The sequence below is a fragment of the Telmatherina bonti genome, assembly GCF_933228915.1.
Source record: "Telmatherina bonti genome assembly, chromosome: 7".
Taxonomy (NCBI): domain Eukaryota; kingdom Metazoa; phylum Chordata; class Actinopteri; order Atheriniformes; family Telmatherinidae; genus Telmatherina; species Telmatherina bonti.
In genome coordinates this window covers 9,558,503-9,702,681 of record NC_136625.1, presented here as the reverse complement: position 1 = coordinate 9,702,681, position 144,179 = coordinate 9,558,503, and the positions used below count along the sequence as shown (strand labels likewise).

Sequence of the window (144,179 nt, the reverse complement as noted above, 5' to 3'; positions counted from 1 at the left end):
ATGAGACTTGTACAGGACTCTTTCTCTTGAACTGGAAAGTTACATTTTTCTCTTGTTTTAAACTTCAGTGAAAAAACTTTGAGTCCTTATGAAGTAAAAATATTTAATGGTTTTCCTTATTAAAAAACAAAAAATGTTTTCATTTATTTCTTCCCTGCATAACAAGTCAACTACTTCCACAACTGAATAGTTGATTCATAACGCTCTATCTATCTGCATCAACCACTGGAAGAGGCTGCCAATGACCAGTTCAACAAGCCAGCCCCGATGTTAAAGCTGTATTGGTGGGCTTTATAAGCTACCACTACTTCACACTGACTGGTTTTTGTCAGCAGTGTCAGACCTCTTGGACCCCCAGATACGAGACATTTGTTTACAGGTCATTAATTACATAGGTTCTTACTCTGCCATTGTCTTAAAGACTTTAGACATTGTCTTAACTGGTAACACTGGTCAGCTTGGAGCCCTATGGTGTACATCACCACTGGTGCCACATAGATGAAATGTATGTGATAGTGTACAAGTTAATTGTTAGATATAACATAGATGGATTTAATAATGGATTTTTAAAATAAATGAGTTGCAAAGTCTGATGTTTACAATAACTATATTAATATTCTTTACAAAAAACATTTGATTAAAAGAAAAAAAAAAACATTGTACCCAAACTTTAATCTATTGACATACAGATGGTCCGCTCGTTTTAACTGCAAACAAGATGTGTTTAGGTGGCACATTTAGCTTTATATACAAAACAGTAAATCAACATTAAACTGCTGTCTTACGGTGAAGTTTTGAAGTAAAGAGATGATGTGACTCCCTGGATATAATCTAATTTAGTTCAGCTTTATTTATATGGTACTCATGTATAACCGTCATCTTTAGGTACTTTTCAAGACAATTCAATCCCTTTTACTACAGTCCAATTATAATCAAATGAAAACAAAACTATACAATGATCCACATTATTATTAACACAACTGTCTACTGTTCATAAAAGCCGATTCATAAGAAAATAATTACTTAGCCAAAGAAAGAAAAATGGCTTGCATTAAATCTTGTGTTTAATTCAGTCCCCCATCCTCAGCATTTGAGTGGTGGTGGACACAAGTGAAAAGGAAAAAACTCCAGTTTAAGAAGGAAAAACCTCCAATGCAATTCGGCTGAAGAAGGGGAATCTATCTGTCTCAATCAGCTGGGGGTGGAGAGGGCAGGAAAGAGAGGTCAACAAGCAGGGATACCTGCTGAGAAAGAAGAGAAGCACAAACTGATGACAACAATAATGTCAGATATTTATACATGGAGAGCAAAGAGCAAAGCCAGAGAAGTGCAAGGCAGTGCTCAGTGGACCTGGGATGTCCCCCGGCAGCCGAAGACTACTGTAGCATAACTAAAGAGACAGCTACGGGTCACCCAAGCCAGACTTAACTAAAAATAAAGATAAATCGTTGTGTTTCATAGTAAAATATCATGAAAATGATAAAATGACAAATGGAAAAGGAGTAAAATGGACTTCAGTGCTTTCTGTCTTCAGCATTTCCTGTTTTTGCAGAACAAATTATTCCAGATGAAATAGATTAATATCATAGCAAAGAATAAAATAAAATGAGCTTAGTGAATAAGACATGGATTTATATTACTATGGGGAAAATGAATTAACCCGACTGTGCAATTAATAAAAACAACTTTTCTTTTTCTTCATCACTTTGATCTTGTATAAAATGCAACAAAGAAAGCAGCAAAGACTTTAAAAGCAAACTGGAGATAATTCTCTACATGAAACAACTTATTTAGCTCACGTTTCTTCTGACACTGACGGTGTTTAGGATGTCAGAGAGGACACAATGTAAAAGAACAGATTACAATCTTTGTATTCACCTCTTTTCTTTCTGTTAGTTGGTTTTGATTCTCCACACCTAAAGGGTTTTATCCCTTCATCTGTAAACCCGTCACAATAGATTTGACTCCTATCTGTAGCTGACACCCATGGGCCACAGCCTATATTGCCTATAGGACGGACCTGCACTCCTATATGCTTCAGACATGGACATATATAAGTATTGCACACTTTTACGTGACCATTCTGAAAACTTTTCTGATTGTGCAGCTGTACTATGCAAAGGTACCGCTGCACATTCAGTATTTATGAGAATCTAATAATATTCACAAGCATGCAAAGCTTAACTATGATAGAAACATCTCATATGATCCTCATCCGGCTCACCGGGACACTGCAGAGGTGCAAGAAGTGATATTAGACTTCATAAAAGGAGCAATTTATTGCAGTGTTGCTTAATTAGACTGCATCAGTCCAAAGTAGAAACAATAAAACCTGCAACTCGAGAGAAAATTAGACGGCTGGAATTTATGGTTTTAATCTGATATGTTTATATGTGTCACAGGATAACAGTTCAGAAATATAAAAGCTATTTTTTCCAAACTGTGGCCAGATATATTTGAACTTTCTCATATGAAGATGAATGAAATCTGTAGTATGTTTTAATGTTGTTGCAACAGTTTTATTATTTGAATATGAATAATTGTAGACACGCACAACAATATATAGGAGTTCATCTTTTCTTATATGTTTCTGCCACTGATGTGGAGGATTTAGTTTACAGGGCTGTGGTTGGTGATAAAACTGGTGGAAAATATGGAAAAAAAACTTTTCCCTGGATGGTTCATGTCATTGACAAATTCTCTCACACAGCATCATCTGAATATACACTCATTAGTCACTTAATTAAGGTCCCTTGTTCAATTAATTGTGCGCACATAAAACAAGTTACACTCATTGGTCACTTTGTGAAGTCACCAGATCAGTTGCTTGTTAACACAAACACATAATTAGCCAATTTTTGTGGCAGCAACTCAGTTTACTTAGTCATGTAAACATGGTCAAGATGACCTGCTTAAGCTCAAACCGGGGATCAGAATGAAGAGGAAAGAAGATTTAAGTGACTTTGAACAGGCATGTAGTTGGTCTGAGTGATTTAGAAACTGCTGATCTACTGGGATTTAAGATTTAAAGGGAATGGTCTGAAAAGGAGAAAATAACCAGTGAGAAAGCAGTTTTCTGAACCAAGTATTGTGGTAAGAGGTCAGATAATGGGCAGACTGGGTGGTTGCTGCTGGTGAAGTGATGGTGTGGGGGATATTTTCTAGGCACAGATTGGACCCCTTAGGATCAGCTGAGCATTATTACACAACAACCTACCCGGGTATCGTTGCTGATCTTGTCAATCCATTTGTGAGCAGAGTGGAGCATCTTCTGATAGATGCTTCCAGCAGAAAATTACATCATATCACAAAACTCACATCATCTCCAACTGCTACTCTACCTGACAGTGGTTGCCTTTCCATTACACCTAGAATTGTTCAAAAAGTAAATCTCACAATAAAAAAACACTAATGTAAATACCCACATTTCTAAAAAATAAATTAATTAATTAATATTTTTAAAAAAACTCAAACATCGCTTAAAAGTTTTTACGCTTTCTCTGTGAGTACTTGAGCTTCCTCCCACCATCCAAAGTCATGCATGTTAGGTTAATTGGTTACTCTAAATGGCCCATAGGAGTGAGTGTGAGACGTTTGTCTCTGTGTGGCCCTGAGATGGACTGGCGAGCTGTCCAGGGTTTACCCTGCCTTTGGCCCAAAGACTGCTGGGATAGGCTCCAGCTTCCTCGCGACCCTTCATTGGACTAAGCAATTAGGATAATGGATGAATGAGTTTTTACGCTCTTATTTTATCTTTTTTCAGAAGTTACAATATAGTAACATTTCACAAAAGTTTAATGGAAACCCCTCTTTCGTATTTACGTGTTCCCATACGTCATATTGGGGATTGTGACCAGTTCATTTCCAGTAAAGTGTCATGATATGTTTTGTGTTGTGTCTTTAGTTCTCGTTTCCTGTTTTATTTTGTAGTTTTCTTTGTTTAGTTCCCTTGTGTCTTGTTTTCTGCTTTGCTTTCCTTTTCATTAGAGTCACCTGGACTCATTGGTTGATTCATTACACCTGTCTTGTTCTGTTTCAGTCTGTATTTACTGCCCTTGGTTTCAGTTCTAGTTGCTTTCATTGCTTTTGTTCGCTTCATGAGTTTGCTTCTGTGTGTTAGTTGATCCTCCGTCTGCTGTGTTTGAGAGAGTCGTCCGCCTTTATTTTTTTTGAGTAAAACATCTTGATTCTGCATTCCTGCCTCCCCTCCTGCATTTGGGTCCACACATCCACCATATTGTGACATAAAAGTGTGGAACAAAGTATGGAACAAGGACCAGAAAAATAAAATGAGAGAAAAGCTTTGAAAAGGTGTCACAAAGTCTCAGCAGCAAGTAGAAAACCCCAAAATAAATATTTTCAGCTACCTTGCATATGTTGCAATTCTTGTGAAATCTCATGAGTTGGATGAGATTTTTACTTTTTTTTTTTACTTAAGCGGTAAACAATTTTCATTGGAAAAACCCACAAATTGCAATTATGGAATGTCAAAATGTACAAATACCGCTTTTATTTAACACAGCTAGTCAGCTCACTGTACTCCATCGGCCTCCACAGTCACCAGATCTTAAACCAACCGAGCAGCTTTGGGATGTGGTGGAATGAAGGATTCTCATGATGGATGTACGGCTGACAAATCTGCAGCAACTCTATGGTGCTATCATGTCAGCATGAGAAAAATGTCTGAGGAATTCCAGCACTTTGTTGAATCTATGACACCAATACTTCAAATAGGTCTGAGGGTGAAGACAAGGCACATCTGGCCATGATGTGCAGTCAGGTTAGGAAGTCCCTAGGCAGAAAGAAAGACATATAATAAATCCATTTAAATAATTAGTTTACATATTTTCACTTTCTTTGTTAATTTTTATTTTTAATGTAAACTTTCAGATGATAATTTCCAATAACCTGCAGTAACAATTGATTTGAAACCGATGGTATTGTCATAGAAGTAAAAATGACTCAGCAGCACCTCCTCCTGGCCAGGCAGAGAGACTGCACAACTCACCCTTGCGATGTACGGTCGAGGCCATAGGCGTAATCCTGCACTGCCTTGTCCTCTCATATCATCACAATGGTGTGTTCACGCATGCGCAGTCTGTTCCCTCATATAAACTCATATATGTAAAAGGGCAGATCGCTACGCTGCCTTTTTATGTTACTGTACTATGCCAATAGTCAACGTACATTCACAGACAATTAATGAATCAACACTGCGCTCTCAATATTGGTTTACGTTCCCACTGGTGGAATGATCCTACTAGAGAGGCTCAAACAGTTTTTAAGTCCTCCATCCAGTAGGAAAAACGCTACTGGATGTTGTGACATACAAAGAGACTACAACTGAACATTTTAGTTAGCTTTAGTTAGCAAGGTTTAAATGTTGTCTTAAGGTCTTAATTGTGTTAGATTAAGCAGGCACTTGCCTGTCTACATATTTAAATGATCATTTGTGCATCAGGCACAGTTTGCAACTGTCTCCCTATCAAACCCTGGAGCTCACGGCACATGACTGGTATCCGGCACTAGCAAGCTGCATCAAATAAAGTGTCTGGTATACGTATTTTAGGTGTGTGTGTGTGTTTCTAGGAATGCACACAAACTTCCCCTCCCCCCTCATCACTATACACATACAGACTGCATGTTCTCTGTTTCTCTGCAATAATTTGCTTTAATTCTCATTTCTTCTTGGACATTTCATCATTTCCACCATTTATGCAAACTCCTTGAACATGCATCAGAGAAACATCCCAGTTAGGTTAGTGGGAGATGGCCGTTGATGCAACGTAATTAATTCCCAGTTTGCATCTTCCAACCCCTGACCCTTCCATCCATTTCCCCAGAATGCCCCCCAAGGTTGCAGCACAGTGTGGGTCCCAGCTGCATGGAAGCAAGCCTGAGTGCATCTCCTCGGTTGCCATCACAACCTCGTAAGCCACAGGCTTGCCTCGTAGCCAGACATGAGGATATGTGTTGTGTTTACACCCAGCAAGAGCAATATGGTGATTAAAAGACGGGAAGCGTACAGCTAGCACAGAAGATGACAGCGCTTCATTTGGAAATTCAAAAAAGCGAAACTCAGAGCGTAGAGATGTTGCAGCCCTGGTGTCATTTTGTATGAATAATTCCTTTTATTTGATTATGCACTTTCAAAAAAGTTGCCCCTTTTGATCAGCACGGTGTCAGGTTGTTTGCAGGTGAGGCTGCGCCCTTGTAGTGCCGGATTTCATGGGATGCTCTGTTTGAAGAGTTCTGTTCCAAAGTGCTTAAAGTTCACTCAGGGAAAACACATAAAAGAGCACAACTGCCAGGGTCATACAGCTGCATGAAGTCATGTTACTGTATACAGCCCTTCTGCAGAAGTTTGGGTTTTAAATTTTGGATCTGCTTTTTAGATCATTTAAATGCATTGTGTGAAGCAATCCATCAGACAATATCATTGTTCAGCAGAGGATGATTACAGCTGTTAGTTTGTTAGTTAGTTATTTAACAACAATTATGATGAAGATACATTTAACTAGTTAATAAGAAGTTCAACACATTCACTTAAAAAAAACTGATCATGTATCTTGATTTACAGCAGGAATAATGGACTTTTTACTATAAAAAGGGAAGTGCAACAAAAGGTATCATTTATTTTACTTTAACTGTAAAGAAAGGTATAGTTTATTAAATAAAGATGTAATTTGATCAGAACACTTTGAGCTTATTTAAAAGAAAACAAAACATTATTAGAGTACCAAAGTCAGCTGGGAATAATGGATAACTCTTGGTTCTAGTTCATTGATTGTCCAAAGGAGAATGTTGCACAAGCTGATGAAGATGATGGAGGATCCTTCACACCCTCTCCACAACACAGTGATTAAACAAAGTGTGTTCAGTGAGAGGCTTCTTCAGGTCCGATCCAAGACTGAAAGATACAGAAGATCATTCCTGCCAGCAGCCATCAGCCTCGGGAACAAGACCTCCTCAAATTAATTATTATTATATACTACAATATTGAATTTCCCTTTGGGGATGAATAAAGTATTTTTCATTTAATTTTCATTTCACTACAACCTTGTCTTTATAATAATAATATTGAGTTTTGAAATTTGTGCAAATGTGCAAATGCAACTTCACTCCTCCAAGTGTCATAAGCAGAAGAAAAAAGGGCCACAAGACCCAGGTCACCAGCAGCCACAAAAGAGATGCAACTCAGGCAGATCACTGCAGGAATGACCACGCAATGACCCAGAAGCTGACAAAGGAAAGCCCCAGTCAGGGCCCTCACAGCCATGAAGCTCCCTTCTGCTTGGCACAGGCCTCACCCCCACCCAATACTCAGGAGTACAGTAGTGCCTTACAGCCCTAACTGTGCATCATTACATCATTACTAACAGGAACATCTGATAACTTTTCACTACAAAACTGCCAATAAATGGGGGGGGGGGGGGTTGGAGTTGCCAGTCCATATTCCGAGGCTACACATCCCATGAGCCCTAATGCAACATGGCATCTCCCATACTTTATGACCTCTTTCCTGTAAAGCTTCTTCAGAAACAAAGGCCAGTAGATTCCTAAAATAAAAAGTTAATCATTGGATGACTCCCTATCTACAAGAAACGCTGTGGATCCCAGGATCTCCTTCCTCTGTTGCTTTGTTGCCAAATTTCAGCATCTTGTTTAGTAAAACGTATTCCATCTTCAAGAACATGAAAAAAATATCTCAATTTCCATCTTAATTCCAGTTTCACAGCCAGTGCACGGATAATATTGCAGCGAGTTCATGCAGACTCTGATCTTTCTTGTGAATTTAGCAGATGTCATCCAGTATTGCTGACACCGACTTCACTGGGATGTCATGTAGAACAGTTCCTCATTATGACTTCACTCCGCTTCCTCAGAAAGATAGGCAGTGAAGTCTCTTTTTCAGCATTAGTTATACTCAGTTTCTGTATTCAAATGTGCGAGAACATCCAGATACTTTATATCTATGTCTTTATTAGTGCTGCAGAAAGATCATGCTAAAATGATTTAACTTAATTTTTTAGAAAATTCTGATCAACTTTTTTCTTAAATTAAATGTACATGATGGCTGCAGTCAGTTTTCTTTGGATTTGGATGTGTTTTCATCCGCTGTCCCTGCCAAACTCGCTGTATTTTTATCATCTAAAAGTGAAGAAAGAAACAGCAACATGCTGCAATTAGCAAACGACAAGCATGTTGACAAGTTACTAAGCTGTCAGGGCCTCCTAATAAGTATTTATTTGAAGCTAGGCTGCGGGCTCATGAATAAACATCCTTTAGCAGGTAATTGATAATTAATTAGCTTTGCACACTCACCCAATTAGAGAAATATGAGGCCATTAAAGAATAACAGATCGGTCGTTAGTGTCAAATATGCAAATAAATGTTTACTCATTAGGGGGAAATCTATCCAAGAAAAAATGATGGGGTAGTGCTGGGAGTTTTTGGCAGAATTAATAAAAGACTTAATTGCCCTCAAGCCAAAACAAAACTGTAAGTATATAAATTTAACAGAGAAAAATAATCTTCACTAACAAATCTGTTTTCAAAGCTAATAGATAACGTGACGCCCCAGTCACATTAATCATTAATCTGCTTTAATTTCAAGTTGGAGCTTTTCTTGCTTTGACTGTTTTTTTTTGTTTGTTTTTTTGTTTTTTTTTTTGTTTCTTTTTTTTCTATTTGAGAATATCTCAATTTAGGGCAAAGCTCTTTTTCATTTTTCTGTCTCTTTGGAAGGCTGCTGCACAGTGTGAGTCTGAAGTTTTAGGAAAACCTTGTCAGAGTTTTTCCTTCATTGAGCACAAGTTCAGACGAAAACATTCCTGTGCTGTGCTGCTGGAGCAGAAAGAAGACAGAAAATAAGAAAGAGCAAGGCTGCTTCAGGAGAAAGATACAAGAGATGACAGATGGAGAAGTTTTTGTTCCAGGAAACTTATTCTACACACTTCTGGTGTTTTGGAGCTGCACATGTAAAATATTTGACCGCTTTCCTTATCATTAACTCATATTCTCATTAGTAAAATGAGAAAATATTACAACTAGAGTGTCTTTATTTTAGGCAACATGCAAATGGTTCACAAGAAGGTGGGCTTTCGTTGGACAGTATGCATTGGACATGACTTCAGATGTGTTCCTGTTGCACCACAGTCCACCGCATTATGTCTCAAGTGTTCTTGAACATCTGATAATGTTGCATCACGTCTAATGAAGTTTTGAGAAATGCAAATGCTTGTTGTAACAAGCAAAAGGAGAACACAGACTTGCAATGTTTTTGAGCTTTAAAAAAGGGATGCATGGCAGTTTCATGTGCAAAATGAAAGCACATTGTATCTTAAAGCTCTATGTTTAGCCAACAACTGCAGTACACGTTTTAATGTAATCCATGAAAACCTGTAGTGCACAGACAATAGATTTGTTGCAGCGTGTTACTTGGGGTCCATAGTGTCTCTTTAAGTCGAATGGGAGGCAGAGTGTTCAGGTCTGACACCTTCATGAAGCTTATAGTTAGATGCCCCTTAGTCAGATTGTAGTTATGCTGCTATGGGCTTAATCTGCTGGGGGGTCCCATGATGCACTTTGCATCTCTTTTTGGTCTTTTTGTCTCCATGCCTACAGGTACATCTCAAAAAATTATAATATTATGAAAAAGTTAAATATTTTTTGTCGCTTATTTCAGAATGTGAAACCTATAGATTATATAGATTCATTACATATATAGTGAAACATTTCAAACATTTATTTCTTGAGATTTTTGTGATTGTGGCTTAATTACAAAGAAAACCCAAAATGCAGTGTCTCAGAAAATTAGAATATTACATAAGATCAATGAAAAAAAGGACAGAAATGTCAGGCTACTGAAAAGTATGTTCTTTTCAATACTTGGTTGGGCCTCCTTTTCATGAATTACTGCATCAATGCAGCGTGGCAACGGAAGCGATCAGCGTGTGGCGCTGCTCAGGTGTAATGGAAGCCCAGGTTGCTTTGATAGCAGCCTTCAGGTCATCTACATAGCTGAGTCTGGTGTCTCATCTTCCTCTTGACAATACACCACAGATTCTCTGTGGGGTTTAGATCACGTGAGTTTATTGGCCAGTCAAGCACAGTAACACCATGGTCATTGAAGCAGCTTTTGGTACCTTTGGCAGTGTAGACAGGTACCAAGTCCTCCTAGAGAAAAAAAAAATCTGCATCTCCATGAAGCTTGTCAGCAGAAGGAAGCATGAAGTGCTCTAAATATTCCTAGTAGATGGCTGTGTTGACTGTGCACTTCAGAAAACACAGTGGAGCAACACCAGCAGATGACATGGCTCCGCAAATCATCACTGACTGTGGAAACTAGGATCCGTCTGTGTGTAGCGGCTCCTGATGCGCTGAGTCCAGCTTCAGTCCACTCCTTGTGAAGTTCCCCAAATTCTTGAATGGATGTTGCTTCGCAATCCTCTCAAGGCTGCGGTTCTGCCTTTTGCTGGTGCACCTTTTCCTTCCACTCAACTTCCCATTAACATGCTTGGATACAGCACTGTGTGGACAAGCAGCTTCTTTAGAAATGACCTTTTATGGTTTTCCCTCCATGAGGAGGGTCAATGATCGTCTTCTGGACATCTGTCAGGTCAGCAGTCTTCCCCATGATTGTGTAGCCATCTGACCCAGACCATTTAATGGTTAAGGATAGGTATTTGCAGGTATTTTGACTTAATTAGTTGATTAGGGTGTGACACCTTGACTTGAAGTTTTTTACAATATTCTAATTTTCTGAGACACTGCATTTTGGGTTTTCATTATCTATAAGCCACAATTATCCAAATTTCAAGGATTGAATATTTAAAATGTTTCACTCTATGTGTAATGAATCTATAGAATATCGAGGTTTTACATTCTGAAAAAGGAGTGACAAATAATATTGAACTTTTTCACAATATTCTAATTATTTGAAATGTACCTGTAAATATATGATGGTATTATTGTCATTCCTTTATTATTTGCTCTTTTTTTCCTTTCTCGCCAAATATGCCTGACTAAGAGTGATGGTGCTTGTTGGCCCCATTTTTCATGCCTTCTTTACTCCCAGCTGGTCAAAGCAGATAGCCATCATTCCTGGTTCTGGTTCTACTGGAGGTCTTACCTCTACAAGGGAGCTTTCCTCTCCACTATTACCCAACACCCCCTGCATGATCAGGATGTGATATTTACTCTGAGGTTATTTTCAATTTATTCTGTTGGTTTATTAATTTATGGATTTATTTGAATTGGATTGTTACTGAATAACAATGAATTTAACTGTATCTGTAAAGGTACTTTGAGATGATCTCAAAAAAAGCTGAACTGAAACAAATTATGATTCTAGTTTATTAAAAGCCCATTGTTAGTCTCTCCATGTCAGTAGATAAATCAGACTGATGTTTTTTCTGTGTTTAAGGTCTTTTATTTGTCACAATATCTGTAATTCCAAGCTGATTCTGACTGGAGCCATTTGCCGCTGCTGTTTCTTTTGTTGGAATAGCCTAAAACAAACCTCCTTTCTTCTCTTCTGTTTTCCCCTTTTATGTTGGTACTTAAAGCCTCTCCAGTGTGCTGACTTGCATCCTGATCAACAAGCTTTCTTCTATTCATTAGATTTTTGCTGGAATGGCGCGTCTTTTTTCAACATCTCAGATTTACACCAACGGCATAAGAAAAGAAAGTGTTTATCAAGTATGCTTTGACATTCAGAGAAATCCAGAAGTGAAGCTACACGAGAAGCATGGAGTATTTCATGCATAGATACACTAAAAGCATGGAGTATTTCATGGATAGATACACCAGAAGCACTAAAAAGCAGGTAGTAGTGGGCAGGGCCTTGCTCAAAACCTTTACTGGACAGAGGTGAGGTTGCGTATGGTGATGATTCAGTCACCAACCCCAGACTTTTAATCTCATGCCAGGTAGTGAAAAAAAACAGGAATCCTTTACAGACTAACTGCTTTCCCACACTCACTGCTGTCAAAATTAAAAACTGAGTCCTCATGATATGATGACATGGTAATGATATATGTAACACATGACTTCTGGCACTCTCTGTGTCATTTGCACACATTTTCTGCTTTCTTGTGTCACTTATGTCATCAAACTAAAATTGCAAATGCTTTGGTCTTGTGTAAAATTACAGGGCTGGGTGCCATCCTCTCAAATGCTGTGAAAGACAACACTATCCATGTCAGTAGCATGCAATATAATGTGAGATATTCAGAGTTTAACAATGCAGGACTGCTTTCTGTTTTAGATACACTCCAGTTCAGAGTCTGGTTTGGAAAGAAAAACCTGCAAATATCCCAAATGTGCTGACAATCTTGGTCCAGAATCCTATTTAAACTCAGGTGATGTGGTGTTACGACCCACCTGACAGAGCTGCAAAATAAAACAGAGACAGAAAAGCATGGGTCAAACATGGACTTTATTTCTTTTTAACACCATGCAGTTGGTGGTAAAATTCTTAACAAGCTCCTGCAGCATGTATGGTGACCTCCCTGTAAGACACACCAGGCATGCATAATGCACACCTTCACAGGTGTAGCTAATGAAGTCAATTAAACATTAAACAAACGCAGCATTGCACTGCCGCTCCAAGGTCGATGGGGATGCAGAAAAATGGATGAAAACCATTTCTAACCACAATTCTAATTAAAAGAAAACCAGATTGGACAAACATTCTTTCCTGCAAATGTAATCTGTAGGAATCTCTGGAAGGCATCATGAAATCTAGAAGTCTTCTTTCTCTTTTAGGCTTGGCAGGGCTTTGATCATTTTCCCAAAACACTGATGCATATGAAGAAAACTAATCACTGAAAATGAAATTATGACTTGATAGATTTTGAAATGACCAGGTTGTTACAATACAGTTGTACAATGAGTTAAATCATTTACTGAACCAAATGTTCATGTTCAACACAAACTAAGCTGCCGTCAAGGCAAGGTCAGTGAAATGGTGTGTAAAAGAAATAAAAGTTTTTCTCAAGGCAAAAGCTTCTCATACAGACGTTTCATGACGTCAGTTTGTGTTTACTCGGTTGAAAGGCAGGAAGACAAAGACAGTTTTCCTAATGAAAGGCTGAATGCGTCTGTAAGAGGGAGGGTGATGGAGACAGAGATGGTTTTCATTCCCTTGTGAGCATTATTAATTAAAATCATGGCATGACAAAATGTAGATGGGCTAAGTAATAGCAAATGCATTATAATTTGTACAGATTTGAGAACAAAGACTGTCTGTAATAAGATATTTGAAATGTTTATCACTAAGAACAAACATTGATTTGTCTAATTCCTGCAGTTCCATGACAACCATTGTGCACCTGATTCATACAAGCCGTGTGCTCCTTTTAATTCCAGACACAAGCAGGTAAACATTCCTGTATTTTATTTATATTCTGCATTCATCACAATTTTGACTGCAAAGAAGGCCCCTGGAAAGAGATTATCAATTATTGATCAGCTGGCTGAAAAGATGAAGTTTAAACACAAGGTGTAAGTCTGCCATTGGCCTCAGATTTCAAGGGGAAAAGAGTAACCCTTTAGCAGCAGCCGACATGCCAAAAATGTCACACTGTGCTATATGATTCTTAGACAAATTGCATATATTTGCAATATTTTGGTGACAAAAAAAGCTTTGTTTCTTTGCTCACTGGTTTTGTTGGTGCAAGTTCCCCCTCTGACTCCTATTTTTCAGTTGCACCAATGTTGTATTCCATGTGTAAGATTTGTACAGTCTAGCAGCCCAAATGAATATATTCAACAAGTGGTTCCAAGAAATTGTTTTTTCTCATGGTTTCTAAATGTGTCAGAAAGGTGGGGAGGTTGGTTGATATCATTTAATATGCAATGAATTCCTTGACTCTGAGTTAATTTAGGCACAAATAAAAACTTACTGACCTATTGTGCAGGTGATGAACAAAGCAAAACACTTTGTTTATTTGTCCTGGCTGTAATATCCTTATATTACCTGTGTTGCATAACACATCATACCATGGTCTGGGTGATCACTCAATTCTGATTGGCTGCAGGGTGTCCATTAAAAAGGAATATAGTACACCAGTTTAAAAAATGATCCGTCAAATAGTCTAATAGTTCTAAATCATTGCGCTGCCTCAAACTCCAGTTGGTAACTATAGCAACAGAAATGTTAGCGACAAATGGTCAGAACAGAGCAGAAAGAATATCTGGACTGACAACGTCAGACATCACATAAACATGAGTGATTTAATCATTTCTTTCAATGTATTTAATGAATTTAATCATTTTGAAGACTGGGATTAAAATTGGTGCTAAAACAGGGATGAAGAAATTGCAGGAACAATCTTCATGAATTAAAAAGATCCGTGTTGTTCACATTTAGATTTTTCCACGACTGAATATTTCTTATGCTATCATAGAAACCGACCATCACACGTCCTCCCCAATATCCTTCATATTGTGAAGAAATATGCATTTTCAGGCAGAAAATCACAATAATCACAATTTTCATTGGAATCCGTTAAAAGGAAGGGGCGGCACTTCCGTTTAACACTCTTATCTTTCAGACTCGATTGCCTGAGGGCACACTCTGCAAACACACTCACCATCATATTTCACCATCATCAGGGATTTGTTGCAATAGTATCTGCTGCCAAATGAGCTGCAGGTAGTGCCAACGGCAAGTACCTTGGTAGCGCCACAACAAGAGACATTAAATAGTCCACTCAGCCGTTTCTTGTTAAAAACAGTAAAAACAACATTAGTGATAGATCTTATATTATTTCCTTTATGAGAGACCATGATATAAGCGGGATAGTGTTCGATGAGGTGTCCAATATCAGAAATTAATGGACAACGTGGAGGCGTGAACCATCTGTGCCAGACACTTCGTGGGACATTATCCCTTACTAAGCAGGGGTCCAGTAAGGGGTGGCTTGTCACCAGGCCTCTGCAGAGATGGATGACATGCTCATTCAGGAATTCAGCTGTTTTATACATGTAGAAGTGTAACATATAACAAAGAGCTCAGATGTGGAGGTGGTTGAACAGTGTAAAGGACAAGACTGATTATTTCAAATAAGAAAATAAGTAGGGGACTACAAAAGAAGAGGAGTGGTTTGCAGAGTTAATGCACAACCACGAAAACCAAGCTAAAGGGCCTGATCATGTCCAGAATGGTGCAGATATTAGACTGGGGCTCTTGCTGGGGGGTTATTGTGACTATTTGGTTATAGTAATGGTTGTTTTTCTTTTACTTTGACACACATTTTACTTCTATTAAAACATTGCAAAATGTAGAACAACTAACTGCTGTAAAAATCTACCGAACTCAATTCTAAAGTACATTATTTCAAATGTACTGAGAGCAAAAGTTTCTTTGTTCGTTGACGGAATAGTGTTGTTGTTGTTTGGCATTTTATGAAATGATAAAATAAAATCGACCATTAAGATAAGCATGTATAATCAAATGCATTCAGCTGCACATATCATATGTCTTAATGTTCAAAAAACTATTCAGCTAGTTGGAATTTTGTTTGGTTGGTAACTTCAGGGATATTCATCCACACTGGCTGCTGGTTCATTTCGATCCTGCTTAGCAGTGAAAACATTGTCATTTTAATGGGATTGTACGCTAATGATAATAGTCATGTAGTTATATAACTGTAACTCTGTAAACAAATGGCTGTAAAGGATTCACTCAGCCACAAACACAATAATATAATGCATCAAACTTAATGTGCAAATTTTCTGTGTGTAATGATCTTTGCCAGATGACAGATTAAAAAAAGAGAAATGCAGATGAAAAATATAGACTCATTGTGTCATGGTTGTAAATTAGACTGAATACATCCAATATTTAATATTTAAGAATTATGGCTAATTTTTATGTTCCTTACAATTCTTTGTAGAAGAAAACTAAAACTAACAACTGGCTCCGTCTGATCTGGTGTCAATAACAAGAAGACTTTCAGCACTAAATTAATAAAACTGAACTATCCTGATTGCTTCCAGATCCAACAGACCGACCATTTCTGTCATCCAGTTAAAATTGCCGAAATTGTTAGTCATTAAATATTTGCTGTTTAGAAATCAGGAAAAGTCAGACTTTCAAGTGTCAAATGTTTTAGAAGAAGCTTTTGACTTATGTGCCAAAATCAAGTCAATCAAACTTTTGTCTTGAAGAAAATATATATTTTGGAGTTATTGTACAAATGGCAATGACAATAATGAGACATGCTTTTTATTTTTGAGCATGCAATAACAATAAAATGACAAATGTCTACACTAAGCAGCACAGAGGGATAATTTTGTAGTCTGAGAAAGTCATTTGTAAAGCTGAATACACAACAATTATATGATTCACTCAGCTAAGATTTTCCATTAGATACAACCCTGACAAGTCATCATAATAAAGCTGCTGTTGCAGTGACTCTTACTGACCATAGGTCAGTTTCTCATAAACCAGATAACATGTTTTCACATTATTATGAGAGGCCTAAAAGCCTCACCTTTGTGTTTTTTTGTCCAACTCTAAAAATGCATTTTCATGAAAGCTAGCCAAACCGGTTAGAGCAAAAACTTCAAATCTTTTTGCAAATTTCCCTTTTATTTATTGATTTAATCTAATTTTTTTAAAAGGTTCCTGTTAATCATTCATATTGTGGGCAAAGAATTAGGTGCATTAGATAAAAAAGTAAACAGTATTTAATACCCAATATGAAGAAAAACAGGATTTAAACAGGATCAGATTGATTTTAATCACTGCTAAACAACAATCTGAATATCAGTTTTTTAAAAAGAACTCAACAAGGAGGTATGTGAAATTTTTACCTCCTTCTTTTAATAACAATAACTAGAATAAGTGAAAAGAAACAAAGGCTTACTTTTCCCGCCATTTTCAAATAAAAGCAAAATGAATGTATTCTTTCATCAAAGCAGTATGTAAATGGAGGCACTCTCGGGGTCTGGCTCCTCAAGGACTTGCTGTAACATTTGTGGTACTGAGGGTTTGTTGTTTATTTCTCTCTTCATCACTGCAATCTTCATAGATGCTGTGCCAAGACAAAACACGAGAAACACCCTGTAGTTATTCATAGAAAAAAAAATCAGGAAAAAAATGTATGCCTTTAATGTTAAATTTTGTGTGGCCTTTGAGGGAAGTTTCTCTGTTCTCGTTTCTTGTACTCCATGAACAGCATGTGTGGTGAGAGTGTGCATTTGTTATGATTGAGGCTGTTTTCTAAAAAAAAAAAAATTGAATCCATTAAATAAATTAAAATTATGGAGAATGAGTAATGTTACAAACTTTCCTCAATATTTTAAAGCTCCTGTAAGGGGAAATAGTTTTTCTAGTGCTAATACTGGCAAATCAGAGTGGCAGTAAGGCTGTACAGTAAGACAGGTAGGAGGTTTTGTTTGAACTTATAAAGCTGGAGATGTTTTCTTCAGAGAGGTTACTTCTTTTAACCACTGATTGCTTTATTATGAGACTGTGGTGAGTTCATGCTGAGATCAGGTTGTCTTATGTACAGTTCTTTGAGTTTTACAGGCACATTTACAACTTCTCTGTTTAAAGCAGCTGTGAATGATGGTAGCCCGTAAGGAATGAAAGACAAATTCATTAGAAAGATGGTCACAGCAACTCCAAACAAATGCAAAAGCATCAACATAAGTAAAATGCCAGAGTTCATACACATAAAAACATGACTACTGAAGATTACCTTTAGTTTCTTTTTTCATGTTTTCTTCACCTCATGGCTAAATAGAATAATTGAAAAGCCACAAACCAAAGTGCTGAACATACAATTAAAATGATTAAAAATAAAAAAAATACATCAATACTAACGCAAGATTGGGAGCGGGCATTGAGAATTAGCCTTGGCTAAAAGGCTGTAGTATGTGACATGATTCTTAAAACATTCTTTCTTTCTTTGATAGGGGCAAGTAAGAAAAAGAAAGGAAGGAAAAGAGAAACAAGGCAAGAAAAAAAAAAAAATTAAATATGCAAATTAGTACATGCTTTTTATTATTTGTTTTACATTTAATTTTTTATTCATTATCCTCCCCACACCCCCCATTCATTTATGAATTTCTACATTTATTAGGACCGGTCCCAGAACTGGACCAACGCTTTAGAACTATATGAGAAGTGCCAACAGAGCTAATTACAGACAGAATTAAGAATCTGTGGAAATAAGTCATTGAATGAATAACAAAAGATGTGTTGATATAAATGAATGAATCAAAAGTATGAACAACAGAATGAACTAATAAATAAAGTAGAAATGTAGAAACTGTTAATAAATAAAGTTTTTAATAGATTGAAAATTAAGAGGAAAAAACTATATTTAATTGTATCTTAATTTACATATCTATCTACAATCATGGCACTTCTGATCATCTGCAGAAATTATAGACATATTACATTTACATTCTTTAAACAGGTTGCAATATAGAGAGGTGGAAAGTATATTATAATAATAAAATGTTTCCATTGTTGCAAATGGTTGCAAATCACAGCACTAACAGAGGACCGCAGCATTTATTCAATTAATATTCCACATCACTATAGCAGGAATGGATGTGCAGTAGGAACCAGATACACAGAGGACAGACTGTATGTGTACATGTTTTGGCTGCTTAATCATTTAGTTTGTATGCACTTTGGAGTACTGGTTTATCAACTAAACTGTGGTGCAACAAGCACAGTCCCACAGATGGTCGTGCAGGAATGGTGGTGGTACCAAAGCCAGGTGGGACATTCAGATTGTGCTCTGATTTGACCCATGTAAAAGATCATTCTGCTAACAGCAGAAAGATTCTGCTAAGAGCAGCAGAAACTTTGACAAAACCAACAGGTGCAATTATCTTTACAAAGCTGGATCCTACAGCTTGATTCAGGCTGATTCACCTATACACAGATTCAGTCCCACGGGTAATGTTTAGCACCCTTTTTGTGAGACATTGTTACAAAAAGCTTCCATTGAGGGTTTCCTTCATGCTAGAACACTTTCAAAGGTGGTTATTGCAGATGCTGACAGGACTGGAAGGAACTGTGTCATGCAGATGACACATTTGTCTTCTGGGAGACCAGATGCTAGCATGACCACAGGCTACACAAAGTGTCAGATTGGCTCCAGGAAAATGGCCAAACACTCCATGATGACAAATGTCAGTTTGCTCTTGACAAAGTCAAGTTCCTGTGCCATGTTGTTAGTGCCTATGGCATTGAAGGAGACCCAGAGAAAATAAAAGCAATCAGAGAGATACCTGTGCCCAAGGATACAGCAGATGTCGGAAGGTTTGTGGGCACAGTGAACTACATGGTAAAGTTCTGAGGATTTGCAGGGCTTGTACAACCATTTCGAGACCTGCTGAAGACACACAACGGCTGGGTATGAGGGACCGTAAAGCAGAGAGCTTTTGACGAGCTGCGTAACAAACAGATCTCATACACAATCCTGGTGAAAGTCGCTGCCGATGCTTCCTCCTGTGGGCAAAGAATGGTGCCCAGTTGCATTGATATCATGCAGCTTGTCAGACACAGAACGCAGATACACCCAAAGAGAAAAGGAAGCGCTTGCACTGATATGGTTTTATGAATGTTTTATGTTGTACTTGGTGGGCATGGATTTTCTGATACAAACAGATTGTTAGTCTCTTATTTTCTTACTAAGGGCCTGATGAGCTGCTGCCTCAAACACTAAGATTCAGACTGCATGTGCTCCACTTCAAGTACAGGATTAAACATGTACCTGGGAAGAATCTGCCTCACAGGGGACACACTGTCTAGGACACCCATCTAAATTCCGCACATGCCAAAAGACATGTAGCTGGAGCCGCCTCATAAAGGAGCATTTGTGCCAGGATCTAAACAGAGATTGAGGCAGGTCAGGACTGCACAAGACACCAATGACGTCTACAACAGGCTGAGACACATGCTGATAAGAGGTTGGCCCATAAAAGGAAAGCTCTTCCATCTCAACTCCAGCCCTGCTGGCAGTATAGCCAACAGGTACTGGCTGCACACAGATGAGTGGCTTGTTATGCCTGTCACTGTATAAATGTATAAAATAAATGTATAAAATGTAAAAAACACTAAATGTATAAAACAGAAAGTGGACAATGGCCTACTTTGTGCAAGAGAGGCTTACAGTTCACCAGAGCCATTGTTGATAACACCATGCCAGGGGAGGCATGGTGGCGTTTGGTAGAAGATCTATATCTTTGTGGACCAATTCTGTCTATCTGGTGGCCAACAATTACTTCTCACATCAAATAAAACTGGTTACGTTCACACAGTGCAAGTGATGGCAAAATTCTGCCAAAGAAAACTGGAGACAAAGGGTGTCTGAGACCCCATCTCATACAAAAATGGATAAGGAGCCGTCCAAGGCTCTCGTGGCTTACAAGGCCACTTCCTTGTCACATGGATCATCCCACACAGCTGTTGATGGACCTCAAAATCAGAACACCACTGCCCGTCAGTCAGGACAAGCTTAATCCAAAGTAGGCCTGACCTCTAGGCCTTGCAAAGAAATTATCAAGAGGCAAGAATAAAAAAGCTTCCTGGTTCAATAAACGTCACAACACAGGCCTGAGAGTTTAAGTAAGGAACATGTAAGATCCTGGAACAGTCAATGGACCTGTTCAGATGCAGAGTTTGTAAAACAGAGACCTACCATCAGGAACCCTGAGAAGAAATCCATCACATCAGGGTCATTCCAGAGATACCAGAGTAACCATCCTGGGTCACTCAAACACCACAGACTGTTTGTTTTACAGGGCAGAATAAACCCTGCACAGCTTTGGGGAGTCACGATGCCCACCCTGAACCCAAGGCCAGGAGAGTAAAGGCGGGGGAGAATGAAATACTGGTTATGAACTGATGTTCATCTTTTCATGTTTCACTTTTGTAGAAACAGTGAAAAATAGAGTAAGTTCTGTTCATCTTTGATAGAAAAGAACAGTCAGGTAAAGGAAGGAGATGTAGCTGGAGTTAATGTGCAGTAGGAACCAGGGTGTGTTGTTTTAGGCAGCAGATATGAAGAGGACGGACTGTGTAAAGGTGTAGACTACAAGAATAAAAAGACATAAGAGCTCTTCTTGTCTTCTGTCTGGATAATTAAATGCAATACTTCATTGAGCATGTTACTGTTCATCTGCATGCATCGTTTAAGGCTCAAAAATGATTCCTTTTTCTGTTTTGAGATATCAAAACTCTTTTACCTCATACTTTTATTTATTTTTGAGACCTATTTCATGAAAGCTTTGCTGAACCTCATATATTTTAGCAAAATCCAATGCATTGTTGCACCAACGTTTCGTACGAAACAAGTTGTTTTTACACAGAGCAGAGGAATAAAACACATTTCAGAGATTTAAAAAAAAAATCAATAATCCTAAAATCAAAACACTAAGGTAAGCAGCTAAGCCTCCTCTCTGATGTGAGACTACATTTATTAGTGGTGCAGTTAGTGTTTTTATTCATCTTATCTTCATCAAGATAACTTGAGCTACATGGCTCATTAACTTTATTCCCACGGCATTAAATTATTAATCCACAATTACACCAATTAATATGATACAAGTCTGAGTACTGCTTGATGTTTTTTTTTTTTCTTTTGAAATTTGGGGAAAGCAAATGAAGGGATGAAGACAGATAATGGAAAAGACGAAGAAACTCAGGATGCAACATTTGGCATTTGGAGTAAAAAGAAAATGTGTTCAATTTCAGTTTTATTAATCCCTTTTTAATTGACCAGCATTTCGTTCTGTATTAATATCTAATGTGTGTTATGGATTACAATTAATGGAAAATATATGTATGTATGTATGTGTGTAGAAGGTCTGTAGAAAATCTTTTGTCATGTAAAAATGATGAGAAAAGAGACGCACAATGAGAGAGTCACGATGAGCTCATCTGGAATGATCTCATAGCTGTACACCATGGAGACTTTGTGTGGTTGATTCCTGAGGGGAGTCTTGGGAGGTTAGCCACTGAAGGAGGGGGGAGACACCCTCCTTTATATTTCCCACTGCAGGTCTGCCTTATATGAACTCTCACACTGCGCTTTTGTGTTTGACTTTGATCTGGCACTCCTGCCAACATCAAAAAGTCTTCTGTCACCAGCAGCAAGCCATCCTCCAGTACAGTCAAAGGAAAGGTAAATGTAGAACTAACTGCAGGGAAACTAATGGTTGAGTCCTTATTGAAGCATAATTTTATGTTTTGTTACTGCAAAGGAGTGCTTATGACAAAAAATGAAACTGCAATGAAGCTGCCGAGAGACTAAACTGAGGGCAGATTTTGCAGACTGAGAAAGCACGGTTACAGGAAATTTCAGAAACAAAGGCACAGAGACAGTTTTTGCATTTTTTTTACAATGAATTAACTAAATACATGGAAATCAAGCCCACCAAGAGTCATTTGCTACATCTGTGTGTTTTCCTGAGCTCATTCACCCCCTTTATGAGAACAGCGGCTGCTCCTTAATTTATAAATTCCAATGGGGGATGTGAATGTGAATGCAGATTTTGATTGATTCTTTCGCCCCAGAGTCTGAGGGAAATATTGGAACCTCTTTACATGAGCCAGAAAACTCTGCTAAATATTCCAGCATTGGCATTATTCAGACAAGCAAACGAGAAGAAAATTAACTTTGCTCAGGGCCTGTTGATGCATTCTTGCAAGATCTGGCAACACAAATACCACTTTGCAAAGTCAAACTTTAAATATAAAAGCTAAATATATCTTGCTGTAGTTGCATGTGGATTGTCGTTTGCAACAGTCGTTCTCCTTCAACCAACAAAACCATACAACACCCTTTGACATGTACTTTTATCCTTGCATACAATCATTACAGCAATACTACAACCACGCTCGTTTAGGAGACATTATGAAACAAAGAGGTGTTTTATGTTTTTTCATTAAGACCTGCTGTGATTTAGAATCCTGAGTAACAGAGTCACCCATTCGGGAAGAGTAGATCAGTCTTCCTGTACAGCAAGCAGCTCTTAGGTTGCAGCTGCAACGACAATTTCTACATTGGAGGAAAATAAAAGTCAGTATTTAAGGGCTAGTTCAAATTAAACACACTTCATGAATAAAGGTGTGACTAGACGAGTGGAAAAGACTTGAGACTGGAAGGAGAATGTTCTAGATATTCTGCTTGAATGGAAGCGTGAAGCTTTTCTACTAGTGCGTACCTGTAATATTAAGCACCTTTAGCAAATGCTAACCACCTGTTTTAGCCTCATGCTACTGTAACCAGTCCACTTCTACGTTGTGCTGATTAACAGACTGTGGCAACACAGCACAATCTTTGAAGGAAACCTCTGTTTAATTTCCCTCCCGAAGGCTGAAGGAAACAAAATAAAATAGATCACAAATCCCAACCTGAACGTGCCCACTCCAATTCCTCTCCGACAGAAAGATTGTACAAAAAGGGCCGAATATGATAACTATATACAGGCATTTTACTTCCACTTATCTTTATATACCTGAAGGAAACAAAATAAAATAGATCACAACGTGAACGTGCCAATTCCAATAAGAAAGAACAGAAATTCTGCCAAGAATGACAACCCCAAATGATCCCTCCACAACCATCAACATGTCACAATCATTTACATACACATGTTGTTTTTATAGTCACAATAAACATTTGCACAGAGTGTACGAAACAATTGGATGGGTTGGAATAAAAAAAAATTTAAAAAATCAAATAATAATGCCATCCATCTCTCCGACAGGAAGATTGTACAGAAGGGGAGGAGTACTGGGGACTTTAGAGGAATTTAGAGGAATCACAAGAAGAAGAAATCAAGGAGGGTGCTTCTATCTTTAAATGAACTTCAGGGATTTTCAGATATATTAGCATTTATCTAGATTTTGTGAAATTCTAGCTTAAGGTTTAGTCATTCCTGGTTACGCTACCGCTTGGGGATAGTGTTAAACTTTTACCATTCAAACAACCGCTTGGTTGTATATTTCCTGTTGTTGCTTTTACTTCAGTGTAGGAAACTGTTTACCAGCATTTGTGGAGAAAATACACAATATACAGCTTGTTGTCAGAGATTGTTGTTATGGAAAATGCTTTTGTACCCATGAGAGCAACATGTCTAACAATCTGCAGTGTGTATTCTGAAAGTGGTTATTGCCAGCTGGAGTTACACCTTCCTGGCAAACCCAGTTACCCATTCATTGTATTCATCGCTAATTGTATCCATAACTCTCCCTGCATTTGTCTTGTTTTCAGTAGTAACCATTGACCCCTGTCTCTGACTGTATGAAAAGGAGATCACTCAGCAAAGAGGACAGGTTTCAACATCATTTTCATGGTTTTTATTTTTTGCTTTTTTTAAATATACACTAAAAACAGTTTGAGAGCTTGTGTGTGTCCAGGTGCCACTGGACCAAAGGCAAAATGCAACCTGGACAGCTCACCAGTCCACTACAAAAACCTACTAATACACAAAAACCAAAAAGAAAATGGAGACATTGCAAATTTGATTTAAAAACAAATGATGATTTGATTTCATACTCATAAACTAATGATGAACAAAAGAAAGATGTACATGACAATGCTGCAGATGGTGAGGAGGAGGATAAACAATATGGCTCATTTCCAGGCAGAAAACCTGTAATTTCATGATTCTATTTTTTCTGTACAACATTATGAGCCATTATGCGAAATCTGGGATGTTTGTGTAGGAATCACAGCAAAGAAAGCAGCTTCATAACTCAGCTTTACTTCAGCAATGACACTATTCTGATTTTTAGTACTTTTTTTGTAAAGTAACACAACTAAAAATCATTGTGCAGCACATAGAATCTCCCCTTTGTGTCCATTTTAGATGTTGTTGGCTGAAAACACACAGCAGCCTGGTTGATGGGCTCAGTTTTCAGTGATGAGAAACTATTTTGCTCTTGTTCGCAGAGAAGTCCAGAAAGAAAATCAAGGACTTTTTTTTTTTCAGAACCTTTGCTCTGTCATTTGTTAGCAGCTGAAGCTGAGTCACTTCACCACAGACGTGTCTGTTCAAAAATCCTTCCCTTCAAAGTTTGCAGATAAAACCTTTCATCATTTTGCAGTCAGACATTCTCAGATACATGAGTGAATGCAGTTCGACATATGTATGATCTAGTTTTTACTGTCCTCACTCCCAAATGGATTAGCTATCTTAGAGCTGATCCATGGTGATGAGCTCAGAACAGACATGAGATTCCTCGAAAACTGCAAAGCCATGATGCAACCCATGGTAACTGATGGGCATAAATATACAAACGTGTGTTTCGTCTCAGACTCTTAGAGAATCAAAAAGCAACAAAAATGTTAAAGTGTACAAAATGGATCAAGTGTGTAATTACAAGCAAACTACGATAAACATGAGAGTAAATGTTTCAGACTAGTCTGCAGTGTTGGCAGCCTTACTGTTGCAATGCAAGCAGTTCAACAAAGATAAGTGATTTGCTTGTCTTTAAAATGCAGGGCTAGTCCTCGGCGCTGTAGCTCACGTTAATAGCAACCTCTCATTAACATATGCTAAACTGAATCTTAAATTATGGATGTGGTAGTTGTGTTTTAAATTATCTGATTTATGCAAGGCACAAAAACCGATCCCCAATGCTGGACTGGGACTGCAACCCAGTCAGAGAGATGCTGAACATAATGAGAAAATAAAATAATGCAGCACCTCCAGGATGTTTTTTCTTCTTCTTCTGTATGGCTGTGATTTTGTTTAGTGACACTTTTGTTAAAAGTTTTGGTGTTTTACTTTGTTCTGTAAAAAAAAAAAAGGAAAAAAAAGCTGTAATTATTTAGTATATTATTCATTAGATTTACATTGACTAATAAAATGTCTTTTTACTTCAGCCAAGGCGTCCGTTTCTCTGTCTGTTAGAAACATAACCCAAACAATAATGGATGGATTTTGACAACATTTTCAGAAAATGTTTGATTTGGGGTGAACTGGATCACTGCCTGGATCCAGGAATTGTTTGCTGTGGGGAGAATGGGAAGAATTCTAACTCAGAACTACTTAAAACTAGGTCTGCACTCTGACTGGTTTTAGTTGTAATATTCCAACATCATTTATTGAAATAAGTAGGCTTTCACAATCCAGCAAAGCCGTTGAGGAAATAGGGGAAATTAATACTGATGAAGAGCAATTATCATCAGTGTCAACCAGCTATTGCATCTCATTTTGTTGATGAGTCTTACCATCCAGTGTGTGGAGTGAGCGCTGAGAAGGACGTCCAAACACCGCACCAATTTAAAAACCTGATGCTTAATTTCCACACCAATCATGAGAATGGTTGTAGTGAGCTGATAAAACAGGAAGAGCTGACGTTTCTTCGCTGTCATACAGTTGGTAAATGTGGAGCACTTTTCCCATCATCATTTGGAGGCTCTTCAGCTGAATGAACACTGTTCTGTGTCAGTGTGGTGAAGTTTCTGTATCGTCACAACAGGAGGACAAACTGAAAATGACAACATGGGTCTAAGTTTCATCAAGCATACTGTTATTAAAAGTTACTACTTATTTTTTTATTATTAGGATTATAAAGACATTATTGAGATTGACTGGCAACCTGTCTGGGGTGTACCTGCCTCTCAACTGTGAGTTGCTGGAAAAAAACTCCAGCTTTCAGCCAGAATAGGGTGGATTGCCCTCTCCGGGTCGGGAGTGAGGTCCTGCCTCAAGTGGAGGAGTTTAAATATCTCGGGGTCTTGTTCACAAGTGAGGGAAGGATGGAGCGCGAGATCGACAGACGGATCGGTGCGGCGTCTGCAGTAATGCGGACTCTGCGCCGGTCTGTCGTGGTGAAGAAGGAGCTGAGCCAGAAGGCGAAGCTCTTGATTTACCAGTCGATCTACATTCCTACCCTCACCTATGGTCATGAGCTGTGGGTCGTGACCGAAACAACGAGATCTCGTATACAGGCGGTGAAATGAGTTTCCTCCACAGGGTGGCCCCTTAGAGATAGGGTGAGGAGCTCAGTCATCCAGGAGGGGCTCAGAGCAGAGCCCCTGCTCCTCCGCATCGAGAGGAACCAGTTGAGGTGGCTCGGGCATCTGGTCAGGATGCCTCCTGGACACCTCCCTGGTGAGGTGTTCCAGGCACGTCCCTCTGGGAGGAGACCCCGGGGAAGACCCAGGACACGCTGGAGGGATTATATCTCTCGGCTGGCCTGGGAACGCCTCGGGATCCCCCCCGCAGAGTTGGCAAATGTGGCTGGGGAGAGGGAAGTCTGGGCTTCCCTGCTTAGGCTGCTACCCCCGCGACCCGACCCCGGATAAGCAGCATGAAGACTAGACGAGACGAGTCTCCAGCTTTCCTACAACCCCGAATTGGAATAAGAAGTATATAAAATAAATTAATAAAGACATTAAAAAGCTGTTCAGCCAGGCAGTTCCATTGGCTGAGTGGGAATGTCATTGTAGCTGAAGTCCTGGTTTCAAGTCTTGGATTCTGTCCCCTCTGTTGTTGCATGTCTTCCGATTTCTTTTCCACATCCTCCCATCTCTCCACCTTGGAACAAAGAACACCCGTGGCAAATAACAATTTAAAAAATTAGAATGGCTTTTTCCTTTTTTCTAACTCTACTCTCATGCATACCTATAAACAGAAACCCTAAAAATAATACTGGAGACCTGAGTGTTTAATTGAAAAAAGTCAATTATCCAGTGAAATGTATTTCAGGGATGCTGATAAAGCTAAAGAGAAAAAAAATAGAAAACTTACCCTCAGGCTAAATCAGTTGCAGCAGCTTTGTTTCCATGGTGACAGCCATGCAAGCAAAAGATGAGAACAAGCCATGCCTTCATATGCTAACAAAAGCTATTCTTACACATTACAATAAAAACAAAAAAAAAAAAAATTTAGAGCAGTAAACTTTCAGTCAAAATCAATAGTCTTAGCAAAGTCAAGATTCTGCAATTACCAACGCCATATTCTTTGTAATGTTTTCTTCCAAGCTAAAAATAGAAATCAAGTGTTTTATATCATGCACAGTGACTGCTACAGTCCAACTCATCAAATTTAATAAATTACTAGTGTTTGACAGCCCATAAAGTAAGGTGGTAGCGAGCCTAACTAAATATTTCAACATGTATATATATATATATGTCATAAATATCGCATTCTTGGATTTATATGGCTGTTGGCTTTGTGTGCAAATTTGTTCAGACAACACAAGCATGGAGCCCAAAGATGTGAAAAAGTAGAATAAAAAAAAAATAAAAAAGAAACAAAACAGCCAGAAGGCAACAAGGTGCTAAACAAGTTTAATTGTGTAGCACCTTGCAAAAGCGCAGTATTTTATTGCGTACTGGCAGGTTGGAGTACAAGATGACTGAGGCAGAAAGAAAAGGCAAAAAGACAGCGAGTTTAGTTGTATGCAGCAGAGAGATGCATGATGAGATAGCTAAAGAGATCGAGCGTTATTAAGTTGAATTTGCTGAGCCTCGGCGACAGAACGCTCCTCCCAGTGTACACCTCTTGTCACTTTACATCCCTATCCTCGTCTCTTTACTGTTTGGTGGCCTCGGGCTGGACACAGCCATGTACGTGTGATTAGAATAGTGAATGAGGTCAATAACAGTGCACACATGACCTCCCTGCAGCTGGGCCTTGTACAATAATATCATACTATATCCTCTGCTGTGATATAATGTAAAATGACCACAGTTAATATTACAGTGGCTTCACCATGGACATACATAACTAATCTTTTTTTTTATTATTTATTCCCTGCATGCTTCTTGCATAGTTTTGTCTTGATTCATGTCCATGCTTCTGGCAAAAAAGACCAGTTGTGGGAAAAAACAACAATATAATGTGGTAACATGGAGAGTTTAGGAACATAAAAACATCACATCCTTCAAACCATGAAACTTTGACTCAACATTGTACGATGCGTGCTGGATGAGCTGCTGTGTCCTCCCAAATACTCACAACATGTTATATTTTCTTATTCAAAGCTGTCATAAACACACACTTTTTGGGTCATAAAGTTAAATAATGCTACTTTAAACTTCTCAAATGAAACTTTTGAATGTTTTTTGGTGAAGCTTTTGCTATTTTTTATTTCGTTAAAGCGAAGCCAAATTTTATTAAACAAATGTCATTAACATGCTTCTGGTGCAAAAGGTTAAAATCTATATATAAATACAGCTATCATCAGCATAAAACTTGCTTGTCATACATGAAAAATAATATAAAATAAAATATGTACACCTCTTACACACAGCACACATTAACGTCCCTCCACACACCTCAGACGTACATCCAGTTTTTATGCCTATAAATTCTGTAACTTAGTATTCTTAGCTCGACGGGCTGCATATAGCTCTAATTTTATAACTAAAGAAAGAATATTGTTCACGTTAGCTGTTCTTATTTTCAGCCTTTTGACACACAGGTACTGAACAGGAGCAGGACAGATCAAGCTGCTCTGAGCTTCTCTAAATGAGCTTCTGAGTTATCTGCACTACTTACCACTGTCTTGATGGGGGTTTTTTTGTTGTTTGTTTTTTTTGTTTTTTGTTTTTTTTTTGCTCATCCTGTTTTTTCTTCTTTCTTTTGTCACTGCCAGACAGATAACTGTGCTTTATTTAGTTAGACCAGCTTTTACTTATCTACCAAAAAAACTCACCTCCTGCTGCAGGAGTGAGAATGAGGAGTGGAGATGCGGGGACCCTGTAGGGAGTTCTGGATTGGCTGGCCACTGTCATTGTAAACACATTATCACCACTCTGTAGTGATTGAAAGTTAGCCTGGACTCCAAGCATTTGCCAGCCTTGCCTGTAGTCAAACAACAGCTCTGAAGTCTTTGCCATGATTAGCTCACTTTACAAAAACCAGTCTGTGATAAAAATGCACTGACATAAGTTGCACTCTTTAAATAATCTAAAACTGCCTTTTTATTAAAAATGTAAAGGGATGCTGTGTAGCTTTTGATCCAAACATCAACTTTATGTGAGTGATATTTGGATATTTTGGGGTCAGTCTACAGAGCTTGACATGTATCGGCGCTCCGAGGAGGCTGCCCTCTTCAGAAACCAGACGTTGTAACTTTGCAGGAGCAGATCTGTCTCTTATGGGATCATGTGACCCGGAGCGCTTTGCTTTACAACCCCCCTCTATAAACACTGAGCCTCTGCTTTGTGATACTTTTTCCTCCTCCAATGACAGTTAGTCATGGCTGACTGAAGTAGGAAGGTAAAAACGGTGTCTGAGGAGGTCAGAAAGAGAAAGCGGGAAAGGGTTCGCTACAGAGGAACAACACGAGTCGACCTTGGCAAAGAATTTGCTTGTTGGAGTCTGATTAAAGGCCGGTGTGCATGTAAAACCCTCTCACTGCTTGCCTCAGTATTGTTAGACTGGTAATTTAGCTCTTAGCTTGTTGTGCAAACGCACCAACTTTTCCACCAGCGATTATTCAGAACAAGTCTGAGTGTCATCGGTGGAGACTGTTTAATTTTGTGCGGCCAGTGGGAAGTTACAGGATTAGCGCCCCTAGTGGTCGAATGCTACATGATATCCCTTTAAGGAATCTTTAAAAGCTTTTCTCCCTTAAAGAATTTTATCTAGTCTCCACTATATTAACTGCATGAAAATATAGTTGAAAATCTTTTGATTGATCTTTGCTACTGTTGTAATGCTGTGAGGCGACTATAACTGTCAGTGTTTATTACTTTATAGGGCTTTGGGATTAACACTTTAAAGCTATAGTAGGTAATCTTGCTCAGAGACATGTCTTTTTTACTCTGGGTGAAGTGGTTCCTACGGAAGCATAGAGCTGTCATCCTCATTTAAAAAAAGTTTGGGCCTTATTACGTTATAATGTGACAATTTTATTGTAAAAACGTGAAATGTTTCACGTTATAACGTGATAGTTTATTGTACAAACGTGAAACTATCACGTTATAACGTGATACGTTTCACGTTTTTACAATAAACTATCACGTTATAACGTAATAAGGCCCAAACTTTTTTTTTATGAGGATGACAGCTCTACGCTTCCGTAGGTTCCTTGTCCTGATAGTAGTCTATACATTTTGTCATCATGAACAATAAGAAATATAGTTAGACCCCTCAGTTTACTGTAAATCTGTAAAAACTCTGACCAATCCAAACATTCGGACCGAATTGAAGTAGTTCATTTCTTATATTTCGTAAGCTTCTTCTCCCGGCTCCCCTCCTCCCCCTCCAGCAGTGCATACCTGATAGCCACACCCTACATATAAACAGCGTGTTTGGATGAAAATACAAAGTAGTGAAGAAGAAACTCGGAAGGCAAACATGGCTGAGAAAATGCAGGAAGAATTTTCAGACCCAGCTCGGTTTATTTGCCTCCTCCTGCTAAACAGCCGAGACAGAGAAAATTGTTGGAGGAAAAAGCTGCAAATAAAAAGGCCTTGGATCATGCAAGGAGTGAAGCCAGAGGGGGAGGAGTCAAGATAGGGCACCACTTTTATATTTGCTAGCTCCCCAACATTACTTACCCCAGCTTTAAGTATGAATAATGGATATTTTGCATTGTCATCAATGCAGCGGGACTTAAAGGGTTCATTTAATGACATGCCTACAGTGGTGATACTACTGTACTGTGTGTACAGTACCTGTCAAAAATTTGGGAATAAACACTGACAATACTGGTGTAAATATTTAAGTGTCCATCCGTCTAAATAAAACACTTTATATTTTAAGTGTAATCAATTAAATAAAAAAGAAAAAATAGTGGCCAGTCCAGGGTGGGCCCTGCTTCTCACATAGTAGCTGCTGGATGGATGCAAAATTGCAAAACAATTCTAAATTATTGAATAAAGTGAATGAATGAATGAATGAATGAATGAATGAATGAATGAATGACGCGTCGAGGAAGACAGTCTTCTATCTTTTTGCTCTCACTTGGATTCGTACATGCTAAGTTATTTTCTCGGCATCTCTGAAACCACAAAACAGTCCTTTATATATGTTGTAGTTACTGACTGAAGTGAATTTAGGTCTGACACAAGATAAGATGAGGGAAGATATCACATCCCTTTCATCTGAAGCCCAGTAAAAAGGCGATTCTCATGGGCTCTCTCCAGCCCAAAGCCAAATACATGTATATGTTGGGCTAAAAACCCTATTAGAGTGTAAAAAAGTGTAATTTGAAGGGAATAAGCAGGGAGAGACATGCTGTGTGTGTTTTACGGGTGGGGTTGGGGGGGTAGATGGACTTCAAGGCTGTCTTAGCTTCCTCATCCACTCTTGTTGGCAGCTAACTGGAGTAATTGGAATGTGGATAAGACAGTGATCAAACGAAACCTTCACACCTCCATCACACTTAATGAAAGCTCAACAAGCAAATGTAGAACTGCTAGGCGCTTTGTAGTCCCTCACCCGCAAGACTATGAGTCTGAATGAGTGTGTTTGCCTACGCATTGGTGTTTGTGACTCTCCGTGTCTGTAAATGTGGCTACACAGATCTGCTGTGATTGCTTGGGTTATTTTTAAGGCAATTATTTTGGTTTTTGGCAGCGTCAGTCAATCCGGTATTACCCAGGCTGACACAGACCACATTCAGATAAGTCCTCTAATGGCACAGACAGAAGAAGTCAACACTGAGACAGATTTCAGATTTCTCCCTGTGTGTTAGCTCTGTAGTCTTGGTGTTGTTGAAGCAATACACCACCCCAGGGGAAATGAATTCAATTATCTAGAAAATTATAGAGGAAAACAAAATTTGCAATGTGTATATTTCATGGAAAGGTAATTATTCTGGACTCTTGGGAGTTTAGATAAGGAACACTTCTCTGCATCCTTCTCATTGTTAATGCTGGTATGTGTCAATGTGTGTGTGTGTGTGTGTGTGTGTGTGTGTGTGTGTGTGTGTGTGTGTGTGTGTGTGTGTGTGTGTGTGTGTGTGTGTGTGTGTGTGTGTGTGTGTACATGAGTCTGGAGAGACTTGAAGTAGATGCAGGAAATTGGGTTGAAAATATCTCAGCTCCAGTTTGTTTCTGTCATGTAATCATTATTTTTACATTTGAAACATTTGTTTTAGCTTGCATACAGGAGTCAAAGACACAGTATAGGCCTCTGCCTGCATCACATAGAGTAACTGTACAACAATAAGCCATAACATTAAAACCACTGCCAAGTGTGGTGAATAAAATTGCACATGGAGGTATAGTCTCTCTGATAGGCTCTCTGCCCTCAAATGTAAGCCCAGCAAAGGGCAAACTTTGATACATAAGACAATGGAATAGCAAAATATTGTTGCAGGCCGAACACATTACCCACAGAATAGCAATGAGCCACCTTGGAGAGGCCATAGCCTTCAAGGTGACCGCCACATCTTCAAGAAGGGCAATCCCTCCAAACCAAACTGGAAGAATGGCTCGTTAAAAGCTTTAGGACTGTATAAGAGCCCCTTGGGTCTACACTCCAAATTCCCCTGATCCCTTTCCAATCTGAGTATTCATGATTTGTACCAAAACAAACCAGATCAAGAGACGCCCCACAGCCAAACCTAAACCCACCAACGCTTGTGTTTTTAATTTTGTACTGCAATACCTTTTAAGAATGATTTCAAATTAGCTTAAATCTTAATGTCTTCTTTATTCCTAAATCATTTGCTGAGCTAAATTTGCTTCTTGTTGGAATCATCTTCTAAACAGGCAGAACGAGCTGGTTACAAGTTATTTTTATAAACAAATCACAGCCACATTAAGCTGTTAGTGTTGCCCTGCAATACATGTGACAAACTGATTTTTTTGTTTGTCGTTTGGGTTTATTTGATTGATTTTTTTGTTTCTAAAGATGACATATACTATTTATACACTGGAATTTCAAACAGGTGAAGTCAACAAATGATTGTAACCATTGTTTGGCCTAAAAGCTGCATTTGCTAAATGATGCACATCTGAGCAGTAAAAATTAATCTATTTGCAAAAGCAAATGTGATTAAATAATTAAATGCACTTAAATAAAGCTCTTTAAAAAATTAAAAGGATTTATGTCTTATCTTCTTCAGTGTATTATCAAGAGTTAAGCTACGAACATAAATTTATCTTTGAACCCTCACATGGTGCTGAATCATCACTCATCAAAAGCTGATACAATCTCGCAGGTTAAATGTTGTTTTGGTAAACATTTCTTAAGCAGTAAGCACAATAGTACATAATATATGTATTTACTGGCTGCTTGCATGTTAACTTCTCTGGCTCAGGGAATGTGTCCATTCCAGTTGCCTTCAACAATGATGGGGAAGTGGAGAAAAGACAAAATTCTTGTGCAAATTTTTTTTAACTTTTGTACATTTAATGTAGTTTTTATTTTTTTATTTTGATGAAATATTGGATTGTATTAACATCCATTCATCCATTTTCTGCCACTTGGGTTGGGTCGCGGGGCAGCAGCCTAAGCAGGGAAGTCCAGACTTCCCTCTCCCCAGCCACATCTGCCAACTCTGCGGGGGGATCTCAAGGCGTTCCCAGGCCAGCCGAGAGATATAATCCCTCCGACGTGTCCTGGGTCTTCCCTGGGGTTTCCTCCTGCAGGGACATGCCCATAACATCTCACCAGGAAGATGTCCAGGAGGCATCCTAACCAGATGCCCTCAACCTCAACCAGCTCCTCTCAGTGTGGAGGAGCAGTGGCTCCGTGCATTAAGGAGGAGCAAAGGATTGTATAACAATAAACTAAATAATTATTTATCTGACTAAAGCCTGTTTGACCAAGACTTATCTACGAGCATGTTTCTGAAACATTATCACCTAGCTGGACTGTAAGATTAATTTAAAAACGTCGGAAGTTGTTAAACCTTATCATGTTTTTATGTATTCAGATTTTATGTGTTTGGCAGCAACCAATCACAAAGCTAAAAAGTATAGTCACATGCTTTATTTCACTCTGTGGAAATTGCCAGCAACTTAAGTTTAGTTCATATGTTAAATCATAAAGGTAAATGACACAAACTAGGGTCACATGACAACGAGTGCTTTCAGTGTAGCTTGACAACTTCCAGCAGTGCAGCTTCATTAACACTCCCCCAGTGAGACTAAACATGGTAATAACCAGTATGATGTTGCAGATGTCACTCTGCATTTCTTCAAGTGCACGTTTGCATGTTTCTGTATGTATTATTTCATGTGTTTGTCTCTGCATGTTTGATCCTACACTTAAACGACATGGAGAAACGCGTCTGTCACATACAGTTTGGGATTAACTCTTTCCCGCCACACTGCACAGCCATCTGTTTCTCAAAGTCGCTCCCAGTGGCGACATGTGTCATGCTGTTGCTCCTGCAGTCACATAGTCACCCAGCACCCCATCCTGTGAAAGATACGGCAAAAAGCTCCGGATGTGAATTGGCTGACATTAAAATGTCACTTCGATTGAAAAAGAAATGTTTCCTTAAAAAAAAATTCCTTTACATGCACCAATGCTTGACAAATCACTGATTCTCATTGTCCTGAGGCACCCTTGTGAAAGTACATCATTGTGTGGTTACCATGCATGAGTCATGGCACATTGTTTTTCTGTCAATTTTTCCAGTAATGGGTTTTAAAGTTACAGTTTGCAAAGCTAATAAAGGTCTTTGAGAAAAGATTATTCCATTTGCTTTTTGAGGTATATTTGGATACATTTGAATGAAATGTTAACATACGCTTCAACAGAATAAACACCATAAACTTCATCGAAAAGCCTACACCTAGTGGCTCCATTCCCCAGGAATACCGACCAAGAAGAAAAAACAATGCAGCATTTCAGCAAGCAGACTGATGTTCTGGATGCTGTGTTCTGCTGAGCAAATTTATTTTGCCAAGGGGAACTTTTATAGATATAATGATCCCCTTGTATTTCTAGATTCTTATTTTATTTTTCTATTTATTTTGGATAATTGTTTGTATTACAGAGTTTATCCTGCTGGACCTGACCGGAAAGGATAGAAAAGGGACAGAAAGAGAGCAGAAAAGAAGGCAGTGAAAACAAGAGAAAGAGATCAATGCATACAAGTATATGCACATAAATACCTACCTACATACATATGTATAAACACACACAAATATATATATATATATATATATATATATATATATATATATATATATATATATATATATATACATATATATATATATATATATATATATATATATATATATATATACATGTGTGTGTGTGTGTGTGTGTGTACGTTGTTGAAATAGTTCCCTGCAGTGCAGTTATTGTTGCACCTGAGACCACCGCATCATGTCACCGACAAAAACTTGTTTATTTCTGGAAGAATTTTGGTCACTGATGGCCACCGTTCATTCAAAACTATGCTTGGATTTTTGAAATTTTGATGATGTATACCCTTCCAGGGGTCGAGCATAATTCAGTAACCATTTATTTCTTACCAGTCGCCAATGCAGTTTATCTTTGAAGCCATGCTTTACTCGAGTAGCAAACGATACGACGACACAAACCAGTCCTGCTACATCAGCAAGGATCCAGTAAAAAGAGTCCTGTGAAGTAACCTGTCCACGACACATCCTTTTATCCATGAAAACCTGTTCTTTACAAAAAAAAATAAAGGATTTTATAGGTTAAAATCAGTTTCTGAATGTCAAAGCTTCTTAATCATAAATATATTTTTGCTAAATGGTGGACTTCTGCCATCAAACTTCTTGATTCTTCATGATGTGTGTGTGAATAAGTTAAGCTTCATTACCTGTGCTTCTACATGCAGTTTACAAGTAAAAATAGCCCAGCATGTTTAAGATGATATGTCAGGTTCCTGTAAGTAAAATCATGCCTCCAAATGGTTAAAAACTGTTTTTAACGATCACCAAGTAACTTTTTTTTTCCTATTTCATGTCATACTTTCCATTCAGGGATTAGGGTTGGAATATTTAGGAATCTATTCTACTTTCATATTAAGATGTGTAATCTACGTCGGGGGAAAGGTGCTGCTTTTGCATTAACACATTTGTACAAAACTTCTGTACAATCTCTGCACAGCCTGATCTCACAGAAATATGTAAGAAAACTTCTTAACGCTGCATCACCGCAGCAGCAGCAGCAGCAGCAGCGCCATGAAAAGCAACAAGTTTAGCCTCAGCTGTCTGCAGCCTGAGCCACAGGGAGGTTTGCAAGACAGTAAAGAACTTTTTGAGTCATTTTAGTCTCATAAGATCTGCCTACTTACAACAAGTCACTTAGTACTCACTCTGAAAAGGAAAATCCTTCTGCTATTTAAATGGATTATTTCCAGTCATTAGTTCCGAGCTCTCAGAATAAGTTGTTTGAAAATCTGGCTTTTGTTCATGTTCAGCAAAGAAATTCCCGTGGAGAGCCAGTATGGCGTTATGGCCCACTGGTCACAGTTTTCCAAATATGAGCAACATGTCATCTAAAAAGTCATTTCTCTCAACATCTATTAAGTATTTTGAAATGGTTATAAAACTACTGATTTAGACAGAAACCAAATAACAAGTTGTGAATATGATGTAATAGTCAAGAGAAGTTTATATGAAGGGTAAAAGAGGGAACTAGTCCCTGCATGGAGTTTACAACAGGCAAGATGCGTGTGTATGTGTGTGTGTGTGTGTGTGTGTGTGTGCGTGCTGCCTCCTGGGAGTTTTCCCTCCTCACTCAACAGTAATGAGCTGTGCAGGCAGCATTTTGCTTATAGGCCCATAAACAACGCACTTATTAAGATGGAAGTCGCCGCGGGCAACCAAGGCTAATTCGGATGTATGTGTGTAGTGAGTGCTTTGTGTGTGTGTGTGTGTGTGTGTGTGTGTGTGTGTGTGTGTGTGTGTGTGTGTGTGTGTGTGTGTGTGCATGCACTCATGAGGAGGCAGGGTCTAAGTAAATCAGGTTGTACATGGGGACAGAATGATGATAGACAGAGAAGAAGGGAGCGGATTAGCACCCATATTTGGCGTGACTGTGTTCAGACAGAGTGAGAGATACTGACAAGGAAGGCAAAGAGGAAAGTGAGATGTACTGATGACAAAGTCAGGAAAAGAACGCCAAAGAACTGAGACGGATAAAGTCAGATGGAACATTAGAGCTGTCAATCAGTGGAAGAAGGATGCAGACACACACGGATCTGGACATTGCGACAGAAAAAGAAAGTGGGGAAAGTAGTCACAGATGGAGATTAAAATAGAGAGCCGGTGAGTCAGACACGGAAAGAGAGACAGAAGGAAAGAGTGAGTCAGAAGACGGAGAGAAAAAGTAAAACACAGAGAACAAGTCAAACTGAGAGAGAAAGTGACACAAGGACGCAGAGAGCAAGAACAGAAGAGAAGAATAAGAAGCAATCAGCGAGGCAGACTCCGTGAGAGGAAGTGAGAGTCAAATACAAAAAAAGAGGAAGAAAGAAATGGTAAAAGAATAGAAATTCTTTGTATAGCAAGTGTATTAAAGTCCAACGTCCAGATGTTAAAATGATCCAAAGAGTCAAACAGTGTGTAAATGACTTCTTCTAACACACACACACACACACACACACACACACACACACACACGGTTTTGGAACGGTTTTAATGGGAAAGATGTTTCTCTTTCTTATCCATTTTTCATATATATTAACATTTACAAGTGAATCTGATTAAAAAGAGCTGAAACAATTCATCATGTTGGATGCTGGTTGCAGAAGACTGGCTCACGTGCTGCTTTGGGCTTTCAGAGGTTGTTTAAAGATGCAGTCTGTAAGGTTTTCTGACATTTACTGCTAAAGATGTGTATAGAAATAACATGCCTAGTATTGTTGTGGACGGCGCGTCAGTGGCCAAAACTCTTCCAGACTTAAACACATTTTTATCCATGCAGGGATCCAGTGGGTTTAGGAGCAGAGATGACTGCACACATAGCGACTTTTACGCATTCTTAACTCATTACTCATCCCTACTGGCGCTCCAGCACCAATCAAACAAACCCAGAACTGGAGTTTTAAGGCTTCTCACTGCTCTCACATAGTTTGTCCATTCAGGGACACCATAGTGAAAATGATCTTACAAATATGGCAGCTATCAGAAATAAATGGCAAAGAGTATAAAAACATATCAGTAATTTTAGTTAGATTCTACTATAGGCAGGTTTTATTGTTACATTAAATGTTTCTTTTACTGACCTTTGATCTTTAAGTTCCAAAATCTCCCAGAAATCATTTGCATATTTGTCTCCCTCCTGGTTATCTACTCATAAAACTCCTTTATGAGGTTCTGGCTGCTCTGAGCCTGTGATAGATGAGTTGAGGTGTACCTGCTTATGTTTTTGTTTTGTTTTTTTTGTTTTGTAGGCTTTAAAACATTAACTTTTTGATAAATAGAGGTATTAAAAATCTGATATGCAACAATAATTTAAATCTCCACTCTACAGGATATGTATCTGTCACAGATGAAATTGAGGTAGCCAGTCCTCCTGCAGACCTCATTTTGATCTGCATCACAATTTCCTTTGTGTTTGTGTTGCCAGAACCAAAGGCAACCAAACAAACCAGATTTAATTTTTCCCACTTCCCCGCTGACTATCTCAGTTTTACTTGCTTTATGTTTGTACTTCTCCTTTTCTATGTATTTAGTTGTGGTGCAGGCATGTTCACAGTAGATTAATCAGAAAGTGTCCTTGATAAGAATGAAACATTTGTTAAAAGGTGTTTCACAAGTAAAGAAAGGCAAAAATTTCAGATTTCTTTCCACTTCCAAAGTAAACCACATTTTTCAGCTGAGAAGAGGAAGTGGACATAAGACCGATATTCCTTAATTTGTCATGGTGATTCATTGCACAACTTTGTAATTTCACTGTAAAGCCTCAAATAACCTGTTAAGTTTCTCTTTCCCAGTAGATTATATTGTTCTGCAAACATGTACACTCAAATAGACATGCAATGACAACGAGGCTCTCCTATAAGGAATGCTACAACAACAAAAAGGAGAGCAGAAGGGTCTTCAAGCAAGGTATCACGGACTGAAATCCCATCTTGCACAATATTTCATACAGTTTACAGTTACTAAACTGGACTTTTTAACTGGTTTTGTAATAAACAAGGACGTGTATTGTTACTACAGATTATCTGGTGAGATTGTTCCAAATAAAATACACAATACAAAAGTTTCACTTCTGTTCTCATATATTTCTATCATACCTAAAAAAAAAAAAAAAAAAAAGTCCAGTTCTATATTTTACACATATAACTGTGTTTCTGTCACCAAACACAGATGCTATATGACTTTATCATCATTCTGCAACAATGACAAAATGTTATTATTGTTTTCTAACCTATATTCAGAGCAGCAGGTGGAAGAGAAGGCTTTCCTTCTCATCCAGTCCATCTGTTGCTGTGTGCTGGCTCCTTGCTTCCCTCTGCATACCTCTGGTGTCGGCATCGCTGGTGCACAGATGTTTGGTGACGGTGGATGACGAGGACTGGCGAGCATGTTTCTGCCAGTTTGCGTCAGAGCTGTGGTGGATACACAAGCAGCTTATCATCACCAAGTCTGAAAGAATCATGTCATCATTGGAAAAGTACAATATAAATCTAGCCCATCATTTTTCTACTGAGTTGTATTGTTTGTGCCAAACCAAACAAAGAGAAGAGAGAAAAAGATCTTCTACAAGAATCACAAAGTGTAGTCCTCCTGACTAAATGCGTCACGCTGCCACCGCACCTCCAACCTCTCAGTGCAGCCAAAGCCTCATTAATGCACCATACGCACACAGACAGGGCCTTATCTCCTGCTTCTGCATCCTTCATGTGCATGTTTCAGTGAGTTTTCCGACGTGTCTAGACATAGCAAATGGAGCACTGTCACCACAAACTGCAGGGGAATTGTTCTGCAGCACCAGTAAAAGTTAGCAGAAGAAGCTGCAATGTGTTTAATGGTAACACAGACCACTGCCATCCACCATGCTGCCTCTATTTGTGTGGTTTTCTGAGAATTTGCATTATTGGGATCGCCTTCACTGTTCCTTCACAGGTTTGCGTCAGACTTCGAGAGTCAACTCTGAACTTTGCACCTCCAGCGGATGTATTGCCTGGCAACGATGTCTGAGTAAAGGACACACGGAGTATGTTGGCAGAGACTTAGCAACGTTTAATCAGCCTGTGATCTGAGAAACAATGACATGTGAAGTCTTTGTGAATGTAAAATATTTAGCTGGTATTTGTTAGAAGAGAAAGGTTCGATTGTTTTCTCCATTTCTAAAAGGGATTTTATCCAAAAACATGCATTTCACATTAGTGGTTCTAAACTGGCCCTGCTGGTGACCTGTCCAGGGTGTACCCCGCCTCTCACCCAAAGGCTGCTGGGATAGGCTCCAGCTCCTCTGCGACCCTGGAATGGATTAAGCGGTTCAGATAATGAATGAATGAATGGATGAATGGTTCTAAACTGATCATATATCTGCACATGAATTTTGGCATCTCTCGATCATCAGCGCGACGTGGTAAGAAACATCTTCATGGTCACCTCACTGGGCCACAGTATGTCATTTTCTGCCCGTGACATGGCAGCCAGAGTTGCCTTCAGCCACTCCAAGCAAGTTTTGTAATCCCCTTCGGATGAACCCCCTGAAAAACAGCTTTGCTCAGTCTGCATCAAGCTGCAACGAGCGAAGGAAGCAGCTAGGAAGTGACACACTTGAGCAGCACAGGCCATCTGATCAATTTCCAAAGATAAAGCAGCCTCTGCAGACTTGTGGTCACATGACACCTCACCACACTGATATAAACAGCAGCGTCAGGCCACCAATCAATCAGTCAGAAGATTTTCATCATGGATGACAAGACATGACATGGATAAGATGGTATATGACACCATGTCCTCTTTATGGACAACACTAGAAAGGACAGGCTGGAGACATCTACTCAAGCTGTTTTAAAACTAACATTAAAGTGAAATTTTAACTTAAAGGTGGAGTATGTAAGATTTTCAATATAAAAAAAAAATAAGAAGAAGAAAATAACTACAATCATAATTAGATAGTTTTTTTTAAACATGCAGGTTCCAGTCTGTCCATATTTGATGTGTTATTAAATTACAAGTTTAATTAATGACAAAGACCCTTCTTAAATGTTTGCCTACCAGTAAAATAAAAAAAGTGCTTTGTGTCATTTGTCATCAATTAAACTTCTAATTTAATAACACATCAAATATGGACAGACTGGAACCTACATGTTCAAAAAACTATATAGTTATGATTGTAGTTTTTTTATTAGTTTTTTTTTTTTTTTTAAATATTGAAAGCAAATGGGACAAAACATTTCATCTCTGAAATGCAACCAGCATGAAGTAAACTTAATAATGGCTGTTATTTATCTTATACTGCTGTAACAAATAACTTCCATGCAGGTCTTAATACATTTCTAAAACAGAGTAAAGGTGTGAAATCTCATCTCAGATCTTGTCGTGTTATGGGAAATATATCAAAAACACCAGTGCCCTCTGGTCCAATGTACAATTTTTATGAAACGGAAGCAAATTGGAGGCAGAACTGAAGCAGAATACAAAAAACTTTAGTCTGTATCTTATCTTTTTCCCTTCTCGATATTTACTCAGTGCATTCTGATCAAATTCAGCTGATATCCCAGTAAACGTGTCTTTCTGGTTCTTCTGTAGGTTTGTCTCAGAGAATCATGATGCAACACATATCAGTGTGTTGACACCACAGTCAGTCTGACATCAGATGAAGAAGCCAGTGGCACCAAATATAAGTCAGAAAAACCAAAAAAAAAAAAAGGAAAGTTGAAAAGATTTTCAAACTGAAAATACGTATGTGTGTCTCTGTGTGGACATGAATAAATAATAAAAGTCAGATCAAAGCGGGAACAAATGAGCCTGAATGTCCTCTGATTTGCCGCAGGTTTTATTAGCCTCTGGAGTCTTTTTCTCTCCTTCAAGGCAAAGCTCAAGTGCGGCTTACAGTGTCAAGTGTGTCTTTGCTCTTGTCTTTGTGTGAGTATTTGTGTACCAAATTGGTCCAAATGAAATTTCTTCTTCGAAGCATTGAAATGCCACGGGAGAGGAGTGTGTTTCTGCTTCGGCAGAGACAAAAGCTCTCTGCTGACTGCTGATCAGTCAAGTCGATGCAAAAAGTTGTGTGTTTGTGATCTCCAGATGTTCAAATGAAAAGGTATTTCTTTGCATTTTTCTGTACATTATAACGAAACAAATCTCAGTCTGATCACAGTAAAACTGAGTTTAAATATTTAATAGTGTATAGTACTCACATAGTCACACATGAATTTATTTCTACACAAACACACACACACACACACAGAAAACTGCTTGCTCACATTGCCCTCCCTCCTTTCTTGTTTTTCTTCTGAACTTTTCTTCAGAACTGTACCCGCATACGCACAAAAAGACAAACACAAACGCACCGCAGCGGTTTGTACTTTCGCTTAGCAGCATAAACGTGTAATAATTATGCTAATACATGCACACATGCAAATGTACAAGTACCCCCCCTGTATACGGTGGCACAGACAGCCACACACACACATCCAGCACATGCTCATGCATGTGCAGCAATGGAAATGCATGGGCAGCCATATGCAGAGCGCAGACACACTCATGCACACGCTGCTGCTGCTGCCATATGCTATCTATCTCTCACACACACTCTCACAGAAATGAGAAGATAGACCTTCATCTCTTCAACACTTCCACATGTGTGAAGTCACCAAGCTTGTTTCCATGGAAACCAAAAGGGCGAGATGCTAATGAAAGACTTTCATAAACTCAATTGATTAGATTTTTTTTTTTCTCTTTACCTGCGTGTTCACACTAAAAAGATCATCAGCTGATGAAAATTCATAAACTGTTAATTCCTATGTTCATCAATATTTTGACAAATTTCTCAGCTTAGACAACAATATTTAATTGTTGTCCTCCTCCTGATCCTCCTGCTGGACCATGGACCAGCAGGAGGATCCATGCCATTGTTTTGTTTTGCTTTCTTTCATGAAAGATGCACTCCAAGAAGTTCATGTTGGTGCAGCTGTGTCAACCGAGGAGCATCGGTGGTTCGATCCCCAGCTTTCTCTATCTAGATGCATTCATGAGCATGTTTTACTTTATTTAGGCCTTTACCCATCTTGAAGCTATTTAACTCCACTTGGCCTTTGTGATCACACATCTCTAAACTTTCATACTATGAATACTTGACATCCCGAAGGCTTCTTGGAACCTGAGGAAATGAATTTGCTCACAAATTGCAGAAGAACCTCTTTTTACTTGTAATAATGTAATAACTGACACCACCTGCTGTCTGTACCATGACTTCATGTGGGTACTGTGCAGAGAGCTAGATCTTAAATATAACAGAAACCAAACTAAAATAAATAAATAAATAAGTCTAACAAACAATGTACTTGTGTGTGACTGGAGCCACAGAGGGAAAATAACTGAAGAGGGCTGCCATTCAATATTTGACACTTTGAGGATGGAAGAATTTATTGGAATAATGCTACATGAGGGAAAAGAGCAGCATTTTTGCAAAACTGAAAAAAGGGGGAAAAAGAAAATACAGGTTCATGTTTGATTTATAACGTCTCAAACTGAATTGGCTCCTCATGTTTTCTGTCTTTTGGGCTCTTTTTTTTTTTTTTTCTCCAAACACAAAAACATCAATAAACCGATTTTTATGTGTCAGCCAGCAGTTTGAAGAAAGGCGCTGAACTGGTGCATCAGTTGTTAAAGCAGTCTTTTTTTCCCCAACCAGAGATTTCCATTCCTAATCACGGGATTTTGAAAACCAGGATATAAGCAACAAGATATAAGAGCTCCTCTCGTTCTTGTTTGGTGCAGCTCTTTAAGTCTCACACCTCTCACTGTACATCCTGAATTCTCAATGGAACAAATTCTTGAAATGGAAAATTTTTTCATGTGTGGGTTTCAGCTCTGCTAGAAGGCGCTCAGAGAAGCTGCAAAACCCTTCAGCCCCCTTTTTTTTTTTTTTTCCAGGTGAGTGAGCGTCAGGGGAGATAAGCCTGTCACAGTTTCCCTGCAGACTGAAGCACGAGGAGCACATCTCAAACAGCAGGACGACTGGCCAACAGCGATAGCCAGCCAACATCTCTGTGAGACAGTTGAGGTGGTGGAAGTGTGGTGGGAAGAGTGTGTGTGTGTGTGTGTGTGTGTGTGTGTGTGTGTGTGTGATGAGCGGGAGCAGGCAGAGGCGCATCAAAAACTTGGCTTACTTTCAGAGAAACTGAGGCACTCAGCAGCCGAATCTGTGACAGAGCCGGCGTAATTGTTTTCCCTCCAAACAAGATCCACTTTGTTGTCAAAATAGAGAACAAAACAGATGATTGATGGAACTAAGCAATAAGTAATGGTGCATTTTGAGGTTTCACCAGAGACCAGAAGCTTGATATTTGTTTTTAAAGCCATTTGCATTCATGATATAAATGCGCTGCACAAACACTGAACACACTCTGTCAATCTTTATCCTCACTGGAAGGATTCCTGATGGGCCTTGCATCTGGTATGTCACTCACACACCAGATATTCCTAAAGGTTATGTTACATTTTGACATCCATCCATTTTCCATACTCACTTAATCCAGTTTTGGGTCCTGGCGATGGACATGTATAAACAAGACAAGATGGTTAAAGATAAACAAGACAAACAAAAAAGCACAATGACACTCACTCCGATTAGGTCAGTTTAGAATAACCACATAATATCATTCATGTTTTTGGCCTTTGGGAGGAAAGCAGGAGTACATGGAGACAAGCATTTTGTGAGGCAACTCTACGAGGAAGGTGACTGAAGACTTGTGTCCTCTAAGTGTCCCCAAATAAACTGTATCCACCTCTAACATATTGGATGAGGCACGATGGCTTGCAGAATCAGATTTTGTGCCATTACAGCCACAAATAGAACATGTCAGGTCTGCTATGTCAGCAACACACTTCTGCTTCTGCTGTCTTCCACTCCTGGCTTGTGCTTAACTTCTGGAGATCAAACAGTGAGTTGGGAGCTTTGGTTCGGATACCTGAGCTGTGTCATACCAGTAGAAAAATGAATTTTATTTAGCAGGGATGGATACGGAATAAACTTTTCATAAGTCATGTTAAAAATCTTTGTTTTCTGACCCAATTCTGCTGTTTATATTAATATAAATGTTACATCTGATCAGGACAAATGTTGGTTGATAACAAAATGCACTCATTTGTCCAAGTTACTCATCTTCTTTTGGAACTTAGCCAGCATCCCAGTTCAGAGTCTGAGCACTTTGGCGTGTGCAGACCACATAGGCTATCCTAAGTAGTCTGCACACACCAAAACCATTTAGAGTCAGTGGAATGAGATAGCTTCGTGTACAAGAATCACCCATAGCGCTCCAGTCCACTGTTGCCTACCAACTGCAGATGTGAAAACTGTCCAATTAAAGTGCTCCCATGCTAATGAGAACTCCTTGCCATGAATTATACAAAAATATTTTAAAAAATAAATAAATGAATAAAAGAAAAGAAAAAAAATGGATCCAGAAATTTTCTCTTTTTTTTCTTCTTATTTACCTGTGAGTTGGAATCACAAACATGCAGAGGAGGGGGCCCAGACAAGCTCACACCCTGTCCTGGTAACGTTACTGTCAGTCTAAAATAATGCTGGCGAGACCAAGCCAATGCCACTGCCGTCCCTGTCGTCTGCCCATGGTGGCAAAAGGAGCTGAACTTCATTTGGTTGTTACCTCTGCCAAGGAGGTCATGCTTTAAACTGTGTTTATCTGTTTGTTTGTTTGTTTGTTTGTTTGTTTGTTTGTTTGTTTGTGTTCAACAAATCTCAAAAAGTTATGGACGGATTTTCATGAAATTTTCAGGAGTTGTTGGAAATGTGAAAAGGAAGAACTGATTTGACTTTGGTGGTGATCCGGATCACCGTTTGGATCCAGGAACTTTTTAAAAAGGCCTTGGCGGAGGTTTCTACTTAAAACCAATTTTTTTCCTCAAAGAAATGACCCAAAGTCTGATGATAAAAAATAAACCAATGCTGCCATCTTTCTGCATCCAGGCCAACTTGTGCAAAAGAAATTCCGGGAGAAAAGCTGTGAACGATCCACCAGCTGTGGCCTTCGCTACATGCCAAACACAGTGCAGGTTGGTACGGTGGATTTGAAGGAGCCTTTTAAATGAGGCGGTGCTTGTTATGTCACTGTGACGTAGGCAGCTGACGAATCTGCACTTCAGAGTACGTAGACCCTGAAGTGGGACAAAGCAAACATGTCTGCCATAAAAACCCACCAGCAGACACTTCTGGATGATTCTGGGAACCCCAATCATTGTCTAGAGTTGCATCATCAACCTCGACTGTCGCCAGAAAGAAATGCGTCTGCACCTTTTTATTAAAACGATTTATTCTTGGTCACTGGATTCTTTTACCTTTTACTCCTGAAAGTTATTCCTTAGTTTCCATAAATGTCCAAAGTTCCAGGTTTAATGCTCAAATCCACCTTCAACATGAAGGCATGACAAGCTCACATACACATCTCATCTCCACACAGGCTTCTCCTCCTTTCACACACACACACACACACACACACACACAGTGTATTTCCCCATGCAGCTCCACATCATTCTCACAGTGCCATCGGGGCTAATAAACGTTCTCTGGGTTAATTATGCGTGCCGCCTGTTATGTGGCATCCAGGTCAGAGCCGACATGTGTAATTTTTCCGACGTTTATGAATGGAGGCTCACAGCCCATCAGAGACTCGTGGGAAGCAGGTGGCTGCTGGACACCGGCTCTCCAACAGGCAACAGGGGGCTTGTTCAAGCTCCGCTGCATTTTGGAGTGGTTAGATACAAGAAGAAGGAATTGCGTCCCCAAATCGGAAATGCACTCCCTCAGAGTCATGATTTGGAAGGAAAAAAAGAGAAGAGTAGAAAGTAAACGCCTCTGTGTTTTAAAGATTTAAATGTGTGTATTTCTGGACCGTGTAGGAGACATTTAAACTTATCGCATATAACAACTGCAGCTGGTTTAGCATATCCCCTGAGTGAACCACTTTAGCTGGTAACCATTTGTCATTTCACCATTATTTTGTGCAGTCGAGTATGAAAAGGGTAATTTTCTGCCCTGTTATTTAAAAAGGGGGGATTTGATCTGTTCTCTAGTGTGTGTCTGTAAACGAAGGTAAAGTCAGATATGTGCGGGCTGGAAATGTGTGTTCTAACACGAGTCAAACCATGAAACCTTTAACTTTATTTTATTTATTTTATTTTATAAGTGCTGTGAGTGTAGCTTATAGCCTGAGCTTGAAATTCCTAAAGTGGAATGAGTAGCTTTGCAACATGGCGGCTATGTGATGTAGGGGGAAATTTAAGGCTTAAAATTAAAATGATAGCTTTGAACTGTGTATGTCTGAGTTTTGTTACTTGGTTTGAGTTGGAAATGGAAGATATTCATTAAAAAAGCAGCTAGAAATGAATGACTGATTATAACTGGGTTCAGGAAAGCATCATGCTGCTGCATCAGGTGGGATCCAGAGCGTTGATGCACAACAACTTCAAAAAGGAAAAATGACACTGAATTGAATGACAAAGGAACTTTATGTGTCTCCCTAAGCGAAACTATAATAACATGAAAGGAAAATTATTTATCTGTATAATTATAAATCAATAATCAGATTGTTATTCTGTAATGGCGACCAGTCCAGCTTCTCGCCTACAAGCATCATGGTGGTGCTGTTTTGTGGTTTGTCTCAGTTCTGCCTTCCTGCCTTATTTTGTAGTTTTCCTCGTGTTCCCTGTTCAGCCCTGCTCTCTGCTCATTAGTCCACCTTAGCTCCACCATTTCATCTGCATCTTGTTATGTTTTCTGTGTATTTAGTTTCAGTGTGTACTCGCTGGTTCATTGTGTTTGTTAGTTGCTTTTCATGGTCACTTCTGTTCATTAAATAAGATTCTCAGCACCTCCTCTGCTTTTCTGCCTCCCATCTCTGCAATTAGCTCCACATCTCCATGGCTTCATGACAGCCAGTTGCTGCTGGAACAGGCTCCAGTTTGAGCTGGAAAAGGGGAACAGAAAATGGAAAGATGGATGGATTATTCTGTAAGGGGATGGTTTCTGCCTACTGTACCTGTGTTACAGCAAAGCTGAAGAAACTTCTCACTAAACAATCTGTTTCTTACTGTGTTATGTAGTAGGTTTGGGGCGTTAAGTCTATTATGTTCAGCAGCTTGTGCTGCTTTTTTCTGTGGACAATCAGCTCCAGTGGCTCCAGAGTTTTCCCTGAAATAGAACCAGCTTTCTACACTAGTTTGCTGTTTTTCTGCACAGCTCTGGCTCTGGCGCTGCTGATCTGCTCCAACAGATGACTAAACTTTCAGTTACGGATTAATAGAAGATCATCATGCAGCCGATACTGAAGGATCTCAGCTTCGTAATAAAATAGAGTCTGCTCTGTCCCTTCTTGTGGATGGTCTCAGTGTTTTAATTCCCTCACTTCTCCTCCCAACGTGGAATTAGTCCTTTTATTAAAAGACATGAACTGAAAAAAACTCATTAAAATAAAAAACAGGCACCAAACTAAATGTGCCAATCATCACCTGTTCAGTATTGTTTTACATCTGAAGCATCATTCATGTTTCAGAAATGTCTGAGTCATTTGAGTTCTTCACAATTTTTTTCTCTGAACGAAATAAAATAAAAACCTCAAGCATATAAACTTTCAGCACAATAATGGCTGAAACTAAGAACTGAACACAAAACAGTTTTATTATCACCTTTACACCCTCCTCAGTACCACAAATAGACTGGATATGTGAGATGGACGGAGCCTTAAGAGCCTGATATCCCGCTGCAAAAGTCTACGCAACCGCCGTTTTTAGATGGTGAACAGTGTAACTGGCTTAAGACCGTTACCTCTGTTAGCTGGTTAGCCCTGATAGCTCAGTTAGCTCTTTGCTACAGGCAGGTCAGAGTTCACTAGATGTCAACCATCCATCCCCCACACTCACAGCCCCCCCTCTCAGCTCTACCTATTTGCCCATTTTTGTATTTACAGCTGGAGACAACACGCGTGACGCTGCCAAGATGGCGACAATGGGAACCACCCGATGAGCTTCAGCCCTTCAGAAACCTACAGGTGACGTCACGGAGGCTCCGTCCATATTTTACATACAGTCTCTGGCCTGCAGCAGTCTCTGCCACGGACATACCCACTCCTTCAGCTCCTCGTTGTCTCTCACCTGAATTCGAATGATCAGCACCTGCAACCTGTTAGGCACCGGGCCATCTTTAGCAGCAGCTCCACCTTCACTCTTCATCAGACCTCGTTCATGGAGAGATGGACTCACCTTCCTTCCTCCAGATTTCCAGCATAAACTCGTGTTTCATGGGATCATTACACAAAAAAGTCCCGTTAACCCTGTTCTCTTTCTCTGTGAGGTCCTTCATAACATAATGAAGTTTTAACATGGGACTCTCTGGGAGTTTTCTCTGTTTTGGAGCCCCTAGTGGATGAGGGGGGAACTGCAATTGTTGACACCGCCGGATTTTGCTGCTCGGTGCCACAACCAGCTCTCCATATATTTCTATTAAAAAGGTTCTCAATGCTTCGGTGTTGAACCTTTTTTCCAACATTTATCTGATCACTTCTGGAATCTGGGGACAAAAAAAAAAAAAAAAACAAGTTGCAAAACTAAAAAAAGGAAATGGAAGGGGGGGGGGGGGGGTTTCTGGAATTTTTTATTTCATGAATATTTCTCCTCTGAGGCTGAGCGTTATAAAGAGTTTTTTTTTTTGTTTTTGTTTTTTTTTTAAAGTGAAGAGCACAACCTTGTTTGTACTTTGTCACCTCCGATGTGCTGGGGTTGTTGCGAGGTTACAGTGGTGGCAGGGGAGGGGAGGGGAGGATGTCTACCCTGCATTAAAGATCCTGCAGGATGGGATGCCTCACCCACGCATCACCCTTTCACAATTGTCACAGAACAGATATGGCAACTGGGAGGACCGGAGTGCTGTTGAGTACAAAGTAAGTATGCATGTGTGTGTGTGTGTGTTTGAAAGAGGATGTGGGTTTCAACTTTGGAGCCCATTTTGGTTGCTGAAAACCAGCACCACACTGTTTGGTCTTTGCAAGAAGTGCACTGTGGCAGAATTACTGCATATTGCCTATGACAGCGATAACGACTTGGCGCATTTTGGGATTATACTGCCGTGTGAAGTCTTTGCACCCAGCCTATTAAATATGCATGAATGTTTGAAATGAATTTTGGAGGATTTTCACCCCCCTTTCCCCCTGCCCCCCCTCCCTTTCCTTGTCAAACTACATAATCATATTCCTGTCTATTAAAATTCAGATGCATAATTTAAACATATGACAACAACAGACTCTGAAAGGGAATGTTTCTGTTCTGCAGCTGGCAGCAAGGTTGCTTTTGATGAGCGGCATATGATAAATTGTCATTGTTGTGGTGGAAGAAAAAAAAGTGAGGAAAAAACAATAAAAAGAAAAAAAATAATAAAGCAATCTGCCAACAATGTCACCCTACTGAAATTCTATGCCACCACTTCAAAAAGTGTGACACAGAAACATATTGGCAGACATGAAATATTCAGCAAGGTTATGGCGAGGCTGTGGCAGGTGGAAACACACTGCTGTTCAGGCAAACACTTGTCAATCTGTGGGTATTTCACACACTTTCATTTTCAGCCATTGACTTTATCGGCGCGACAGCTGCTCGGAGCCAATTCTGCCGAGAGGAGAATGCGGATTACATTTTAACAAACAGAAAAACAATTTACATGTTCAAACCAAACACTGCAGCGTGCATGTGGAATGCGACAGCTACAGCAGACGAACCTTAAAATGAAATACGTAAGGATGAGTTGAAAGCTGGTCTTTAGCCTGTCAGAAAACTCCATTAGAACAAAGAGGTAGACAGAAGTTGAATAAAGGAAATAATATGGATGTAAACACACAGAACAAATCATGTGAATACAAAAAAATTAAAGTTGGAGACGCTTGAAATATTACAACACAAGCAACAATTTTAATGAAATTGTGTTTATTAGCTGGGAGTGCACCACAACGAGTCCATAATGAATTCCATTAAAGCAGTGTGAACTGGTTTCAGTGGAGGGAAAGTTGGAGAAGAGTCTGACTCCATCATCTGAGGCAGAGTCGAACTTTGACAATGGGAGCGTTACATCGCGTTGCTTGCCCTGTGGTGGTGGATGCGAATAAACGGCATGTTTGAAACCACTTGTGAGGTGCCATGATAGACAAGGTGAGAACCTGCTGTGTAGAGGGTTGCCATGTCTGTGCACAGGGTTGCCAGGTAAAAACCAGCAAAAGACTGGCTTTTTGTTCTTCACCAACATGGAAACTAAATCGAGGGAGTGTCTTGTGACAAAGAAACAGATGGCACGGACGTCCGCTGGGAGACGCTGGGACATCGCATTTTGAACTCTGCTGCTCAAGTTCTCACCAAGACCACGAAGTGGACCACATCAGTCTGATTCTGAGTTCTTTCCACTGACTGTCTGTCTGTCAGAAGATAGACTTTTAAGTTCTGTTGCTGTCTAAATCTCTGAATGGTACATCAGAAACCTTTGGTCCCAGTATGAACTTACCAGACCCTTTAGGTCATCTGGATCTGGTCTTTTATCAGTTTCCAGAGTCAGACGAGACATTGGAGGTGCATTCAGCTTCTATGCTTCACATGTCTGGAAGAAACTCTCAGAAAGGCTCAGATCAGCTGAAACATCCAGACTAAAGACCCTCCTACTCTCAGCTCCACTTCACTAGTTTTTATTAGAAGTTTTTTAAAGTTTAATTTAAGTCCAAATCAAGTTTCTTTTCAGGTGGAACAGTTAATTACTTTAATAGTTTTTATCTAATTGTATTTAATCTTTCTTGTTTTAATTGTTTTAACTCATTATTTTAATTGTGCTCTTTATTTTCTGATGTTTTCATGTGTCTGTAAATCATTTTGAATCACCCTGTTGTTGAATTGACGATCTGATGTCAAAATAAAAAAAATGGCTCCAACTTTAGGTCCAGAACTCCTTTTGTTCTGTCCTGAAAATAAAGGTGAATGTAAGCAGAAGGATATAAGCAACCGCAGTTCACACATAACAATGCTGGAGCTCAGAGTCATGCCAATGTTAGCGGTGCACCTTTTTATCACCTTGTTGCGCTTGTCATGTTTACACCAATCAAATGTAGCTTTACAGTCACATGACCACACCTAAACAAAGCAGAGCAGCAGAAATCAACTCTATGCACATGGTGGAATGAAACTCTCAGAGGCAGAGAGGCTAAAACAGAGAAGGACAAACTCTTCTGATCTCATCCGAAGCATGTTTGGACTAAATTCAGATTTTTATATTAGCAACATAAATTTTGTTTCTGGACATCCAATAAAAGAATTTCTAAATGTGAGCCCTGTAATCCATCAGAATCTTTATATATAAGGAGGATAGATTACTTTTAGGGTTAACTTAGAGTAAATGTGTATGAGGTGAGTGGAAAAGCCACTATGACCATTATGTCACCTTGGGCAGGGATCCAGGACCTCGAGGACCGGTATCCTGCAGGTTTTCCAAGCGTCTCTGCTGCAACACAGCTGATTCATATTAATGTGTATTTAGTAGGGCTGTGACAATATGCTTTTGTCCCGATTCAATTCGATTCAGATTCCGATTTTTTGGGTGCCGATTCGATTTAAATTGTGATTCTCAATATTCTTTAATATTGCTGATTTTTGCAGATTAAAACCAAAATAAATGTATAAAACTTATTTTTTTGCTTGTCATTTATCTTGATTTTAATGAAGAATAAACAACACAGTAGCCAGACCATCATTTTGCCCATCATAATGCCCAAAAAGACAAGTAAAAAGATCAATAAAAAGAATAAAAAATGACAACAATGTTATAATGGAATATTTTTATTTGTTTGAAAAAAAAATCGATGTTTTAAGAAAAAATCAATTTTAAAATTGTGAAGCAAAAAATCCCGATTTTCGATTTTTCTATTTGATTTTCCCACCCCTCGTATTTAGCAGACATATGCAGAGCTTGTCTGAGTCTGAGTCTGGCGTGTTCCAGTAGGGGCACTAGGAAAACCTGCTGGACTCGATCTTGAGGTCCAGGATTGAGGATCCCTGACCCACGGCACCAAAATGGCTCTGGCTCTGATCTGACTGGAAGGCTGGTGGGAGGAGACTGAGGGTGAGAGAGTCAAAGCATTGAGGAGACTATGAGCTTGAAAGTAAATGCAAAAATTGGAGAGAAAAAAATTGGAGATATAGCTGTGGGTGGAGGGCAAACTAACTTTGAACATTCATCGCAGTGAAGTTATTATCCATCCTCTCAAGAGGTTATAGCCAAGGCTGCTGGGAAGACTCCTCAAACAGGAAAACCTCCCACATGCTGAACTCACAGAGCACAATATGAACCTTTTCTTATCCCCAGACCAGAGAAATTGTTCTTTAGATAGATATATAGATGAATAGATATGCTGTGCAGGCCAAAGCTGTTAAATAAAAGCAAAGGAATCCTCCGCTGCTGAAAACTGTTGCATAAATCAAAGGACAGGCCATTATTAGGTATTATAGTTATTAATCTAACATTTTGTACACATTCAAGATAGATGAAAGGACTATAATTTGATTTTATTTCTTTTATTCCACCTGATTACTGAACAATTTGGGGAGGTTGTATTGTGCGAAGGAAGATTTCCACTTTAAAGTGAGAGTCAAAGAAAGCAGCTCAGACTTATTCATTCTACTTTAATTACTACAAGGCAATTTGCATTTATCAAGATTAGATTTAAAATGTTCAAAGTGTATCGAAAATGTTCTTTAACCTTAAAGCTGAACGATTAAAGCAGACCCTGATGACCTAAGAGGAAAAAGGCTGGTCTGCCAGCAGAGCTGTGTGGAACGTTACGCTCGCTGGCTTCAGTGCTGGATTTTGGCCACTCTGGTTATTTTAAAGTTTCAGATTCTGTTTTACTTTATGTAAATATTTTCCTGCTCGGTTTTCTTGACTCCATTTTGTTTAAATCTCCCTTTTTTTGTATTTGTTCATCAGTTTTGAAGAGCTTCATTTTGGGTTTATTTTGATTAATTTTGTATGATTTACTTCCAGTTCCTGCTTCTCTGGTTTCTCTGTCCCTTTATGTCATTTCACATTTCACACACACTTCGTTTTCTCCACTCAACTCCTCTATTTAAGCCTTCATCCGTCTCTCTGGAGAGACGGGGAGAGGAGGAAAAGATAACTATAATGAGGAAGAAGGTAAGGTGCCTAAAAGGCATCATTTCATTAATTATTTAATCCAGATCAGCATTTTATAGGGTTCGAATATGTTATTGTGAAGATGCACTAATGTGTCCTTGCTTCTATAACAAGACAAGACTTTCCTCAAACTGGGCGCTGCAGGACTGTCTGGGTCACAAGCAAGAGGGCAGAAAAGCCACAAGGTGAGAAGGTTTTTGTTCTGACTTGCTTTCTCCACATGAAAATCTTCTTTTCCTCCAAAAAGATTTTAATTTTCTTTCTTGCTTTCATACTATTTTCTGCGTTTGCTTCCTCTTTCAAACACAGTGTCAATGCTTTGCCGCATGCAACCCAGTAAGCCGAAGTGCCCTCCACCAGAACCTCTCCTCCATCGTGTGTGTACTTTGCACAAAGTGGAACCCTTTGTCCATTAGCAATCAAGGACGGGCAAATCTCTCTGCTCCATCAAGAGCTATCCTCCCTGTGTCAATAAAACCTTTGGGGGAAAAAAATGTCATCATTTCAACATTTCAAGTCTTAATCTTGACATTTAGGTTTACTGAATGAAAGTCATGTTTCTGCCCTCTTCACCTCAGCCATGTTTCAGCACTTGACACGTCGTTTCTGGACACTGCGGTTGTTGAACATATTGCCATTGGAAGATAATTGGTTCCTGTTAGTTCCTGTGTCTGTTTGCACTTTTGCAACATGATGATTGCTCGCAGTAAAAGCCAAACTCAAACTTGTGCCTTTGGGCCTCCTGTAGTAACATATGGAGAAAAAATGAGAAGAGGGGCTCATGACCACTCTGGATATAACCAACGGATAAAAATCCAGATATATATTACAAAAAACATCCCTACAAACACTCTTTTTTTTTTTACCGTACTTCTTATCCTGTGTGGAGGTCTGAGGTAATATCTGCAACGCCGCTCTACAGCCAATATGCATGCTGCAGAAAAGAGCAGTAAGGGTCTTTAATGAAGTAGGAGAACACACAAACCTGTGTTTTATGAACTCACACACATTTAAATGTATGTATTCGGTTCAATTTAAAACAGCAGAAATAATGTAAAGAAATAATTTACTGCCTACAAAAAATATTCAGAGAATGTTCCCCAGAAAAAAAAAGATTTCATTTAAGGGGAAAGCTGTATTGTAATGAGCAAAAAGTAAGAACAACAATTGAAAAAAGGATGTGCATTTCAAGCTGTGGAGTGACTTTGTGGAACATAAATATGTCCAAAAACAAGTACAAAACAGTATTTAAAAGAAAAAAAAAGTACATAAAAAGTGAGGGATAGAAAAAAAAGATAAATGAAGGGATATTAAAAGTTGCTGAATGTTTATGTATTCTTATACAAGTAAATATGAGTGCACTATGTGTATAAATATTAACTGAATAAGTATTTAGGTATGTAAAAAGGAGATATGGGATCTCCGGTTCACTGGTGGAGTGACTTAGGTATGGAGTCAGGAAACACACCGGCTCGCCCGTTTAACTGGGTTTATTGTGTGGTTCAGCGAAATATGAACCAAGATGTGTACAAAGGGGGGAGAGGTCCAGAAAAGTGTACACTCCCTCCCACTCCTTTCTCCACACTTCGTTAAGTAATGTTTTGATGATGCATTATAATTAGTAGCACTAGTAGTCGTTGCAGTAGTAGTAATAGTATTTTTATGTATGTTTTGAATATATGTGTATGCACAAATGTATGTATAGGTATGTGCATATAGTTTCTTTCTTTTGAAATACATGAACTGATTAACTAACTGATTTAATATACATGTTTATGACGTAATAATTTTTATACCATATTAATGTTCCATGTCTGTGATGCAACTCTGGAATATACAGCTGATAATTCTATCAAATCAGCTCCTGTGAAATCATTATGCACACAGTGTAAGGCTTAAAACAGTTTGTAGGTGGGATGTAACGTAAGAACTGCTTCCACTCCCACCTCCACAGGCTGTAATAAATGATAGTGTTATTGTAGCTGTATAGAAAGAGTATATATTTTATAACAAGAGCGAGTCACAAGCAAGTCTCCTGCTGCCACACAGCACAAAACTGCAAACTGATTGCACATTATTTTAAGAAAGTTATGGATCCAAGCTGAAAGCGACAGAAAGGCGGGACTGTGGGAATAAAGAAACAATGTAAAGATTATAAATCCATCTGCTACTTCAGCACCACGGACAGCGCCCTGCATTCATCAACGCACTGCAGTCAAGACGCTGATATTTCAGAAACATAGATTCTGACAAGATTAAACATCCGTATCAGAGTCAGGCAGACCGGATCCTTAGTGTTTTCTCTGTACGAGGGGATGGATGAGAGAGAGGGAAGGTCTTTTCCTTGACCTTTAACCTCAAACTTCTTCACACTGCCGGCTGGTTTTGGAGCTCCAACTAAGTCTTATTACAAAACATTAAGTAAAAAATCACTCTGTTCACACCGAAGACAACTTTTCAACCACAAAACCATGGTTGATGTCTTAAAGAATAGATTTTATAGAATATACCCTATGCAGGTGATTTTAATGCTTAAAGTGGAACTATTATGTGCATTTCAGGCTAAATTATTTTTATTTCTGAGACCAGAAGGGCTGGGATTGATGGAGTTATTGTCACAAATGGCTTTATTTACTTCAGACTGACCCTCTCCGTAGGCTGTCAGATCAGCCTGCGGGCAAAACGAGTGGATTGAGACTCTTCCGCATTAAGCCCCGCCTCCCGCCACTGCACTACATCGGGAGCGCGCACCGCACCTGCTTTCGCCGTCATTGTAACATCTCATAAACAGAAGGATTAGGCTAATATGAACTCAATAAAAAAACAAAATACAATGTCAACACATAGCATCCAGCCCTACATGTTGGAACCTGAATCAGAGCCTGAAAACGAAGTGGAAAACAGCAACCCACAGCAACGAATGCAGCAGGATGTCTCTCTTTGGTAAACTCACCAGCCATCGTTGGAAATAACTTTATCCCACGTTTTCCACCCGCCTGATGTATTTGTACATGCCCTTGTTAACCAGTAGAAGGTAACCAATCACCAAACCTTATCCCCCGGGACGTCACAAGGATTTCCAAGTAGAAAAAGCTCTCTAAAAAAACAGTGCCGTTCACAGCAAAAACTGGACTGAAGAAAAATAAGGCTCAAAACTAGAAAGAGAAATATAAAATGTACAAAGTGGGGCATGAAGAGGGCGTGTTGGCATTTCCACATCTGATTCCCTCCACTAAACACAGTGTTGACAAGATTCCTTCTCTCATAAACTGAACTCATAGGGGTAAACATTTCTGTTTGGTTGATTATTTCTCATTTTTAATGATAATATTTGGAGTTGTATTACACATTGTTGGAAAGACTAGTAAGTTGCCTTTAGAGTAAACTTGTAAGGATCATTCTGCTGTGGAATGAGCAACGTAGATAAGCGTGTGGGTACAATCCACAAAAAATGGTCAAAATCCCCTGTAATATTCTCCTGTCTCCCAGGAGATTCACGTGCTGCGATGTGTGTGTAAGTCACACTTGTGCGATTGGTCGGACGTAACCGACAGACAAACATACTGGTATACAATTCTGGCGTCAGTGAGAATCCCAGATCTCCAAAATCTGGGACTGAACTCCATCGTGAAGGATGACAACGTTGTCCCTATCAGGACCTGGATCCTTGCAGAGCAGCTATGAGCAGCATGGCCTGGTGGGAGTTCAGACCCCAAACCAGCTGAGAAATCAGCTTTCAACAACTCCTGCTTGAGGACTGGGAAGCCATTCTACAGCAAAATGTGACCAGGCTGGTGACAAGCACGAGAACTGGTGGCAACTGCTTCAGCTGCATATAGATCTTCATCTACAGAAGTCCACAATGGTGTAAAATGTGTTATTTTCTTACTGCTGCAGGACAGTAACATCATACAATCCAACAGCAGAATATTGCACATTATTAAGAGGATCCTGTTTGCATGTTTAGATGGATTACTCATTCTGCTGAAACACAATCCCCAACATTTATACCTCGTTTAAAGGCGACTAATCAGGCTTTCTATTGATGTACTATACAACATTAACTAGTTTATTGGTTGAAGAATAATCTTATGTCTTATGCAAAGTTTAGTTAAAAGAAATGCCAGATTGTACATCAGGACATGGACTAACCATCAGTAGATTTGAAGAGAATATTGCAAATTTATTTTCACTAAAATTACTCTTTCACTTTCAGTTTTTAGGTCTTTGGTCATATCCTGACAGGAAATATTAATAGAAACTAGGTTTTAATCTTAATTTTATAGTACAAGTTAAAAATACTAAACTAAATACGTAAAAAGATGCATCGAAAAAACGTTATGTTAAAATATCCGATAAAAAATGTAAAAGGAAACAAAGAAAAAAAAGCCTTTAAATCACTTTGAGTTCCAGAGGTTTAAGGAATATTAAATAATTAATATTATGGGGAAAAATATATTTAAATATTTCATTAAAAAGTCACTACTTTGATGTAAATCTTCAAATTGGAACGTCTCATGTTCTTCAGTTTTATTCTCAATCCTGACTTGTGTCACCTCCTAATATTTACATTTGCAGTTAATGTTGCAGTTAAATTGTGTATTTCTCCAATAAGTTTTCCCAGGTTTTGCATAAATCTATTAATTTCTACACACTTTTCTATAAAATCTTATAAATCCAGCTAGAATGAAGCATCATGTTCAGTCTTTGGAAGAATGTGTACAGTTTTTAACCTCATTACAAGCTTTAAAAAGTCTTTTTTTTTTAATATTCTTTAGCAACATTTTCAGTTTGTTATACTGTGCATGTTGTTTCATGGGAATGTGAATCAATCCCTATTCAAAAGCAGCACTGTGGCAGCATGCAGACCCACTGTGGGGCTGTTAGGAACCAGAAAACAGTTCAATACTGAACCCACAACTCCTAAACAAGAGAATTCACAAGCAGTAATGTTTTGAACTCAATGGCCTCACGTGTTATTGATTTCCTATTCTGTGCAGACACAATGTGTTAGTCCACCTATGCTCAGGTGGCTTCTCTGTGTTTGTGTGTGGTGTTTTAACTTTTTTGAATTTTACCACAGCTCAAATAAAAACAACAGAGCCTCAGGCTTTGCCTCAGGGGAGCCATCTGAGGTGCACGAGCGAGAGTCTGTCCACACAGTCTGTTCAGATTAGTGTCAAAATGCTGAAATGATCCAGATTTATCTGGCAGATATGCAGTGCCACGTTTTTAGGTGGTAAAAGTAAAGTGAAGGTGCCTTTAGAAAACAAACTTAACAATACATTTATTTAAAGTTTAACTTCAAAGTGCAGTAAACAGCAAAAATCACAAATCAATATTTGCTTTGGCCACCTTCCCCCTTTAAAACACCCGTTCCCTGGAGTTTATTTTTCAAGGTACTTGGCAGGTAGATTGTTCTTCTGTTAATTTAATGTGTTCTCGTTGTCCTTTGTCTCGTTGTTTGATCCCAGTCTGAGTCCATGATGTTCAGATCAGCAGCGTGGGGACCAGACCTTCTCTTGAGGACCGCTCGCTCTTCTTGCAACTGGAGAAAGGTCTGTGGGACGTTCAGAGATTTTTCATGCTGTTCCTGATTTCTCAACTGTTGCACGGACCTTGTTACATTTTAAGACCACACGTTACTTCCTTTGCTTCGTTTTATGATGTGGCAGATGAGGATTTTTGTCTAAATGTGACGGGATGGTGAAGGAATTAACTGAACGACTTCCGTCCAGCTGCTTTCACTTTGTGTTTTGAAGCTGGAATTTGATCATCAGTCTCAGGTTTCAGTTTCTGCTTTACTGAGTTTAGTTATATTTCGAAACATATCAGGATTGAGATTAGAGTATACTTTTTGTTGGTGTTATGGAAAACCTGCCTTTCTGAAACAAGCTGCTTCTCCATCTTCTGGGTTTCCATAGCGATGTGGTCCAGTCCAAGTATCTGCACTGGATCGTTGTGATAACTTTGAGTAATTATAACTGATCTGTTGCTTTCTCTTATGCACAGTCCTGCAGGTGACTGTGTGTACATGGAGCTGCACAGGGCTCCATACTGGGCCCCCTATGTTCCCACTATCCCATCATCTCAGATAATGGAAACTAATTAAATATCTTTGTTATTATGCTGATGACGCTCTGTTCTATATTTCGGTCTCAAGAGGGAATTATTGTCCCATAAAACCTGAAATGCGTGTATCATTCAAATCAATATTTGGATGTATGAGAAAAAATCACTAAGACAACTTCAGCTGGTGCAGAACGTTCCTGTTCGGTTGTCTTGGGCCATGTTATGTGGTCTTTGTGCTCCTGAGTTAGTCGACCCGTGTTGCAGTCATTTTGCTTTAGCTTTAGATCAGAGTTATGTACTGCTGTATGCTGTAAATAAAGATTTATCATGAGACAGTTCCACTTTGCCTCCTGTCTCTCCCACATCATGCAGCTTCTCCTCTTCTCTACCTGCTGATACATCTGACGGGACTGAAGCAGACATGTCCCTCATCACTGACACAAACAAAAGCCTGATCTCTCTTTTCCACCAGTCACCAGTCTGCCATCAGTCTGGGATTTCTTGTTTCTGGAATCCTACCTTGTACCAGACATCTTGCTGAATAAAATTATCTTTGATCCTTTGAACCTTTCACAGCTTGAGTCCTTCCTTAAAGCATGACAAGATCTGAGTTGAGTTCATCTACCTCCCATTTGTGGGTCTGGACCCTACCTCACCCTCACCTTGGAGTGTGACACTGACAGTGATGTAATGCTTGGTATCACAAGCATGATGATCAATAGCCCAACTCATTTTCATCCAAGGTTGTCAAATGCTGCCATTTGTCAAGTCAGTGGTGACTTTGATGCTTGTTGGTGCCGTGACACACTCGCTGCATCAGTATTAGACAATGTTTGCATCACAAGTCATTGTCAGAAGTTTTCAGAGGTTACTTTTTTATTTTCCATTTAGTTTTTACTCACTGTTTGGTCATGTTTTGGCGCTGAAACTGCATTGATTTGTGACAATGGCCTCTGACAAATGAGAGTAAAAACAGCTTCATGGACACAGATTTTATAAGCTGGAGCAAATATTACTGCAGGACTCTGAGCAAAGTAAGGATGAAAAGTAAGACAGAAACAAGAAAGTTTTCAAGAAAAATGATCCTGCATAAACTTCTTCACCTGTGCAAATCAGATATCAGCAATTTAAACATCCCCAATGGAAACAATTCAGTTCACATGGAATACTTTCATCCCAGCAAGTTTAGAATAAGTGTTTGGTTATGCGGTGCAGATAGTAGATGTTGGCGGCATTTTGTTCAAAGCCAAGAGAAAAGGGTTTTATTTGTGTCTGTATTTTACTGTGTGCACTGCATTTACGCTCTTTGTGTTTGTTTGGGAACTTCACACATTCGGTGCCAACAGTTCCTCGGGAGTCTCCACTCAATAAGTTGGCAGCAAATGCAGAACCCTGCACGATCAAAGGGAATATCACCCCCCTAATTCAACTTCAGATCAGAGCGAGATCTTCAAATTAAGCATGAGGTTTTGAAGTAAATGCTGTTTTGCCACCACGTTTCATTTATTTTCAGCTCCCGAACCCTAATTGGCCCCAGAGGTGAGGAGGAAAGTGGATGGGATTGGAGGACAGACCCTAAGCCAACTATCCATCTAAAATGTACACTAATGAAAAGGTCTGGGGAGAAATTGACATTTCGGAGCAAAAAACCCCATCAGATTGGCTAATGGCCAAGCAAAGTGCTTTGTAAATGGAACACAACTTAACACCTCAAATTATAATGACCTTTTTTTTTTTTTTTTACTTCTTTTATCACAAACTATATGTTGATGTAAAATATGACCTTATTTTGAACACGTAAAATGTCTGTAAAGCTCCTTTCATCCTGCGTCTGCACCTGCAGGAGATACAATGAGGACAAAAAAAATCCCAAGAGGTGCAAGTAGGAATATTCTAATTATTTGTTGCTGGTTGCTGCCTCGGAGTTTTTTACAAAAGCACTGATGTCTGACATCAAATAACATCATGTTTTACAGATATACATGTTAAACAGATGGAAAACGCTTCACTTTTTAATCCAGCTTGTGTCACCTGATATTGTCTTATTTCATTTACAAACAGTCCCTCCAGTTCACTGCTTGTTGCAACTGATGCAAAAAGAGTTATTTTCCAGTCATATACGCTAAATGCCACAAAACACTATGCATGTCACTCCTGATGATCTTTACTTGTCAGAATGTTGATGGATATTTGGTATTTGGTCATACCCGAGTTTTTTCTTTGTGTATTTTAATTTTTTTTACTTTTATTTTAGATTTTTATTTTGTGTCCAGATTTTATTTATTTTTTTAATGTGCAGTGTTTAATTTTGCCGTGTTATTGTTTGTTCCTTTACTGTTCAGCACTTTGGGCAACTACTGCTGTAGAAATGTGCTATATAAATAAACTTGAACTTGAACTTAAACTTGAACTAGAAATAAATGAGTTTTAATGACTTTTGTTAGTTTCATGTGGCCGTTCTCCAGTTACGAGGCATCATACAGGCAGCTGCTGCATTGGGACAGATGTGTGTGACATTAGTTTTAGCATACCAAACCCATACCAGGCTCCTGCTGCAAAGCAAGACCAATTTTAAGTTCATCAATTACTGTAGTCTTTTATCAGGGACTCGTTAAAATACTTGAAAAGTTCAATTTTCAACCACAGAAAAGGGCGTCATTATAACACTGGAGGCTATTCCAAGACATTAAAACTTGGGTAATACTTTTCTAAAATAAAAAAAGTAATACAGCGCTGGGATGTGTGGGGAAACAGAGAGGCAGGAGGCAGGAAGGATGCAGGAACAGGTCTTAATCCAAATGTTAAACTGAACAGAATAGAGAGCAGAAATATCACAGGTGACGACAGACAAGTAAAACACAATGAACCAGCACTGAGAAAAGAAACCAAGTGGTAAAAATACCGACAGAAACAGAAAAAGATATCTGGACTAGCTGAATCCAGGTAAACGTATTGAATGGTAAACAAGGGTGGACAGAAATCACAACTTCAAAATAAAAACGGGAAAAACAAAAAGTCCAACCATGATAATACAGTAGTAACCATAGGTTTCAAGTAGCCGGGATGTGGCCCGATGTTTCACGACTGGCATGAAGAACTTAGTGTGGTTCTATGACTGCATGGACCGGCTTGCAGAGGAGTTATGTCTGTTCAGTGAGGTGAACAAATAGAGGGTTAAAATAAGGTTAATAAGTTTATCTCTTATGAGGAATTTTCACGTTTCCTTCCAAACCACACATACTTCCAGCGTAATAAGATTTATCAAGCACAAACTCAAATCATTCCAGTTTATTGTGTTCAGTCACTCAGGTTAACAAAAGCAAAGTGGAACCGACCTGGCATACATTTTAGAAAAATCTAATTATATTTTATAGTTTTATATCAAATGACCAACTTTTAAACTGCAAAAATTTTTGGTCAAAGAAAATTCATACAGTTTATTTCTTGATCTTTGCTGGCTTTAGTTGCTTGTAAGAGTACATGCTTTTAGTTTGTTTAAAGATCCCCAAAGCTGCTGCGTTAGTTCAGATACAAGCTTTTCTTTTGAGCTGCACATTAAAACCTAAAAATTATACAGACACAGAAGCATTATATGTAAGAACAAACATGTTATGTTAGAAAAAATATTATTAACGTCTTAGCTGCCTCCAGTTTTCTGGTTTAGATGTTGGGGGACATAATCTGGCTGATGGGATTTTCTTGTATTTTGTCACATGAGTATTAGTCAGTTGTTGACAGGGACCGGTGCTTCAGCTCAAAGCAAAGATGCTGATCAGGTCGAGGTCAGAGCTCTGAGGAGGATGTTGGAGATCTTTCAAACCAAACTAGGAGAAAACATTTCCTAAAAGCTTCATATTTTCTAAAATGTCACTGTGGGCTAGATATTAAAAACCTTGGAAACAAATGGACCGAGTCAAAGCCTTGAAACTCTGCTTCAGACCAAAGAGAGGCTGACATCCTTGACTATATTGTGTATTTAACAGTAAACATGTGGAAGGTTGTTGCTGGGGAAGGAAACATGGACTCTGGAAAACCACTGCCGGATGACAAAGCAGTAAAAGACAGAAGAAGGAAGAGCCAGGGGGCTTTTGTTTTCTATTTGACACTGATGGATCACTCGAGCCTGGATGAACCGGTGTCTGGACAGTCCAGACGTTTATAAAATCCTGTGGATTACAGGGAGGAAAGATCACATCAACAAGAACAAGCCACCATTTACTCACATCCCTGCCAGCATCACATATACCGTCTGGGTAGAGCAAAATGATTTTTCCATTATCTAAAGTATGTTTTGGAAAATGGATTTGCATTGCATCTGAAGATTCATGTTCTTGTGTGTCACTTTGTTCTGTGTTCAGGCTCACAAAAACCTCTTTGTTCATGGTTTTACCACCATGTATTTATTGCTTTAATCAAATAGCAGCTTATAGAGAGGTAGGGGTATAGAGTTTATTCACCCCAACAGAGGCCAAAGTAATCCTTCACTTGACCTGAAAGTCACCATGAAATGAAAACTGATGGCATAAAAATGTTAGCTAATTTTACACACTACAGTTTAATCCTTCATAAGAACATACTGCAAAGTAAGCACACTTCTTTTTAGTATAAAAAAAGGAAATGAAGGCTCCCTTTTATAGTTTTGATAAATCCCCGGATTAACCCTTAATCTGCTGCTTGCAACCAAAATGCTTTCACTCCACCTGTATGTTGAAGATTTGCTTTGCAAATTAAATGAAAATTTATACTGTAGCAAAATTAAACCATATCAGTTATTAAAGTGCATGATTAATATGCTATCAAGTTTTTAAAGTGAAACTGTTTCAAGCTACCGTGTTGGAGGAGGCTGCTGCTCTGTCAAAAACCCTTCTGCCTCCTTGCCAAGGCCTCCTATTCATGCTGCTGGAAAGTCTCCCACATGCTGTCAGGAGAAACACAAGGGATGACCGTGGGTGCCTCGAAAGATATTCAGAAAAGAAAAAGAAAAAGCAGTCGCAGTTGTTTCAAACACAGGCAGTGTTCTTTTTTTATGTAGGAGAATGAGAGTCTACGGTTTAATGAGAAATGACTACACTGTTTCTATTCTAATCCCCAAGGATCTCATGGTGAGTCTGCGGTTTATAGCGCCTCCATAATATCCTTTCAGGATATCAAATAAGGCTGTTTTTCGTGCATTTCTTCTACCTTGAATTCATGGCGCTTATTGCAAAAGTGGTGCTTTGGTTTTAATAAACCATGCAAATGAATTACCAGTAGTCAAACTGAACCCCAAGAATAATATTTTGATTGGTTTTATTTACTTTTTTGACTGTGTTGAAGAATGAATCTGCATAATTTCTGCTAATGAAATAATGTGTATTCTGACTATTATTTTTTTACATTCTAATTCATATGTTCCTACCTTAGACTTGACATGGGAAGTGTTACCACTGCCACATCATGGAGGTTATTTAGAACTGAGTGACTTTGTGGATCTCTGTGAGTCAGAAACTGCTCTCTCATGAAGCTTGATTTCAAATTAATTTAAAAAGATGACACATTGGGGTGATTGTGAAAGATTTACAATCCCAAAGACAGCTCAGACTGAGTGTCATTGCCTGGCAAATTGGCTATAAATGACTTAAGATAATTAATAGGCATCATGATCATCACACATCGTCACAAATACATGAATAACACCAATGAGCCAAGGATGATAACTTTAAATTAGTGAAAAAAGCAGTTGCAAAACCTTATTCTTTATTATTATTATTATTATTATTATTATTATTATTGAATTTTCCTTTGGGGATTAATAAAGTATTTTTTATTCATTTATTTTCATTTTAATAGAGAATTCTTGAATTTATATTGCACTATTCTATTGTTTTGTGTTTGTTATTTTCACCAGTGCAGTTTGAAATAAATGTTGGACACACTGCTTTATTTTCGAAGCCAAAAATGTGCTTTTGCGTTTTTGTGATGACACTGTCCCCTACAGGTCAGGAAAAAGTCTATAAGAGACATTTTAGCTGTCTTTTGGCGACATCTGCTGGTACAACTTCATGAATGTTTAAATTTAAAAATAAAAAACTAAAAAAAATACTGTGACAACTATATTCTCTTTTTAATGTAAGTTACATGTAATATGTAATTTAGCAAAACGTTAGAAATAATAGCTTTTGGTTTTTTTTGGGTTTTTTTATATACATAATGGTTTCAGTCCTGCTGCCCTTCAAAACTCCATTCAGCGTTTCGCAACTTCAGTCACATGAAACATCTAAACCAATCACGTGTTGGATTCTTTTCATTGTGACCAATTACAAACCGGGATACTGAGAGGTTAATGTTTCATTTGCGAGTCCCAAAAAATTGCGCTGCGTGAAACGGTAGATCGTCAATATGGTCGGATGGGTTAAAATGTGCTGCTTATGATCTTAAGATCTGCGATGAGACATTTTTTTTGTGCATGATTTAGCCAACATTTCGGCTACTCAAAACACAGCATGAGGACACATAAATTGGAGATACAGAGCGCTAAATGGAGAACATTTAAAAGAGTATACTAAAATGGTTTTGTTTTATAAGTCAACATACAGAAGATAGTTGGAGTTTAATTTAGCAGCGACGAAGATAAGCATGTTTCGGCAAACAAGAACGCTGCTCCACAGACTTCGGTCTGTACGGTAAGTTAGTAGCTAACAGGACACTTGGCTTCATGGCATGTTGTCGGACAAAGAAATGACTGTTCAGGTGTCAGGTGATTTTATAGTGAAACGAAGATATTTTACTGGCTCATGAATGAGATTATGTGATGGGATAGGAACTGGGCTTGACTGTGTCATAATAATTCAGTCAAAAGAAATGATGAAACGAATGATGCAAGTGAAGACCTCGTTGCCTCACCACACAAACTTTTTTTTGTTTACAATTAATTCAATTCAAGCTTCATTAGGGACACAGAATCCAGGTCCATAGAAATAGAAAAATAAAATAAAATGAATAAAATAAAATAAAATGGTAAATTCAACAAAAGAAGAAGTGCAATGCTAGAAGAATTACAAATACAGGCAGGAGTGCCAGTTTTTCCAGATATTAGATGTGAACCTGACAGTTTTTGCATTAATTCTTTATCAAAGAGCGTTCTGTCACTTTAACCATTCTATTAAATAGACATTTCTTCGTTATAATATGATTTTTTGGGGTTATAAATACGATTTTTTGTGTTTAGATAAGGTTTCTTCTCATATTTGCCTTCATAGCTCTTAAATCTGTGAAGTAATCTTTCATTTTGTGACATAAAGTGATGTATTTGGTATCGAGTCTAGTAAATTTAAGTTCCCCAAGCAAAAATGTAGCCATATTTTGTGAGGTTATGTAAAACAACAACCCAGGTGTTTCTTATGTACATTACTTACTACTGATCCTACATCGGTTATGCCTTTAATGATTACAGACTCATTCAAGTAACATAGAAATAGAAACCTTGATTTATTCTTTGATCCCAGACTGATGATGGATTTCACAAAGTTGTGCCTTCTTCTATTGGGTGAATATTACTTTACTTTTAAGTGTACCCAGTGATTGGAACCAAGATACTTGTGTCAACTACCAAGACACAATACTTGCACATTTATGTGAAAATTATGAATCAGTCTCTAAAATGTATTGTTTATATTCAACATATACATGACAGCAGGGGAGATTTTTGTTGGTAGAAACCAAATTTTCAAAGTAATTTTGTTCAAATACAATATCTTTTTGTTTCCCTTCAAGTTTGGATGGGCATCAGCGAACATGGAGGCTGAGGAGCACTTCGGCGAGAGAGAAGGCTCTTCAGTGCCGACCGGAGCAGAAAATCCACGGCTTCACAGTCAGAGAGGTGAGAATGGTTTTTCTTCTGCTAAAAATAACTTTTATTAAATCACACTTTCCTATGACCGCTAGTTTCCATATCCCAACAATAGCTTCCGACAAGACAGGATTTAGTTAAATATTGTCATCTTTTAAACCTTTAAAAAAACAGTTTCTGTATTTTTCAGTATTCTGTATTTTTTTCTTGTATTTTTGCATAACATCCTTCTTGAACAGCACACGTCTTCATAGCTAAAGTGAACTTTGCATTTATTGTTCTTGTACTGGGAGCATTTAGATAGGAACTAATGTTATGTGGTATCCGGTAGGACATTAAGAGATGACACGTTCCCATGTGGAGGCATGTTAATAAAGCTTCAGCTAAAGACCTACATGTGCCTTCTTTATGCATGTCCACACATCATAATACATGGTGTCAGAAGTTAAGAAGCCCGTCTCAGGCAGAGATCGGAGGACGAGGTCGGTGTGAAGCAGCAGTCTTACCGCAAGCCGAAACAAGAGGCTAAGTGCTAAGAGGCTAAGTGCTACAGGCTAAGCTAACGGCGCAACGAGAGGGCCGGAGGACAGCGCAAAGATGATGGATTCCCTGTTTTCAATCAACCCACCTGAGAACTTTGATTTTGGAGACTACTCGTCATGGCCCAACTGGATTCGCCGTTTCGAAAGGTTTCGTGTTGCGGCGGGACTAGACGGCAAAGATGAAAGCTATCAAGTAAACTCTTTAGTGTACACAATGGGTGATAAAGCAGATGATATTTTGAGCACGCTCGGGTTGAAAGATGATGAGCTTAAAAAGTACACGCGTGTGAAGGAAGCCTTTGATAAACACTTTATAGGCAAACACAACGTAATATACGAGAGAGCACGTTTTAACAAAAGGTGTCAAGAACCAGGGGAATCAGCTGAGTCCTTCATTGCTTCAGTCTACAAGTTAGCAGAAAACTGCCAGTATGGACCACTGGAGGACGAAATGATAAGAGATAGGCTAGTGGTGGGCATACAGCACCAGGGCCTGTCAGAAAAACTGCAGATGGATAGTGGTTTAACAATGGAAAAAGCAGTGCTACAGATAAGACAGCATGAAGAGATAAAGAAACAGCAACCAGTCATGAGAGAAACAAATGTTAAGGACATGAAAGAGGCAAATGTGGATGCATTAAAGTTTTAGAAAAAGACTTTTAAAGAGAACCAAGCAAGAAAACCATTTGAAACGAAGAGTCAATTTCAAAACCAAAAAGGGAACAAGTACTGTGGACGCTGTGGCAAATCACCTGCACACTCCAAAAATGACTGTGCTGCTAGAGACGCAGAGTGCAGAAAATGTCGAAAAAAGGGACATTTTGCAGCTCAGTGCAGATCAGGCAGAGTTGGAGCAGTCCTGGAGGATGAGGACAACATGTTGTTCTTAGGAGCAGTTTCGGCAGGAGCACAGCTCACCAACTGGAAAAAGACACTGGAAGTAAATGGCAAAAATGTGACTTTCAAACTGGATACAGGAGCTGACGTGACCGTGATACCAGCTGCTATATACTCAAAAGACATTCATGGCCCACTCACCAGAGCAGAGAAGCCCCTGTGTGGTCCAAGTGGTGAAACCCTGAAAGTGAAAGGTCAGTTTGATGCTGTAATAAAATACAAAGACAAAACAACAACACAGCCCATTTATGTTGTACAAAGACTGTCTACACCTCTGTTAGGCTTTCCAGCTATTTCAGCATTATGCCTGCTACATCCTGTGGACAGTGTCGAGGAGCTAGAGGCTGACATGAAAAAACTGTACCCCAAGGTCTTTACAGGACTGGGCCTCCTAAAAGGGGAGTACAAAATAAAGCTGAAAGAAGATGCCAGGCCCTATGCACTGTCACTTCCGCGACGAGTCCCACTACCTTTATATGACAAGGTGAAGACAGAACTCGAGAGAATGGAGAAAATGGGAGTGATTGAGCCGATTGAGGAACCTACAGAGTGGTGCGCAGGAATGGTGGTGGCTCCTAAGCCCAATGAAAAAGTCAGGATCTGCTCGGACATGACTCACCTAAACGAGTATGTTTGCAGAGAGCGCCACATCCTGCCTGCTGTCGATGAAACATTGGCAAAGTTAGCAGGAGCAACAGTCTTCACAAAACTGGATGCTACAGCTGGTTTTTGGCAGGTGCCTCTGCATCCAGAATCAGTTCCGCTGACAACTTTTATAACACCGTTTGGAAGATACTGCTATAAAAGGTTGCCATTCGGAATATCATCAGCACCGGAACATTTTCAAAAGAGACTCACTCAGATGATGACAGGACTGGAGGGAACTATGTGTCACGCAGATGACATACTGGTTTTCGGGTCCACCAGAGAACAGCACGACCAAAGACTGCACAGAGTGCTAGAGCGGCTCCAGCAGGAAGGGCTGACTCTCAACAACGATAAGTGTCAGTTTGCAGTAGAAAAAGTCATGTTTCTGGGTCACATTGTAACGGCACAGGGCATTGAAGCGGACCCTGGCAAAATCAAAGCGATTATGGAGATGCCTACACCTAAAGATACCGCAGATGTGAAGAGGTTTGTGGGCATGGTGAACTATGTCGGAAAGTTTTCCCCACGTGTTGCTGAGCTCACACAGCCACTAAGAGAGCTCCTCAAAGCAGACACCCCTTGGGAATGGGGGGCAGCACAGCAGCGTGCCTTTGCTGAACTCCGACAATAACTGAGCTCACCCACTGTCCTGGCTCAGTACTGTTTAAACAGAGAGACAAAAGTTGCTGTGGACGCATCCTCTTTTGGGCTAGGAGGAGTTTTGTCACAGAAACAACCAACTGGTGACTGGCGTCCTGTGGCTTTCATTTCACGCAGCATGACAAACGCAGAGCGCAGGTATGCCCAAATAGAGAAAGAGGCACTTGCGCTGACTTGGGCGTGTGAACGATTTCAGTCTTACCTGGTAGGGATGGACTTTTTGATCCAGACAGATCATAAGCCTCCCATTTCTCTACTAGGCAGCAGGGCTCTTGATGACTTGCCACCTCGTATTCTTAGGTTTAGATTACGACCACTTCGCTTCACATATAAAATCGAACACGTTCCTGGAAAAAACTTAATCACAGCTGATGCATTGTCCAGAGCACCTATCCAAGCTCCACCCACAATGCAGGACAAGCAGTTGGAAGAAGATGTGTGCGTTTCTGTCAACCAGATTTTGCAACAGCTGCCAGCAACAGAAAGTAAGCTTGCACAAATCAGACAGGCACAAGAAAAGGACAATACATGCAGAAAACTTAAACAGTTGATCCAAACAGGGTGGCCTGCCAGCAGGAAAGCTCTCCCACCTGAACTTCAAGAGTATTGGCAGTACCACCAAGACCTGCTTGTTGCAGATGGACTATTGATGAAAAGTGAAAGGCTTGTTATTCCAGCTAGCATGCAGGAAGAAATGCTCAACATTATACATGAAGGTCACCAGGGCATGACAAAATGCATCGCGAGAGCACAGCAGTACATATGGTGGCCTGGTTTAATCAAAAGGATCAAGCTTAAAGTTGAAAACTGTGAAGTGTGTGCGCGGGAGGTTCGCAACGCACCAGAGCCTCTCCTCACGACAGAACCACCTAACAGACCATGGCAGCGTGTGGCAGCAGATCTTTTCCAGTGGAATCGTGCCATGTACCTGTTAGTGATAGACTATTTTTCCCGATACATTGAAGTGGCCAATCTTACCTCAACTACTGCAGTCCCAGTGATTAACAAGATGAAAGCGATTTTTGCACGGCACGGGGTCCCGGAAACTCTTGTCACAGATAACGGCCCCCAATTTTCAGCAGCTGAGTTTGCGACATTTGCAAGGGACTATGATTTCAACCACGTGACTTCAAGCCCCCGCTACCCTCAAAGTAATGGGGAAGCTGAGAGGGCTGTGAGGACTGTCAAATCTCTCCTGAAGAAGGGGGAGGATCCACACAAAGCTCTCATGGCGTACAGAGCCACACCCTTGGCTCATGGCTCGTCACCTGCACAGTTGCTGATGGGTCGTAACATCAGGACACCGCTGCCCGTCAGTCAGGAGAAACTTCAACCAAAATGGCCAAATCTTCAACTATTTCGGAGGAAAGACCAGGATCAGAAACACAAACAAGCTATCTGGTTCAACAAGAGACACAAAACACAAATAAAACAAGAGCTCAGACCAGGACAAAAGGTCTGGGTGAAGAACACCAACGACTCAGGAACAATCAGCAGTCCAGCCAACACCCTGAGGTCCTACAACATTGACATGCCATCGGGACATCTCAGGAGAAACAGATCTCACATCAGAGTGATTCCTGAGGGTGCCACAGTCACAAGATCGGGGCGAGTTGTTCGCACTCCGCAGAGACTGGACTTATAATAAGTTAGAACGCTGTGGTCCACAGGGCAGAATAATCCCTGCACAGCTTTGGGGACCCAGGTGGTCGGACCTGACCCCTAGACAGGTTCTGTGTCATATTTGTTAGAAATGTTTATTAGAACTGTGACACTGTAAAAAAAAAAAAAAAGAGGAAAGAAAAGGAAAAGTTAGTGCAAGGTTGACATATTGTAAAAGCACTTAAATGTTTATTGAATATTATGTTTTATATGTTTAAGGCTACAGAAACAAGAACGGCTAAATAATAAGAAAAAGGTCCTGTGAAAAATAAATAGAAATATAGACCCTAAGCAAAAGGGGGGAGATGTACTGGGAGCATTTAGATAGGAACTAATGTTATGTGGTATCCGGTAGGACATTAAGAGATGACACGTTCCCATGTGGGGGCATGTTAATAAAGCTTCAGCTAAAGACCTACATGTGCCTTCTTTATGCATGTCCACACATCATAATACAGTTCTTGGCCCCTGATTGGGAAACAGTGTCATTCTGAAAGTTGGGTCAATAAATTCTTATAGATGTTTGAAGATGCAGCTGACGGTGGTGTGTGTGTGTGTGTGTGTGTGTGTGTGTGTCTGTATAGTGAAAACCCACATTTGGTGATTGTTGCTGCATGTCCTGTTCTTTCCCAGGTTGTATCGGTCCCTGACTTATTTCTCACAGCCGTTAAGTTAACCCATGATAAAACTGGAGCTCAGTATCTGCATGCAGCCAGGGATGACTCCAACAACCTCTTCAGGTTGGTCAGAATGTTTTTTGATTGTGTGGCACCATCTATTTTTTTTAAATCCAGATCACTGGACATCTATGTAGATAGAAACAGGAACTGCTTCCCCTTAAACTTGCCTTTAATTCCTTTATTTCAGTGTCCAGTTTAGGACAACTCCCATGGACAGCACAGGGGTTCCTCACATCCTGGAGCATACAGTGCTCTGTGGGTCTGAGAAGTATCCTTGCAGGGACCCCTTCTTTAAGATGCTCAACAGGTCCCTGTCCACATTCATGAATGCCTTCACAGGTACGAACGCATAAAGTGGACTAAGAATGATGATTTTTCTGTGAGCTTGTGGCTAATGTTTTAATTTGTTTCATGCATCATGCCCCAAAATACCATAAGTCCAACTTGAGCTGTAATTTGTTTATTCCTAAACAGCCAGTGACTACACCATGTATCCATTTTCCACCCAAAATGCAAAGGACTTCCAGAATCTTCTGTCCGTCTATCTGGATGCAGTTTTCTTTCCTTGTTTACGAGAGCAAGATTTCTGGTGAGTTTTTTGCTGACCGATTGCTTCCATCTGAGACAGACTTCTACAGGCTACTGTGAAGCTGAATAAGTCTGTTTTGTCTCACAGATCACTTGTAAATCTGATTGTAAGATTTCTTTTTTTAAAGTACCAGACTGGATTTGGTGTGATTTCTGTTTGCAGGCAGGAAGGATGGAGGTTGGAGAATGAAGACCCCACAGATCCTAACTCTCCGCTGGTGTTTAAAGGAGTGGTGTTTAATGAAATGAAGGGAGCCTTTGTAAGTCAAAACTTTCTTTATTGCCATCACAGAACTTTTAAATGCACTCACTGGTCACTTTATTGGGTACACTGGTTCAGTCGCTTGTGAACACAAGAAGAAGTTGTAAAAATAAGACTAGAAGCAAACATACATCAAGGTGATCATTTTTAGAGGCAGGATATGAAACAGGAGATTAAAGGAGGAATTAAAGGGCTATAATTTGGGCAGAAACAGGATAGAAACAGCAAAAGAAAAATGTTTATGAAGGAACAATGATCCAAAAAAACACATTTCCTTTTTTGTTGCCTAGAAGGTATAAACGTTTGGATCTGCAGACTTGATTGACTTGGAGTAAGCTTGACTCTATCACACTTGATCCCATGTCTGCTGCCCGGAATCTTGGGGTCATGGTGGATGACCAGTTGACCTTTAAGGTCCATGTTGCCTCGGTTGCCCATACCTGCCGATTTTCTCTCTACAACATCAAGAGAATCAGACGTACCTGACAGAACACACAACTCAGCTTTTGGTTCAGGGTCTGGTCATCTCACGCATCGATTACTGCAATTCCCTACTGGCAGGTCTGCCTGCATGCTCTATTAAACCTCTGCAGATGATCCAGAATGCCGCAGCACGTCCAGTTTTCAACCAACCCAAACAATGTCTTGTCACTCCGCTGCTAATCGCTCTCGACTGGCTTCCGGTCGCAGCATGAATCAAATTTAAAGCTTTGCTTCTGGCTTACAAAACAACAGCTCAAACGGCTCCTGTCTACCTTCACTCCTTAATCCGGACCTACACTCCGTCTCGACAGCTACGTTCCACCAGTGAAAGACGCCTCGTGTTACCACCACTTTGTGGAACTAAATCACTAGCCAGACTCTTTTCCTCTGTTGTGCCACGATGGTGGAATGATCTCCCAAACTCTGTCCGCTCTGCAGAGTCCCTGTCTACTTTCAAGAGCAAGGTGAAGACTCAGCTCTTCAAGGAGCACTTCCACACTTAGTTTAGCTGTATTTATTGGAAAGTTGGAGAACTTAGCCCAGTTCTTTGCAACAAACTTCATGGTATTAATTCTTTGTATTATAACATAGGTGATATTATGGGGTGGGAAGGGAGTAAGCAACAACAACAACAACAACAACAAAAAAAGAGCTTGTAGCACCTCATGGAAGGACCTGCGTCCAACTGGACAGTCCATCAGCACCTTCCTACGATGTCCTCTATTGTTTGATTTCATGCTTGTGTTGTTTTCACTCATGTGTAAGTCGCTTTGGATAAAAGCGTCTGCTAAATGACTGTAGAGTAGAGCAGCATAGAATAGAATAGTCTCTGAACATTACTGCAGCTATTTGTACATAGATAAATGTATGTGTTGGGTTTTTTTCTTTTAAATACATGTTCATGTTGTGGGTGTGTTCTCTTTATAGTCAGACAACGAGCGCTTATACGCCCAGCATCTCCAGAACAAACTGTTTCCGGATCACACCTACTCTGTGGTATCAGGAGGAGAACCGCTGGCCATCCCAGACCTGACCTGGGAGCAGCTTAAACAGTTCCATGCCACACATTACCATCCCAGCAATGCAAGGTGATGAAACACAGATGCAGTACTGATAAACCAGGCTTTGGAGAAGATTTAACCCTTTAAAACCTGCAGTATAAATCTCTGGCTTACAGGTCGACTGTTATTTTTTTGTATTTTGGTGCCATTTCTTAGCATTTCCTCAAGTGTTTCCTATTTCTGTGATTTGTACAACTTTAGCTGAAAGGTAATAAAAGTCGAATGGCAGTAATAACTCATGCCATAAATATAAAAAAATTGCAAAATAAACACAAAACTTAGTGGTCTGAAACATTTCTAAATAGGGATGCACCGATCCAATTTTTGGGAGTTCTGATACCGATATCTGAAGATTGAATATCTGCTGATACCGATATTTGCCGATACCAAACCTGTTTATATGAACATTATTATGACTATGGTTATTATTGCTGTTATAACTGTCTATTATTTCATTAAGTTGTAATAAATGACCCATCCTTTCTGAAGTTACCTCACCAATAACATTAATGACATTACAGATCAATTTCAACAAGTTTTATTTTGATTTGGCACATTTTACCTAAATACAACTATAAATGTGTGGTTTTGAAACAAAGATCTAGCTTTTAGTGTAACAAAAAATGTCACATTTTACATTCAAGGCATTTATTTCTTTTAAAACCTGTCTGAAGCATGTCATCAAACACCTCTATGCTAGCTTAACTATTGTGGTATCGGTACACTTTTAATAATTAATCTGCAACAGTATGAGTACACATGCTTGGTATTGAGCCAATAGTGATATTGGTATCGATGCATCCCTATTTTAAATGTACAAAAACAACATAAACGTTCATTACAATATAGAAGTTTTTGCAACAGTCTGTCTTTTAGTTTTTTTACATGTATTCTTTTTTTAGAAGCAGATTATAAAGGTGTTTTTAATTTGGTTTTGGTTTTGGGCTGCAAAACAAAGCAACTAAAATACATATTATAAAGGCATGTGTTCCACTGTGGTGTCATTTGATGTAGTATTTTTTAACTGCTTTATATCCCTAGAATATGTAGAGAAAAGCTTTTGGAGCATTGAAAGTCTAAAAAACAAAAGAAATTCATATGTTTTTGTCATGAAATCGGGTCCAGTAACTTTCTGCTCTGTTTGTAAAGGGTTAATCAATGATGTGTATGAGTGGGAACTTGGAAATATATTAGTTTTTTCCATCTTGTTTGTTTATCCAGGTTCTTCACTTATGGAGACTTACCTTTAGAGCATCATCTGAAGCAGATTGAAGAGGAAGCTCTGTCCAAGTTTGAACGCATCGATCCGAACACAGAAGTTCCCTCTCAGCCACACTGGACCAGTCCTGTGAGTTCTCAAAACCGCATCGTCATTGGTCGGAGCGTGACACGTGTTGGAAAACTGCTTTTAACTTCATTATTTAAAGGCATCTAGAAAAAGTAAAATCAGTGTTGAAAAAAGGCTGTGATGTTGCTTTGAATGTCGCTGTTGTTTCCCAGAGAGAGGAGCGTGTAACCTGCAGCCCCGATGCTCTGGCTCCAGATCCGGCCAAGCAGAACACCTTGTGTATGAGCTACCTGCTGGGAGAGTAAGACAACATCATCAGTTTCATGTTGTGGTTTACAGAGACGTCTCATTTTCTGGGCTTAAATGATCAATGACATTATAGGTTTAAAAATAGAAGGTTTGTGTGTTTCTTAATGTGATTTTGTTGTTTTTGTTGCTATTTTTAGCATCACAGACACATTTGAAGGATTCACCCTCAACCTGCTGTCCTCCCTGATGATCTCTGGACCAAACTCTCCCTTCTATAAATCTCTCATCGAACCAAAGATAGGAAGCGACTTCTCCTCTGTTGTTGGGTGTGTGTAGATGAAAAGCAAACTTGCATCATACATTAGATTTAGCTGGGAATCTAATTGACTGCAGACATTTTATGGCTGTTTGTGTTGAAGTACCTACGACTTAGGGCTGGGCAATTAATCGGATTTTAATCTCAATTACAATCTGAGTTTTCAACGATCATAAAAATAAAAGGGTACAATTATTTTTCTCTTTTCAGTTTCCTCTCCTGCTGTCTTCAGCTGCTAATCGAGCGTCTCTGGCATTGCAGCGCTGTGCTGTAAACTCCTCCCACAGCCGCTTTGCTTTCATTCAGACACTGTTCTCACTAAATCTGGCGACTTCTTTTGTTAAAAGTGACTAGCGACAAATCTAGACACTTTTACTGGAGTTATTAGAGGCTTTTCTGGTGTTTTGGCGACTGACTTGACTGTAACGGACGAGCAGTAGGAGCCTCTCCCGTCCTAAAGCACTCCCAGGCGGCCAGTCTCAGTCGGCTCCGGCTGCAGGTCAATGTAGAATAACTGCAGTAGGTTGTGGAAGTTCACCTAAACATAGTTTATACCATTGTCTGTGACAACTGGCTGCATTATTTTCGTGTAAATGCACACGTAGTTCGGCGAGTTAAACTCTGTAATATCCCTCCGTAATGGGGCGTTACCATAGCAACGCGTTAAACTACTGGTTCAGATCAGCCGTCTTTTAACAGGTGAATGAGAGAAATGCGCTGCAGCCTGACAGCGGTTGTTTGGCATAAAATATACATCCAGGCTAACGTAAAATAGTTCCTATACTTCAGCAAATGTTGCAGAAAAAAATACAAATTTGTTATGACATATTTACTGTGTGGGACCATAGTAAAAGCGGATTAAACAACTCGTAACCGCGTGTTAGACGGTTATAATGCCCGACGCCGAGTCGAGAACACCACAACGCGCAGCATTGTTTAATCCCTACCTATATTTATCTATTCATTTTACATCAGTATTTGCACTTTGTCAGGAAAAAGCTTCTTGTTATTTGTTTGTTTTCTAAAATATTTGGAATCCTAAAGACAGTTTTTTAAAAGTCACAGTTTAATGTTAAAAAAAAAATCACGCTGTTAAAGATAAAAAGATAATCGTGTTCAATAATCGAGATCTCAATTTCAGTCAAAATAATCGGGATTCTAATTTTTGCCATAGTCGAGCAGCCCTACTACTACCAGTAAGGAATATGTCATTTATGCATACGTTAAGATACATTTTAAAATCTCTCCTGCAGATATGATGGCAGCACCAAAGAGGCGTCATTCAGCATCGGGCTGCAGGGGATGGCTGAGGAGGACACAGAGAAGGTCAAACAGATCATCAGTCAAACCATTGATGACATCATAGAGTGAGTCACATGATCACATGTTATGTTTGATGGTGTTTTTTGTTTCCCTTTCTTAGGCAGTGTCTGAACGTACACTCGTCCCTAACCCCTCATTTATTACATGACTAGATAGTGAACTCATTCTGTTGATTTGGACACAAAGCTGGTGATTTTCGCCTCACCGCAGACCACATGACTACCAAATGTCACCACGACAACCACCACACGTCGTTCCAAATTCATTCCAAACTCGTGTGAAAATATTTTATATTGAATTTTATTCTTTCTGTGTTGCATATTTATTCAATAAATAAGGATATAAAATGAATTAGCTATAGTTTTTCTTAACCTGCTTTCTCGTTCGTGTCACTTGCACCACTTCGAGTTCCTGCATGCATCGCATTGTGGTCTATATTAATCCGTCTCATGATCATCGATGCTCACTACTTTTCAGGATGCATTGTGGACAATTTTAAGTGCACTACTTTTGTCCTTTCTGGACATTTGGACCCCCGTAGAAACCTAGAATATGGCTTGACCACCATATCGGCTGCTCAGTAGGGAATAGTGTGAACATCCAGACACAGCCTGGGTGAAATGAGGCTGGGTCATACTGGGAGTAAAGGGCAACTCCAGGATCCAAGCACAGGCGCAGAGCAGAGTACAGAAGCAGTTTATTGCAGTCCACTGGGAGGGAAACAGATAAGCAGAGAACTAACCGGGCAGCAGCAGACAGGTCTGGCTTCCTGAGAGAGCAGACGAACGATGATTAGGAAAAGCTCGAGGAAATAACTGGACTGAATCAAACTCCTTTTAGAACCAAACGAGGGCTTTAGCCATTGGGTGGGAATAAATACTGCCACTAGTTGCAGATAAGGTGCAGGTGTAGATCCTGGTTGCCAGGGAAACAGAGAGTCACAGCCACACACACCAGTGCAGAGACATGGACCACATCAGATATGGCATATAAGTAATATCTCAGTATTTTTTTTGCTGGGTGTCTTTATAGTAATGCTCAGTATATTTCCTGATGTTTATTAATTTGTATGAATTTAGTTTCTTTTCAACTTTAAGATGAATGAAAATTATTCAAATAAAGTTTGTTATAAAGAAATGAATGAAGTTTCTCATTCCAGGCTTTTCCACAACATGTTTTGTTATTTATGACCTTCTCTTTGAATTATTATGAAAAATAATCAGTTTTTTAAACATTTCTGAATCAGCACATGTTGCATTGTGATGAATTGATTAAAAAGTGGATCTGCTGAGCCCTGCTATCAGTCCATCTCCACAGAACTCACACAAGGTCATGGAAAAGTCATCCTCCTATGTGACCTTCATCATTTTCCACATCTTACTGTTAGGACTTGAAACGTTGAAGAAGAAAGCAAATGGATCAGATGAAATCCTGTTAAATAGAACCTCGACATTTCTGCACCATTACCAGTGATTTTAGCTTGTATTTATGTAGGGGGGGCTATGTGGGGAATAGTGTGAAGATTCAGACACAGTAAAGTCTTGGTATTTCTACATGTGTCAGCAGGAAAATATCTCCATGTTTTATAACTTGTTCTCTTTAACTTCAGGAACGGCTTTGAGGAGGAGAGGATCGAAGCTCTGCTTCATAAGATCGAGATCCAGATAAAACATCAGTCCACGAATTTCGGCCTCTCTCTGGCTTCGGTGAGTCCGGTTTTTATCTCAGTCCTTCGGTTTGTTTCCACAAACACAAAAACGCCACAGATAAACAGAAACATGCTTGTTTGTGATGTTTGCAGTCTTCTCTGAAACCTACATCCCTTATTTCTGTTTCCTTTTTATATTTTTCTACCAGCCGAGACTGCAGACATGTTGTTATTGTGCCGGTACTTTCTATGCTTCCTGCACCCCACTGCAATCATTTTAATGTTTTATATAAACTTTAAACAGTCAAATAAACAATAAACCTGCTTTGCCTCATTAAGCAGAAACTATCCTACAAAAGTCCTGCTGTTCAAATACATTTTTCATTAATCTCTTCGGTTTACACCTGTTTATTTCTCATCCCTGACTGGTGATGTCATCAGTACATAGCTTCCTCCTGGAACCATAATGGCGACCCAGTGGAGCTGCTGCAGATCAGCGACAGTGTTGCCAAGTTCAAACAGGCTCTGAAGGAAAACCCTCGCTTCCTCCAGGACAAAGTCCAGCACTACTTTAAGGTCTGTCTAATATTTTAACTGTGTGCACAGTGACTTAAAAGCTTTAAGGTGCAGATATAAATGATTTAATACAATTTAAAGTTTATTCCCTCTTGTTTATATCAAACATTTGATTCCAGATACTAGCCAGCATCAGCAGCTTTAGCTTGTTCACAGATGGCAGGTTCTGGTTCATCCTCGTTTCTTTCCTACACTGTTGGAGTTTCATGTTAATTTGTGACGTTTTCAAGAGGGTCTTTATGATTGTTTTTATTTTAACTCGCTTGATTTCCAACTGTCTTTTTATAGATAGAAACCATGTTTCAGCTCATCACACCAGTCTTCGTTCCTTTCTACCGTCGCTTATCAAGTTGAGGATTGATTTTAGGATTTTAATGTTCATTTTCAAACCATTTCCTTTTACTTAGCAGATGTTTCAAGTCATTACAGTCCACATAGACCATTAAGGTCCTGCAGACTCTTAGTGGTCCGGAGATCTTTGCTCAACCCCCCCATATCCAGGCTGTTTCTAACCATTTAAAGACACTTTTAAAGTTTGCTGAAGATTAACTTTTATTCTTTAACCTTTCCTGATGTGAATTTATGTTTTGTTTTGTTTTGTTTTTCTCATTGTTTTACAAATGTTCTGTTTGCCTTTGTGTGTTACACCCGTGGAGCTCTCTGGTCAAAAGTTTCTTGTTTTTAAAATGTGCTTTATAAATAAAGTTTTGTTGCTTTGCCTCAACTGTCCACGCAGGACAACACACACCAGCTGACCCTCTCAATGAGCCCGGATGAGGCGTACCAGGACAAACAAGCCAAAGCTGAGGAGAAGAAGCTGCAGGAGAAAGTCCAGCTGCTGTCTAACAGCGACAGAAAGGACATTTATGAAAAAGGTAACAATGCTTTCACTGAATGATGATTTTATGGCTCATCTGTAGGTTGTGTTTTTTTAGTCTTTGTTTCCTTGCTGTTTACATCAACAGTTAAGCTGTGAGACATTTAAAACTGATTTGTTTGGGGATTTATGTGTTTTGAAACTTTTAAAGGATCTAAAATAAAAGCATTTCCGACTGTTTGACGTGTATTTTTCATGTTTGGTAGGTCTGGCGCTGCTTGCCGCTCAGAGTAAAACTCAGGATGCCTCCTGCCTGCCTGCACTCAAAGTGTCCGACATCGAACCAACGATACCCATCACTCATGTGCAGATGAGCTCCGCCGGTACGGCTGTGGACTCGTTTTATCTCCAAGCATGTCTGGTCAGAACTGGGCCGGTCTGTGTCTGACAGAGCTTTGTCCTGACCTCCACAGGAGGCGTTCCGGTTCAGTACTGTGAGCAGCCCACTAACGGTTTGGTGTACTTCAGAGCCATGTGTAACCTCAACACCATGCCGGAAGACCTGAGGCTGTATGTGCCGCTCTTCTGCAGCGTTATTACCAAGTGAGTTCAATTCTTCGATTCATAGATTCAGATTCAGAGTCCTTATCTAGTTTTAAGAGCACACTAAAGACTCAGCTCTTCAAGGGGCTGCACCTGTGTCGCAGCCATAGTCTGTATATAAAGAGATGGGCGGAGCCTCCGTGACGTCACCCGGTTTCTGAAGAGCTGAGTTGAAGCTCGGTGGGCGGTTCCTGCCACCGCCATCTTGGCAGCTTCATGCGTGTCGTCTCGCCCGGAAAATACAAATATGGGCAAAGAGGCGGAGCTGAGAGGGGGGCTGTGAGCGTCATGGCGGATGAGCGATGAGCATCGAGCGAACTCTGATCTTTCTTTAGCTAAGGGCTAACCTGGAGATAACAGGAGATAACAGGAACTAACCAGCTAACGGAGGTAAGCGGGCTAAAGTTAAGTCACGTTGTTAACCGGCTAAAAACTGCGGTTGTTCTACGTTCTTCTGACTTGAAGTGGGAGATCGGTACCTGTCAATCAAAAGGACACGCCCCTAAATGTGCAGAATTTTGAGATTAAATTACTTTTAAACGAACGAGTTAGAAAAAAATTCACTCCCCCCACAGTTGTCATGAAGGTAAACCTGACTTATTAAACCTAAAATGGATTTTTGTACCAGGCTGTAAACATGTTTATTTCTGTTGTGAAGTTGGTCTTTTTAACATGGGAGTCTATGGGGATTCGCTCCGTTTTGGAGCCCCTAGTCGATGAAGGGGGAACTGCAGCTTACAGGCTTCACTTTTAACCGCCGGAAGTTGCCACTTGGTCGCAGCAGCCTGACTAGCACTTATGTATGATGCCCCCCCCCCCCTCGCCTACTGTTTGTTTTCTTCTGTGTGTTCTTCTCACTCTCAGATATAACCTGCTTTGGAGAAAAGCTGCTAAATGAGAATCAGATAGAATAGAAAGAATAGAATAGAATAGAGTAGAATAGAATAGAAAGAATAGAAGATAATCTTTTCTAAGAGGTTCTGTACCTTTATTTACATTTTTATTATTTGAATGAGAAAATTTGTGAAAAAGTAATAAAGTACTACTGTAAATAAACTACTGTGTTATTTGAATTAAATGAAAAGCATTTAGTTTGAGACCCAAATGAGATTTGCACTGTAACTTATTTCAAAGCTCATCAATAGAAATGTCACTTCTCACATCTTAAAACGTATTATTTCTTTGTTTTAATATTGTTTTAATGTTTCAAAGTGTGCTTTAATATTGTTGGGAATTGTTTATTGTACTGTCTTTTGTTAATGTTGCCATGTTGGCCATGCTCATAAAAGGGATAATTTAATCTCAAGCATCTGCCTGGTAAAATCAAGATTAAATCAAATAATCATCTAAATGGCTGATTCAGCTCAGGAATAAAATATACAGATAATAATTAGATAATACTTGTTCTGATAACTGGAAGTCATAATTCAGACTGGAGAACAAAAAGATGTTTAAAGATGAGTGGGGAAAAAAATCCTGTTTGATCATTTTGCTTCCATTTTATCTCTGTGATTATTTGTCATGATAAACCACGGTGGAGGATATTTTACTTTTGCAAACAGGCCTACAACAGATCATTGACTTTATTTATTTTATTTGAAGGACCATGTGCAGTTTTATTGATTATTAAAAATAAAAAGATGGCTGCACCAGATTTAGCATGAACTAATTTGCTGACTTGATGTTTGTGTTTAACTAGGATGGGCTGTGGAGCTCTGGACTACCGGCAACAGTCCCAGCAGATCGAGCTGAGGACAGGCGGCATGTCCGTTTCCACTCAAGTCATCGCTGACTCCACACAAATGGACACGTTTGAGCAGGTTAGTAGCAGAAGTGCAGTAAGGACATGCGTTCCTGTTCCTGCTCCTGTCCAGTGAAGTGAAACGGGGAACTAACCACACAGTCTGGAGGTAAAATCCCTTTGCTTCCTGCTTCAGGGCATCCTGTTGTTCTCCTCCTGCCTGGAAAGGAATCTTCCTCACATGTTTCAGCTGTGGAGCGACATATTCAACAGGTAATGTCTGTTTTCTCTAAGGACACAAATCCCACTCACCTCCAACAAATAAACAACGGCTCCTGCTCTTGCCTCATCATTTAGCCCCCACTTTGACAATATGGAGCGCCTGCGAGTGCTGGTGATGATGTCAGCTCAGGAGTTGGCCAATGGTATCTCTTACTCTGGTCACATGTATGCCATGACCCGGGCGGGCCGTCACCTTACCCCAGCTGGTGACCTCCAAGAGACTTTTGGTGGAATGGAGCAGGTAGGTTTTTTTTTTTTAATCTAATATCTAAATGATTGTCCTCACATTATCTTATTATCATTGGAAGTTCATGCTTGATGTTGCCATGGTAATCTGAACTTAAGGTGAAGTTTATGAAGAGGATAGCTGAAATGCCAGACCTCAACCAAGTCATCCGAATATTACCCAGGATCAAAAAACATCTTCTCAACCCAGAGAACATGAGGTGAAGTCCTTTACGTCAGTCTGCTGCTGTAGTTTCAGCTCTGTGAGTTTGGATTAAAACCAGCTGGTCTACATTTTTTACTCTGTTTTAAGTTTAATTTCTTCCTGTATCCCGGGCAGATGTGCGATCAACGCAACACCAGAGAAAATCTCTGACATAGAAGCTCAGTTGGAGAATTTTATAAAGGATGTAGCTGAAAACAGGAAGGAGCGCAAATCTGTAAGGCCCAATATTATTCAGGTAAGAGTGTCAGCAATGCGCCATGTTGTCATGAAATAAACATTCTGCCAATAACTTTCATGGTTTTTATTTTGTATGTATAGAAGCCACTCGACCCGCTGAATGAATCTGGCCCAAGTAGGAAGCTAATGACTGTGAGTTCAGTGTTGGCCTCAGTTTACGCCTCTTGCTTGAACTATGTCTTTTTTTTGAGTGATGCATAAGTTATTTCTGTATTCGGTGAAGTTAATATTTGTTCATGTTTCCTTTCAAGGAGCCAAATTTCCAGCCGTGTCAGATGAAAACCTTCTTCCAGATGCCTTTCCCTGTCAACTTTGTCAGCGAGTGTATACGTACGGTGCCTTTCTCCCACCAGGATTATGCCAGGTAACTGATTTTATACCCACTGGCCATTGATCACATTAATTCAGTTCAGTTTGACAGATTATTTTTTACATGGGTATGCATAAGCAACGGAAAAACCCGCCAATACAAAAGTACAAGTTAATGCATGAAAAGGAACAGAAAAGACCAAAAATGACCTGCCCCTTTTTATAAAAAGTAACACCAATTAATGGTCTGTTAATTCATTGATAATATTAATGGTTATACTTATTTACAGTCTACATATTAGCTGCTATTCATTCGTCATTCACTTCGTAGATAGATCCTTAAGTTCATCCACCTTGAATATTAAGTTGGTTTTTTGTTTTTTTTTTGTTTTTTGTTTTTTACTGTTATAAAATTATTTACTTACCGGAACATCTTTAACATCTTTAACCATATTTGTAATGAATTCCACAAGTAATCTCCACATACAGTACATATAGATACACTCATACACACATATACATACATACATACACAAATATACATAGATACACACATGCACATACTGACATACGTTCACACACACACACACATACACACACACATATGCCCACATACACATGTTTTTTTTCCTTGGTGTTGATTGTGTCCTCATCCTTAGTCTGGATTTTATTTCTGTCTTCAGTTTGTGCATCTTGGCGAGGATGATGACGGCAAAGTTTCTCCACGGTGAAATCCGAGAGAAGGGCGGCGCCTATGGGGGCGGGGCCAGAATGGGAGGAGGCGGCCTCTTCACATTTTACTCTTACAGGTAAACAAACACCTCTATAGCTCTGGACCGTGTTGTCGTGGGTATTTTTATTTATATCATTTATCAATTTATAGTAATTATGTTTACATTTCATATCATTGGAAGAACTTATTTATATAGTTCTTTTTTAACTTAATGAGACCTGAGACGTCATCCAGACGCAAACACAGATGTAATCATGGTGCTTCATAATGTTGATGTGTTCATAAAACATTTTTTTTTATTCTTTAGTGTGAATATTTATGTATCATTCATTACCATGTAATACATTCCAAGTTTTTGTTGCATAAAATATGTCCATCGGGTGTCATGCTGTATACAGCAGGGTTTTAAGCTTTAATCATGACATGATGCAGTGAAAAAAAGTTATACAAATGTCATAAAGGATTTAATATTTAATATTATCTGCAAAATTTGTTTATTATTATACCTCTTTAATAAATCGTATCCGCACAATGCTTAGAAAAGGAAGCAGTATCTGTGTTCAATCATTTAAATAAAAACATTTGTTCACTAAACTATAAAAACAATACGTAAACAATTAACAAAAAACCTTTTAGGAACTCTGATGTTGTCAATTTCTGAGCTCTTATAACTCTTCTGAAATGTTTCAAACCATGTGGAAAATGTTAGATTGTGTTGACTTTAGTTTGTCTCTGAAGGGATCCGAACTCGGTGCAGACGTTGTCGGCGTTTCGTAAAGGTGTTGAATGGGCAAAGTCAGGACAGTTCACTCAACAAGACATCGACGAAGCCAAACTCTCAGTCTTCTCAGCTGTGGACTCACCTGTAGCTCCTGCAGACAAAGGTAGGAAACCAAAGACACAATTTAAGTTTTAATACATTACCAACAATATAAAACCAATCTATATCAGGGCTGTGACGATATGCTGTTGTCACGATTTGATTTGATTCCAATTTTTTTGGGTGCTGGTTCGATTTAAATTGTGATTCTCACAATTCTTCAATATTGCTGATTTTTGTAGATTAAAAACAAACAAAAACAAATGCACAAAACTTTTTTTTTCTCGTCATTTTTCTTGATTTCAATGAGGAAAAAACAACACAGTAACCAGATCATCATTCTGCAGCAATAATGCCCAAGATCAATAAAAACAATAAAAATGGCAAAAAATTTATAATTATTTTTATTTTTTTGAAGTCTTTTTTTTTTTTTTTTTTTTTTAAACAAAAAAATCTATTTTAAAATTGTGAAGCAAAAATCCTGATATTCGTTTTTCGATTCAATTTTCCCATTTCTAATCTGTATTGTATGTTTAACATTACGTATTCTCAGTATCTACCAAAAACATGTCACAACACTATTTTGGCTTATTTGTTGACTTTTATGTAACATTTATGTTTTTACTTTTACAGTTATTAGAAACGATAAACATTCATTCATTCATTCATTTTCTGAACCACTTAATCCAATTCAGGGTCGCAGGGAAGCTGGAGCCTATCCCAGCTGGCTCTGGGCAACAGGCAGGGTACACCCTGGACAGCTCGCCAGTCCATCGCAGGAATGATAAACAATAACTTGTTAATAATAAACTGCTTTAAAGATTGCTCCTCTGTCTTGGTGGTGTAGGCATTGGTCGTTTCCTCGGCGGGATCACGGACGAGATGAAGCAGAGTCACAGGGAAAGACTGTTTGCTGTAGATCATAAAAGCCTGGTGGACGTAGCTGAAAGGTACAGCTGTCAGTCACTGGAGCTGAACATTTGACTTCATTATGAGATAAAAGAATCAGGAAAGCAAGAAAATAAAACTTTACATGTGCAGGAAGTGGAAAGCTCCTGAAAATGAACTATAAATATTTGCTGCTCTTTTCTTGTGCTGCAGGTACCTCAGTGTTGGTCAGGGGACGTGTGGCGTCGCCATCCTGGGCCCAGAGAACGACATCATCAAGAAAGATCCTTCATGGATCCTCAAATAATATACTTAGGTTATTTTTACAATTGAACACTTGGCTTGGACCACGTACTGGAAACTCACATTAATATCATGCTAGGATTTTTTTTAATGGTGGCAAAAGAAGCTGAAGCTCACAACACCAAGAAGAGCAAAGTGGCCTGATCATCGTCATTTAAAACAACCAGATCTTTTTCTAAATTTTATTCCCTCATGTACATATTGATAAAAATGAGTGGATTGTCATATTAAAAACAAAGTCTGGACCCATGTTATTCTCTGTGAAAGTGATATCACAAGGGCTCAAAGCTTGGTGTCATTAAAGCTTAAGCTTTATCTTTGTTTTTCTTCTCATCAAGGGATTTTTGTTTGTTTTTGAACAAATGTTTAAGAAGGTAATAATCCAGGTCAATCTATGACAACTTTACTTTGCAGTGATGTCTTTGTGGGGATTTTCATGCAACCACAAATGCATACATACATACACTTGCTTATGTTAACGCATACAAACATATGCAGAAACATATAAATACACATACCCCATATACATACATATAGGAACACAAATACATATAAACATACCTACATATAAAAATGTGTATGTATATATACACATGTATGTGTATGATATATATAGATTTATATATATATATATATATATATATATATATATATATATATATAGAAACATATACACATATTTGTACACATGCCTCCACTGACAGACACACATTTTCACATGTATACATATACAAAAATACATGAACAAATACATACAAACTCATACACATATATACATACTGCACATACATGTAAGTCTTAACTTTCAAATATTTTACACTTAAAACCTTGCTGCTTCTATTTGACCTGCAGGTACCTCAGTGTCGGTCAAAGGATGTGTGGTGTCCCCATCCTGGGTGCAGAGAACAAAATAATCAAAAAAGATCTTTCATGGTTGCTCCAATGATATTCTTACACACTTAATAACCTTATTTTATAATTAAATATATGACTACCACATATTGGAAAGTCAAACATAAATATCATACTAAGTTTTTTTTTAAATGCAAAAGATGCTGAAGCCCAAAATACAAAGATGAGCTCATTTTTTTTTTTGCGTTTTGTCATTTAAAACAATCTGATCTTTGAACTTTTATTCCATCGTGTACATATTCATGAAAACAGTTGTTGGACTGCATATTAAACACAAAATCTAGATCCATGTTAAAGGATTAATGGTTTTTGCTCCTGGAAAACAGAAGTTTAGGACAGTTTAGGACTGTACAGTCAAACCAAAGCAGAAAAACCAGCTGCTTTAGCAGTAAAAAAAAAAAACTTAACAGAAGACCTCTGTTAGAGATGACTGCAGACAATCATCAGGAGCACCTGCAGGAAGACAAACCGTGAAACACAAACACTGAAACCACAAATCCCATATTTCAATAAAAAGATCACTTCTATAGCGTCTCAGTTCAAATTGCCAAAAGGTCAGAGACCAAAATGTCAACGTTACATTGTAAAATGCTTCATAACAAACTTTTTAACCATAGCGTCTTCTATTTGTTTAAAAAAAGGACAAAAAACATGATGATTCCACACAATAAATGCTTTATTTACTCTGTGACACAACACTCACATCACGTTACATTAACTTGCATCTTTAGACATTTTCCACTTTACTGCCCAGCGACACTAAGCAGGACCCTACTCACACAAAACACTATAAGGTGCCACGTAGAAAGCCCAGGGTGGAGACATCAGCAAAGGCAACGACACAACACACACACACACACAGCTAGCAATACACGGTACACACACGACCAGCTCGTCCTGAAGCCTTGCTACACTTCTTTCAGGTTTTCAGCATTTTCTAACGGAGGTGTGGACAGTCTGGGGACAGCTTGTCATCCTCCTGGCATAGATTCTCTCTTCATAAGCAGCTTTGGGAAATGACAATAATCATGGGGCTCAAAGTGCAGTTAAAACATGATAAAACAGACTTTAAATGCATCGCCCACCTCAGCAGTGCCGTGTTTACGCAACACAGGTGTTTACTCACAAGAGTGTGTTTTTCAATTTAAAAAAAACATTATTTAGCTACATTTTTGGGGGAACTAGAACTAAAATAAAGTACATTATGACTGCATATATACTGAGATATAACTTTGGGGATCTAGAAAATACTATGTTAGCGGTTAGTTGAAATTATAGAGCTCTTTCCAAACGAACACCCTCAAATTGAATCATTTCTGAATTACAGTGTATCCTCTGAAATACCACAAACCGAATATATCATTTATAAATAGACTTACTACCTTTTAAATTCTACCTTTTAACTTATTTGCAGTCAATGAGCAGACAATCAGTCGTTGTGGGTGCAGCTGTCACCGATTCTGTGAAGCCTGTTTCCTGTGAGGGTGAAGCTCTGGTGCTGGAGGCAGTGCAGCGGTTCAGATTGCAGCAGAGGCGTCGCGCTCTTTGGGTCGGATCCTGCTCACGTGTTCCAGCTGACCGGAGTCGGAGACGTCGTAGCTCGTCTTGTACTTGGCCAGGATTTTCATCAGAGGACGGAGTTTCAGCCACCACTGCTCCTTCGGGATCCTGTGGCTGAAGGGAAACGGTGTGTGTGGGGGGGGGGGTCAGAAACTAAACCTGCTGCTGTAACTTGGTTTTAAGAGTTTTGGTTAGATCGCCTCAGAAAAACCTGTTACAGATGTAGCTTGGCTGATTCTGGAAACACTTTTGTAAGACATCTCATGAATATTTCTGAGGAAAGACTTCAACTCTGGTCCTGAAGCATCCTGCAAAGTTTTAGATGCACCCCTTCTCCAGCACACCTGAATCACATGAACGTCTCGTTGCCACTCCTCTGCAGAGCTGAATGACATGTGGATGCAGGAATTCAGCCGTTTGGTTCAGGTCTGTTGGAGAAGGGATGAATCTGAAACAGGGATGGTGTCCTGCAGGTGTCTGATGTGTCCCTGCAGCAGTAGACCTGATTCAAATGGACGGATCATTAACAGACTTGTGCAGAATTTGACAGCATGCTGTGGAGATGAGATGTGATGCACCAGAGAAACAATAAATACCTGCAGGACACCGGCCCTCGAGGACCAGATTTGGAGAACCTTGATCTAAAATTGGAAGAATACTACATTTCTAACATTGGACTGCTATTAGAAAATAAACAGTTTACTTCTATTTTAACAAGTTTCTGCCTCTTAAGGCTTAAAGCTTAAGAATCCTTAATTAATAAGATATTAATGAATAAGACTGACAGTTGTTGCTGTGTTTCTGATTTTTACTCTTCTGCATTCATGTCTCAGTATGAAACAGGATATAATCGAGCATGGTGCTCTGTTTGTTCTGTTTTTTTGTACTGTAAAGTCTTGTTTTACCTTTTGTATGACCATGTGAGAAATAATAATAATAAAATAAGGATAATACAAAGCCAACGTGCATGTGTGATGTGGAGTTTCCTGAATGCACCCCTGCCAGAAAAAGCCCCAGCCATAACTGGTTTAAACTGCTTAACACACCTGGGAATATTAATGAATTTCTGTGTCCAGACCTAACAGAAGCCGTCAGCTTTGAACTGCAGATACTGGTGTGAGCAGTCATATGCACCATATGCAGTATATAAATACTTGTCTGATACAAAAGTTAGACGTAAAGGTTCGCAGTATAATCTCCACTTCAGCAGCTATGACACCACTGAGGATGAATTTCCTCTTCTGCGGTCTGCTTGGGAATGTCTCTAAGCCACCTTGTGACTGCGAGAGCAAAAATAGGTTTGTTTCTACTGCGAAGTATAAAAATAACGTTTCTCTTACACAAAGTCGGTTTCCTCACGAAGCTCTGACACCGGCTGGAAGACCATCGCTCTGCGACGCATCCCCAACAGGCATGCGGTCTCCTCGGAGTTGGCAAACACTCTTCCTGCAACGATGAAGCACCAGTTTTTATAAGAGGGTGTAAACATGATCCAGTCTCACCAGAATCCAGGTATTTGTGGCTTACCTCCTTTGTAGGACTCCTTGAGTGTCCGTGTGATCCATTGGATGGCTTTCGCTGCAACTTTGGTTCCAAAGTTTCTATCAAAAGGAGACGGCGCTCCTCCCTGTTCGGAGTTATGAGATAACTTAGTTTCATTTCCTCTGGATACATAAATAAACATGTGTTTTGTTTTTATTTGGCTGTTGGTACCATCTAAAAGAAGTTCAGACTAGCATGTTATTTTACATTTTTATCTCCACTCAAATATGAATCAGTTCGTTGGAAGATGAAAGTTACATTTCTTTGGTCTCTTTTTGCTTTATTTTCTCATCATCAACCAATTGTTCAGTTTCTTTATGAGACAAAAAGACAACAGCGCAGTAATAGTACTTTGTTGTATATTCAAACTAGGATATGTGAAACTCATCAGTATTTTCATAATAAATGTTTTTTATTTAATCAGAACTTGAAAATTTTGTTTCAAACTTTTCATTTAACCAAAGTCTGATGATGTAGAGTTGTTAGGGTTCAAAGTAGTGCTCAGACTATTAACTATCTGTTATCTTATATGATTATAATGTGCCTCAATGTGTAACTAAGAGCAACTTGTGTCCAAATTTATGTTGTTTTTAGTTCACAGTTGTGTTCTCTGAATTAGATTATAATCTGAAATGTTGCTGAGTTGTTCCTAAAACAAACTGCAGTGAAAAGAGCTGTAAATTCCTGTTTTATAGTACAAACATGTGGTTTTTGTGATGTTTTAAATGATGTCAGATCATTTAATAAGTCTTCAAGAAATTGCATCACCTTCTAGCTTTTGGAAAATAATTGTCAGAATACTTTATTTTAAGAAGTTTATAAATTGTTGTATCCTACAGGTTTGTATTTGACTTTTAGGTTTGATTCTTTTAAAATGTTTGTTGTATCAATATATTTCATACAGAAATTTAAGTTATAATAGGAGTTTTAATATTATTACAAAGGGAAAAAAATGGTCTACTTAAAATTATACCTTGAAATAATAAAAATAATCAACTAAGAAAAGTAAAATGAAGTTAACAGTTTGTTTAAACGAACCATACCAGAAACTCTGACCTTATTAACACATTTTCTAACAGTCATTAGTTTAGTAGATAGAATTTTATAACACAACAGCACAATATTGTCACATGATGCATTCTGTCTCCTCCATGTCATAAGTATGGACGTATGTGTGTGCGTTTCTGTGTGTGTGTCCAACCTGCTGCATGTGACCCAGGATGTTCTTCCTGCAGTCGAACACACCTCGGCCCTCCTCAGAGTACAGCTGATAGATGAAGTCCGTGGTAAAGTTCTCGTTGCAGTTCTCATTTCTAAAACACACAAATGTGTCGGGACCAGGAGGATGTAAAAGTTTTCCACAGAACCTGTTTGGTTCTATTTACATAAAACCCATCATCTCTTAGTCATTAAGGATTTGATTAACATCTTTGATGTGTGCCCTGAGGCTGTGGATGTTCTGTTCTTCAACACCAACCTGCTGTCATTTGCACCCTGCAGGTGCATCATGGTGCATCACCGTGTGTCAGAGGGTTGTGTGATAAATAATTATGCAGGTGCAACCCGCTGCGCTGGCTCACAATGTCACCTACGCTTTGTCCAAAATATTACATTTGTCCTATTTCCACAGACCTCCATCCTGCAGGGAGCACTTTAAACAGCGTTGTGGTGCAGTGGACTAAAATAACCACAATAGAGGACATTATAGAAAGTCTGTAGGGTCACTCTGATGTCCACAGCTCTGCAAGACGAGCTCTTTTTGTGTTCTATAATGAAAAACACACCTTCACAAGAGATAACAATAACATTTTTATGTCTAATTTTCTCCTTACACACACAAACACACATTTTCGTGCAAACGCTCCCACAGGCTGCACAGTTTCTGTGGGAAAAGTAAAGCAAAGGAAGATGTAGCTTTGTTAAAAAAACTGAACGGAGTCGACTCACCGGAGCACCAAGCCTCTCTGGATGCTGGTCTTCATCTTCTGTGTAAGATGCTCAACGTTAGCCTGAAAACACAGAGCGAAGCGTCGTGTTAAAACCTGGCAACCTGCAGGAACAGCTGCACACCACCTGCCTCGGTTTCATCCCCTCACAGAATGGAGAGGCAGGCGCAACGTGGCAGTAGCGCCACCAGGGGGCGCCATATCTGCCTTTATGCAACTGAAACCTTTGTTTTGATGAGCTTTGCATCTCAAATCTTATCATTAGCTTGCTATTTAAAGTATCTATTTACTAATAAGTGTGATATTAATGTACATTTCAGTAGAGATCCATGCAATAAATACATTAGCTGCTAACATTTTCTTAATTTTTATTACTTATTTGTAACTGTTGTGACTTTTCAGGCATGGTGCTTTTAAAACACACAAGACTTTGAAGATAAGTCATGAAATGTGCACCATAAGAAACTGACAGCACATGAAGATAAAACAAGTCGAGGTGAGGAAAAGAATATTTGTTTGTGGCCACGTGCTGGTGAACAACAAACACTGATGTCTCTAATCTCCTGATGGGATCAGACTGTTAGTGGAATAAATGATGCAGCTCAGAGGTTATTAATAAGTTTCTTCCTATGCATGGCTGTAATCTGGGTCACCTGCCCCACCCTGAACATCCAGGCAGCCGCGGCGGCAGCAGCAACTGACCGGAGCTCACGTGAACAGTGAGGTATAATCTGTGTTGCTTCGTTGTTAAGAAGGAGATTAGTATGTGCGGTGGTTTAAAGAAAGTCATGACGTTAAAGCTATCAACAGGAAGAAAGGCTGATTGGGAGGATTTAAAGGGGCATAGGCCTGCTTTAAGAAATTTCTCTCTGACCTGCAGGTCTCGGATGTCAAACTGCTCCTCGTAGATGTAGACGGTGTCGGCGCCTGCAGCCAGACCGCCCACGGTGGCCAGGTAGCCGCAGTAGCCCCCCATGGTCTCGATAATGAAGACCCTCCGCTTGGTTCCACTGGCTGACTGCTTGATACGATCACATGTCTAATTCACACACGAGTTGGAAAGTCATTAAAAAAGCCAAAAACCTCCGGCTCCGTTCCATCATGCAGTTTAAAGCAGAGCTGAGACCAACACTTACTCAGCACATAAAACCACATAACACATAAAGGGAATTTAAGATCAGCTCTACCTTAAAGTGAGTGAAATATGTGTGACAGTGATGGACAGGTTGACTCCTCATGACCTGGTGCTGTGGTCGCAGTTTTTACCATTTCTTTTGATTTAAGCAGACAGTTGTTTTTTATTTTTATCCTCTCAGTCAGGTTTTTGGTCATTTTTGTCTTTTCAAGAGACTTTTGGTGACAGAGAAGCTGTTTTATAATGTACAAACAGTAACTCATTGATTAGGAAATGATGATTTCCTGCACACTGAAACTGATAGGAGGCAGATTTGAGTCAACCTGTGCATCTAATCTGAAGAGTGGAGTCCACCAAGTCAGGACACTACAGTTCAGTCCCATCTGCTTTTCAGGAATCTTCTTATTTTGTGGTTTTTCTACAGATTTTTCTTTTGGGACTCACTGCATTGTTCTTATTGGCGGAGTTCACCAAGAAAATAATATGGAAACACAAGCAATGAAAAGCAACCATGTAAGATGTCAAACAGACATGTTTCACAAACTTTACAGCACATAAGTGCTCCATCAGGACACGGCAGGAGCAGTCGCTGACATGCAGGTGCACTGCAGCTTGTTCCAAAACCAGCAACATGTGTACTCACAGACTGTGGTTTACTTCTGTTTGTTCATTCATGTCTGCAGGACTTCTAACCTGCTAAACCCAGCCTGGAGCCGAGAAGGCAAATCTTTCATATGCATGAATTTGATATGAAATAAAGCAAACAGATATCAATACATCTGGATTTTAGTTGAGTGGTCCAAACGAGCCATTGTTATGGATTTTCTAAAAAATGTTCCTTCTGCTTTTTTTGCCGTATGTTTCTCTTCATGTTTCTTTTTTATGAAGATGCTGGTCTTGATTTGATTGTTGTCATTTCCTTTAAAAAGAAAACATGCTGATAACTGTCTTGTGAAAATGGTCTTAAAAGAAAAGTCAGAGCAGATTTATCATCTTTGTAAAGATGTCAAGTCATCTTCAAACATGAGATGACTTTATCACTGAGGAGGAGGAAACGTCTTCACCAATCTATTATAGCCTAGCAACAGTACTGTGTAAAAGTAAAAGCCACCCATCAATTCTTTAGATTTTGTTTAAATAAACAGGAGTTCATAGAAAAAAAACAGGAGTTTATATGCAGCTACTTAATAAAACATCCAAACATGCACATTTATTATAAGCTTGCAAATCAGTATCTGCCTAAAAAGCTTTATGATTATTATTTTAACCTGTGGCACTTCTGTGTGTTGTAAATAAAATGCATGATGATGATGATAATAATAATAATAATAATAATAATTATTATAATAATAATAATAATAATAATAATAATAATAATAATAATAATAATAATAATAATAATAATAATAATAATAATATTTATTATGCCCTGTGATGGACTGGCAAGCTGTCCAGTCCATCACCCAAAAGACAGCTGGGATAGGCTCCAGCTTCCCCATGAATGTTCATTGGATCAAGCGGTTATGATAATGAATGAATGAATGCATATTTCATTCATTTTCCGAACCGCTTATTCCAATTCAGGGTTGCGGTGGAAGCTGAACCCTGAATTGGTTCGTTTTTATCCACTTGTCCAGTTTCCCATTTTTTGCCAAACTAGATAGGCTGTTAAACTAATATCTATTCAGCATTTTCTTTCTGTCAAACTTTGTTTTCCGAACACATGTAAATAAAGAAGGCTGCTGAAAGAAAGCCTAAATATCAATTTTGGATTTGGTTTTTCTGTTACATGTAGTCTACACTGATTCAAGCATGACGTTAAGGTGTCTTTTAGATGCTGTAATGATTCATAATTCAGAGTTAAGTTGTTGCAAACCATAAAGCCCAATGTAGCATATTTGACACATCATTTCTATGGTAAAAAGTTATAAGATTATATTATAAGATATAATATAATATTTTTGTCATGGTAAATATCTCCCCCAAAATCTTTGTTACATTTTGTTAAAAGGCCAAATAAAGATCTCAAATTGAAAATATTGAACTTTTCTTAGCATTTTTTCATGGGTGGAGAGACTTAAAAGTTTGCAACAGAAAACAGATTACTTTGGAAATGGCCAGATGTGAGGACTAGAAAAAGCAGGAACTGACTTTCAAAGAGCCTGCAGGACTACTGCTAAAGACCACTTCTAAAGAATCTGGCTGATTGGAAACAAAATGTATACAAATGGGGGCCAAAATGGGGTCTTGAGTCCTAAAAATGCTGCCTCTGACATCATCTTATTGAAGACTGCATCACTTTCCTCTAACCATGTTTCAATCTCCTCAGCGATGTGGTTCCTTCTATCTGTGTCTGAGCCCTTACCTCCACGATGGCGTTGAGTGACGTGTCGGCTCCGATACTGTGGTCGGTGCCGGGCACATTGTTACTAATGGTGGCAGGCAGCATGCACATCGGGATGCAAAACTCCTCATAGTTGGCCCGGGCCTCGTACAGCTGCAGCAGGGACTCAAAGGCCTGATGGTGGCATCAGGTGGATCAGATGCAGTTAGACCACTAAGGGGAAGCCTACATGTCTGGGTGTGTGTCGGTGTGTGTTAATGGTGGATATTAGCATATTCTAACAGACTACATCATGGCACCCAGAAGTGGCCTTTTCTTGTATCCTTCATTACTGATGTGTCCGTTTGAAATGAGCGCATGTCAATGTTGCATGCATGACAGCTAACAGCTCCATGTGTCACGTATGCAAAACAGGGAGAAGTACAAGAATGACACTAATGCAATATAATCTGCAACAGGTGTCAAACTTTTTGAACCTCTTTGGATGTGTTTCACCAACATGTAAAAGGTTGAAATGTGCTTTTCAAACTATGAACAAGCTTACAAATTAAGGTTAAGTGCAAAACTAAAGAATGAAGGATGCAAGAAGAGGCAGCAACTTCAATGCAACTGAGACCATGAGCATCCAGCTCTGTAATGTGCTGCCGGCTGGCTCTCTCCGGGAGATGGGAAGGGAGGGGCTTTGGCTTCTCATTGGCTGAGAGGAAATGGAATGGAGAGAAGGGGGTGGGATCATCATTGCTGACATGTCACAGTGTTGACGCGACAAGATAAAAACCGCAGTGGGCCTCCAGAGTCTCTAAGCGAGGTTTCCTTTTATGTCCACGTGAAGAAGTAAGACGTCTCGGCTCAGAACAACAACAAGCTTCGTTAAAACGCTGGGTTTGTATTTACCAAACACGCTGGAGGAGAAAGAACAAGCGAGCGTCCTGATTGCACTGACCCAGACTGCTGTCCACTCTGTTTACCAAACACACACACGTACACACAGTAGGCTGCACAAACACACAAGCAACACATGCCGGAAGCATGCAATAGGTCACTGGACGCCCCAAGACTTACCTGGGACCTCCGCTGAGCAGCTCGCCACTGACAACAAGCAGCAACAAACATTTTCTACCAGAAAGACTCAGAGCAGCAGTTTCTGCTGAAAGTCTGGTGGCCGTAACATCCAGCAGAGTTCAGCGAACATAGTAACAGCTTAAGTCAAGCAAGGTTATTCTGACCTCTGTTAGTGTGTTATGTTCCACCACCGGTTGGTTTATGCGAAAGCAGAATGCTTCCGTTTAGTCCTATGCAGGCTGAAGGTTAAGGGGAGTGGGGGGGGGGGGGGGGGGGGGGGGGGGGGCTGTGCACCTGTTTGCAAAGCATGACTAAGTTTTCACTTAGCAATAAGCATAAACCAAACTGGGAATAATAATTATAGTTTCGTTCACTCAGCGGACTTGAACTGCAGTCTTCTAGTCATATATGAGGAAAACCTTTTGCAATTTTTTAAACGCATCAAGTTTTAAATCTGGTTGGCAATCACATCAGGTCTTACTCTTATGTGTACACTCCCTTATTGTCTTTTTCTCTTACGATTACAGAGTGTCATCATGCCATCTAAAGGGAACAGTATGCAGGAATTACTGGCATCTGGTGTAAAGATGGGCATAGCGATGACTCCAAATGCCAAGCAGAGCTATGAAGAGATCCTGCGATGGACTGGCAACCTGTACAGGTTGTACCCTGCATCTCACCAGCTAATTGCTGGAACAGGCTCAGGAAAAAGAATGTATGAATGAGGTGTAAATGGACAATGGCCATCAGGGGCCAAAATTCTGCTGGACAATAACATTTTTACATCTGTGTTTGGAACCAGCGGCCTCAGGTGCAGCGATGACTGCACTACAAGTAACTCCTGAAAATCGTCTTCCTCTATGGTTCATTATTTATCCCAAGCAGTGTTTAACACCTATCAAACACATGTAGTATTGCTGTTTTAAAGCTAAGAGGGTTCGCACTTCACGCGCAGAGTTGTCTGTCCTTTAAGAGATATTGTAGTATAATTGGTGGCATAAATATGCCAGATGCCATGTTGGTGGACCCACTGCAAATAGATGTAAGTGGGTCTTTCAAAGAAAATAAAGGTGTTATTTTAATGAAGTGATTCCAAACCAACAAAAGCACAATTTTTCTAATATATTAAATTTTTCTGACATTGATTTTTTTTTTTTTTTTTTTTTTTAGATGCTGCACCTTTAAATAATTAGCAAAACTGGAGATTGAGACCACAAACTCACTGAAGGATCTTAACTGGATTTTAAGACTTCACCCAACAGTTTGGGAGGAACTCTGAGGATTATTCTTAAATTAGGTCTTTTTAATCACCATTTGCTTAATGATGAAGACATTCAAACAAAAATACCTTGATTATCTTAAGCTGTCAAATGAAGAACACCTCATGCTTGTTGATGTTCAGAAGCGAGCTGTTAGCACACAGTCCCAAACTCTGACAGACATAGTGGTGTGAGACAGTTAACGTCTACAAACACACACATGCACTCTAACCCAGCCACACTTACATCCGTAATGGCATTCAGAGCTGTGTCTGAGCCAATACTCAGATCTGAACCAGGGATATTATTGGAGACGGTGGCGGGGACCATGACCATGGGCACACAGAACTCGGTATATTTGTCCCGTGCAGAGGAAAGTTCCAGTAATCCCACGTAGGCCTGCAGCAGTGAGAGCCAGCGTCTTATTGCTTGGTTATTGAGGAGGTACACAAATGGCAGAAAAAGTGAAGAGGCATAATGCTGAGGTCTTCACAAAGTACAGTGGGCAAGAGGACACAGGTGGGCGTTCAGGAAAAAACACTGTCTGGAACTTCAAGGAGATGGGGAAGACGTGTCCAAGGTCCACACAGAGATGGAGATTACAGTGATGGAGATGTTTACCAAAACGTGTTCAAGATACAGATATGTAATCAGTATGGGCTTACAGTGCAGACTCTCAGCTTTAATTATTCACATCTAAATTGTTGGGAGGGTTGATGAATTACAGCTTTTCAAAATGTAGCACCTCTTTTCAAGGGACCAATGGTAATTGGACAGTTGACACTAGTGCCATTTCATGGGTTATATGAGCTACTTTCTGGTTTATCCATCATTGTTCAAGCAGGTAAAATGTCTGGAGGTGATTCCAGTGTAGCATATGGAGGTGGAAGCTGATTTCTGGCAAGTAAAGCAGACCATTTTTTGGTTGAAATAAGAAATCCAGAGGTGGTACAAATGTTTACTGGTAAGCTTGAAAACTCAAAAAGGCCTGGATCCCATCAGAAACATTAGCGGTGGGGGATCACAAGTCCTTTCCATGTGGTGGAGAAAAGCCTGATCACAACTTTCACCTTAATGAAGAACACTCACGTTGTATCACTTTCTAGATCAGGGAACACCAACTCCAGCCTTTGAGAGATACCATCCTGCTGTTTTTAGTGTTTCCCCGCTGCAACACACCTGATCCAAATCAATGGCTCATTACCAGGCAGGTGCAGAAGATGACAAGTTGTTGGAGAACCTTTTCATTTGAATCAAGTGTGTTGTGTCAGGGAATCACTAAAATCGGCAGGGGGTAGCTCTCGAGGGTCAGATATGATCTAGATTAACCCGAACATTTTATGAGAACAAATACAGAGGGTCCACCACAAGGTACAAGCCCTGAATCCGCCTCGAGAAAAGGAAGGCGATGTTAGACAGGCCTAATCTAAAGAAGACAGACAAGTTTTGGAATAGCAAGAAAAAAAGTATGGAGTAGTAGGGTTGGAAACAGTCAAATGACATGGCCATGCATGGCTTCCAATGGCTCTTAGTCACTGGTGTTTACTGATGATGTGACAGCAGACAGAAGTAAATGAGTTATTATATATACAGGGACTTACTTTTTACTTAAATTCTGCCAAATGCAGCAAAGTGTACTGGGTGGGGCTTCACAGTACAGATGGACAGTGAGCCAAAACATACTGTGAAAGCAACCCAGGAGATTTCTTTAAAACAAAGAATTGGAATATTACCTAGAGGTTGAATCAATCGCCAGAGTTCAACCTGATCTGAGTGGGAATTTCAAATAAGACTTCAGGCACAAAGACCCCAAAACAAGCAACGACCAGAAACAGCAGTAGTAAAGATGGAGCAAAGGGTCACAAAGGAGGAAACCCAGCATTTGGTGATGTCGATGCATCCAGACTTCAGGCAGGACATATCCGCAAAATGTCAAAGATAAACATTTTATTTACTGTTCAATTGCTTTTGAGCTCCTGATATGAAGAGGCTTTCTATAAAAATGGAGGCAAATTCTAGATTTTTTATAAAATATTTTTGTTAAATCTCTTGAACTAAACCTGAAAGTCTGCACAGTTTTCAAAACTGATGTGGTACAAAGAGCGAAAATCATTAAACATTGTGCAAATGTCTTTGCAGTCTTGGGGCGCAAGTTCAAGTTTAAAGTTGAATAGCTACCCTTACTTTAGGTGGGTAGTTTCCACCACATGCTTAGGAAATAATTGGACATTACAAGTTGTTTTTACTTAGTCATTAGCTTCACTAGTCTGTTAAAGACTACTTCAGCAAGACGATAATCTCAAATCAGACAAGTTTTTTCAACATGACATACTATATATACAGTAAACTGATTAGTGACGCACCAACATGTTTCTTAAGTTTCATCTTTTCAGACTGAACATGCTAAATTTCTCAAAAATCCTTCGAACTATGACATGAAAACGTGGTGTGTGGGGAACGTGTGGGAAGAGAAAACTTTGCAGTGGAAGTGGCTTATATAAGAAAGGAAGTGGACTGAAAGTAGGCTGGGCCTGTTGATGGTGGTGGTGGTGGTGGTGGTAGTGGGGGGCTATAAAGTGGGAAAATCGAAGGCAGCGATGGGACAAGTAAAGGTCTGGGACAAGTACGCTGGTGGGAGAAGCCAAGAGGAGAGAGCCAAGCCAATTACGACAGACAGTGAGAAACACACAGGAAATTGATGTTGAGGCTCTTTAAACAAAAGCGACAAAGATGAAGATGGTGTTTGTCCTTATTCTTTCTTTGTTTATTTGTTTTCCTTTTTTTTCTGGGCCAAGCCGCCAAAGTCAAAGACCTCCACATTCGAACCCACCTGAACTCTGGCTCTGCTTATACTGGAGTAGACTATAAATAATTCAGATCATGCTAATGCTAAGAAATGTACAACAGGCAACTAAACTTATTTTTATTTATTTTTAAAAATGAAGATACAGCAAGGTGTCATAATTTCTGAAGTTATTTTCCAAATGATGAAAGTAAATAATGAATGAGAATTATGTCCAGTTTTCTCTTGTAGATGTCCCCTGCAGTTGTTTTTTTTTTGTTTTTTTTAATCCCTGGTAAGGAGAACACATTTACTAAAACACAAACATGTCTGAATGGCATTATTTTTTGTAGACTTTCAAAAGACATTGTCTGATTTTCTTACCAAGTGAATGAAAACTAGGCTTAGTTGAGTGCATTGTAAATGTAATAAACTGATGCATTTTTGCTCATGTTTTTTTTTTTTTTTAAATTTAAGCCTCTTAAAATGAATAGAAATATTGTCCTCTTCATTGTTGACTATTAAATTCATCTTTCAGCCTAGAGTATTATGATGCTTTAATTTGGTTATTGCACTGATTTGGCTTTGCAGCTTGGCCCATGAGATAAAACCTTAATATAAACAAGAAAGAAATTAAACTTTTACATGTGTCCTGATTAATGTTTTCATGGTTAAGAGGTCAGGATATGTTTCTCAAGTTAAAATGTGAAAAAGAGCAGGTTAATGAAAAACACAGGACTCAATGATGACAATATACATGAGGAAAGTAAAAAACTGGGAAGAGACAGAGCTGGATAATGCTGAAGGGTATAGCTACAGTATGATGAGGCTGACAAATAAAACAGTATTAAACAAACATTTTAGTTTTAGACAGTTATCCTTAGCTAATCAAAGCAAAAACAATGGCTGGATAAGGTTTAACAAGTTGAGGATATTCATTTTATTCTTTTCAATCTGATAAAACAATATCAAATTAATGTTAAAAGCTGCTATTTACAATTACTGAGTTCATTTGCGTACCTCAAATCCTCCTATTACGAGCAGAGCGTTGATGTTGTGGATCCTCATCTGCTCTGCAATCTTATCCAGATGTTTTCCTGGAAGAGTCCTGACATAAAAAATATATTTCTAAAACACTTTCTACTCAGACTTATTTCACTATTGATCAGCTTCTATTTTCATTAATTAAACTTCTATTTTAGGTAAGTCTCCTTCTTTACAGAATGTGCTTGTACAGAATGTGTGTACAAATGGAGCTTTATGAAAAACAGTTTGGATTTTCTCCCAAATAGAAGAAATACAGGATTTAAGCAGTTTGAATATTTACACTGTCTGAATATAAATGACTTTCTCTTATGATGACACATTTTCCTGCCTGCAGCAGCTCACCGTTTTGTCCCCAGCAGAGACCCTCCCTGGCCAGTCCAACCACCAACATCTCCCCATTTGATCTCTTTGATCTGATTAGAATGGAAAAAAAGGTGTCCTCAGTCATTTTTGCACTTTTTGGAGGATAACTTCTCATCATATCACAAACTAACAAACAGAAGGAAAAACTCAGTTACACACTATAAACAACAGTCATTTACTAAATTAAAAACATTAAATGAGAATGGCTGAGAATAAATACAAGCACTTTCATTAAAAGTTATGACTACGTCTAGAAAAGTCACTCAAGCTTTTGTACTGTGATCAATTTCTATGGTCTAATAACCATGCCAGCAGAGTTACATTAAACCTGCAGCTCTGCACTATAATCGGTGCCCTACTTAGATGGGGTTTTATTCAGGGATCACCGCTTCAATTTTCAACAGGTCTAATCCTCCTACATGCATCACTTTCAACATGTTCTAATCTCTGCAAGTGTCCACAGAGGTATGTCTGCATGTGTCTGTGGTTATGTCCATAGAAAGCCTGCATGCAATCAGTAGAGGAGACCCAAACCAGTGCTGGTATTGTGAATGCATGGTATGGCTGCTGTGGGAGTGGAATAATGAGCTTACAATGAGCACCACTGTTTATCTGGACATACTTGGTGTTATCAGTGTGGTCGGTGGCCGGGTGACTTCACTTCCACTTTCTACACATGGCCACTGCTGGACCACATTAAATTTATGTCATATTCTTAAGAACTGTCATATTTAATAAATGCTTTAAGTACAGACAGGTGCAAAATGCAACAGCCTGTAGACTCAAGCTTCTGGTTTGTGCTGCAAACCAGAGGTACAGTGAATGCAACATAATTGTTATAGTAAATTAAGACAAATGATCAGCTTATACCAACATAAAAAGTAAGAACAAATACCGTGTTTTTGTATTTCTGACAAAAAAATTAAATAAAAATCTGGATCAAGATTTAGCTAGCTAATGATTCTGATTCAGTCTGGGTTCTCAAAATACAGAGATCGCAAGTGTCCAAGTTAAGCTTGCTCCCATGCACTTAAAAACAATGACAACTTCCAGTAGCACCGTGTCACAAAGCTCAAACTATCACGACCATAACGATGAGTTCACTGTACTCCCAACGGCCTCTACAGTCACCAGATCTCAGTTGGGATGTGGTGGAATGGGAGATTCTCATCATGATTTGGATCAACTATGTGATACTTCAAATCAATATGAAGCAAAATCTCTGAGGAATGTTCCCAACACCTTGCTGAATCTTCAGGTCATTTATAGATTGTTGTCTTTATATGAAGCACTGACTCTGGTGGGACTTGAACCCACAGCCTTTGAATTGCTACATATTCACTAACTAGAAGTCCAATGCGCTATCCATTGCGCCACAGAGCCCTTAGTCACCCCACTTTCACATTAAAGAACTTGCAAAATCAAGCAGGAACTTTTGTTCAGGTTCCCTTTCAATTTGCTCTGTGAAGTTTTTTTTGGATTATTGGTGATCTGGATTCTGCTGATTGGCGCTGGTGGAGTCCTGATCTACCTCAAGACCCGTGAGATTCTGGCAACAACTGGCAGGCTGCCAGAATTCTGTAACGGTATGTACCGGACTAGAAGTGCACAGACTCTTGCGCTGACCGGACTTGACCGTAAGCAGGATGCCAGTCTGGTCCAAACTGGACATTTGGCTGAGATCGGTCCGCAGAATCGATAACAACATGGAGAAGATGTCTGCTAGGATCGGTGGAAACTGACTCCCCTGATTCGGCTGTCTGGAGCTGCCTGCCTGAGAACAGCTGTGGACTCAAGGCCAAGGGCAAACTGTTTTCCTCGCCTGGAACCCAAACAACAATCATATCTGGATTCGGCTTCCCAGCGGCCTTGGGCCGACACAACCCCCTTGAGAACAGAAGAAGACATGTTCATAGACGCTCTGTCCTAACCCCAATCCCCTCCTCCCTGGACTTTGTGTATCTTGATTCAGTTTATGCTTCAGTGTATGAGGTTTTTTTTCTCTGTATGTCCGGAGTTACATGATCTTTTTTTTTCGTCGACCCCCCCCATGATCCTAATGTATCTCTGTCCTTATCTTGTAAGGCAGTGCTGGTAAACTAGCTGCATGGCCTAAGCTATGTTCTGTATTACTCTTTTGTCATTAATGTTACATGTCTGACCTTGGACAAGCTTGGTTGAACTCTGGATTTTCCCTCGGGGATGAATAAAGCATCTTTGATTTAATATACAGATTGTTGTCTTTATATAAATGCTGACTCTGGTGGGACTCGAACCCACAACCTTTGAATTGCTACTTATTCACTAACTAGAAGTCCAATGCGCTATCCGTTGCGCCACAGAGCCCTTAGTCTTGCAGCTTGCACATTAAAAAAACTGGCAAAACCAGGCGGGAACTGTTGTTCAGGTTTTCTTTCTATTTTGATCTATGAAGTTGCACTTATGAGTGTCACTGTGTACTGTGGGCCTTGACAGTCATTTTGCAAAATAATTCCTTTGCCGTGTCATTACATTTGCTAGCTTATAGTACTTTTTCACAGTCTGGGATCTCAGAAGACAACGAACACAGGTGTCCAAGTTAATCTTGCTCCCATGCTCCTAACCAAACTGGCAACTTCAGGCAGGATGTTGCACCATGTCACAAAGCTCAAATCATCTCTAATATAACAATGATTTCACTGTACTTCAACGGCCTCCACAGTCACCAGATGTCAGTCCAACAGAGTAGCTTTGGGATGGGGTAGAATGGGATGTTCTCATCATGAGCAGCTAATTCCTAATAAACAGCTTTATTCCTAATAAAGTGACAGGCGAATAAATGTCTAATTGAAATTTATCAGTACAATAAAAACCCTTAATGTTAATTAAAATATGCACAATCTTATTCATGAAAAGTATGAGAGAAAAATAAAAACAACATATCTGTAAATACACAATGTTTAAAAATGGTTGCAATTGCATGGATAGGTCTAGCTTACAACATGTGATCAAATTAACATATGATGCTGAGAGTTGATGATTTAGAGGACCAAAGCATTTCATTCTCATCATCGTGTCAATAATTTTGGTATTTCCTTTCATCTGTCACCTAGCTGTGGGTGTATCACCTCTCACTTATCAATGCTTACCTGCCCTTTGTAGAATCCCTCGAAGCCGTCGTTAACAGCAAACATTTTGTGGCCTTCGGTGATTCCCACCCTGACGGCAGAACGCACAGCCGCATTCATGCCCGCAGCCGGAGCGCCGACATTCATCACTGCCACATTAAAGGTACTCTGCATGCAATAAATACCAGCAGTTACACACACATAATTCTCTGAAATGAGCTCCACAACCAGAAGAGGAAGCTGAATATGGCTTGCACACACACTTAAAAGGCCAAGCTTTGCTATATTATGTAATATTATCATCATATACAGGTACATCTCAGAAAATCTGAATATTGTGAAAAAAAAATCAACATTTTTGTCACTCATTTCAGAATGTGAAACCTTTATGTTTTATAGATTCATTAAACATAGAGTGAAACATTTCAAATATTAAATCCTTGGAATTTTGATAATTGTGGCTTATAGATCATGAAAACCCAAAATGCAGTGTCTCATAAAATTAGAATATTGTGAAAAATTTTAATTTTAATCATGATGTCACACCTTAATCAACTAATTAACTCAAGATACCTGAAAAGGTATCCTAAACCTTTAAATGGTCACTCAGTCTGGGTCAGATGGCTACACAATCATGGGGAAGACTGCTGACCTGACAGATGTCCAGAAGACGATCATTGACCCTCCTCATGGAGGGAAAACCATAAAAGGTCATTTCTAAAGAAGCTGGTTGTCCACACAGTGCTGGATCCAAGCATATTAATGGAAAGTTAAGTGGAAGGAAAAGGTGCACCAGCAGAAGGGATAACTGCAGCCTTGAGAGCATCGTCAAGCAACATCCATTCAAGACTTTGGGGAGCTTCACAAGGAGTGGACTGAAGCTGGACTCAGCGCATCAGGAGCCGCTACACACAGACGGATCCTAGACATGGGCTACAAATGTCCCATTCCTCGTGTCAAGCCAGTCCTGAACCAGGGACAACGACAGAAGCATCTCACCTGGGCTAAGGAGAAAAAGGACTGGACTGTTTCTCAGATGAAAGCAAACGTTGCATTACATTTGAAAATCAAGGTCCCAGAGTCTGGAGGAAGAGTGGAGAGGCACAGAATCCATGTTGCTTGAAGCCCAGTGTGAAGTTTCCACAGTCAGTGATGATTTGGGGAGCCATGTCATCTGCTGGTGTTGCTCCACTGTGTTTTCTGAAGTGCACAGTCAACACAGCCATCTACTAGGAATATTTAGAGCACTTCATGCTTCCTTCTGCTGACAAGCTTCATGGAGATGCAGATTTTTTTTTCTCTAGGAGGACTTGGTACCTGTCTACACTGCCAAAGGTACCAAAAGCTGCTTCAATGACCATGGTGTTACTGTGCTTGACTGGCCAATAAACTCACGTGATCTAAACCCCACAGAGAATCTGTGGTGTATTGTCAAGAGGAAGATGAGACACCAGACTCAGCTATGTAGATGACCTGAAGGCTGCTATCAAAGCAACCTGGGCTTCCATTACACCTGAGCAGCGCCACACGCTGATCGCTTCCGTTGCCACGCTGCATTGATGCAGTAATTCATGCAAAAGGAGGCCCAACCAAGTATTGAGTGAATGGAAATAAACACACTTTTCTGAAGCCTTACATTTATGTTTAAAATATCCTTTTTTATCATTGATCTTATGTAATATTCTAATTTTCTGAGACACTGCATTTTGGGTTTTCATTACCTATAAGCCACAATCATCAAAATTTTCAAGATATAAATGTTTAAAATGTTTCACTCTATGCGTAATGAATCTATATAATATATGGGTTTCACATTCTGAAATGAGTGACGAAAAATATGTAACTTTTTCATAATATTCTAATTTTCTGAGATGTACCTGTAGGCATGAATTTTGTACTTAGTGTACAAACAGCATGTGTGAAGCTTTGGTCTAAAAAGATGGCACATTTGTCATTTTTAAAGAATGAGGCGAGAGGCAAATGGAGTGACAACTGGACAAATTGCTCCCTGCATTGAGCTAGCCATCTGCACTTCCTTAAAAAAACCATCCAGAACTGCTGAGGAGCCTCGCAGCAGAATAGCAACAGGCAAAGAGAGCCCCGCATGCAGGAAGCCACATGCCACTGAAAGATGCACTGAGGAGCAGATTTCTTTCTTTGTCACTGAAAAAATCTACATTCTTAGATCCAGTCAATGCACAACTGGTGCACAGCATTTCCAATCTAGCTCCAGACTCAAACCTATATGTTTGTGTTTATATCCCTGTCAGAAACGAGCACTCAGACACAGAGAGGCTACGGTCAGAAATGAACTGTGCACCACTGATGGATTGATCATTTAAAGTTTGCTCCCCCAACCAGGTTAATGATGAAACACATAGATTGAAGTGGAGTACCTCCAAATGGACAGGCATTTAATACTCTGTTGTATGAGGCCTCAGTAACTGATGATTTCAGGCGGAAATGTGCCCAAAGAATATGAAGAGATTTTAACTTGGTGAAGCTGTGAATGTCGATTGCATTTTGTTTGTGCTTCTAGAATTCACTAAACAAACCTGAACAAGTTACATCTAACAGCCAGGACTGAAACCCCACAAATGTATAGGGGACCCTTACGTGATGTTTTGTGTCAATTGCATCACATGGGAACCCGGCCATGCCCGGCTCCTGTTCCCTTTAACTGTGTTGTTCTGTTTAACCCTTTATCCTAGAGATAGTGACTGACAGCAGCCCCACTGCAGGCTGGGTTCCAGCCACAGATGACCTCACCAGGCAACTTCACGCCAAACAGCATTCTGCTAATGAGAGGCCACCGCGACTATTTAAGACACAGAGGATGAATGAGTCTTTGTCTTAACTTTGCTATAGGGGGGATTTCAGCGACCCTCTCTTTTTGTATGAAGTTTGGAGTATTGGGTCGTTGTTCGTTTTTAAGAGACTTTAACTGTTTGTGGATCTGCATCCTCTGAGGGCGGGGAATGACTGAGTAGTTTTAACCATTACGTAACTTCTACATGTTTCAACCTGTGACAGATACAGTATGTTCCAGTTCATTCAACTCAAATGAGTTGTTCTCAACAGGAGAGGGGCAAAGGAAAGGCTTGTGGGGTTAATTATTCCCTCCACTGGCACAGACACACTTGAGAGGTGAAGTGTGATAAATGATGATGAGATGTTGCCAGTCATTTACTGTAAAATACATCTCACTGAGTTTAGACTGCAGTTCTTGTTCAGATCCATGCATGAAGGTCTAATTCCATGGGCCTATTTGTGTCAAATTAAATATTCATTCATTCATTATCCTAACCGCTTAGTCCGATGAAGGGTCACGGGGAAGCTGGAGCCTATCCCAGCAGTCTTTGAGCGAAAGGCAGGATACACCCTGGACAGCTCGCCAGTCCATCGCAGGGCCACACAGAGACAAGCAACCACTGATGCTCACTCCTATGGGTGATTTAGAGTAACCAATTTAGCCAAACATGCATGTCTTTGAACAGTGGGAGGAAGCCAAAGTACCTGGAGAGAACCCACACATACACAGGGAGAACATGCAAACTCCACACAGAAAGGCCACTGACCAAACCTCACTCCAGCCGAGGATCAAACCAGCAACCTTCTTGCTGTGAGGCCACAGTACTAACCACCATGTCACCGTGCAGTCCCATCAAATCAAATATATCCAAGTTCATTTTTGAGTAGTTAATGCTATCTAACTAACCAATCTGTTGGTTTCCTTTTAGGCTATTAAGAATTGGTTTTCATTATGTTTTTTTCCTGTCTGTAAAGTGTCTTGAGATAGCATAGCCGTGATTTGATGCTATATAAATAAAATTGAATTGAACTGAATTAACTGTAGCTAATGCTATGCCTGTGGTATTATAACCCTGTAGGAGGACCTGCGATGCAGTCCAGAGCTTTAAAGTGTCAGCTCACTTCCTTTTAACACTTGTGAGGAAAATGAACCGTGGAAGTAAAGAGCTGGCAAGTTCACCCCCATAATTCAAGTTTTAGAAACGGTCAATTTTCGGTTTTCTATTATGAGCACAGGATTGGTGATTCAATCATATATTGATCAAGTCATGTGACTGATTACAGTTTTAGTATGTCTGTGGCATATCTGAAAGGAAATCGTAAAAGCCTCCTTGGAAACTAGTTCTCGTTTTCAGTACTTTTTATTAAAGTGTTGTGTGATCATAAATCTGTTTGCTACCCTTTTCGCTAAACTATATGCATATTTAAAAATACATTTATCTCAAAAGAAACTAAAAACTAAACATCCCACTGAGGATTTATATAGCTGTAGAAAAGGAGCTAGAGAATGACTGTTGAAAGTAATACTGTCATCATTTCAGCTAAATAAAGATACAAATGGCTAATGCTACTTTTCCCAAAAAGCAAACAGATTTAGGTTTAACGTGAGGAACTTTTAGCTTTTATGGATCAGTTATGCAGCTGGTTTAATTGTGATGTAAAAAGTTATGACCCAGATGGCATAAGCCTGCTTTACACGGGCTGCAATGAATATTGTGAGGATAAGTTGTGGCCATAAGAAGACCTCCGATGTGGGCAGTGTTTCATCTAAACAGTCTTGGCTCTAAGAAAGTAGAAAACATATATTCAATGATGAGTTCTCCATCTTCAAAATGGAGTAATTTGAAAGTTTTATCTGCTGAATTATTTGACACATCTCCCTTTTGTGGCTAAAAAAAAACCCCAGACATTGTTAAGTTTAGTCAAATGAACATTTTAGCTAAAGTAATTCAATAAAACTAAGTGAAATCAAGAACTAACATGGACATTAAACTTAAAAAAAAGCCAAACTATTAGTTTGTACCATACAATGTGGCAATCTGTGAGTAATTACACTGATGTGTGGCTGCTTTTATACAGGCAAGATTAAACACAGATAAAGTAAAAAGAAAAAACAACATGAGGTAAAGAGGAAAACCAGCTTTTAAGTTTTAAAAATAGACTTTGCGGTTTTCCCCCACATTCATAGTGCCTTTACAGCTGAAGATGTGAAATGAATAATAGGACTAATGTACATGAAAAAACTTTATACATCAAATCTCTGAGGCAGCATGGAGCCTGTCCAGTTTGAGTGACCCCAGACTCAACTTTAATCTGTGAGGAGTCTACTTCAGCTTCACGTAAAGCCAATCACAGCCATGGCTGCGATTCTCCTTGACAACGGTGCTGGCAGGATGTCTGTGCTGCAGAGCTAATGCACCTCTAAATTTCTACTACTAAGCAAAGCCATGAAGAAGTAAGCAGAGCCAGAGCGACGGATGAGGAGTGCTGACCCTGCCATTTTGTGCCACTTTGTTACCTTATACACAAACAGTGTGAAGTTGTGTATTTTACTTTAAAAAATTATAAAATTCTCATGAAGAATTGGACAAGTACTTTTCAGAAATATAACCAAAACAAATTTTCTCTGTTTCAAGTTTCATTGCATCTTAAAAGAGATTAGAAGCCAAAGCTGGAAAAATGTTTAAGCTAATTGCTAAAGCTAATTGTGCTAACTACTCTTGCAGAAGCTGACCTAGAGTCTTTTTAGCTGCTGCCTCATTACCCATCACATACATCACACTGCTCTTCATCCCTAGCCTCCTCCTCCTCCTCCTCTCCCTTGGTTCAGACAGAAAAACAGACTCTTGTTAGTGTCACAAAAAGACTGCAACACCCACAATGCACCTGACCAGGAAGTACCTTCACTAGAACAAATCTCACAGCAGCTGGTGGAAAAGACACATTAGATGGATTAAAACAGTGATTTTTTTTATTATTGGTTTGACTGTTTTCTTGTTTTCTTTTATTCAGTTTTTTTTTAATTATTGTTATTTTTTGTTGTACTTACATTTGGAAGTTCAGAATCTGCTTTGCGGTAGGAGAGCAGTCTGTAGGTGCTTAGGTTGTTCTCAAAGCTCCTGCAGTTGGAAAACAGTGTTAGCAAGTGTTGAAAATGCACAATAATTTCTGTTTAGCGTCAATCAAGAATTGATGCAAACACATTAAAACAGCAGCATGCTGCCCAAACAACCCTTCGGAGGACTTCTATCTGCAGTCTACCAGACAAAAGTCCTGTACTGTAAATCATATGGAGAATTGCTTCTCTGAGGAATGTTGCTACATCTCTCTTAGCATAACGTAATCTGTTCCTGTATTGCTTTTAAACAAGTCTTGTATTAAACCTACCTGCCGCGAAGTCGGACTGCCTCGTCAAATTTCTTCTCGTCCATGGCCTTTTGCACCTCCTGGGTCTGATGACAAAACCAAAACAGCTGCTTTACCAAATACAAATGCATGTGATCTTTCGCTGTTGTGCCTGTTTGAGTGCATCTGCTTGTTAAATTAAAAGCACACGCTGGGTGAAGTTATGATGAACTTAAAGCACCCTTTAGCACAAAGACCCTATCTGGAGGTAAAACATGAGTCTTATCAGGAAAACTGTCCATATATTCCTTAAGATCAGGTAGCTGGTAACTTTTAGGGTGTTGTTATAAACATGGCATCAGTTATTCATGGTAGAAGAGACTCACCAACACTTCTCTGTGAATCCACAGTTTGCATTTACTCAAATAATCTTGATGAAAAAGGTTCTTTACTGGGTGTGAGCACAAAATGACCGAAGTACAGGAAGTAGCAGCCATGATGGTACTATAGCTACGTTTTGTTTATTTTCATCCATCATGAAGCATAGCATCATCCAAGAGCTGCTCAGTCTGGTAACGCCGCTACTTAGCATCCTAGCTGTCATTTCTTAAGCCCTTAAGTTTTCCTTCACACCTTTCTTTGACCTGAGGATGTTTTACAATTAAACATCGCTTCTTGTCTGACTTGAGCTTTGAATTATACAAATGTGTCATGGCTCTGCTGATCGTGGCAGTGTAATGTGTGTGTGTGTGTGTGTGTGTGTGTGTGTGTGTGTGTGTGTGTGTGTGTGTGTGTGTGTGGACGTGTTTCCTTTGCAGGTGGAGCTTCTTGTTTCTGGCAGCAAGTTTCAACACAGCTAACAGTCATCTCTTTACTGCCTCAGGATATTTACTCCAGTTTGCTAACCAGTCTCTGCCAAATGGGTGCTTGCACGTCTGTGGTAACATCAGGCCTCTAGAGCGTTTGTTGTTTTCTCTGTTGAGTGCAGTGATATCTTGACCACTTTGTTCATCTCTGTCCAGAAATTTTCCTGCTGACCCTGCTGCTCCAGTTGCTTCCTGCCTGCATGCAAGCCGACCTGCCCTACCACTTATCCACTTTTCAACCCCCATAAAACTATTCTTTCTCTAAAGTTGCTTGTCTGCTTTTTTTGTCTTCTAATCTCCTGACACGACAAAATGTTTGAGATGTTTTAGCATTTCACACACAGCAACAAATTGTTGAGCCTTTGGGGCATTTAATGTTGCAATGAGAAATCAGGAAAATAATGACTGCATTTTAAAACACTGGAGGCAATCTTCCAAAGACGAGCATGAACAGGAGCTCATAGGTAAACACAAGGATAGTTACTGTAGTTTTAAACACAATATGACCATCGGATTTTTTATATTCCATTATTTAAGTGCTCAAATTCTGCGTACTGACCCTAACAGTGACCTCCAGCATGCAGCCAGTACATACACAGATGGTACAGAACATTGACGTGCAGGTTTGTGTACACAGCAAGTTTCTTCAAAGCCTAATAGTGGAACAATTAATACTATACTGTGTACTGAACACTTTATATCTGCAATACACACAACTTACCATCTGAACACACTCCATAAGTGGAAGTCGAACAGCCTGATTGCCAACAAGAGACACGACGCAGGCCGGGGTGTTGGCAGATGCCTCCAGTAATGCCAGCACTGCCTCTACGCCCATACGACTAGCCTGTAAAGAGATTTTAAGAGGAATCGTGAGCTTTGTTAGAAGCGTTATTCCACTAATCAGTCATCTCACAAGAGGAAATTCCACTTTTTATTTCTAATTGTTGTGACTTACCAGGATCCTGTCAAAGGCAGAGGGGGTCCCACCTCTCTGCACATGGCCCAATATGGTGACCCGGGTGTCAAAACCCAGACAGCGCACTACCAGCTGCTCATAGAGAGAAAGAGGAATAAAATGGATGCTAATACAAACATCAACCCTTTAATAATATGTCACAAACATGCAGCAGCTCAAAAAATGTGAGAAAACATAAAAATGAGTGTCATGCAAGAAGCAACAGAGGGGAGAATTCATGCAAAACATTTGTCATGTCATTGTGTGCAAAATAAAGCACATGCAAAGTTTACTTGCAAGAGCAAAAAAGGGGTGCAAAAAGAGCATATAATATAATTTACAATAAAGATAAATTGAATGAAATATGCATAATGTATAAAAAAAATGAACACACATAAGGCATAAAGTGTAATGGGATGTGCTTCCAGGGTGAAAGGAATCAACATCACACCATGAGAAGGAGAAACATCCACGCGTCTGTGGGAGAATTTGTGCATCCACGACTAAACAGGGCGTCCCCACCGTACTTACATCCTTGATATAATCGGGGGTTATTGCCTTGTTATGGCAATCAATGGCACCCTCGGCTACAATAATAATGTTCAGCCTTTTCTTATCGGCACGGTTCTGGAGGGATATGAGAAGAAGAAACACTTGGAAAACATGACAGAGAAAAGTTTTGCAGTGACAAAAGCTGGATTGGACAATGGAGGACAATCTCAGGACAAACACTGAGAAAAACTCAACCTTCATGTTAAGCTGGTCGTCCGCTGTGCGCAGGCGTTTGCCACATTCTGGGAGAAGTTTCACACCTACAGCTAAGCGGAGCATTTTGTTGTTAAGAAGGAAATGTTAGACATACAGAAAGCAAAATATTGACTTGTGGTATGATTGGTTCTGTCTTTACCCACTATACTTGTAATTTGAAAAGAATTTACATGTTCTTCTGCTGTGGTGAGTGATTGAGGTAAACACAAAGCCGATGCCATGTTGTTTCTTTAAACTCTGAAATGCCTCTGCTGCTAGTAAAACACCCTAAATGCTATGCAGATAGTTGCCAAAGCAAACATAAAAGGCTCCAGTGTCTCTGTAAAGTGTAGCTGGGTGAGATATTCATCTATTTTATGGCTGCATTTGCTGCAAAGAAACAATTTAAAATGAGTTCCACCACTGAGCACACCTTCCTGAAAACTGGTGTTCCTGGTTTATCATAGCCTCTGTCTGCTGTTTGTTACTGTATGCACATAGGTCACACATTAACACAAAAAAGGCAGTGGGAGACCAACAACATCTCTGTCTGCAAAAAGTCTTCTAGAAAAAAAAGTCTACAAGTAATTAAACATCCAATCAGGATGGGACTGACAAAGGTTATACTGGAACATTGTAGTGATGAGTTGAATTGAGGTAAAGTGAGGCCTATAAAGAAGCTAACCTGCAGAAATATTCATAGAGACTTCCCTTAGAATGTGGCAGGAATTTGGATATTGCTTCTCAAGGACTTTGTCTTAAACTTCATGAGACACATTGTCCACCACCTGGTCCAGCTTCTGGTTCCCCTCGGCTTCAGTGTGAAGCTGAGCTCTACTCACATCCTTTACAAAATCTGAGGAAATGGGTCGTCCTTCTCTGTCAATGGCTCCTTCAGCAACTATGATAATGTTCAATCTGGAACCTCGAGATCGACTCTAGACAATGACACACACACTAACCAGGTTATGTCTAATTGGATATACTCTATTAGTTATATACAAAACCAGTTATTAGTACTATTAAAGCAAAAGTTGAATCCAAGGTTGTTGGTTCAAGTCCCAACCAGAGTTATTGTTTTACAGTAAATTCCTTATTAAAGGAAAATTGTACGGCAGAAACGGCTTGATGGACTAAGATTTAATCCTTATTGTCAAGAAGGTGGCTTGCTTAACTCATCATCACCATGGGAACTTTCATCTGCATGAACATTTAACATGCTGACTCTTTAACTGGACTTCCTAAAAAGTTAAACATCTGCAACTCATCCAGATGCTGCAGCTAAAAGATCTAAACACATCACACCAGTTTAACATCTCTACACTGGTTTCCAGTCAGTCACAGGATAGATTTTAAATCTCTACTGATACTGTGACATGTTCAGAGAGTCTAAACAAAGCAGAACTCTTAGATCCAAACACTTGGGTCAACTAGTCCAGACCAGAGTCCAGATTAAACATGAAGAAGCAGCATTTCGCTATTAGGCTACAAACAAGTGTAAAAAACCACCAGTTGAGATTAAACTCTCACCAAATGTAGAAACTTTTAGATTCAAGCTAAGAACCTTTCTTTTCTGTCAAGTTACAGATCATTAAAAACCTTGAAAGATCTTGAAGATCAAAATACATTAATAACTGTAGCAGGCGACGGACATAACTGGTTATCCGTCTGCATTTTCGCCTTCTCTATTCTGGAGTTACGCTCCATCATGGACCTGCCTCTGTTTAAGGCCAGGCTAAAGACTCATCTGTTTAGATCAGCCTTTGACTGTTGAGATTTTTACATGCGAATGAACTGCTATTTTATATTTTTACTTGTTTTTATCTTTGTTCAGCACTTTGGTCAACTAAGGTTGTTGTAAAGCGCTTTATAAATAAAATTTGATTGATTGATTGATTGATAAGAGGGCTTTAATGATCTTAATGTTATCTGTCGGGGTTGCAGTTTGGACATAGAGATAATGCTACATCATCTATTTAAGGGGTGTCCAGCTCCGGTCCTTGAGGGCCACAACCCAGCAAGTTTTTGTATCAAGTATCCCTGCTCAAACACACCTGACTCAAATTAATGAGTCGATGTGCTGAAGTTCATCAGCTGTCAGATCAATTAACCTGGGTCAGGTGTGTTGAAGCAGGTATACATCAAAAACCTGCAGGACGGCAGCCCTTGAGGACACTCCTGATCTAGTCCCATTAATTATGCACAAAATCTTGATCACACAGTTCGTAAGCATTTGTTTTCAGGGGCTCTGTAGCGCAATGGACAGCGCATTGGACTTCTAGTTAAAACTTCCAAGAAGGAATTCAAAGGTTGTGGGTTCAAGTCCCACCAGAGTCACTTTTAAATAAACTTAAATATCAAGAACACCAAAGCTGAACTTTTACAAGTAAAGTTCAACTTGCTGACATGGACACATTGTGAGTTTAAATAGTTTTCAAACATAAATGCTCAATGTGTAACAAAGTTCTCTCACAGCAAGACTTTTTCAATGAGTAGTTTCTCATGTCAGAGCAAAAACAAAACTGACATGCATCTACGGTTAGGCTGCTCTAAATTTTGGGAATTGGCCCATGTGGCAGTGGAGAGTTAAGATAGATAGTCACATGTTTTCAAGAGTCATTGATAAGCATTACACTGATGTATGTTGCAGCCCTGAATGGAGTTTATGCACAGCAAATTTTTAATAACACAGCGTCTGTGACAAATAATAGTTCAAGGTTCTAGAGCACAACTTTTGTTTGATGGTTTGAGTCCCACCATAGTCAAAGTTCATCTTAAACATAACAATTTTGAACTTACATCTAGTTTTCAATTCTTTTTGACTTTTGATGAGAAACAAAGTGGTGAAACTTCAAACTTCAAAAACTGTTGAAGTGAGAACGTCCAAACAGCAGCACATTAACTTATAACTCCCCACTATACAATTGAAACACTGAAAACAAACTTTAATGCTTAATTAGCTTGGCCTGAATTTGTTATTTACTTTGTTTACTCATTGGGTTGTAAAAATTACTTAACCCTGAAAACCGGAGAATGGATATAATAATGATGAGTTGCAACCAGATGTTTGTAAGCAATGCCAGGCCCCCCAGAATCCTAAATTAGATAAAAGCAGGTATACATAATGAATAGTTGGATGGATAGATGGTATTACACTATTTAAACACAGGCAGTGCTTTTTTTTTTTAATGGCAGATGCTACCTAAGACCTTGAGTCATGTGTACCAACGTTCCTGCTATTGTGGGTGGTGTAAAATAGATGCATAGCATGTTGGCACTCTAGCTAAGCACAATGCAGTGATCTATTCGTTGTAGGTTCAAATCCTGCCATTTTTGCATTTTTACAAGTAAAATCCTCTGTATATATCCTAGACACAGTACAACAAAGCAGAAATCACAGGTTATTGGGGTTACTTCAGGTTAAATCCTCAGCGTCATGAAAGTCAATCAGTTCACACTGGAGAACATCACCATGGAAACATACTCTCAAATGTCAACTCTAATCAGCATAACACAAAATGGACAATTTATCTTAAATAGGTTCTAATTAAAACACTGAAACTTGTACTTGTTTATCTTGTGGAATTAGGTTTTACTTTTAAATTGTGTGTATACACATTGCATTACCTCTGACAGTTTCTGGCACATGGTGTCTTCCCAGCCATCTTCTGGAGGCATTTCTGGAAAGAAAACCCAGTCTGCTCCACACGCCAAAGCACTGACAAGAGCCAGGTATCTAAACACACACACACACACAGAATTTTACATTTACTTCTAATATCTATTCCTAAATATAAAGTGACTTTAGTATTTTTCTGATTAAATAAACCCACCCGCAGTGCCTGCCCATGACCTCCAGCACAAAGGTCCTCTGGTGGCTGAAAAAAAACAAAAACAAAAAAACAAACAAACAAAACAAAAAGATGTCAAAAATTCTAAAAAAAAATAAGTGTAAAATACTTTTCTTGGAATGGGTTTCACATCTTCAAGTTATGTATTTCTTTACCTCTGAGCAGTGGTCATGATGGCGTCCACCACCTCAATGATCCTATGCAAGGCTGAATCAGTGCCAATGGTCATGTCTGTGCCGCAGAAGTCATTGTCAATGGAGCCGACCATGCCGACAATGTGGAGCACAGAGTTAGTGCGGGCTGCCTCCTCGTCAATCAGACCTGACAGACAAATTTAAATACAGGGAGATAAAAAAAAGTGTCTGTGAAGTTACAGTGCTTTGATGTGCAATGTTGAAAAAAGTTTCTTCAACAATCACCTTGCTCAAGGAGCTCATTCAACAGGCCACTCCACTCTTCCCTGAACAGGTTGGCTCCAGTCAGGCTGCCATCTCCACCAATTACACACAGATTGGTGATACCGTGCTGCACAAGGTTGTGAGCAGCTTTCAAACGTCCCTCATGGGTGCGAAACTCTTTACAGCGGGCACTGCCAATGACTGTGCCACCCTGAGGAAATAAAAAAAAAAAAACATGACTAAAAAACAAAGAGAAAATCTGAATATAATTTAGCTTGAGAAATAAAAAGGTACTGAGGAAACAACTTTCTTCAGAGATCTTTTTTTTCAACACACTTTAAGGAGTCAATAGTAGAAAGTACTCTGACAAAAGCAAAAGTCTGTCTGTTTTTAGTTATCATGCCGATCTCCATTTCCAGAAGAGTTCCAGAAGTGCTCCTACAACAGTTCTGAACTATCAGAAGCGAGAATGACACTATAAAACCATAACAGCAGGGCTCTGTGGCGCAATGGACAGCGCATTGGACTTCTAGTAAAACATATGAGAAGGTATTCAAAGGTTGTGGGTTCGAGTCCTACCGGAGTCACTGTCAATTCAGCCTAAATATGACTAAGCACACAGACTTCCAATGGAAACAGTACATTTATCCAAGGGAAAATCTGAATACCTATAAAGCTTAAGAAAAGCAGTACTGAGGAAATACAGATTTATTTGATATATAAGCAGCTCTCATTCACTTCATGGAAAGTTTTGTCATAATTATTGCTTTCTTAAATCTTCTAAACTGATGTAGTGATTTCTTTCAACACACTTCAGAGATTCAATTGTAGAGAATACTCTGACTAAAATAAATGTCTGACTGCTTTAGTTATCATGCCAAACATGATTTCCACAGGAGCTTGTAAATACACATGCTCCAACAACCTTTCATTCTCTAAACTATGTAACATGTATGATTTCAATACGGTATCAGAAGGGAGAATGACACTGATAAACCTCAACTGCAGGGCTCTGTGGCGCAATGGACAGCGCATTGGACTTCTAGTTAGACATATAAGAAGGTATTCAAAGGTTGTGGGTTCGAGTCCCACCAGAGTCACTTTCAATCTAGCCTAAAAATGACTAAGCACACTGATTTTCCATAGAACAGACACTCTGTGGTGCAGTATTTTTACCCAAGGGCAAATCTGAATACCGATAAAGCTTAAGAAAAGCAGGACTGAGGAGATATAGACTTATTTGATATGTAAGCAGCTCTCATTCACCTCATGGAAATTTTCATCATAATTATTGCTTTCTTAAATCTTTTTCAAAACTGACCTAGTGATTTTATGTATATTTTATGTATATTTTCAATATGGTATCAGAATTAAGAATGGCACTGTAAAACCCCAACTGCAGGGCTCTGTGGCGCAATGGACAGCACATTGGACTTCTAATAAACTGATGAGATACAGATACTGATAATCCAGTGATTTTTTTTTCAACACACTTTCAGGAGTCAATAGTAGAGAATACTCTGATAAAAGCAAATGTATGACTGCGTTTAGTTATCATGCTGAACACCATTTCCAAAGGAGTTTGTGAAAACACGTGCTCCAACAACCTTTCATTTCTCACTAAGAATTTAGTATTACCAGTTAGGCAAAGGTTCTGTGGAGGTCAGCTTGTGTGCTAAAGTACAATTTGCATATGTTTTGTTCAACTTTTAATTAGAAAGTGGATGAATCTCGGTAAAGTGGGAGAACTAAACCTTTGTCTTAAATGCTAAAATTCTGAATATAGCAACCAAAATGGTTGTTAATTCCTTCAAAAGAATGTCACAATGCTGTACTTCAAGCTATAACTGAAACCTTATTAGAGAATGAGCTTCATTCATGCAAACTGAATTTGTGTCGCTGTTTGCGGCACATAAGACTGTCATTGTTAATGGCACATGAGAGCAGACATGGAATGTGTTTGTGTGTGACCTGAATCTAAAGTAAAAAGCTCTGCTCACCACTTGTAGCATGCTGGAGACACTTTCCCACGTTGCCTCCTTGATGTTGTCACCACCGTCCACCATGCCCTGGTATCCCTGAGAGATTAAAAAAAAAAGAACAAAACATATTCACAACAGTTCACAGGATGACAGTTAAAAGTTTAGAAAATAAAACTGCAAAAAAACCATACCTTTTAAAATTTACTTTGACTTTCATTTCATTGAAGCAAATAAATCCAAGATATTTAATGTTTTGCGTCATCAACTTAGTTTTCTTTGTAAATATATTTTTGTAAATGTGACTGAACATGATTGTTTTCAGAGACCATTGTAAATTCTAAGCTGCAATAGTCATGTAAGGATTTGAAACTAGACTATGGACAGTGTCTCAACACACTGTAAATGTGCTTTAACAGAGGCTCTGTGGCGCAAGGGATATATAAAATCTTTCTGGTAGAGACTGGTAGAGATTCTCCAGTTTATCAACAAATGTTTGCGAAACTCACTCAACAGTTCAAAAAGTGTTTTGAATGACATATTGTACATTTCTTAATCTTTAAAAAATATTATGAAACAGTTAAAGTAATCAGGAACAATTTCAAGGTCTTAAAGGCGAGGGACCAAGCCTACAGTTTCACATCTGATCCCTGATATCTCACACTGTATCAAGAACCATTATTTATCAATAGCTGATGAATCAAATAGGCAGGAAATTACTTTGGGAAACCTTGAGGCCCATAATGCGTAGCTACATCCACAAACACCACTTCATCATGCAAATAAAAAAGAAACTTGCATTGATCTTGCACAGCAGATATCACATGGAACCCTACATACAGTTTGTGTTGCTGCACACTTCAAATAAGATCCAGTTTCTTCTACTGTGATGAACTGAAAACCTGTCCAGCGTTTACCCTGCCTGATAGACTTCAGCAGAATAGAAAATGGATGGATAAGCTATTTCTTTTAATGGAGTGCATGATCATAGTGTTCATAAGAAAAGTTTTATAAAAATAAACTACAATTATATGAGAAATGTCATGTGAAATCAGCAGAAAAGCCTCATAAAGTGGTTCTGTGGTGCAACGGACAGCAGGCTGGACTTCTAATAGTCAGGTGAGATTCAAAGGTTGTGGGTTTGAGTCCCACCAGAGTCAACTTCTACAGGGAAGTCCTTGTTTGAAAACCAAACTTGATAATAATCAAAGATGATATGCAGTTTGAACCCTGAGAGGACTGTGTTACTTAAAGTTTTAAAAGAAAGCTTAAGATTTCCCTTTCAAGGTTTCAACTGCACATCCATGTTTAGAATCTCCCTATCCAAATCCCAAAGGTTGTTGTATCCACATTTACACTAACTTAGTGAGCACTTGCCTTGTGATTGGCTGTAATTTGTAATAGTAATTTGTGTCTAAGGCTGGTGAGTGCACACTGACTTGGTACAGACAGGGATCAGTACAACAGCAGGGTTCTGTGGAACAATAAACTTCTACTTAAATGAGAAAGAAGGGATTCAAAGGTTGTGGGTTTGACTCCCACCACAGTCAACTTTAATTAAGCCTTAAAATGATGGTCAATTAGTCAAAAATGTAATTAAATCAATTCAGCAAACCATGAAGGATTGTTGGTATTGACAACGATAAAGTCTCCTACACAGTGTTTTTTTTTATCAAGGCTCTGATTATTTTGGGAGCCCCTGTTTCCATGGCTGCAGTGTTATGCTGAAGGCTTAAAGGCACAGGAGAGGTCCTATCCAAAAAAAAAAAAAAAAAACAGGATCACAGCACTTAGCTGTCATTACTCACAGTCCAGTGGTTACACTGATGAGCATGACAGTGCAGTCAGTGAAGGATGTATCCAGCCCCTGGTAATCCAATTATATCCACAGCAAAACCAGATCATGTCTGTTGTCAGAGGTGTCATACCAATTACAAACTACACATTTTATAAACCAATGAAAAATGTCCACGAAAATGTATTTTATTGTTCCTTTGAGATGAGCTGCTGTAGCTTGATGTGCGCAGACGATGAAAAGTTGGATGTTACAGAAGCTTTATCTAGATTCACTCTAGAAATGAAGCAACTGAAACTATTTGCATGATAGAATTATTGTTATAAAACTCTACTTAAATTCCCATTAAGTGTGAATTTTTTCACTTTAAGGGCTTGTAAGAGTATGGAAATACTCTTTAATTTAATAGATTATATCTGACTGACTGAAGTGTTACTACAATATAAAACAAAACCTTATTTAACTATGAATGATCCAGACTGAACTCTGAGGTAAACTGATACTTCACAGCATTTCTGATCTGTCACTCAGCATAAACAACAAAGAAGGTGTTAAATGCCATGCAAACTGTGTTGCCTGTACAGTATCTGTGTAAGCCAAGCACCTGTCAAGCTGGCAACAGGATATAAATATATAGCAGCCCTATGGAGGGTATGAATTTCTATCTGGTGACAGCTTACACTGAAGATGGAAAACCAGCTGAAAACATGACATGGAGACAGAATGAGAGTTTTTATCAATAATTAAAAGAGGAACTTTTTCAAAAGCTTGAATAAAAGCACTAGACTTCTAATTTTTGACTGAAATACTAACATCCAGAAAGTTTCAAGGTGTTATTTTATGTCCATTAAATTACAAGGTGGAAGGACTTCTATGCACTGCTGCATACTTTGATGGTTCTGAATGCATAACAAGCCTTTTCATGGGGTTTACTTTTGGTTGTTTTTACAGCAACTTGGCTAGATATTTTATTTGAATGAAATTGACAGCTAATAGCAAAGTTTTCAAGGCACACTGTAAAAATTCCCGACATTGTGAGTCACACTATATGTGTCTGATGAAACCACTGTGAGGTTGAGCAGAGAACTAAAGGTGCCTAGATATCTGCCTGTTTGCATTTAAGTGTTTTGCTGAAAAAAAAAAAAAAAAAAACACACGGGCAGGTCCTGCTTCAACAGTATTTACTATAACATTATGGTACATATAGCACATAACATTAAGACTGCAACCCGGTGTGTGTGTGTGTATTAAGTTAAAAAGTAAAAGCTATTTTTTTATTTTTATGTAAATGCTGATAAAAAATATTCACCTTTAGACTAAATTCTTGCTGAACTGACTGAATAATAATACAAAGTTTAATCAGGGACAAAATGAGGGGCCTTCATCTGACTCTGCTTCTTGTACAGAACCTCCCAGTCATTCTGTAGGTACGTTCACCACCTCCATGTCATGTTGCTTCTGGGAAATGTTCTGTCTGTGTAGCAACTGTAGCTGGAACAGGAATCCTACATCAGGGATCCTCAGTCCTGGTCCTCAAGGCCCAGTGTCCTCCAGGTTTTCCTAGTGTCCCTGCTGGAACACACCAGACTCAAAACCTCCGGTGGTTAAAAGTGAAGCCAATGTGGAAGTGCATAAAACTGCAGTTCCACCTTCATCCACTAGGGGCTCCAAAACAGAGCAAATCCCCATAGACTCCCATGTTAAAAAGACCAACTTCACGACAGAAATAAACATGTTTACAGCCAAAAATCCATTTTCAGTTTATAGGTCAGGTTTACCTTCATAACAACTGTGGGGGGAGTGAATTTTTTCTAACTCACCTGTTTAGAAGTAATTTAATCTCGAAGTTTGGCATATTTAGAGGTGTGTCCTTTTGATTGACAGGTACCCGATCTCCGGCTTCAAGTCAGAAGAACGTAGAACAACCACGGTTTTAAGACGGTTAGCAAAGTGACTTAGCTTTAGCCTGCTTACCTCCGTTAGCTGGTTAGCTCCTGTTAGCTCCGAGTTAGCTCCGAGTTAGCTCGGTTAGCTTTTAGCTACAGAAAGCTCGGAGCTCGCTCGATGTCAATCATCCACCATGACGCTCGCAGCCCCCCCCTCTCAGCTCCACCTCTTTGCCCATGTATTTTCCAGGCGAGACGACACGCATGCCCCTGCTAAGATGGTGATAGTAGGAACCGCCCACCGAGCTTCAATTCAGATCTTCAGAAACCTATGGGTGACGTCACGGAGGCTACGTCCATCTTTTTATATACAGTCTATGGTCTGCACATGTCTGCTAAATACATATTGATTTTAAATAGGTCTCTTGCAGCTGGGACACTTGGAAAACCTGCAGGACACCGGTCCTAGAGGACCTGGATTGAGGATTCCTGTCCTAAACCATTCCTGTTATTTTATGAGCCACACATAAGTCTAGTTCAGGGGTGCCCAAGTCCGGTCCTCATGCTCTCCTATTAACTTTTAGTTGCAACCCATGTCCAGCACACCTGAATATGCATGTCATCCTGCTCCTCCGAGGCCTTGTAACAAGACATTAATTTTATTCAGGTGTGTTGGAGAAGAGTTGCATCCATAAGTTGCAGCATGGTAGATCTCGAGGAGCAGATCTGGGCATTCCTGGTCTGGTTGTTTTCTACCTTCACTTCAAACATTACATCCACTTGTAAACCACATTTCATCCATCAATGAAAGCAAACATTCTTTTAATTCAAAACTGAGCAGACTGATTGCATGTTTTAGACATGCTGATGTTCTCTAACAGCATTTCTGGGGTTAGAATATAAGCATAAAGAAGAATGAAGTTCTTGGCTGTTCAGGCTAAAAATAAACAGATTTTCTTCACTCAAAATCATACACTTTAATCTCAGTTTTGATGAATTACAAACTTAAAATGTACAGAAAACATACATATCTGTAGTCATTAAATGACATAAAAGTGATGTGGATTTAAAAAAGGGAGCTAACCTCAAAACTGAACTTTTATCTCATGGTCTCTGAATAATAAAATATTACCTTTATGTTTGAAATAACTAACTTATTCATATTCGTGTTACCCTGTAACGTCTACGGATGACTTTCTTTCTTTTCCTGAACTAACTGGATTACTTTGAGATGTTACAAATGCACCGTTTGAAGGAAAATCAAACAAACAGTAAAACTCCTCCGCATTCTTCATGGCTTTCCAGCAGTCAGCGGCCAGTAAAGAAGCCTTGTCAGTACTGATTTAGTTCCCTGCTGAGTGTGACAGAAAGTGCAGACTCTCCCGAGGCAACGTCTGAGTCGCGCCTCACCTCATGGATGAAGTAGACTTTTGCTCCCACATAGATGCCCATTCGGACGACGGCCCGGACAGCAGCATTCATTCCTGGGAAAGGAGACAACAGCAGAGATTTCATTAATTATATTATGATACTTAATGGTGAAACTTGTTTATTCGTCCACGTGTCTGAAATTTGGCGCAGACATCGGTGCTTATTCTGGTCTACTGGATGAAGGAGTCTGAAACTGAAACATGGTTATAACTGCAGATTATCTCTTAATATACGCCTCCCAAACAGCAAAAAGCAAGACACTTTTTCTACTTTAATTTATGCTTCAGTGGTTTATTTAAAATTTGGAAACCTTAAATCTTATTCACAGTATCATTGCAGCCATGTTGGTTGTACTAAATTGAGCCTTTTGGTTTTGGATGCAGGATTTTGGTGTATTTGTTTACATGCTTGTTTGACCAAAAACAGCCTTGAAGGGATGTTGCTTCATGCAAATCAGGAATTGAGGGATCTTATATTGAATAAGCAGTTTTTTCTATGTGTGCGATTATCACACAGTTTTGGGGAGGACAGAATCATCAGTGGTTAATATGGACGCTGTACGTAGTGATGCTTTTACTTGTAGACTTTGAGTTTTCTCAACAACTTAGACAATTTTTTTTTTTTTTACAAACAACAAACTGCTGTAAAATAAGACATAAAACTAGTTCACCACACTTTTGCATGAATATTTATAGTGATATTTTGACGGTGTAAATATTATACTACTACACTGACTATTTTTATGGTGATTTTTATTCTATTCTCCCTCTTTTTTTGTCCCAACTTACTCAACCCATCATATAATTGGACGCGAGTACGTCATGGGCCACTCCTACAAACGTCTGAAGACAACGTCTGAAGGATTGGGAAAACACCAGGTACAACGTTTTTCAAGATTTCAGTGCAGGGTTATTATCAAAAAGTAAATCCTAACCTTTATTTTGAAGAGCGTGCCAGACTATTTTGGCCTGTTTTAAGATCCTGTCCCTACTGGAGTCCCTAAAACCTGCCACAACACCACCAGGACTTCTGTGCTGGGAGATGAAAGGAGAGGTGGAAGGTAGAGAGAAAGAAGAATTTATTGTGTTGTTTAACCAGTCCAGGTCTTTGCTTGGTTTTGTTACCACTCCACCCCCTCTCCCATTCAACCTTTGACACATCACTACCATCATCCCCCATCTCTCTTAATGACCTTTTAGTTTTTCTTTGTTGACCATATCACACGCCAGTAGGTGCAGACACATGTACACACACACTCCCTCACAGGTGCTAACACTTCCACCTGATTAGCACAACCATGTTCAACTGGTACCCAGGTACTTATGGCATCCATCCATCTATCCATCCATCCATCAGTCCTCTTGACCGCTTGCTCCAATTCAGGGTCACGAAAAGATGGAGACTATCCCAGAAATCATGGGGCAAGAGGCAAGGTACACCGTGGACAGGTCGCCAGGCCACCACAGGGCGGTACTTATAGTATAACTTTGTTAATTCATTATTGTGTCTTCAGCACTCTAAGTTCAAAACAAATTCACCTAACTCTTGAAATAATACTACATAACTTTCACGCCTTAAAACTGAGAACTCCAGACTGGTTTTAATGGCATGCTGACCTCATGATGCACATTCACGTAGCGGTTTTTACCCTGCAGTGACCCTGAGCAGAGAACCTCACCACTTTCCAGCCATGTATGACATTATACTTTATGGCATCGTCAATATCAACACCGTGGCTGTTTGGAATGTGCATCGCGGCTGATCGGGCAAAGAAACATTATCACAAGAAGCAAAGAAAAACAGGAGAAAAAGTGACAGAATAAGAGATAAGACAACAGTCTACATCTGACAGACTTTTACTGGCTGGAGAGAGCTCAGAGAAGAGCCAGAATTCAAGACAGGTGCCACATTAGCTGTCATGAGGGGGCAACTGAGTCAGAAAATCCAAGTTCTGTTGTGCTGCACAAAAGCAGTGGTTATCAAACGTGGGGTCACAAGACCATTTCTGGGGGTCGTCTGGTATTTGTAAAAAAATAAAGAGCCTAGATTAAAAAAAAAAAAAAAAAAAAAAAAAAAAAGGAAGCCGAAATAAATCTGTAGATGATTTTTTTAACACCTTAATTAATAAACAACAAAGTTAACATGCCATATCAAAAATAAGAATTTGACATTATCTCTGCAACAGAAGCTCAGTTTTAGCATGTAGCTGCTTTGTCACAGTGCTGAAACACCAAAAAGCAATTTGTCACTCTTATTTATAAACATTTTGACCCTTTTTAAGCCTGATATTCAGAATTTGTATCATCTGGCATCGCGAAACAACAATAATATGGTTGGTATTTTACCAATTTTTCAAATTTGGTATTTTCTCAGCAACAGAAGCCAATTTTTGGTAAACACAGTCAACCAAAAGTAACTTCATCCTTCTTACTGATAACAGCTTTCCAGCCTTACATTTAGAGGACGCTGCAAGATGACTCATTTGATACGTCACACAATTAATCACTAAGTCATCGAGTGGGAGTGGAAGTGAAGGTAGGAGAGGTGGAGACACAAACCCCAACCTACGTTATCTTGGGGCTCCTAGCTCCTGTTTGAGAACTATTGCTTAAAAGCAACAAACGTTGCCAGATTTTGACTGAACAATCCTCTGTGTATATGAAAGTTCAGAAACCCGTCTAACTTCCACCGCTTTACAGCTCCAACAAAGTTACAAAAAAAAGGTCCAAACTGGATGATATGAAGCTGGAGAAGTTGGAGAAGATAACTAATGAGCTATAACTCATTATGTGGTATCTGTTGCAGGAAACCAGCCCAAGTGTTGTTGCTTACTGTTAGCTGGTTATTTCAGCCAAACTGAGCATCTGTTATACCACGTTTTTTCACCGGTATATTTTATGTTGGCATAAAAATGTGCAATGGGAAAAAATAGCTGCTAAGAAATATTTTAATGCACATATTTTAGATATGCTAATTTACCATGATTCCCTCATACGTTATGCAAATTAAGTAGAGTGAAAAGCATGCCAGGTGAGGGTGTAAAGACTTTAGATAAAGATGATTAGAATAAATCATTTTATTCGTTCAATATAATGATTAAAGGTGTTCAAAATTTTACATGAAATTTTGTGTCAGTTGAAAAGACAATAACAAGTAACTTTTAACAGGACTTTTCTGTGCATAAAAAACATTAACGATTGTGCTAAGATTGATTAATACTACAAGAATTATCATTTTTGTTTCCAAACTTTCAGTAGATATCTAATAACACGGTTCTTGTTCTCTTTACTATTATTATCTTTTAGTGGAAACCTGAGATCATGACAGCCTTTGTTCCTCCTCTAGTTTCCACTACAGTGAGCTGAAAACAGCAGCATAAACAGGGAGTGGAAAAAGCCAGACATGCCACAAGACAACGGCAAGGTCATCATGGAGTCAGGCTGAGAGACAAGGCAGAAGTAGAGTGCCCCTGCGGATGTTGTGCCAAGACACAAAAGAGTCTGTCGGAGCACTTAGTGCAATTAGAAATGGGACAAGCTTTAAATCTCAGAAGGGTTTGGGAAAACAGAGGTACTTTTACATGAACAGCAGAGGGAGGTTGGTATCATCCAAGTCCAGCTCGCTGTGAGTTATGTAGGTACAGATCTTACAAAGATCTGTACCTACTCTCTGTGCCAGTAGCAAGGCACAAGCTGCCCCGCACAGCTGACGCGACCCTGTCGCCAAATTTCCTCCCACACCACATGCTGCTAACAGCCCGTCCCTTTCACGGACCCGTGTCTGCAGAATGCGTATGGGATGGCGGTGTCCCACTTCAGGCTGCGCTCAGGCAGCATTACCAGCTGAGGCTGGTGTGCTTCGGTGCAAAAAACTGAAGACCACGTTGTATAACTGTGGCTTACTGTGTAATTATTGGGATAAAAATGGATAAAATGGATAAAAATGTTTTTAATAAATGTGCTTACATAACTGAAACAGACGCTCAGTGATGTTTCACACAGCATTGCATTGAAAAGATGCAGCTCAACAAGAAAAGTGGGAGAAAAGTGTAAACTTCCTAAAGAGGCACACAGATGATTATACGTCACATCAACAAACAAAAATATGCTTTAAATTTACACAAGATATTTGTCTGTAATAATAAAAGAAACAGGCATGTTGCAGCTAGAACTCACACCTGGATGCATAAACAACAAAAACCATGAATGTGCACAGAAAACCTGTTTTTAGTTGGTTTTTTTTTCCAATATCCTTTAATTGAAGTACTATAAATACCTGTATCTGCGTTGTAAAAGCTGCTCTGACATTGCTGGGAAAATGTGTTAGTATTTTAGGAAGAAAATGAATCATCACACATTGTTTTGTAAGTTTCTGAAACAAGGTGGCAGATGGCTCATGTGCCGCTTCAGGCTTCCAGATGCTGTTTTAGCGAAGCCAGCATACCGTGTGCTATCTGTACATATGTGTGTTTTCCTCTGAATTATCTTGTCACAAGTTAGTCTGACCTAATCTGCAGCACAGACATCCATCTCTTCCAGATAAAGATGGAATTTTTCATGATGTAAATGTTTTCGCTGTTTGGTTTTCTGATTTTTTAGGAGATCCGGCAGCATCAGGTGCAGCGATGACTGCACCACAGGTAAATATACACCTTGTAATATGCGTCTTTTATTTCACCTAAACAGAACCTTACAAACAAAGTTAGTTTTAAACCTGGGAGGGTCTCACTTCACATGCAGTTGTTTGTCCCTTCACTGTGGTAAAAATACCACGTTTGTGGCGCTCCAGCGTGGAGAAATAAATGGTTTATTGTAAGAGAATAAAAACATAGAAACCGTTTTTATAATAAATTAATTTTTTCTGTTTTTAACTTCTGATTTTGTTAAACTTTGATCCTTAAAGCTTGATTTCCTGTATTTCTCCTCGTTTTAGTTTACTGATTGTACACACTTACTGTCATGTGTTTTAGGTCTCTCAGTATATTTGCTGTTTTCTTTGCTCCCTGCCCAGTTATTGTGGTCCAGATCCTGATCCTGATCCTGATCCAGTTCCAGTTCCAGATCCAGATCCAGATCCAGATCCTGATCCTGATCCTGATCCAGTTCCAGTTCCAGATCCAGATCCAGATCCTGATCCTGATCCAGATCCAGATCCAGTTCCCGATCCTGATCCAGATCCAGATGTGGCTCCAGATCCTGATCCAGTTCCAGATCCTGATCCAGTTCCAGATCCTAAACCAGATCCAGATCCTGATCTCGATCCAGATCCAGATCCTAATCCAGTTCCAGATCCAGATCCAGATCCAGATCCAGATCCAGATCCAGATGCAGCTCCAGATCCCGATCCAGTTCCAGATCCAGTTCCCGATCCTGATCCAGTTCCAGATCCAGATCCAGATCCAGTTCCAGATCCTAAACCAGATCCAGATCCTGATCTCGATCCAGATCCAGATCCTAATCCAGTTCCAGATCCAGATCCAGATCCAGATGCAGCTCCAGATCCAGATCCAGTTCCAGATCCTAAACCAGATCCAGATCCTGATCTCGATCCAGATCCAGATCCTAATCCAGTTCCAGATCCAGATCCAGATCCAGATGCAGCTCCAGATCCCGATCCAGTTCCCGATCCTGATCCAGATCCAGATTCAGATCCAGTTTTAGATCCAGATCCAGATCCAGATCCAGATCCAGATCCAGATCCAGATCCAGTTCCAGTTCCAGTTCCAGAGCCTGATCCTTATCCTGATCCAGTCCCGGATCCTGATCCAGATCTAGTTGCAGATCCAGATCCAGATGCAGTTCCAGTTCCAGATCAAGATCCAGATCAATATCCAGATGCAGTTCCAAATCCAGATCTAGATCCAGTTCCAGATCAATATCCCGATCTAGATCCTTATCCAGTTCCAGATCCTGATCCAGATCCATGTCCCTGTTCATATTTGTATTGTTTTTTCCTGACTTGTTGCTTTTCCTGCTCAAACAGAGAATTTTCATGAGTGAATCATTAAAAACTTGAGTTCCCTCTTTGCCGTCTGCCTCGCGGTCTGCTTCTGGAAGCTGCTCTTCATCCACTCAGATGCTGCTTCGATTCTGTCCTTTTGTTTGCTTTCAGCCTCTTGATTGTGATCTACCCATCTCTTGTTATAACCTCCATCAGGTCCTTTCCGTTCAGCCATTTTTGTTCTGGCAGAGGCCTCCAGTAAAACAGATCTTCTTCTCTCTTTACTCTACTTCATTGTTTTACTTTGACTTCATGCAGAACTCTGTCACTTTGCTTTTGTTTTTATTCCGGGCGTATTTGTGAGGTGGAAATAGTGTTTGTGAAGACAAGCGGGTAAGGCGGGAGTCTGTATCCCTTCATGATGAATTATAACATCACGCTGCAGCTTGTACACTGGAGAAAAGAACGCATTTATACTTTCCTCGCTGCGTTCACACACAGGCATAATCATGAACAATACGTAGCTTTATGCCTTCGTTTCGCCGTCATTTCAGTCGAGACAAGTCGGTAATCAGGTCAGCTACCAATTATTCCACAACACCGGTGAACAACAACTGAAAGCAGACACATCAGCATGGAACAATATTTTTAATAGTAATAATGTGGAGATTTATTTTGGGTGTGCTATAATTGAAAGCTCATTTAATAGAAAGCTTGTGATAAAACTCAGTATTTAAATAAAAACTGAGACAATGAAAACTCGGGATGCACTGATCCACTTTTTGGGAGTTCCGATCTGATACTGATATCTGAAACTTGATTATCTGCAGATACCGATATTTGCCGATATCTAATCTGTTTATGTGAACATTATTGTGACTATGGTTATTAATGCTGTTATAACTGTGTAAGATTTCATCAGGTTGTAATAAATGACCCATCCTCTCTGAAGTTATCTCACCAATACAAATATAATAACATTACAGATCTAACTATTTCAACAAGTTTTATAATGATTTGGTACATTTGACCTAAATATAACTATAAATGTGTGGTTTTGAAACAAAGATCTAGACTTTAGTGTAACGAAAAATGTCACATTTTAACATTCAAGCCATTTATTTCTTTTAGAAAACATATGAAGCATGTCATCAAACACATCTGCACTGGCTTGACCAGTGTGGTATTGGGTATCAGTTGTGGTATCTTTTAATACCAAGTATGAGTACACACGCTTGGTATTGAGCCGATACTGATACTGGTATCGGTACATCCCGAATGAAAACAATGTTAGATTTCAATCATTCTGGATAAAGTTCTAAACAACAATAAAGCACAACTTATAAACCCTACAACATCGCCATAAATGCTCTCTGTTAGTTTTTGCAAAATGATTCAGGTTTTTTAAATGTGTGTCAGTAAATATAGGCTGTAAATTAAAGGTCACTTGTTGCTGTTTCTCTTTCGGCTTGTTCCTATGAAGTTACCACCACAGTAAATCATCGCACAGTTGAACGTTTTGGCATGTTCGACACCAAATGCCCCTCCTGACACAACCTTCTGCATTTATCCAGGCTTGGAACCGACCCTTAAAGAACAATCATGTCCCCCTCGGGGCTGCAGCAGCGTAGGGGGACAGGACTCAAACCACTGACCGTCAGGTCATAAGACAAGTGGCTCTACCACCTGAGCCACTGCCAGCCCCAGATAATAAAGGTCAGTACTTCAGCTAAACAAGATACTAAACATAATCCTGCACTGTACATAAGAAATCATTCAGTCACTCAGGACAACAAAATGGTTTTCATTACATGCATGTAAACAGCAGCAAATTCCTACAATTTTACATTATATGTATGTTTGATATCAGCTACACTCTGTTTGAATAATCAGTATTTGCCAATGAAAGATCCATATTGTGTATCCAATACCTCAAAATTGTACGGGTCCACATAAAATATGCTTTATGTTAGTGGCTAAATTTAGGTCCAGAAAACATCCCCTGGGACGTCTGTCCTATCTACCAGCACATGCTTTAGTTGGGACATATATGAATAACAGAGTCCCTAGAGGGGTGTAAAAACTTGCTACATATAGAACAACAGTAGCTAAGTTAGCAAAACTGTGTTAGCTGAACTCTGATATTTGCATCAGTGCAATCTGGACCAGCAAGATTAACAAACATTTTGCATTGTTTAAAACACAAATGGTTCATCAATAAAGTGCTCTAATTTCTATATATGTATATGTATATGTATGTATGTATATATATATATATATATATACATATACATATATAGAAATTAGAGCACTTTATTGATGAACCATTTGTGTTTTAAACAATGCAATGCAATATATATATATATATAACTATATATATATATATAACTATATATATATATATATAACTATATATATATATATATATATATATATATATATATATATATATATATATATATATATATATATATATATATATATATATATATATATATATATATATATATATAACTATATATATATATATAACTATATATATATATATATATATATATATATATATATATATATATATATATATATATATATATATATATATATATATATACATTGGTCCTGGACAAATTAGAGCACTTTTCTGTTGAACAGTGGGACAAAATACCTGTCAACAGGTGCAGAAGTCTGACTGAGAGGTACAGAAAACACCTGACTGTAGCGGAAACATTAAAGGACTCTTTAACAAAATATTAGTTCATGAGTGATGTAACAGATATTATTTCACCATATTTGTTTTTGTTTTTTTTAGTTTTTTTTATCATTTTGAACCAGAATTATAAAATAATGTGATAATTTTCATAATTTTTTTAAATGTATTATTACTTTTGTCAATTTCAGCTTATTTCCCAGACAGCCGTTTTTTTCCTTCTTTAATGGGGAGGGTATGAATACATTTGAGAACAACTGCAGGGAGGCAGCAGGTGCCGCCTCATGATGCAGGTGGCTGTGTGTGCACATATTCTCCACAGAACCACAACAAAGTTCATCCTGCTGTTCCAGTAGCTGCAAAAAGCCAGGATGTTCAATAAAAATAAAGTAATGGCTGTTTTGTTAAAATGTTTTAAGATAAAATAATTAATTTTTTTTTAAATTATTTATTAATTTATGTGATGCAAGTTGTGCAGTTTATTCAGTAACTTTGGGGTTATCCATCCTCTCCCATCATGCACCAGCTTTAATTAATAATAAAAGTTTTCTTTATGCATTTAATTGAGATAATATGTACACTTTTGCTCACTCTGCTCTTATTTACTTTGTTTATCATAACAAGTTGCATCTAAACATTGCTGTTTTTTCTAAACACAGCAACAAAAGGCTTTTTTTATGTGTTTATGGTCAATTACTAGTAATACTGACATTCAATTTCTAAAATCTGCAAGAACAATATAATTATTTTATGTATCTAAAATTATTTTGACATTTTTCTGAGTCTATCTATGCCAATTATTTTAGTATGTTTTCTTTATAAAACTACTAACATTTTATAATTAAATGTGGAAGAATTTACTGTCTTTTACTATTTAATTAAACAAGTTTGTGTTTATTTAATTTGCTTTCTAGAGGATTCAATCTAAACATGAACCCAAGGCCAAAATATTCAACATGGCTGCTGCTGTGGGACTCGAAAATAATAACCAGAAATCACAATAAATGAACAGGGATCCATGTGACTTGCCGTAGAACAGGGGTATCAAACTCCAGTCCTCGAGGGCCAGTACCCAGCAGGTTTTTGTTATTTGCCTCAAGCACACATGATTCATATGGACAAATGGATCGAGCAGATTCTTGTCAGGTGTGTTGGAGCATGTAAACAACAAAAACCTGCAGGATGCCTGATGACTGGAGTTTGACACCAGTGCCTTAGAATCATTGCACCACAGATGCTTTTACATTTACATAAAAATATCAATAACACAATAAAAATGGACATATTATGCAACAAAGTTAAAGTGACAAGTATTCAGATTCTCATTCTTGTTATTTACAACTCATTTTTTTTTATCTGTTTCAAACTTACAGAATGGAAACTGAAAGCGAGCGCTGCAGGTTTTTAGCTCACCACATCTATCAGTGGAGTCATTAAACTGTCCAAAACATCTAATGATGTTTGTAAAATTATTAATTTTCCACAGAAATCTGACATAACAGACTCACTGCTGATCCACAGCTCCCACTAAAAATGTGTTGTGGTTTTCCACCTGTCAAAAACAACATTAATCTTTAATTATGTTTTCCTTCTAATAAAACCCTGTTATGATCGAGATTATAAACAAAATGCTTCAAATGCAGCTGAAAATGAATCTCCAGGAGAACTGAGCCAAACCAGCCCCTCTGTGTTCTGTTTTAAACCGGAAGAATCTGCCTCTGTGCATCGTCTCCTCATTGGCCACACAGTTTAAAGGTGCAGCTATTATAAAAAGTCAGCTGCTGCCATCAGGAGCTTGTGCTGAATACAAAGGTTGTCCACAATCTCCAGCACGAGCATCTCGTGCCGCATAAAGCTGCAGCCAGACTGAGAAGGAGCACATCACTCCACTCCAAAAGCAGCCTATGGGGTCGCTGTGTTATGTAACAGTCTGTAAGCCAATAGCTGTGACTTCACTGGTGCATGTGTGCAGTAGACAGCAGAGTACAGTATGTTCTATGATTTAAAGGCAACATAAAATACACAATATAAACATGTTTGAGGTGTATTATGTGCTTACTGCAATATTAAAATAAATAAAAGTGTAAGTTGATCACCCATAAAGACAGATTTAATGATTATTTATTATTATTTCAGCATTTTAATAGAGATGTTAAATCATTAAATATACATGTGAGTTTCAGACTGAAACCTAGTGTGCCTGTTTCTATGTTCAATTTTCATTTCATCATTACTATAACAACTCCCGGCTCCTCACGTAGGCTGCTCGACCTTCAGCGACAGGATGAGTCAATTTGCTGAAAGTCACCAGAAACTATTACAACGCTCCTTCAAAATAAAAGCGCACTGGGCGCAATCTGACGGGACTACATTGTATTGTTGAAGGTTAATACGGAAGTACTAGTTTTCCACTCAAGGCTGCTTGACACTGGTCCTGTCGTGACTCATCCTCTGTGATGCAAGTGCCTTGTTTCCACGCAAGAACTCTGATATGAGCCACTTTTCCTGAGGGGAAGTTCCAACCATAAACTTAATGTTCAGAATAATGACAGGAGAGTCGGATGATTTTTTTAGTCTAACTTTTATCTGTAAATTAAATTAAAAAAAAATTTTTAAAAAACAACAAAAAAAACCACTAAGATATATCTTACAGCCCTTTATTAAACTTTGTATTTAAACATAATTCAGCGACCTTACAGCTGCGTGGACTGCGCTTTTGTGGCAGTCCCACACCAGGGAATATTTGGTTGGATAGCACGCTCTGGGGATGCGCAGAGAGCGCCATCTGTGCGGGCAGCACAGCCCAAATGGATGCGGTCGTGACGGATGCAAGATAAGGACAGCATGTCCAAAAGGAGTCACCCTTCCAACACTTGTTGATATTTCTGCATTCTTGTCATTTTTCCCACACGTCCCACGTCCTGCCTGAACGTCTCTGCGGCGCATCGGGAATCTTTGATCAACTTCACCGCAAAGTGCTCCAAATGCTGCATTCTCCATGCAAAAAGAGTAACACAGGAGGAAAAGCTGTTGCGTAACAGACCCTGGGAGTCATCAAACGCCACACAAAGAGCTGCTAAAATACACGTGGAAACCAATTTTATGTTCATATGTGAATGCAAACGAATAAAACACTTTTTCCTCCTCTGAAACCGCGCCTTGCTCTTGCCTTTGCGCACTTTCTAGACGCACACCGGACATGTCTCCAGCTGGCGGATCTCCAAAATTAAATATGAGCTACCAATAAAGCTGATGGGGGAAAAAAAAAAAACACTTCCTTACAGCAACAACTAGGGAGGCACTGAGTCTCTGGCAGGCCTCTTTAAAGTAACCAAACACGTTTATCACAGACCAAAACAGTCCAGACACTTTCAGTCGGGACTGACTTATTCTGCAGTGATTGTAACTAAAGTAGAAGAGTCTTATAAACTAAGAGTTACCTTGAGCATCTCCCCCGCTGGTCAGCACCGCGATACATTTACCAGCACCAGAAAGATTCTCGAAAAATTTCCGGGTGTCCTGCCGCTTCGGTCCGGTCGTGCCCGCCATGTCTGTCCCGGTCTCTGACACCTGTTAGTGGAATAAAAGCAACTCTTCAGCCTGCCGACCTGCGGCGACGGATAACGCTGGATATTTGAGGGAGGGGAGGGGGGGTTAGTGACTGCAGCGTTACCGCCCCCCCCCCCTCCCCAACACTCACAAACCTTATCAAAGATCGTGCATAAGGAGAGATAGCTCATTCTCGAGGATTTTCACTACAGGACAAGAACTATAGAAGTCGAAAGCGGTTGTGTTTGACTTTTTTACTTCACTTTTTACACCCTATTTCAAACTATAATTTATCATCTATTTAATTTTAATTACAATAGATCACAGCATATTGAAATAAACCACCTTGAGGTGTTTGAGTCGGATGCTTGCAGTAACTTTTCAAGTTGGGCAAACACAGTAAACTTAGTTACATTACTAGAACTAATCCTAACATCACAGTGATCCTAATGAAACGATACCATGGTCAGTGAGAATTTTAATGCCAATTTGTTGACTTGTTTTCAGATATATCCACAAGTAGTTTATAAGTTACATCAGTGTTGCATCTCTTCTGCGTCACCATAGCAACCAATCAGCTGGTTCAGATCAGATGGATTGTGACAAGTGACAGAGAGAAACTCACTGTAGCTTCACAACAGTTGTTCAGCGTGAAAAGTATACTATTGTGTATAGCATATTTAGTAAGTTTTGTAAAAAGAAATAAACATTTGTTATAAACGGTTTGCTGTGTGGGACCATGCACGTCGTGCATTAAAACTGTGTAATGGACGGGTCCGAATTGTTCAATCCTAACTAATATTCATTATTACATGCATGTTATAGCCATATATTTTGACAGCTAACGCATGACAACAATCATCTGATGCTTTCTTTTTCAACATGTATGTAATTTGGTATTAGATCAGTTTATATCACAAATATCACCAGATGGGCTCCATAAATCTCCTTTTTATATGACAATGAGTTAATTTTTTTCCTCTTCTTTTTAATTCTCATGATGAACACCTATGGGTTATTGAAAGATAAGAAGTTGGGTTTTTTTTTTTAAAATATACATTCAGTAAATTATAGGGACTGTAAAATACCTTTAAGTTACTGGATGCGCCCCATACAAGACGGTGGCTTAATTCAGGCAGAGTCCAGGACAGTGAAAGTGTCATTTTTTATAATTTTCTGAAAATGGCGTTGATGAACTCAAAGAAAAAATAATAAAGTCACCTTGTTATGTAAACAGGGCAAAAGATTTAGAACAGATTGTCTTTAACAAAGTTGGCCAGAAAACAGCTGCAGGGCAGAGAGGAGTGTGAGATAAATAAATAATAATTAATAAAAATAAATATGTTACAGCACGACAAGATTAAAACAAAATGAGCGAATGCTAAAACAAATTTTAAAAAAAATACTTTTTTTAAGGTATAATGCTTTTTTAAAGGTCGATTTTCAAAGAGCCACATTACATTCAAACATCATCCACTTTGTTGTGCACTTGCAAAAAAATCATAACAATAACAAAATTAAATAAACACGTGGTGATTGGTCTGTCTTTTTCGCCCAGCTTTGCTTGTCACGAGCCGGTCTCCGAAGCCAAAGCCTAAGTGGAGAGCGGTTAACAGGTATCTTCCTGATTGACAGCCGAATTGACCAATGAGCGCTCAGATCACCTACGGAGTAAAATTCCATCCAATTAAAACGAGACGACAGCCAGGAAGTAATCCACTATCAGCGTCTATTCACAAGTTTCTTTCACAATCAAAACATGACAATGAAGTGACGGTTGTTACGGCAGGAAAAGTTGACATAATGCAACACCAGCAGATTAGATTACTGGCTGAGATTATGTAACTGAAGCGGGAAAGATATGATTTAGGAACAAATCTAAAGGACATTTCCAAATGTTAGTACTGACATAATCAGTACTATTCAAATGTGCATGTCTGTAGCACATAGTTCAGATTTTAAACACAATCCCTAAAAATACCCATTTAACTCTGTATTTGAGGCAATATGTGACATTTCATGGAGTTCATGACCTTCAGTTATTCTGTGAGACTGCAGACATTATCTCACCCACTGTAAAAGCACGACCCCTCACACCTGTTCCCACTCAGCAGCTATTATATTTCATAATGTTACATTTATGTCAAAAGGTTTATCTGTCCATATGTTGGAACTGATTTAATCCTGTATCTCAGCTGGAGCATAACACGGCTGTGTGGTTATACTGAGAGGACACAACGAGGACAAGATCAATTCCAAGTTTTAGTTTGGAAAATAATAAGTTTGGTTCCTGTGTAGTGATGTGTTTTGTTTACAGCTCCTTATTTCTTCAAATTTGATTCCAGGATTCGAAAAAAGGAACTGCTTCGATAGCAAATGTCACAATACTAAAAAGTTACATTATAATAAGATCTTTGTGGTTAAGTTGTAGCAAAATGGGTATGAAATGGAAATAAAGAGCTATTGAAACAATAGTTTTACATAAATTGAAATATATGTTATATATTTGAGATATTTCTTGCTTTAATTTTCATTTTTAAAAGCCTTCCTTGAATACACCCTCATATGTTTGGCATCTTTAAAGGCCTTTGGCTCAGTAATATACAGTGGGCTTTAATAATTGATTGCTTGAATTGGCAATACCGAGGGGTTATTGAAATTAAATTTTAAAAAGGTGTAGAAGAGGTGAGTCAATAGGAGAATATTCCAGAGCCAAGCAGATTTTGCAAACCACTTTAAAAATATGTTAAATTTCTTGTCCTTATCAGTCCTTTAACAGTTAATTTACATTAAATGCATTACACAACAGCTGTGTGACATTTTTCAAGTAAATATAACTATAAAATATTTACATAGAAAAAAAATCGCCCCAACTTTAAATACTGACATTATTTTCTAATAGTTACCATAATTATTGTATAATTACTGATGATAATTATCATGGTTGCTGGAAACTGAAGGAAAACCAAAGGAAAATGGTGACACCTGCTGGTGATTAAGTAGAACTTCACAGGCGAGCTGAGTTGTTTTGACTTGATTAAAACCAACTAAGGCTTTTATCCAACAAACTCCCATTTACTGCACCAAGAACATCTCAATTTAAATGAAACACAGAGACTGAGCAGCTCAATAAAAATAATTTATTTACAGTCGCATAAATCATAAATTAACAAGCAGCATTGGCAGAAGCAACATTTGAGTTGACAGTTTGCATAGTGTGTAAGTATCTGTGTAATAAAACACCCACACTCTGAATAAACTGCATGTACTGGACTGTATCACTGCTGTTTAATATGAACTTCAAAGAAGAGGATACTTCTAATGCAATAATAAAGAAAAAATAAAAGAAAATCTCAAACTAAAAGTGATTTTTGAACCCTCACGCCCTCCTTCTGCTTTGACATTTTATTCTGAGTTAAGGTTCCAGGATGCCAGTAGCATTATATAAGCAGAGAGCATCCAGAAGTATTTTACAGTGTCCTCATCAGAGAGAAAATGCTCTAAAAAAGGGGCAGTAAGTATGGTTTGGATGCAAAATTACCTGAAGACAACTGTCTTTGCTCTGATTTATGCAAACCAATATCAATTGGATGTCCTTGAAAATAAATATTCCTAACCTTGGCCAAAAAGGTG

At 39.2% G+C, this 144,179-nt stretch overlaps 2 protein-coding genes across 6 annotated transcripts; one reads left to right on the top strand and one right to left on the bottom strand.

Moving 5' to 3' along the window:
* Positions 1 to 67,806: 67,806 nt before the first annotated feature.
* On the top strand, positions 67,807 to 89,473 carry pitrm1 (pitrilysin metallopeptidase 1). Its single transcript, XM_079244220.1, has 27 exons — positions 67,807 to 67,991; positions 69,082 to 69,187; positions 74,200 to 74,306; positions 74,434 to 74,585; positions 74,721 to 74,835; positions 74,998 to 75,094; positions 76,507 to 76,667; positions 77,862 to 77,988; positions 78,141 to 78,229; positions 78,375 to 78,503; positions 79,747 to 79,860; positions 81,426 to 81,522; positions 81,906 to 82,040; positions 82,777 to 82,915; positions 83,124 to 83,240; positions 83,331 to 83,460; positions 85,160 to 85,280; positions 85,398 to 85,474; positions 85,559 to 85,724; positions 85,829 to 85,929; positions 86,049 to 86,169; positions 86,253 to 86,303; positions 86,423 to 86,535; positions 87,164 to 87,289; positions 87,952 to 88,097; positions 88,881 to 88,983; positions 89,135 to 89,473. The coding sequence occupies exons 1-27, from the start codon at positions 67,945 to 67,947 to the stop codon at positions 89,226 to 89,228; spliced, it is 3,081 nt and encodes a 1,026-aa protein (XP_079100346.1). The 5' UTR covers positions 67,807 to 67,944; the 3' UTR covers positions 89,229 to 89,473.
* Positions 89,474 to 90,670: 1,197 nt separating this feature from the next.
* Positions 90,671 to 140,610, bottom strand: LOC306758293 (ATP-dependent 6-phosphofructokinase, platelet type-like). 5 transcript variants are annotated; one of them, XM_079243579.1, is made up of 23 exons: positions 140,438 to 140,610; positions 128,330 to 128,403; positions 123,260 to 123,337; positions 121,281 to 121,470; positions 121,017 to 121,182; positions 120,844 to 120,888; positions 120,638 to 120,746; positions 117,853 to 117,948; positions 116,264 to 116,356; positions 116,027 to 116,152; positions 114,482 to 114,546; positions 114,144 to 114,213; positions 108,305 to 108,451; positions 105,156 to 105,226; positions 104,787 to 104,874; positions 101,231 to 101,383; positions 98,685 to 98,837; positions 96,059 to 96,223; positions 95,186 to 95,247; positions 94,440 to 94,551; positions 93,224 to 93,323; positions 93,037 to 93,142; positions 90,671 to 91,810 (listed from the first exon to the last, which is right to left on the bottom strand). In XM_079243579.1, the coding sequence occupies exons 1-23, from the start codon at positions 140,544 to 140,546 to the stop codon at positions 91,654 to 91,656; spliced, it is 2,535 nt and encodes an 844-aa protein (XP_079099705.1). In that variant the 5' UTR covers positions 140,547 to 140,610; the 3' UTR covers positions 90,671 to 91,653. The 5 variants fall into 5 exon arrangements, with proteins under 5 accessions (XP_079099705.1, XP_079099701.1, XP_079099702.1 ...); XM_079243575.1 differs by lacking the exon at positions 98,685 to 98,837; XM_079243576.1 differs by lacking the exon at positions 101,231 to 101,383.
* Positions 140,611 to 144,179: the final 3,569 nt, after the last annotated feature.

Bases quoted from the DNA above. Each gene is read 5' to 3' on its own strand.
- pitrm1 (XM_079244220.1), top strand. From the start codon at position 67,945: ATGTTTCGGCAAACAAGAACGCTGCTCCACAGACTTCGGTCTGTACG. The intron at 74,307-74,433 runs GTTGGTCAGAAT...CCTTTATTTCAG, and splicing joins GACTCCAACAACCTCTTCAG to TGTCCAGTTTAGGACAACTC. The intron at 87,290-87,951 runs GTAAACAAACAC...TTGTCTCTGAAG, and splicing joins TTCACATTTTACTCTTACAG to GGATCCGAACTCGGTGCAGA.
- LOC306758293 (XM_079243579.1), bottom strand. From the start codon at position 140,546: ATGGCGGGCACGACCGGACCGAAGCGGCAGGACACCCGGAAATTTTTC. The intron at 121,471-123,259 runs GTGAGCAGAGCT...TTATTTCCTCAG, and splicing joins TCTCCAGCATGCTACAAGTG to GGTGGCACAGTCATTGGCAG. The intron at 117,949-120,637 runs GTAATGCAATGT...GTCATTGTCTAG, and splicing joins TGTGCCAGAAACTGTCAGAG to AGTCGATCTCGAGGTTCCAG.